General features: G+C 38.4%; 24 protein-coding genes, 2 long non-coding RNA genes and 3 pseudogenes across 43 annotated transcripts; 16 read left to right on the forward strand and 13 right to left on the reverse strand.

Annotated features, from left to right (window-relative positions):
• Positions 1–3,944: 3,944 nt before the first annotated feature.
• On the forward strand, positions 3,945–14,971 carry DCL4 (dicer-like 4). 2 transcript variants are annotated; one of them, XR_015956856.1, is made up of 26 exons: positions 3,945–4,375; positions 4,760–4,937; positions 5,687–5,797; positions 6,179–6,319; positions 6,422–6,494; positions 6,739–6,803; positions 6,970–7,110; positions 7,201–7,329; positions 7,791–7,929; positions 8,060–8,156; positions 8,469–8,661; positions 8,793–8,953; positions 9,034–9,240; positions 9,384–9,643; positions 9,729–10,003; positions 10,076–10,497; positions 10,754–10,854; positions 11,067–11,272; positions 11,416–11,625; positions 12,229–12,693; positions 12,825–13,097; positions 13,186–13,512; positions 13,649–13,970; positions 14,051–14,162; positions 14,380–14,657; positions 14,800–14,971. XR_015956856.1 is itself a non-coding variant. In XM_068489127.2 (25 exons), exons 1-25 carry the CDS (start codon positions 4,257–4,259, stop codon positions 14,525–14,527), a joined length of 4,875 nt encoding a protein of 1,624 aa, XP_068345228.2. In that variant the 5' UTR covers positions 3,945–4,256; the 3' UTR covers positions 14,528–14,971. The 2 variants fall into 2 exon arrangements, 1 of the variants encoding a protein (XP_068345228.2); XM_068489127.2 differs by having other exon boundaries at positions 14,380–14,971.
• A 400-nt stretch (positions 14,972–15,371) lies between these two features.
• LOC137707982 (DNA replication licensing factor MCM5) lies at positions 15,372–20,251 on the forward strand. Its single transcript, XM_068446945.2, has 18 exons — positions 15,372–15,756; positions 15,862–16,005; positions 16,202–16,381; positions 16,485–16,583; positions 16,675–16,811; positions 16,910–17,015; positions 17,216–17,347; positions 17,426–17,503; positions 17,686–17,790; positions 17,937–18,028; positions 18,112–18,244; positions 18,337–18,432; positions 18,614–18,708; positions 18,806–18,896; positions 19,087–19,196; positions 19,320–19,449; positions 19,600–19,701; positions 19,965–20,251. Exons 1-18 carry the CDS (start codon positions 15,469–15,471, stop codon positions 20,046–20,048), a joined length of 2,202 nt encoding a protein of 733 aa, XP_068303046.2. The 5' UTR covers positions 15,372–15,468; the 3' UTR covers positions 20,049–20,251.
• Positions 20,252–21,424: 1,173 nt separating this feature from the next.
• On the forward strand, positions 21,425–22,995 carry LOC148690884 (uncharacterized). 9 transcript variants are annotated; one of them, XR_015957271.1, is made up of 4 exons: positions 21,426–21,895; positions 22,221–22,332; positions 22,526–22,642; positions 22,873–22,995. XR_015957271.1 is itself a non-coding variant. In XM_088686838.1 (2 exons), exons 1-2 carry the CDS (start codon positions 21,522–21,524, stop codon positions 22,116–22,118), a joined length of 384 nt encoding a protein of 127 aa, XP_088542964.1. In that variant the 5' UTR covers positions 21,425–21,521; the 3' UTR covers positions 22,119–22,234. The 9 variants fall into 9 exon arrangements, 1 of the variants encoding a protein (XP_088542964.1); XR_015957272.1 differs by lacking the exon at positions 22,873–22,995 and adding an exon at positions 22,742–22,762; XR_015957267.1 differs by having other exon boundaries at positions 21,427–21,895; positions 22,511–22,642.
• LOC137708425 (uncharacterized) lies at positions 22,742–23,227 on the forward strand. Its single transcript, XM_088686837.1, has one exon. The coding sequence runs from the start codon at positions 22,818–22,820 to the stop codon at positions 23,199–23,201; it is 384 nt and encodes a 127-aa protein (XP_088542963.1). The 5' UTR covers positions 22,742–22,817; the 3' UTR covers positions 23,202–23,227.
• Positions 23,228–23,348: 121 nt separating this feature from the next.
• LOC137708417 (DNA damage-binding protein cmr1) lies at positions 23,349–26,014 on the reverse strand. Its single transcript, XM_068447495.2, has 5 exons — positions 25,587–26,014; positions 24,770–25,487; positions 24,047–24,447; positions 23,788–23,886; positions 23,349–23,669 (listed from the first exon to the last, which is right to left on the reverse strand). The coding sequence occupies exons 1-5, from the start codon at positions 25,715–25,717 to the stop codon at positions 23,456–23,458; spliced, it is 1,563 nt and encodes a 520-aa protein (XP_068303596.2). The 5' UTR covers positions 25,718–26,014; the 3' UTR covers positions 23,349–23,455.
• Positions 26,015–27,509: 1,495 nt separating this feature from the next.
• Positions 27,510–28,236, reverse strand: LOC137746022 (large ribosomal subunit protein eL39z/eL39x). Its single transcript, XM_068486073.2, has 3 exons — positions 28,100–28,236; positions 27,903–28,006; positions 27,510–27,794 (listed from the first exon to the last, which is right to left on the reverse strand). Exons 1-3 carry the CDS (start codon positions 28,100–28,102, stop codon positions 27,746–27,748), a joined length of 156 nt encoding a protein of 51 aa, XP_068342174.1. The 5' UTR covers positions 28,103–28,236; the 3' UTR covers positions 27,510–27,745.
• A 1,201-nt stretch (positions 28,237–29,437) lies between these two features.
• Positions 29,438–33,098, forward strand: LOC137749065 (uncharacterized). Of its 2 annotated transcripts, none has more exons than XM_088684866.1 (10): positions 29,438–29,744; positions 30,565–30,646; positions 30,771–30,845; positions 30,944–30,980; positions 31,556–31,639; positions 31,785–31,845; positions 31,941–32,047; positions 32,175–32,240; positions 32,470–32,618; positions 32,768–33,098. In XM_088684866.1, the coding sequence occupies exons 1-9, from the start codon at positions 29,663–29,665 to the stop codon at positions 32,563–32,565; spliced, it is 690 nt and encodes a 229-aa protein (XP_088540992.1). In that variant the 5' UTR covers positions 29,438–29,662; the 3' UTR covers positions 32,566–32,618; positions 32,768–33,098. The 2 variants fall into 2 exon arrangements, with proteins under 2 accessions (XP_088540992.1, XP_068345352.1); XM_068489251.2 differs by having other exon boundaries at positions 29,447–29,744; positions 30,559–30,646.
• A 90-nt stretch (positions 33,099–33,188) lies between these two features.
• LOC137739107 (nod factor hydrolase protein 1-like) lies at positions 33,189–34,556 on the reverse strand. The gene is made up of 2 exons (XM_068478637.2): positions 33,446–34,556; positions 33,189–33,193 (listed from the first exon to the last, which is right to left on the reverse strand). Exons 1-2 carry the CDS (start codon positions 34,554–34,556, stop codon positions 33,189–33,191), a joined length of 1,116 nt encoding a protein of 371 aa, XP_068334738.2.
• A 359-nt stretch (positions 34,557–34,915) lies between these two features.
• Positions 34,916–38,391, reverse strand: LOC137716703 (G-type lectin S-receptor-like serine/threonine-protein kinase At1g61550). The gene is made up of 7 exons (XM_068456080.2): positions 37,141–38,391; positions 36,821–36,952; positions 36,553–36,713; positions 36,178–36,388; positions 35,773–36,010; positions 35,549–35,699; positions 34,916–35,454 (listed from the first exon to the last, which is right to left on the reverse strand). The coding sequence occupies exons 1-7, from the start codon at positions 38,261–38,263 to the stop codon at positions 35,146–35,148; spliced, it is 2,325 nt and encodes a 774-aa protein (XP_068312181.2). The 5' UTR covers positions 38,264–38,391; the 3' UTR covers positions 34,916–35,145.
• Positions 38,392–42,409: 4,018 nt separating this feature from the next.
• LOC137720012 (uncharacterized) lies at positions 42,410–45,921 on the reverse strand. The gene is given in 8 exon segments (XM_068459004.2): positions 42,410–42,822; positions 42,935–43,085; positions 43,181–43,418; positions 43,584–43,794; positions 43,880–44,046; positions 44,196–44,327; positions 44,655–45,250; positions 45,252–45,921. Coding segments are annotated over 8 exon segments (2,301 nt in total). The 5' UTR covers positions 45,752–45,921; the 3' UTR covers positions 42,410–42,516.
• A 5,338-nt stretch (positions 45,922–51,259) lies between these two features.
• Positions 51,260–54,615, reverse strand: LOC148690885 (uncharacterized; annotated as a pseudogene). Its single transcript, XR_015957111.1, has 7 exons — positions 53,493–54,615; positions 53,173–53,304; positions 52,896–53,065; positions 52,569–52,780; positions 52,164–52,401; positions 51,940–52,090; positions 51,260–51,845 (listed from the first exon to the last, which is right to left on the reverse strand). The product of XR_015957111.1 is annotated as an uncharacterized LOC148690885 (transcript).
• Positions 54,616–54,653: 38 nt separating this feature from the next.
• Positions 54,654–54,953, forward strand: LOC148690886 (uncharacterized). The gene is made up of 2 exons (XR_015956635.1): positions 54,654–54,710; positions 54,832–54,953. It is a non-coding gene; the product is annotated as an uncharacterized LOC148690886 (long non-coding RNA).
• Positions 54,954–56,086: 1,133 nt separating this feature from the next.
• LOC137744542 (uncharacterized) lies at positions 56,087–95,141 on the forward strand. 3 transcript variants are annotated; one of them, XR_015956164.1, is made up of 11 exons: positions 56,087–56,233; positions 56,349–56,399; positions 56,636–56,657; positions 91,516–91,630; positions 91,908–91,940; positions 92,094–92,219; positions 92,466–92,572; positions 92,669–92,740; positions 92,953–93,342; positions 93,622–93,705; positions 94,738–95,141. XR_015956164.1 is itself a non-coding variant. In XM_088685077.1 (10 exons), exons 1-9 carry the CDS (start codon positions 56,087–56,089, stop codon positions 93,294–93,296), a joined length of 1,017 nt encoding a protein of 338 aa, XP_088541203.1. In that variant the 3' UTR covers positions 93,297–93,342; positions 93,622–93,822. The 3 variants fall into 3 exon arrangements, 2 of the variants coding, with proteins under 2 accessions (XP_088541203.1, XP_088541202.1); XM_088685077.1 differs by lacking the exon at positions 94,738–95,141 and having other exon boundaries at positions 93,622–93,822; XM_088685076.1 differs by lacking the exons at positions 93,622–93,705; positions 94,738–95,141 and having other exon boundaries at positions 92,953–93,522.
• Positions 56,162–67,140, forward strand: LOC137738354 (uncharacterized). Of its 3 annotated transcripts, none has more exons than XM_088685080.1 (9): positions 56,162–56,233; positions 56,349–56,399; positions 64,901–64,982; positions 65,231–65,347; positions 65,536–65,567; positions 65,721–65,846; positions 66,093–66,199; positions 66,296–66,367; positions 66,580–67,140. In XM_088685080.1, the coding sequence occupies exons 3-9, from the start codon at positions 64,959–64,961 to the stop codon at positions 66,921–66,923; spliced, it is 822 nt and encodes a 273-aa protein (XP_088541206.1). In that variant the 5' UTR covers positions 56,162–56,233; positions 56,349–56,399; positions 64,901–64,958; the 3' UTR covers positions 66,924–67,140. The 3 variants fall into 3 exon arrangements, with proteins under 3 accessions (XP_088541206.1, XP_088541205.1, XP_088541207.1); XM_088685079.1 differs by lacking the exons at positions 56,162–56,233; positions 56,349–56,399 and adding exons at positions 64,334–64,487; positions 64,621–64,652 and having other exon boundaries at positions 64,901–64,922; positions 65,231–65,345; positions 65,535–65,567; XM_088685081.1 differs by lacking the exons at positions 56,162–56,233; positions 56,349–56,399; positions 64,901–64,982; positions 65,231–65,347 and adding exons at positions 64,337–64,487; positions 64,621–64,652 and having other exon boundaries at positions 65,535–65,567.
• On the reverse strand, positions 57,573–61,277 carry LOC137738150 (uncharacterized). The gene is made up of 7 exons (XM_088685082.1): positions 60,031–61,277; positions 59,501–59,632; positions 59,181–59,347; positions 58,885–59,095; positions 58,482–58,719; positions 58,236–58,386; positions 57,573–58,123 (listed from the first exon to the last, which is right to left on the reverse strand). The coding sequence occupies exons 1-7, from the start codon at positions 61,190–61,192 to the stop codon at positions 57,818–57,820; spliced, it is 2,367 nt and encodes a 788-aa protein (XP_088541208.1). The 5' UTR covers positions 61,193–61,277; the 3' UTR covers positions 57,573–57,817.
• On the forward strand, positions 62,000–63,502 carry LOC148690887 (class V chitinase-like). The gene is made up of 2 exons (XM_088685075.1): positions 62,000–63,259; positions 63,381–63,502. The coding sequence occupies exons 1-2, from the start codon at positions 62,149–62,151 to the stop codon at positions 63,398–63,400; spliced, it is 1,131 nt and encodes a 376-aa protein (XP_088541201.1). The 5' UTR covers positions 62,000–62,148; the 3' UTR covers positions 63,401–63,502.
• Positions 67,993–82,862, forward strand: LOC137738452 (class V chitinase-like; annotated as a pseudogene).
• Positions 70,554–72,770, reverse strand: LOC137738914 (G-type lectin S-receptor-like serine/threonine-protein kinase At1g67520; annotated as a pseudogene). Its single transcript, XR_015956865.1, has 6 exons — positions 72,077–72,770; positions 71,830–72,032; positions 71,494–71,704; positions 71,089–71,326; positions 70,877–71,015; positions 70,554–70,782 (listed from the first exon to the last, which is right to left on the reverse strand). The product of XR_015956865.1 is annotated as a G-type lectin S-receptor-like serine/threonine-protein kinase At1g67520 (transcript).
• Positions 73,892–76,861, reverse strand: LOC137711358 (putative cysteine-rich receptor-like protein kinase 16). The gene is made up of 7 exons (XM_088685074.1): positions 76,283–76,861; positions 75,734–75,859; positions 75,407–75,573; positions 75,111–75,321; positions 74,710–74,947; positions 74,464–74,614; positions 73,892–74,351 (listed from the first exon to the last, which is right to left on the reverse strand). Exons 1-7 carry the CDS (start codon positions 76,746–76,748, stop codon positions 74,046–74,048), a joined length of 1,665 nt encoding a protein of 554 aa, XP_088541200.1. The 5' UTR covers positions 76,749–76,861; the 3' UTR covers positions 73,892–74,045.
• On the forward strand, positions 79,859–82,071 carry LOC148690888 (uncharacterized). Its single transcript, XR_015956165.1, has 3 exons — positions 79,859–80,606; positions 80,977–81,058; positions 81,697–82,071. It is a non-coding gene; the product is annotated as an uncharacterized LOC148690888 (long non-coding RNA).
• On the reverse strand, positions 82,991–86,450 carry LOC148690889 (uncharacterized). Its single transcript, XM_088685073.1, has 7 exons — positions 85,282–86,450; positions 84,786–84,917; positions 84,459–84,625; positions 84,163–84,373; positions 83,762–83,999; positions 83,516–83,666; positions 82,991–83,403 (listed from the first exon to the last, which is right to left on the reverse strand). The coding sequence occupies exons 1-7, from the start codon at positions 86,381–86,383 to the stop codon at positions 83,098–83,100; spliced, it is 2,307 nt and encodes a 768-aa protein (XP_088541199.1). The 5' UTR covers positions 86,384–86,450; the 3' UTR covers positions 82,991–83,097.
• Positions 88,086–89,503, forward strand: LOC137714278 (class V chitinase). The gene is made up of 2 exons (XM_068453526.2): positions 88,086–89,260; positions 89,382–89,503. Exons 1-2 carry the CDS (start codon positions 88,150–88,152, stop codon positions 89,399–89,401), a joined length of 1,131 nt encoding a protein of 376 aa, XP_068309627.2. The 5' UTR covers positions 88,086–88,149; the 3' UTR covers positions 89,402–89,503.
• Positions 95,142–96,840: 1,699 nt separating the features above from the next.
• Positions 96,841–104,121, forward strand: LOC137749348 (uncharacterized). Its single transcript, XM_068489448.2, has 5 exons — positions 96,841–97,701; positions 102,290–102,326; positions 102,474–102,710; positions 102,804–102,851; positions 103,331–104,121. The coding sequence occupies exons 1-5, from the start codon at positions 97,403–97,405 to the stop codon at positions 103,595–103,597; spliced, it is 888 nt and encodes a 295-aa protein (XP_068345549.1). The 5' UTR covers positions 96,841–97,402; the 3' UTR covers positions 103,598–104,121.
• A 4,414-nt stretch (positions 104,122–108,535) lies between these two features.
• LOC137737506 (two-component response regulator ARR12) lies at positions 108,536–112,312 on the forward strand. 2 transcript variants are annotated; one of them, XM_068477016.2, is made up of 7 exons: positions 108,536–108,829; positions 108,989–109,110; positions 109,567–109,719; positions 109,908–110,312; positions 110,400–110,476; positions 110,724–111,953; positions 112,041–112,312. In XM_068477016.2, exons 2-7 carry the CDS (start codon positions 109,002–109,004, stop codon positions 112,125–112,127), a joined length of 2,061 nt encoding a protein of 686 aa, XP_068333117.2. In that variant the 5' UTR covers positions 108,536–108,829; positions 108,989–109,001; the 3' UTR covers positions 112,128–112,312. The 2 variants fall into 2 exon arrangements, with proteins under 2 accessions (XP_068333117.2, XP_068333125.2); XM_068477024.2 differs by having other exon boundaries at positions 109,009–109,110.
• Positions 112,313–112,435: 123 nt separating this feature from the next.
• LOC137737521 (calmodulin-binding protein 60 E) lies at positions 112,436–116,398 on the reverse strand. The gene is made up of 7 exons (XM_068477034.2): positions 115,814–116,398; positions 115,040–115,115; positions 114,718–114,776; positions 114,034–114,527; positions 113,708–113,868; positions 113,423–113,626; positions 112,436–113,336 (listed from the first exon to the last, which is right to left on the reverse strand). Exons 1-7 carry the CDS (start codon positions 115,921–115,923, stop codon positions 112,617–112,619), a joined length of 1,824 nt encoding a protein of 607 aa, XP_068333135.2. The 5' UTR covers positions 115,924–116,398; the 3' UTR covers positions 112,436–112,616.
• A 728-nt stretch (positions 116,399–117,126) lies between these two features.
• On the reverse strand, positions 117,127–119,178 carry LOC137749182 (uncharacterized). The gene is made up of 3 exons (XM_068489299.2): positions 118,797–119,178; positions 117,858–117,881; positions 117,127–117,742 (listed from the first exon to the last, which is right to left on the reverse strand). Exons 1-3 carry the CDS (start codon positions 118,987–118,989, stop codon positions 117,441–117,443), a joined length of 519 nt encoding a protein of 172 aa, XP_068345400.2. The 5' UTR covers positions 118,990–119,178; the 3' UTR covers positions 117,127–117,440.
• A 1,975-nt stretch (positions 119,179–121,153) lies between these two features.
• On the forward strand, positions 121,154–122,440 carry LOC137733171 (temperature-induced lipocalin-1). Its single transcript, XM_068472334.2, has 2 exons — positions 121,154–121,843; positions 122,073–122,440. Exons 1-2 carry the CDS (start codon positions 121,469–121,471, stop codon positions 122,256–122,258), a joined length of 561 nt encoding a protein of 186 aa, XP_068328435.2. The 5' UTR covers positions 121,154–121,468; the 3' UTR covers positions 122,259–122,440.
• Positions 122,441–123,611: 1,171 nt separating this feature from the next.
• Positions 123,612–126,551, reverse strand: LOC137733159 (VAMP-like protein YKT61). Its single transcript, XM_068472323.2, has 6 exons — positions 126,060–126,551; positions 125,478–125,575; positions 124,971–125,075; positions 124,742–124,807; positions 124,346–124,432; positions 123,612–123,946 (listed from the first exon to the last, which is right to left on the reverse strand). The coding sequence occupies exons 1-6, from the start codon at positions 126,250–126,252 to the stop codon at positions 123,896–123,898; spliced, it is 600 nt and encodes a 199-aa protein (XP_068328424.1). The 5' UTR covers positions 126,253–126,551; the 3' UTR covers positions 123,612–123,895.
• Positions 126,552–127,982: 1,431 nt separating this feature from the next.
• Positions 127,983–131,886, forward strand: LOC137717310 (glycerophosphodiester phosphodiesterase GDPDL7-like). Its single transcript, XM_068456624.2, has 10 exons — positions 127,983–128,200; positions 128,463–128,602; positions 128,711–129,007; positions 129,090–129,199; positions 129,312–129,813; positions 129,901–129,942; positions 130,034–130,315; positions 130,511–130,653; positions 130,764–131,247; positions 131,428–131,886. Exons 2-10 carry the CDS (start codon positions 128,473–128,475, stop codon positions 131,757–131,759), a joined length of 2,322 nt encoding a protein of 773 aa, XP_068312725.1. The 5' UTR covers positions 127,983–128,200; positions 128,463–128,472; the 3' UTR covers positions 131,760–131,886.
• Positions 131,887–132,182: the final 296 nt, after the last annotated feature.

Below are 132,182 nucleotides of genomic sequence, written 5' to 3' on the forward strand. Positions count from 1 at the left end.
AGACCTGACAATCGCCCAACGAGCTTGCAGGATACCAAAACAACGCTCCACATCCTTCCTACACCCTTCTTGACATTTTGCGAAGTGTTTTTCTTTTTCAGTCTGCGGATGTGGCACTGTTTTGACAAACGTAGACCACCTTGGGTAAATGCCATCTGCAAGGTAGTATGCTCGGTCGTATTTAGTGCCATTAACCCAATATGTGCATCTGGGCGATTTTCTTTGCAACAGATCGTCGAACACTGGAGATTGAGCAAGGACATTTAGGTCATTCTGATCTCCTGTAACACCAAAAAAGCATGCCAAATCCATGTATCAAATGAAGCCACCGCTTCCAAAATGATACTTTTGACTCATTTTTTGTCGCCATAAGCTCCTTGCCATGCACTTGGACAATTTTTCCAAGTCCAGTGCATGCAGTCGATGCTTCCAATCATGCCAGGGAAGCCTTGCATCTCACCTTTCCTCAGAAGCCTTCGCATGTTCCTTGGTGTGCGTGTCCGGAGGTACTCATTGGTGTATAGGGCTTCAATTGCAGAGCAAAACCGCATCAGGGCCTCCAAAACAGATGTTTTTCCATCCTCGCAATCTCATCCACTTGATCTGCAGATATTCCATATGCAAGCATTTGCAAGACAGCCGTAATTTTTTGCTCTGGAATAAGACCTAGAACACGAAAATCATCATCTTTTTGCACAAAATATGGATCATGGTTGCAAATAGCACTCATGATTTTGTTGAACAAACTTCCTTGCATTCTAAAACGACGTCTAAAAATATGATCAGGGAATACGCTGTTGGGAATAAAATAATCTTCCAAGAGATCTTTACGTTGTCTTTCCCTTTTTCTATCGAAGTTTGCGGCACGTCTGGGTTTGGCTATCTGACCCACAACTTCCATGACACGGTGGGAATGTGAGGTCATCTGCCTTCTATGGTCATCATCCGAGTCCTCCTCCAATTCGAAAGCCTCATCTCCACCTCCACCTTCCTCGAGATTGATCAATTCTTCTTGTTGTGCCAACAATCTTTTTTGTTGCTCCACAAATTGTTTATGCATTCTCCTTGAAGAAGATATTGTAAAAAAAACTCAAGATTTGAAAACGATGAAGATGGATGTATGGTTTATATGGACAAAAAAAATTAAGGATGAGTTTTTTGGTATTTTTTTTTCACACAAAAAGTATATGAAAGCTTTGGTAGAAAGTGTAGAAAATATTGAAATGTGGTGTAAGGTGGAAGATGAGGGTTAGGTATTTATAGAAAAAAATAATAACTTTTTAAAAAAAATTTATGTATTTTTTAATAATTTTTCTGTATTTTTTCATATTTTTTAATAATTTTAATATAGTTAATTAATCTGGACCGTTAGCGCTGCCACGTGGCCAACGGTCATAATTTTGACCGTTGGCCCTTTTTTAATTTATTTTTATTTTTATTTTTTATGAAAAAAATGTGGACCGTTGATCTGTGATCGGACGGTCCATTTTAAAAGTCAAATTTAAATTTTTTTACCTTTAGAAATCCAACGGTCTACAAAAACTAGCCGTTGGAAATCCAACGGCACTGAGGAGGGCCACGTAGCTCTAATCTGGGTGAACACAAGTGGGCTGACAAGCGGGCCCCGCCGCCTGCACCCTTGTCTCCTACTCACGCCCAGTCGCAAGTGTGCTGCATGCACCAGCCAAATAGGCCGGCCTCTGGGTCTGTCCGAAATAGGCTGGTCCGTTGCCTGGCTTAGGCTGGGTGCCATGCTGTTTTGCGAGTTTGAGCAGATTGACAGGGTGCTGGGCTGATTTTTGGACAGGGTGCTGGGCAATTTTGTGTCCGGTGGAACTGCTCTAAGAGTCCATAAATTGAAATGGATAATGGTTTTCTAGAGTAGGAGGTGTCAACAACCTGAGTTGCCTAGAGAAGATGATGAAGTGTAAAGGTGCAGGTGTCGATATACAAAATCATATTAGCCAACTCAAGCCATAAAGAAGCTTAGAAGTACCTTTTAATGAGTGGTAGGATTTGTATGAATAATAGCTAGACACCTTGACAACTTGAAGGTTATCAAGTAAATGTAGTAGAACATTGTAAAAGGGTATAAACTTAATAACTAAATAAATATACATATGGGGAGCTGCTAGTTATAGTACATCAAGTGGAAACTTAAGCCAAAGCTAGAAATTATATATATAAAAGAAAACCCAATAACAACTCTTTTTAAATAATAATAATAAATATATATATATTTTTTTTTTAAATACAAAGTCTCAAAGTTAAGCAATCAATTATAACAAAAGCCACTATTTCTACACATAGAATCCATTGCCCGCCTCACATGATCCCGTTCATCCTCTCGTGCGCTCACATTCGTCATCTCACGTGTTGATTAAGCAATCATTTATAACAAAATCCACTCTTTCTACACATAAAATCCACCACTTGTCTCACATGCTCACATTCGTCCTCTCAAGTGCTGATTAGGCAATCAATTATAATAAAAAATCCACTCTTGCTACACTTTAAATCCGCACGCGTGTAGATATCACCACTTTTTAGAAATGCGAATAAGACTCTTTAAAAGTAGAACTTTCTATAAAATTTTCATCACCTTATATTTTAAGCACAATACTTTAATATTGGCATAAAAATCATACCAAAACATGAAGTGACTGAAATTCTCTAAAAAGTTCCACTTTTGAAAAAATGTCCTAATATTTCTCCTGAACCTTTATTACAAGAATGATAGGTGAGATGATCATTTACCACACCTTACACCTACTCGATGACGTTGAGTCATCAATTATTATACCTCACATTTCGTTAAAAAATAAAAATACACTATTATGCCTCATATACGTTTATTAAGAAACGACACACTTTCTTCACAATTCATATTTATCCTCACACGTTAATTAGTTAATTAGGTAATAAAAATTTATTTTCTTTGCAAATTACATTTATCTTTTCATGTGCTAATTTAGAGATAAAAAATTACTTTCTTTATAAATTGTATTCATTTTATCACATGCTCAGATCTGTTCCCTCACACTAGCTAATTAGGTGATTAAAGGAAAGTTACTTCTTTACCCACTTCTTTCATCTTTCCATGTGCTCACACTCATCCTCTCACGTGCTAATTTGGCGTAAAAAAAATTATTTTCTTTACACAATACATTCATTTTCTCATGTGCTCACATATGTTCCATTTCACCTGCTAATTAGGTGATTAAAAAAATTAACTTTCTTTACACATATATTCATCTTCCCACGTGCTCACATTCATCCTCTCATGTGCTAATTTGGCGGTAAAAAATTACTCTCTTTACACAATACATTCACCTTCTCACGTGCTAATTAGGTAATTAAGAAAAGTTACTTTCTTTACACACTACGTTCCTATTCTTATATGCTTATATTCGTCTCCTCTCACGTGCAAAATAGGTGATAAAATAATTGCGACATACACACTTTCTATACGCATCACATTATCCTGTCACATGCTCACATTTGTCATCTTACGTATTGGTTAGGTAGTCAATTATAACAAAATCCACTCTTTCTGTACATAGAATCCATTGCCTGCCTCACGTGATCATGTTTTTTGTCTTCTCACGTCCTCACATTCGTCTTCTCACATGTTGATTAGGCAATCATTTATAACAAAATCCATTCTTTCAACAACTAGAATCCACCGCCTGCCTCACGTGCGCACATTCGTCTTCTCACGTGCTGATTAGGCAATCAATTATAACAAAATCCACTATTTATACACCTTAAATCCGCCGCCAACCTCACGTGATCATGTTCATCCTCTCACGTGCTGATTAGGAGATCAATTACTACAAAAAATACACTCTTTACACTTATGCAAACAAAATTTCTATACTAATCAAGAACTTGGTATTTTACTTCTTAATCCTATTTATATCCCATAAGCTTTTATGAAAAGCAAAGAGAAGCCGGAGAGTCGGAGACTATAAACTCGAGCTAGTCAAGCACTCAAGTTACGTCAATACTGAGAATCTCAGGAGACCCCGGACCCACTCGAATTTTGCCCAAGTGGTCAAAAGCTACCCACTTCGCACGCTATTCCGCGATTCTCGTCAGTCGTCGCCATTATTCAATCGAGCCTACGGACATTCAGAGTCACGCAGCGACAGTGAACGCGACTTGAAGAAAACACACGCTCTCGCGCTCCGCTTTGGGCGACGGTCGGTGCCGGAGTCCGACTGCGAAGCCGATCATCCCACACTGCCAGTAGCATGGACGGCGCTGGCGGAAGTTCTCCACCGTCTGATCAGGGCGGTTCGTCTACCGACCGGGTCAAGTCCGGTCATGGAGCTTCGAAGCCGGAGAAAGACCCGAGGAAGGACGCCAGAAAGTATGTTTGCCCCGTTTATTGACTACATTGTTATCTGGGTTATTGATTTTCTTCGTTTGTTGCTTTTTTGGAATTTCATTTATTTTTGTGCGCGTTACTTTTTCCCTGTTTGGCTGCAGAGAAAATATGTAGGAAAATATAGGAAAATGTGAGAAAAAGAGTTACTTTTCCTTTTATTTCTGTAAAGTGTGGATTTTTGCGTGTGTGTTTTTTGGTTGTTGTTGCGAATTAAATGTTCTTAGCAATGACATGAATGAAAGGCTGGTTTTTTAAGTTTGATTTTGAACCTGGACTTTCAAGCTTCTGTTTGCAAGGTTTATTAATTATCTGTTTTCGGAAATGTTTTCGATTTTGTTGTAGTGATTGTAATTGTTCATTTTGAAGGTATCAATTGGACCTGTGCAAGAAAGCTTTGGAGGAGAACGTAATTGTGTATCTAGGGACTGGTTGTGGGAAAACCCGCATAGCCGTCATGCTTATATACGAGATGCGCCACTTGATCCGCAAACCCCAAAAGAGCGTATGCGTGTTTCTTGCACCCACAGTGGCTCTGGTTCAACAGGTGATATGCTCTTCTATCCTTTGGAACTTGGCAATTTGTTTTTGCAATTTTTGGTTGTCTTTAAGTTTGAGTTGAACCTTGGCTCTTCTGTCAGTTGGACTAAATGGTTCTGAATTGAAAAGTGGATTCTGCGCTGGTTGGCGTACTTTATCATTATATATTAGAAATCAACGGGTGGTCTCTAATGATATATGCAAATGAGCATAGGGACTTCATTATCCCTCTTATCCACTCCAAGGGACAGCATAGATGAATTGAAAATTCTGTATACTCATAACTCAGAAGAAGCTGTTCTTCCTTACAAGCAGACTACTTAGAAGGAATAGACCCTGTCTCTACCTATTAGCTCTAGGCTGTAAATAGCTTTATAGCATGTTTCTCCAATCTCACTGCATAAGAAAATTTTGTCATGCTCCTTTTTTGAATTGTAGCTAAACATGAATAAGAAGTGTTTCATTACTCAGTAGTATCTGATCTGAAAAAGGATTTGAATTTTATTTATTATATTAGACACATACAAAGTTACTTGTGTGAGTCCTTGCAATCTAAACTGTTATGTGCTTGCGATTCTTTATCTATGAGTTCTTAATGCTAATAGTGCAATTCTTGTTTGACGATTCCATCACACATGTTAATAAGTTTACATCTATGCATGAATTTTTTTATTTACCCCCTTTTTGCCTGAAATTACAATTTCTGTGAGAAAACACGGATTCTTTTTATTTAGTTTTCTTCTAAAAAAATTGCAGCAAGCTAAGGTTATAGAAGATTCCCTTGGTTTCGATGTTGGGATTTATTGTGGAGGCTCTAACCAATTGAAGTATCACCAAGACTGGGAAAAAGAGATTGAACAATATGAGGTAATTAGTCAGTTGATTGACATGAATATCTACATTTTCCTCTCACTTAGAATTCTCTACTTTTTGATAGGTTGAACATCAGTGTCTATAAATCCATACCCACACATCCTCCTATTTGTATAGTACTATATGTTGCCTTTTTTAATGCTATTATATCAACATAGAGAAAGCTAAGATGAGTGAGCTACCATCCAATTCCCGTCTAGTTCACCAAGTGAAGTTTAATTTTAAGTAATTAGGATTTTCTTATGGGCCCATCTTGTGTAAGTGGATAGAATTTATAGCTTTGTGAATACCATTTATAATTTTTGCACCAATTGAGATACAATCTCATAATTGTCCATCATTTTACATTTTTATTTTGTTGATTTCTTGATGCAGGTTTTTGTTATGATCCCTGAAGTACTGCTACGAAACTTATGTCACTGTTTCATTAAGATGGAGTCAATTTCTTTGTTGATATTTGATGAATGTCATCATGCTCAAGTCCAAAGCAACCATGCCTATGCAGAAATTATGAAAGTAAGGAGCTCTCAAACACTTGCCTGGACAACACATTCTAATTTGCATCTTTATGAGACCGAGTTTGATTGACATAAGCTGCCTTGACAATTTTGTCCACAGTTGTTTTACAATGCTAATACCACAAAACATCCTCGTATATTTGGCATGACGGCATCTCCAGTTGTAGGGAAAGGTAATGTGTGTTCAAATTGATGAATCTGAACTCCATCTTGATCACAATGATTAGTTCTGTCATCATATCAGTCTAGAAGTTATCTGGCATAAAACATCCGTGGAAAGTGTTGTTAACATGCGAATGTGCATGTTTTGGTGGGATTAAATGTCGTTGATAGTGTTACTTGTGCGGAACTGAAGCATCTTTCTGAGACTTATCTTTTTGTTTCTCAAATTTTTACATGCTTCTTTTACGCTTTCAGGTGCTTCGAGTCGGGAAAACTTATCAAAATGCATCAATAGTCTTGAAAGTATACTTGATGCTAAGGTGGGTTGTGAAAATTTTAAATTTGAGATACTAATGGGTTGGAAAACCTGTCTTTTATTATCTTCAGAGTAATAAAAAATGCAAGTTGCCACTTGCGCTATTACTGTTATGATCTAAAGTTCTTGTGATTCCCACTGCTAATCCATAATTTTACCCTTATTTGTAGGTTTATTCAGTTGATAAGAAAGAATTGGAATGTTTTGTCTCATCTCCTGTCATCACAGTGTATGATTATGGTCCAGTTATAAGCGACGCATCCAGCCCCTATATCACTTACTACACTAAACTTGAGCAGATGAAACACCAGGCATGTTGTTTTGACACTAGTTTGGTTCTACACAGGCTCTTACTTGTTACAAAGTTTTTGTTCTTTATCCTGGTTCTTTATCTTTGGCAGTGTATAGCAGAACTTGGTAAGAAGACAAATGATCACCAAAGTCTAAGGAGTACAAAGAAACTGTTGAACAGAATGCATGAAAGTATACGGTTTTGCTTGGAAAATCTTGGCCTTTGGGGAGCATTAAAAGTGAGCAACTTTAACTCTAAAATTTTATTGGTCGTCAAATTATTTGTTATCTTACATTAACCTTTAGCGACAAGAAGGGATAATATTTGATATGCATACTAAATTATCTATTTCCTCGATTCCTTTTCTGCAATTATCTTTCTATATACTTAAACGAGTATGTGAAGGACTTGGTAAGTTACCTTTGTTGTCCCTAAACCCTGAGTTGTGTGCATGTGAAGGACTTGGTAAGTTACCTATGTCGTCCCTAAACCCTGAGTAGTGTGTCTAGAGTGAGTGATTTAGTACGCAAAGGTGGTAAGAAAGAGAAAAAAAGGAAGAAGCTTATTTTGCAATCTGATTCTTGTAGTTTCAACTCTAGTTATCCTCACTTGTTTGTTGTTTCTTGATTTTTATTTATTTTTTAATCTTTTACAATGGTTATCTTGTTTTTTTTTTTTTTTTTTTGTTCCCTTTTAAAGGCTAGTCATGTTCTTTTGAGTGGCGATCACTTGGAAAGGAGTGAGCTAATAGAGGAGGAAGGAAATAATGGTGATGATTCTCTATGTGTTAGATATCTGACTCAGGTTGATGGCATCCTTACTACTGACTGCTTAAAAGGTAACTACTTATACTTTCCCTTTATTTTTTAAAATTTCGATCTATAATCATTAATGGAGCAAAGTTTGGTTCGTGAGCAAACAGTACTTATAGTATTACTGAGGGGATGTTACTTAATCTGTGCCTACAGATTCCATTGCTGATGATCTATCTTCTATAGATATTTTAAAGGAGCCATTTTTCTCAAGAAAGCTCTTACGTCTTATTGGAGTTCTTTCATCCTTTAGGTTGGTATTTATGGGAGTATTTCTATCTTTTATGACCATTATGTCATTCTGACACTGTCACATGAAAGCTAATGATCCACATTTACTGAGAAGCCTGCAGTTGATACCAATGTTTTGACTTTGAGAATCGCAAAAAACTTAAGCACATGGCCTATGGAAAATCCCAATGTCCTATTTGTCATTGTTTCATGCTCACAAAGACATTTACTAATGTTCTTGTACTCTGACCTTCCACCTTCCTTACCTTAACTCGTTGATCATACGTGTAGTAGTTAGTAACTTATCACCCCAATTTTTTATTTCCTCTTTCAGGTTGCAACAAAATATGAAATGCATAATTTTTGTCAATAGAATTGTTACTGCGAGTTCCTTGTCTTACATACTACAACGCCTCAAGTTTCTAGCATCTTGGAAGTGTGATTTTCTTGTAGGAGTCAACTCTAGACTGATGAATATGTCAAGGAAGAAGATGAAAATCATTCTTGATAAGTTCCGATCTGGAGAGGTAATGATTTATACTTTTAGTTAACCATAGAGTTATTTTGTGGGAAGACATATCCTATATGCATAATATAATCCTCTGCATAGTGCATACTGAGGCGGAATTTAATTCCCTTTATTTTGTTGCTTTGTCAGTTGAATCTATTGGTTGCAACTAAAGTTGGTGAAGAAGGACTAGATATTCAGACGTGCTGCCTTGTGATACGATTTGATCTTCCAGAAACTGTTGCTAGCTTTATACAATCACGAGGTCGTGCACGGATGCCTCAGTCTGAATATGCATTTTTGGTAAACAGGTGCTTTTTTAATGCTTATGTTTGAAGTTAACTCATTCTTCTCATACTTTTTCCTTTTCTAAGTCAGAGTCTTGTTGCAGTGGCAACCAGAAAGAGAGAGATTTAATAGAAACCTTCAGACAAGATGAAGCTCACATGAACATGGAAATTGCTTTCAGAACATCCAGTGAGACATTTGTTGGTTCGGCAGATAGGGTGTATAAAGTTGATTCTTCTGGTGCTTCCATCAGTTCTGGATATAGCATCTCATTGTTACACAAGTATTGTTCAAAGCTTCCACATGATGAGTAAGCCCTTGTGCTGAATTGATGCTTTTTTATTTGCTTTTGTCAATTTCATTTAAAGGCTATGACTTCATTCATTCGAGAAGCTGTGTAAAACTTGTATAATATTTATTTTGAGTTGAGATGAGATGTATCTCTTGTTGCAGGTACTTTGACCCCAATCCAAAATTCTTTTTTTTCGATGACTTGGGGGGAACTGTTTGTCAGATAATTTTACCTTCCAATGCGCCAATCCATCAAATTGTCGGAACACAACAATCTTCGATGGAAGATGCCAAAAAAGATGTTTGTCTAAAGGCCATTGAAGAATTGCATAAATTAGGTGCCTTAAATGACTTTCTCTTACCACAGCAAGACAATGCAAATGAGGTGGAGTTGGTGTCTTCTGATTCTGACAGTACCGAAGGTTGAACAATATCAGTGCATTGTCAAGACTTTTTTTTTTCTCTTGTTATTATTTTATTCAATTCCTTTGTCTCCATATGTACCAGATGAGGATCCAAGAGGAGAACTACATGAAATGCTAGTTCCTGATGCACTAAAAGAGCCATGGAGTAGTTCGGAGGACCTTGTTTCCCTCAGCTCATACTATATAAAATTTAACCCTGTTCCTGAGGACAGGATCTATAGAAGCTTTGGTCTATTTGTCAAGGCTCCTCTCCCAGTTGAAGCCGAAACAATGGAACTTGATCTTCATCTCGCTCATAGTAGATCTGTGATTACAAAGTTGGTCCCTTCAGGATTTGCCAATTTTGGCAAAGATGAGGTACACAGTTGCTTCCCAAATGTTATTAGTTTTAGTGTAGTCTTTCTCAGTTTCCTGAATTTCTCTTTGTAGATCGTGCTGGCACAAAATTTTCAAGAAATGTTCCTCAAGCTCGTCCTTGACCGAATGAAATTTGTTTCTGATTATGTTCCATTGGGAAGGCATGATAGATCAAGCTCATCAACCTTCTACCTGTTGCTTCCAGTAATGTTGGGTAACGATGATAAGATAGCAAGCATTGATTGGGGGACTATCAGAAAATGTTTATCATCCCCAGTGTTCAGGGCTCCAGGAGATGCTACAGAGAAAGTTCCTTCTTTGGATATTCGGCTTGCATCAGGTTACAAAAGCATAAGGGATATTCAGAATAGTTTAGTCTATGTCCCATATAAGAAATCATTTTACTTCATCACTGATGTTGTTCGAGAAAAGAATGGCTACAGCCAATATAAAAACTCGGGCACTTTAACCTATGTGGACCATTTAATTCAAAAGTAAGTGGCTGCTTTCCTGGTTTCTTAAGTCGATTAATGTCAAGTTGTCAACATATATTCTCTTTTGAGCACATCTTATATTAGCACATTACCTTGTTCAAACTTTTGTGCTAACTGGAAATATATGTTTTTTTTGTATGTGACGGGTTTTATACATGAATTTCTTTCCATCCACCTTATCTGAATAAACTTTAATTTCACAGATTCTATTTCTCATTTATTTTTCATGGCACTTTTGTTTAAACATTCTGAGCAGATTTGGCATTCACCTTAAATACCCTGAGCAACAGCTTCTGCATGCCAAACCACTTTTCTCTTTACACAACTTGCTACACAACCGAAGGCAAGAAGATTCGGGTAATTTCTTGTTGGAATTTGTTTCCTGTGACAGTTCTTTTTTATGGAGGTGGTTTGGTTGGTCATATTTCTGCACTGCGTTTCAGATATATGTTATTTGGATTTATAAAAGTTTCACCTCAAACATTGCTTCACTTTTGTCAGACTACTCAAACGAATCAATACATGCATGCATGAGAATCATGTATAAGTTTATTATGTTATTAATACAGGACCGACACAACTAGAGGAGTATTTTATTAGCTTGCCACCTGAGCTTTGCGAGTTGAAGGTAATAGGATTTTCCAAAGATATTGGGAGTTCAATATCTTTGTTACCATCACTCATGCACCGGCTGGAAAACCTGCTTGTCGCCATCGAACTGAAGCATGTATTAGCTGCTTCATTCCCAGAGGGAGGTGCGGTTACTGCCAAGAGAGTAAGGCCTTTCTCCACAATGTTGTTTTGAGTATTGTTTTTTTGATAAATACTTTATTGTTCTAATTTGGCCATAATACTACCCAACACAAGTATTCAAATGACCATTCATAATCCCCTGATGTTAAATCTTCTTTATACAAGGTTCTAGAGGCACTCACAACTGAGAAGTGCCAGGAGCGGCTTTCCCTTGAAAGGCTTGAAATACTTGGTGATGCTTTCCTTAAGTTTGCTGTTGGGCGGCACTTCTTCCTTCGGCATGGTAGCCTTGATGAAGGGGGACTAACAAGGAAGCGTTCTAATGTGGTAAACAATTCCAATTTATTCAAGCTAGCCACGAGAAGCAACTTACAGGTAGAATTTTAGTTTATTCTTTGTGGAAGTGATTCTTATTTTCCAAATTCCATTCATCTATGATTTTTTTTATAACACGTTAAATATTTTTGGTTTAGTTTACTGCTGTCTATACTTGATGTCGATACTTGATATATTGCAGTTACTTCATACTTTCATTCAATAATCTCTTGGCGCTACTTAAACGTATTGATCTCTGAATGTTTCCTTGGTGTCTGACATTAGTTGCCACAAATAATCCATCCACTGATGTTATTTCTCAAGGTTTATCAAGTGTCTCTTTCCAACCGGGATGATAGGTGAAAAACATGCTTACCTCCAAAATGCTTAAAAAACAGCTCTGAAATAAATTGTTACTCTTCTATGGAAGTAATAATCATCTGCACAAAATTAAATGTTTCTGTGCAATGTTGCCCTCTCGAGTTCAGTGACCTCCCTACTTGTTTCTTTGAAGTCTTTGGCAAAGGTTCTTCTTGTTACCTATGCTCCATGTTCTACACTGTCACATTGAAAATCATTCAATGAAATACAAGGCACCTTTTACATTTACTTGCTTTTAATTTTTCTCAAATTATAGTGCATAATTGTGCTCTCCCTTCTCAGGTATACATACGGGATCAACCATTTGAACCCTCTCAGTTCTTTGCTTTAGGCCGACCTTGCCCAAGAATTTGTAACGAGGAGACAGTAGGAGCTATTCATTCTCATGACTTATCCGGTGATGTAAATCACACAAGTGCTAGTGAGGTCAGATGCAGTAAGGGTCACCATTGGTTATATAAGAAAACCATTGCTGATGTTGTTGAAGCCCTTGTTGGAGCATTCGTAGTTGACAGTGGCTTTATAGCTGCAACTGCATTTCTTAAGTGGATTGGCATACAAGTAGACTTCGAACCATCACAAGTTACTGAAGCATGCATAGCAAGCTCTAGATACATCCCACTTTCTGCTTGCATGAACATTGCTGCCCTTGAAAATTTATTAGGGTATAAGTTTCTCCACAGAGGTCTGCTCTTACAGGCATTTGTACATCCTTCTTACAACAAGCATGGAGGAGGCTGCTATCAGGTAAGCCCTCTACTGTCATTATTACTTCCAAAAATTTTCCCATCTGCCTAATAACTTTGGCAAACTAGCTTGCACTCGAACAATTTGTATTATGCTTGCTTCAGTTTTCTTTGCCTTGATGTTTTTATCAGAGATTGGAGTTTCTTGGGGATGCCGTCTTGGATTACTTGATCACCTCGTACCTGTATTCAGTTTATCCAAAGTTGAAGCCTGGTCAATTAACGGATTTGAGATCAGTGTCTGTGAATAATAAAGCCTTTGCTAATGTTGCAGTAGATCGGTCCTTCCACAAGTTTCTAATCAGTGATTCCTCTAGCCTTTCAGAGGCGATAGAAAGTTATGTGGGCTTCATTGAAACAGCTGCATCAGATAGAGGTCTGCTTGATGGGCCCAAATGTCCAAAGGTATGCCTTTAGATTTCTATGTTCCTTTGGAGTATTAATAAGGTGTTAACTTCATCCGAATCTTTAACGATTAAGTTTATTGCTTCAGGCTCTGGGCGACTTGGTAGAGTCCTGTCTGGGCGCAATTCTTCTTGATACAGGGTTTAACTTGAATCGTGTTTGGGAGATAATGCTATCCTTTCTGAAACCAATTATGAGCTTTTCCAGCTTGCAACTTAGTCCTATTAGGGAACTACGTGAACTTTGCCAAGCTCATTCATGGGGTCTTGAGTTTGTACCAACAAAAATGGGTAAAAAGTATTCAGTTTGTGCAACAGTGAATGGGAATAATGTTTGTGTATCTGCTTCTACGACCAGCTTGAACAAAAAGGATGGAATAAGAATTTGTGCACAACTGATTTTCGACAAGTTGAAGGTAAAACTGTATGCTTTATGTTTAATATTTTAGGGTTCAACTCTAGGAAACTAGCTCCTTCAAGTGTTCAACTGTATAAAACTAGCTCCTTCAGTAATTAAAGTTCTAATTTTGGGGATCATTCTCGGAATTGCAGGCTCAAGGCAACATACCTATGACTAACTCATTGGAGGAAGTCTTAAAGTCAAGCAGCGAGATGGAAGCCAAACTTATTGGATATGATGAAACACCAATAGATGTTGTGCTTCTTGATGCAAGTGGATTTGATAACTTAAATGTACAAGAAGTTTCCCGCCGAAATTTTAACTCCCAAGGGCATCCTATCAATCAAGAGAGAAACGGTCACTCTTCCTGCAGAAAACCTGTACGACAATCCCCATCTTCATCTGGAGCAGTCAAAATGCGGCCCAATAAGACCAGGGAAAATTCTAAGAATGATGCTAACTCGCAATCCGGAGGTACTGTTAATGTTTCTTGTACCTACAGGGTATCAAGTATGGGATACTTTTGAAATTTTCTTACTCAGAAAATCTTCCAGGTACACACACGGCAACATCAAGATCTCGTTTGTATGAAGTTTGTGCCGCTAACTACTGGGAAACTCCCTTATTTGAGTGCTGCAATGAAGAAGGACCAAGCCACTTAAAATCGTAAGTATATACTGTCAACATAGTGATAAAACTATGGTATGTTAAAACTTAGAAGAATATTTTATGAGGAATCAAAATCTTAATTGAAGACTGAAATAAAAATGTACGAGGTTCACCTTCATCTCGCCTATCATATGTTACATTTTGTTTTAATTTTTCTAAGTTGCGGTTTGTAGTAAGACTTTTTGTATTGATTTGTTATTCAAATCCTTTGCAGGTTCACCTACAAGGCTGTAGTAAAGATAGAAGAAGATCCAGATACGTTGTTAGAGTGCTTCGGAGAACCTAATATGAAAAAGAAAGCAGCTGCAGAGAGTGCGGCAGAAGGGGCACTTTGGTACTTGAAAAACAGAGGTTTTATGTAGGAGTGGCTAACCACACCATCTTTTAGCCCTTGAGATCGGAGGAACTTTGCCTGATGAACAATCTTTTTTATTTTTGTTTTTAGTTTTTTTATGATTTGTGGGTTGAACGCGAAATATATGTTGACAGATTGTAATGTTTGTTTGCGTATAAAATGTATGTATATGTATTAAAATGTTCTCTTGCCAGCCAATGTGGCTTGTTATATTGTCAGATTGTCAATCTGAACCCTTAATTACCATTAATTTACGTAATTAATGGTTCAGATTGACAGTCTGACAATATAACGTGCCAAACTGTTTGGCAATTGAGCATTTTCATACATATATATACAGAATATTGTCATATTTCCTTATATGCAGCGAGACGATATTATCGACTTTGTGTCCTTGTACTTAACACTCTCACATGGAGCTAGTAACATAATAGCATTTCTCTTCTGTTTACATGCCATTTTATATAGGCGAAGCTTTACTCACGAGCTCTTTACGATTGGTATCAATTTAGGATTACAACATGTGGTTTAATATTTTAGTTGATAAAGTGTAGGTTCTTATTCATGTGTCTTGAGCTTGAAACTTCATCCTTCCCTATGTTATTGTAAAACTCCCAATTCAAATCCTCGCTCTACCCTTAATAATAATAAATTAAAAAAAAAAGGGCCAAGTAGAGCTTGGGCCTCTGGCCCTCGGGGTGAGCCGGCCTGTCCGGCCCAATTTACAGGTCCATTATTAACCATTGAGTCACGTTCCGCTGGCAGATAAACCCTCGCCCTCTTTCCCGCCAAATTCTCCCCGCCAAATTCTCCCCGCCAAAAGACGTACTCCTCCTTCGCGCGGTTGCCCTACAGTCATTTGACCTTTTTAGACCACCGAGGGAGCATTTTAGAGAGAGAAAGTGAGAGGGACGTAACATTGTAATTCTAGAGAGAGAGAGCAGAGTCATGTCAGGGTGGGACGAAGGAGCGATCTATTACAGCGACCAAGCGCAGTCGCTCGGCGGCGACGGCGGAGACCCAGGAAGCAACGCCGCAGCTGCCACCCGCCACTCGGTCCTCCAGAAATTCAAGGAATTCATCCGAAGCTTTGAGACCCAGAAAAATGTGTTTTCCTACAGGGAGAGCCTCCTCCACAACCCTAAGTACCTTCTCGTCGACATTGAAGACCTCGATTCTTTCGACGCCGACCTCGTCGCAAAGCTCCGCTCTGCCCCCTCCGATTATTTGCCTCTGGTTAAAACTTGATTTCTTGGTTAATTATCCCCTATCGATTTCATTTAATCATTTTTTTTGTCTGTTAATTAATTTTGATTTGTTTTCATTTTGGGGATTTTGTAGTTTGAGAACGCCGCCGGTCAGGTTTTGGCGAATTTGAAGACGAAAGTTCCCGGAAACGAAGGGAAATTGGAGGAACGGGTGCCGGAGGATGTTCAGATCTTGCTGACCTCCAAAGAGGACCCGGCGTCCATGCGCCAGCTCGGGGTTGGTTGTTTCTATGTTTTTTTTGCTTGGTCTTTGTATCTTTTTGGTTGATGAGAAAGTTTGGGAAAAAATGATAAAACTTTTATTTCTAATCGAACTTAAAAAGTTGTTTATTTGAGCAATGAGAATCGGGGGTGGTTTTTAAGGAGTTTATGGTTTGGTTATGATATATAATTTTGCTTTTAAATTATTGTAGGCACAATGTATATCAAAACTCATCAAGGTTTCCGGGATCACTATAGCTGCTTCGAGGGTCAAGGCGAAGGCGACTTATGTGATTGTCATGTGTAAGAACTGTAAAAATGTGCAGAGGGTACCTTGCCGGCCAGGTCTTGGTGGGGCAATCGTCCCTCGCTCGTGCAACCATATTCCTCAGGTTTGTTAGATTCCTGTTCTTATCTTCCCTTCTTTCGGCGTTTGTCTTGCATTGGCTTTCTTTTCTAGTTTGACATCTAATACAAGGGATTGGAAATGTTTAGCCTGGAGAAGAACCTTGTCCGCTTGATCCGTGGGTTGTGGTTCCTGATAAGAGCAAGTATGTTGATCAGCAAACCTTGAAATTGCAAGAGAATCCAGAGGTGATGATCTTAATTTATTAAGGAAACGAAGTTCAAATTGAATTATGGAATGTTCATTAATTAGTGGTTTTCCCCCCCTTGGTTTATGAAGGATGTACCTACCGGAGAGCTTCCAAGAAATATGCTTCTATCTGTGGACCGTCATCTTGTTCAGACAATTGTACCTGGCACAAGATTAACCATCATGGGCATTTATAGCATCTATCAAGCTTCCAATTCAGCCACATCGTGAGGATTGTTATAACTTTTAGATGAATATTTTAATATCTTTGTATTCTGCACTTCACTGCTTAACTTCAATGTTTACTCTATTCGGTTCTATGTAGTCACAAAGGAGCAGTTGCTGTTAGGCAGCCTTACATCAGAGTGGTAGGAATAGAAGAAGCAACTGATGCCAACTCTCGTGGTCCCGCTGCTTTTACACAAGACGAGGTATTGGTTGAACTCAATATTTGGGAATATCTTTAACGTCTTCTCCACACTGCTAGTTAGTTAAAATATAGGTTTTCATGAAATTGTGCAGTATATATTCAAGCACTAGATGGTGAATGTTTTTGTCATATTTTAATTGAAGTAGGCTTTGTTATGGAACCAGTAATATGGTTTTTCAACCATTTTTCATATGTTTGCAGATAGAAGAATTCAAGAAGTTTGCTTCAGAAGATGCTTATAAAAATATATGCTCGAAAATTGCTCCGTCTATATTCGGTCATGAAGATGTAAAGAAGGCTGTGGCGTGTCTTCTGTTCGGGGGATCTAGAAAGGTATGTCCTGAATTTGTCTTTTAGTGCATGTGTGGTTTATTGATGGTAACAACTAACAACCCATCTTCATGTGAGCAGCATTTGCCTGATGGTGTGAAGCTAAGAGGTGATATTAATGTCTTACTTTTGGGGGATCCATCTACCGCTAAATCACAGGTTGGTTCTCTTATATTTATTTTATGGGCTCACAAAATAAGTGGCAGTATACAATTTATCGCAGAAAATATCTCTGTTAGTTTAAGACCTATTTTCTTAGCCAAGTGAGAATAAGACAGTTTATGCTCTTCTTCCATTCTACAAATAGCACGTGCTGATTTGATTTCAACTCTTCTGTAAAGTTTCTTAAGTTCGTGGAGAAGACAGCTCCGGTGGCCGTATATACTTCAGGAAAAGGGTCATCAGCTGCTGGTCTTACAGCTTCTGTGATCAGGGATAGCAGTTCTGTAAGTTCTTGATCTTCATTTGATTTTAATTTACGGATACTTGTTGTCTCTAGGTTTGCAATGCCTTTCACAAAATATTAGTGAGGTAGTTGTCCTCTCCTTTGGTATGAAAATGTCTCTAATTTCAATTTCTCGGTGCAACCCAGCGTGAGTTTTATCTTGAAGGAGGAGCCATGGTTTTAGCGGATGGAGGTGTTGTCTGTATTGACGAGTTTGACAAAATGAGATCAGAGGATAGGTAATGCAAGCTGGATAGAGATCTTGATCTGCTTAACTTAGTATTTTCATGGAGTTCTAATAGACTACATTGTTGTGGCTTAGGGTTGCTATTCATGAAGCCATGGAGCAGCAAACCATATCCATTGCCAAAGCAGGAATAACAACCGTTCTTAATTCTAGAACCTCTGTGCTTGCAGCTGCTAACCCTCCATCTGGACGTTATGACGATCTTAAGGTACACTGTCACCCTAGTTGATCCATTTTAAGAGTTCCACCTGCAACTTGTGATTTCTTTGAATACTAACTGACACTCTTGCTTTCTTTCAGACTGCTCAGGATAATATCGATCTGCAGACGACAATTCTTTCGAGATTTGACTTGATATTCATTGTTAAAGATATCAGGATGTACAGTCAGGATAAGGTATTTTTAATATTGCCAGTTCGAAGTGTTTTGCTTAAGTACTTTGGGAGTACAATTCTTTTTTTAATTTTGGTGGGCATTTCAACACCAAATATGTACTATATCTTTGAGTGTCACTGCTGGTCCACTTTGATTGTACTTCCTTTTCCATCAGTAACTTGACTCAGCTTTTCAATGACAGATTATAGCAAGTCATATCATAAAGGTTCACGCGTCTGCTGGTGCAGCACTTGGTGATGGTAGAGTAGTTTCTAAAGAAGAGAATTGGCTGAAGAGGTATACCAATTTGAAGCACAAGTTCATACATACATTATCCAATGCTGCCATTGAAATATCAATAATTTGTTGAATTTTTTTTTTTCCACATTTGCAGGTACATACAATATTGTCGAACTGAATGCCACCCCCGTTTATCAGAAACTGCGTCGAGAGAGCTGCAGAGTAATTATGTGAAAATCAGACAGGTATTCTTGCTGTTAACTTATTGTATTGAGGATTGAACAGATGCCAACCCAAAAATTCTCATATGGTGCTCAAAGAAGTAGGTCATGCTAAAAGGTTTTTTTGGGAGTTCCATTGGATTTCTCCGTTAACAGCAACTGTAAGGCAGCTTGAAGGTTCCAATTGACGTCATCTTCACGAATTTTCTTATAGGACATGAGACAGCTAGCAAATGAAACCGGAGAGGCTGCTGCAGTCCCAATCACCGTAAGGCAGCTTGAAGCTATAGTGAGGTTGAGTGAGGCCCTTGCGAAAATGCAACTGTAAGTATTACTATATTAGTGACACTGACTGACGCTTAGGAGTTAGGACTTCCAGTCGTAATGTTTTTTTATTAGGAATGGGGACTAGAACTTTGATAACGAAAACCACAATGTCAAATTCAGGCGCCACGAAGCTACTGAGGAGCATGTTCGTGAAGCAATAAGACTATTCAATGCAGCCACAATGGACGCGGCAAAGTCTGGAATACAGCAACAAGTCAATCTCACTGGCGAGATGGCGAATGAAGTTAAGGTTAGTAGAAACTATTTCATTGTCGTCTTTCCTACAAGAAAATAAAAGAAGCAACTGAGTTCTAGATAAGATATCATTTTCGTTCTCTTTCTCATCTTTCTCGTACCCTTTTCTTTTCCAACGTGTGCATATTTTTTGACCCTCGAACAGCAAGCTGAAACTCAGATAAGGAGAAGAGTAGGCATTGGGAACCACATATCAGAGAGAAAGCTGATCGATGAGCTCACAAGAATGGGGATGAATGAATCCATTGTAAGTACGAATTTGATTAAATATCCATTACAGTTGCCTCCGTACGTAAGCAACAAATCTGGAAAAGTACGATGGTTGGGATTTGATGCTTTTCGGTTTGAATTGTCTTTCGAATATTGATAATATCACACGCATTGGTGTGATTCAGGGACAAATGAACATCGGAAAAAGGACTATTTCAGCTTCCGCCAACATCTTTTCAATAATTGAACAATCTTGAGTCTGTTGGTGCTTTCATTGATATCACTACTACTTATTTGCAGGTGAGAAGAGCTCTTATTATTATGCACCAGAGGGATGAAGTCGAATACAAGCGAGAAAGACGCGTTATTTTACGCAAAGCATAAATTATTTGTAATAATAATTTTCCTAACATCTTAAACAGTAGTGACCTACACATTTACAGGACAGTTATCTATGGCTTCTGTAGTCTTAGTGGCAAATGTGCCTCAGCTCTGCACTAGTTTGTGTTTCGTCCAATTTTTTCGATGTGTTATGGAAAGAGCTCTTTGTCTACCATGTAAATATAATTGTGAAACCACGTTTCTTCTAGTTCACCCTTCTATGCATCTTCCATGTGACAGTTTCGTACAAAAAGTTAATGAAAATTGATAGGTGTCTTCAGAGCCGGCCCTGAGGGTAGTCAGGGTAGGTGCCCGCTAGGGCCCTCAATTTTTAGGTGGCTAGGTAGGTTTGGACAGAGATGGATGGGAGCTATGCGGGGTTATATACGCAGGAATCTGAAAATCTTTTGTTGTAGGGTCGGCCTCGTGCAAGGAAGAAAACAACCCTATTTCCAACATCATTTTAATTGCATGATTTTACTTAAGATGGTCCCACCATCTTCTTTTATAGTTGCACGTCTTCTTTCTTTTAAATAGTCCTTACCATCTTATTTTTACTTTTTTTGCTTCTCTCTTAAATATTACCTTTATGTTTATTTTATGAGATGTTATTATCCTATTTTAAGATCACACCACATATATCTTTATTATCTACCTTTAAGGCTAAAACTCTCACCTTTTTGAAAAATAATATTATTTAATGTTCAAATTAATTAGTTATATAAAATATAATAAATTATTCAAATCCCCCTCGTCTGCCTAGGCGCGTATACGAAAATTATTATCCTCTTCACTCTAATATTTTCCATAGCTGTAAGATGTTGTCTCTGTAATCCAACCATTCATTCATTTATTGAATGTAACAACATTGTAACAATAGAAAAATGATTGGAATTTGGCGTACTGGGTAGGGACTTCTCTTTTGGTTTGAATTGGTTGAAAAATTAGATTATGTAAACTTAATAAGTGCATTTGCATCTAAAAACGCGAGAAGGGTAATATTTGAATAATATTTGTATATCTTTCTTTTTTTTAATATTAATTTTTAATGATATTTGATGCAGAAATAGACTTTTCATGTATTTAGTGAATTTTTTTTTACATATGTCAATGCACAAAGGATCGGGAGTGAGAGAACTCTAGGTCCCACTTCAAAAGCTCGCCTAGGGCCCCTAAATTCTTAAGGCCAGCCCTAGGTGCCTTTGGATATAAAATACTAACAAAACTACAATGACTTGCATGAAACGGAGATGTCAAGATGGTGATATTCCGATTTAATCACGCGTGATCATGTGAGGTGACGTTTTGTTTTCAGTTCGGGTTCGGGATGTTACTGTGGCATCTCAAAATAAAAGTCTTAACCTACAAACAACAGGACGATGGACGAAAGTGAAATTTTGCGAAAACTTAAATGGACTCGTTTTGAATAAGGAAAACAAAGGAAGAGAAAAGGGGGTAGGTGGCGGCACAGTGAGGATGGCCTCTTCTTCTTCTTGTTCAGTTGGGTCCCCGATTTCTCTGACTCAGCGCCACCGTCCTCCTCCGAGTCTAAGTCCTAGTTGTATACGGTGCGCGGTGCTCGGAGCTGGATTTTCCGGCCTCTACGTCGCGTGGCACATGTTAAAGCAGAGCTCGAAAGACTCCAACATCCGCGTCGACATATACGATGAAGTTGGAATCGGCGGCGGCGCGTCCGGGGTTTCCGGTGGACTTCTTCACCCTTATTCCCCTAAAGCCAAGCTTCTATGGCGTGCTGCCGACTGCTGGACTGAGTCCTTGAACCTTTTGAGCGCCGCCGTGGCTTCCGCTGCTCCAAATTCTGACGGCCCAATGCCAATGGTTAGAAGAAGGTTCGCTTTTCTTTTTTCAAATTCCTTTCTTTCAGTTTTCAATTGGATTTAAATTTGAAATCTTTGTGTTCCACTTCATCATTCATGCATTGTTGCATTTGTGCGCATTTTAGTTATCTTAAAAGGGTTTGATGAAGTGGATGAGGTAAGTTGGTCACAGTGTGCTCATCGGGTGTGAATTCTGTTAATATTCATCCTCAACGCTATTTACAGGTCCGGATGATTAAGCGCTGACACCTCTTTCCCTCCTATCTCTCTCTCTTTAGTAGAGATGCTTTTGCTTTTTGTTTTTATTGATTTCTTGTTCTCATGGTTATTTGTCCAGGCACTGTTTTTAGCATGTCAAAATTTGGTGAAGGAACTTTGTGCTTCTGGCTCCGGAGTCAGAGAATTGCATTTACACAAGAGTTCAGTTCACAAACTCTTAGACCTAGAAGGTAATGACCCGTGCAATTGATTCAAGCTTTAATTAGGGCTCGTGTTGTAGACTTCTTCGACTCTCTTATAAGATGTTTGTATGTGATGATTCTGTTTGTGTTCCGTATTTCTTATAGTTTAAGGATTCTGCAATTTCGGTGCATCTTTTCATATATTCGCATCTGATTACATTTGAAGTTAGGGGAATACCAGGCAGTAATAGTATGTCTAGGTGCGAAAGCAGACATGCTTCCTGAGCTCTGTGGGAGGCTTCCGTTGAGGTTATGCAGAGGTGTTGTTTGCACATCTTCAGCTTCCTGATGACATAGGGTAAACTTTTTTCTCTGCCTTGTATTAGCATCTAAATGGCCCAAAATTTTGTGATATATGTACAAAACGAAACTCATCTTATAAATTTCTTTGTTTAAGAGAGGCGTATCCAAGCCTTGGCCCCTTGATATTGTCAGATGCTTGGTTCGCTGTTCAGCGTCCTCGGTGTTTGTATATGGGCTCGACATGGGAATGGAAATCAAGAAATTCATCGCCAAATGTATTTGCAGATGAAGCCAGGGAAGCCCTTAAAGAGCTTCTGCCAAAGGCACGTGCCATTTATCCTGTCCTAAAAGATTGGAAGTTTGCCAGAACCAGGGCTGGCCTGAGGGCAATGCCGCCACTTACTCCTCATGGCTCACTCCCCCTTTTGGGTTGTGTCCATGACATCGTTGGTGAAAACCGAAGCTCCAACTACTGGTTATTTGGAGGGCTTAGTTTAAGGGGATTGTTGTACCATGGTTGGCTTGGGAAGTTGATGGCACAGGCTGTGCTTTCTTGTAATGAAGAATTATTCCCACATGAATTAACCTCTTGGAAGAAACTGAATTATAATTAATGCTTAATTTCTCATTCATTTTTTAAGTTCTTCGAACCAAGGTTCTCATTCGATATGTTTTATGGACATGCTCGTGAAACAACAATATACATGGGTTAGGCCAGTTGGCCAGAGAAGTTCAAAATCCTCGTAAATTAGGGTCGGTACTAAACTAAAGTAGCTCGGGCCATGCAACAATTTCACTAAATTAAAGTTCAAGGTACAAAACTTGTCATGTTTTCACTAACTACATGCAAGTAGAGAAGCTAAATTTCCTATCCCAATGTCCATACATAAACTTGGCCTCCAGCAGTGGATCCTGCTAGCATCCCAACATTGTAAGGGTGAGCATCAAATCGACATGGAATCGCAGTCATGTGCGGGCTCTCTAAAGTGAGCACTGTTCTTCCTTCAACTGGGGAGATCACATCTACTCCTCTTTTCACGTTGCCAATGAAGACGTAGGCGTCGTCCCACCCCCATATTGCCCTGTTTCCAGTTTCAAAGTCAGCTGCCAGAAAGCGAAAGCGAAAGCAAAAGCGACCGCATTCTAGCGGAAGGAAAGTCATAAACATTTCAAAATTTCAAAATCTGGTAAAAATCATACCTGAACTTAGAAATCCATCTGCTGGTTTTATTATTATGGTATATCATTGATGTGTTCTCAAAATTAACCCCACTTGATACACCAACTGTGTCGTCAATACTACACGAAGACAAGGAGAAGATTAGTCTGGCCACAGCGAGTGAGATCAATGCAAATCCATTTCATGAATTACCACTTAAGAACATTACTGTTATAACATAGCATTGCAGCATGGAAGAAAAAGAGACGACTTTAAGTTAAAAAGGCGTAAGATGGCTACCTTGTCGTCGCAAGAAAGCTTCCAGAAGGCGAGAAGTAAGCAGAATGCACAGCCCTATTGTGGCTAACTGTTTGTAAAGTTCTATTTGCAACGATTCTTCTCAGATCCCAAATGCAGGCAGTTCCATCTGTGGAACTAGTGGCCATGAGGTTAGGGTTTGCTGAGCTAAAGTCAACGCTATTGATTCTGTCTTCGTGCAAAGACCACTGGTTTGACAAGTTTCCCGTTCTCTGATCCCAGACGCTTAAACCACCGTGGCCCTCAGCAAAATATAAGCAGTTGGGATCTTTCGACTGTTGGGACATAGAGTATATAGTGTCCTCACTGGAATATACTAGATCAAACACCTCTTTCTCGGCATCCATCAACCGGATATAGCCATCATAACAACTAGTAAAGATCTGCACATAACTCAACAATCATATGTTAGCATATACCACAAGAGTTACTCGAATTCATTCAAGTGATTGCTCACATAAAAGCATGCTGCAAAACAGTGCCAATGTTCGGAAAGATGAGTTTCCGCCTTATTGTCACCAAACTCATTTTCTTATGTTACTACCCAGAAGTCAGCAGAACAAAGTATATTAGTGTGAGCAAACATAACTGAGAATTTAACAGAACTTAAATCTTCACTTTCGAATCGTAAACATGAACATCTCTCTCTCAAGTCTCAACACTCAAATCAAGTTATCATATAAGAATCATTCAGACAAAAATTACCTTTGACATACTGTGTTGCTGAATCAAAATCCCAGAAATGGGACAATTATGCGGACGATACAAATAGATACAGCTTTCTTCATCTTCCTTAGAATCAATATGCCAAAATCCAATATTCCCAAACTTATTCCCAACCGCAATCATATTCGAACTAGTACAGGGAAAAAACTTCACATTCATAATCCTCCCGGGCACAACCCTCGCGACATTCTCCGGTTTTAGAGTCAAAGACTCCAACTTTAAACTACTCCACATTTCATTTCCTTGCTTCTTAACAAAACCACGAGTAAACCCACCAATCCCCTTACTCAAAGGCTCCATCTTCACACCAATTTTAACTTCATTTACTTCCTTCCTAATTGAAAAGCACGAACTTTCAACTTTTCCACCTTCAAATCTGCCATTTTCGCCTTTAACTTCACCGTTCACTGAAGCGTCCAATTGGGGCTTCTTCGAAATATCCAGAATTGCTTCGATTAGAGCTCGATCTGACACTCCTCTGTAAGCGTCTTTCATGCTAAGAGGACCAATATAGCAAGGCAATCCCTTCGACGGGCTTGAAGAATTCATGGTTTTGGCCATGGATTCGAGAGCCTCATCGCTTAGGCCGTTCGCATCTGGCGGTAATCCGCGCGTGCGTAAAGACCGCCTCATGACAATTGGGGTCTGGGTTTTGGGTTGTTTCTTCGGACTGACTTTGCACGATTTGATCTCAACCCTAGAATTAAAACCAGAAATTAGAAACGGGTTTTCAAGAAAATAGTGAATTTAAAAAGAGAGAGAGAGAGAGAGAGAGAGAGAGAGAGAGAGAGAGAACCTTGGGCGTTTGGTTGAGGCGGAGACTTGGGCTTTGATGGATTGGAGTTTGAGGGAGGCCATCTTTTCGTCGTTCAGGCGGATGTTCTCGAGCCTCTTGCGCTCGTAGTCTGTGAGCTTCTCAAACGCCATTGGAGAGTATTGCAACGATTGGAGGCAGAGAGAGGGAGAGAGGAAACTGGAGAGGGATGGAGAGAGAAGAGGCCGTTCACAGCGGATAGGTGGGGTATGTCATTTGCTAATTGACGCGACTATTGGCGGGAAATGAAACTGGCGGGAATGAAATTACACCAAATCTGACACGCTGCCCAATCACGGCATCACGTCTATCATTATGCCTTTAAGAGGCCCAAACCTTTTTAAACGAGAGATGATATCTGTTAGGGTTGCGCGATTAGAATGTCTCCCGTGCTCTGACATTAAGTAAGGCGGCTGTTTTGAAGATGAGCGGAAGAGCATCCTCTCCTGAGCTCAGGAAGTGATTGGTTCATTTGAATTGTTCAAATTTAATTAAACAGTTTCAAATAAGAGAATTTTTTAAAAATTATAATAATTGTAATCGTTGAATTAAATTTAAACGATCCAGTTGGATCGATCAGAAGGATCTTCATCCTAAGCTCAGGAGATGATCCTCTTCCAAGAGGAGTAAAATCAAAATCTGGATAGATAATATTGTTTGTTAAAAAAAATAAAAAATAAATAAACTTCCAAACGAGCCCTTGTAATTTTAGTTTCAATGCCCTTCTCCATTTCTCAAACGAAGAGGAAAATGAATATTTTTCATTATGAGAGAAAACTTGTGAGTTAGTCCAGTCCTTCGACTGGTGTAATTTTCAAGATTATTTTTTCAAACAAATGATATTATTTATATAAAGAGGTATGGGAGTGGGCCTCAATAGCAAAAACTCCCACTTACAAATAAAAAAAATATCACTAGACTCGTAATACTAAATGACTGTTTAGAAATGTTTTTAAAATGACTAAAAATGCTTTTAAAGAAAGCGGTTATATGTTCCAAAAGCACTTAAAAGGCTTACTGCAAGAAACATGAATTATGTATTTGTTGTAAAAAACACTTCAAGTGCTTTTCTAAAATTCACTTGAAATTTTAATAAAGATTGATTTCAAAAACATTTTTAGTCATTATAAAAACAGTTCCAAATGAGTCCTAAGTTTGTAAAATGAACCGAAGCATGCATTTTATACATACATATATAAGTTGGGCAAAACAGCTTATGCGAAAGCCTAATAAAACGCCATGGAAACTGCTAGTCTCCCAAAGGAAACACAACGCCAACGGAAACACAAACTTGCTGTCCTGGTTCATACTACATGCAAACATAAACTAGAAAATAACGCCAAATTTCAACTTGGAAAGCAATTTGACATCGACACAGAAGCTAGAAAATTCACTGCACTCCATCAGTCATATCCACCGTAAAAGAACTCTCTTTAGAATCCCACCAGGGGGCATTACTATTCTAACTTGGAACTTGTTCAGTAAACCGACAAGATACTTCCTCAAACTTCAAGTTAAATTGCATTGCGTAGAGTGAACAATGAGGTACCGAGACAGAAGAAAATCTATTTACATTCCCAATTACATGGTTCCACATCAACGTAACTATAAACAACGCAATGTATCCAAGCAACAACAAAAACATTGAACTATTTTGACCAGAAAACCTTATGGATTACTGAGGCTGGGTGGAATCATTGCTGCTATGTTCCAAATTCTATATCCATCACAGTAAGTACAAAATGAACTACACATCACCTCATCAAGATTTACGAGGCAAATGCAACATACCAAATCAGTCATCCAAACAAGTATATCACTAATCAGATCATACAGACAATCCGCAATCGAATCAAATTAAGAGAGACCCAAGCATGACATTAACAAAACATAACGAAAACAGAATAAAAGCATTGGGTAGTCATGATTCAGATTTAACTCAGCTAAATTCAAAAATTGGTCCAACCCAATACTCGAAATACAATTAAACTACAAATCAAAAACCAATTTCATAAAGCAATCTCCGCAACGGGACTCTATGGAAGTTCCCAATTTGATTAAACGTAAAAAGTTTCCATCTGTTTCTCAGAATTAAAATCTTGACAACCAAGTGGCAGATATAGAGTAGCGGGTGGTCCACCTCAGAACCCGAGCTTGGTACGGCGCCAGTGCCTGCGCTTAGCGTTGTACCTGAAGCACATGACGCCGTATTAGAGCCGGCGGAAGCGATTTCCAAGAACAAAATCTACATGTAAAAAATAGTAAAACAAAATCAAATGGGGTCTCCTTAATTATAACCTGATGGTGTTGTCGGTCCTCATGCGGATCCAGTGAGGAATGGGTCGGTTCTGCCTCATCTTCTTCGCCAGCTTCTTCTTGATCATGAAAGACTTGTGTGACGGCTGCAAATCCAACCGCCGATATAAAATATCAGAAGAAGAAGACAGAAGTCAACGAGTAGAAGATGCACTTAGACAGAGAGAGAGCTGGCTTACCATCTTCGCTGTAGTAGCTCGGTGAACGGAGGAACGACTTGCAGACAAAACCCTAGCAATAGGAAACCCTAATTGCCGAGTCTTGTAATATATAGTTTATAACGTTGGGCTCCGTTGAACAATTGGGCCTGATTTAGATTATGGGTTTTATGGCCTATTGGACCGTATCTGAGCGTGAGGATTTCGTAGGCCCATTTATTGAACTGGCTTACACGGTCCAATTTTTATTTTTTTATTTTTAACAATCGATATTTTCTACATTAACGAGAAATGGTGGGTTTAGCCTCATAATAGACTAGCAATAATGTGGTTTAAATTTTCCGTGATCTCTCACTTACAAGTGAAGAGGAATACCACTAAATCGTAGTATTAAATGGCTACACGGTCCAATTAGTTTAAGAAAAATCTAAAAAGTTAAATTGAGGATTGTTTTTTTTTTTTTTTTTTTTTCCAACTAATTCAGGATCAGTCAGGTTTTTGATTGGGGAGAGTCTGAATTTTGATTTTCACCAAATTACTTAGAATTGACACTGTTAGTAAATTGTCTACTAATTCACATGATTTGAAATAAGTTTGGTTATTGATATTCAAGTCTCTAAATATATTGTTCTATACTACACACATTTGAAATCGAAAAATATGTGTTGTACTTTAAAATTTTGTTTTAATATACAGTCAAGTAAATTAGGGGAATTTAGTTTATTCAATTTTTCTTTCTTTACTTTTTATATTCCTAAGTTTTTCGAATTTTTTAATCTTTTAAGTTCTTCGATTTCTAACTTTTCTTGTTCATGTTAAGTAAGCCTGTTTAAGTTGCATGGGTCCTATTTGTGTTTTTGCCTACAATGTGGCGTCTCACTCATTAATACGGGTTTGTGAAAAATTTTATTAAATATTTATTTACAAATATAACTGCTGATTTTTTGTACAACTCAATAGTATATATTATGAAGTATATAGAAAGAAAAATTGATGAATATGATTAGTAATAAACATAATTTGAGAAAATAACAAAGGTAGTAGGGTGCATAGAGTAAAGAGAAATATGATAAAGAGATGCCTAAAAATATGATTTTTGATGGACGTTTTGTCATTCATTTTTTTTATACAATAATATTGATACAAAAATTTACGTTAAATTGTAGAATGACAAAAAATCCGAAAAGAATTCATTAACATTTCTCATTGAGTAAATTCCAAAGTCGTATCATCCGTGCCGTAACGGGCCTCTACAAGTCACTCTTCTGAAACCAGCCAACCCACGCACGGAAATCCATACAATCAGTGACAAAATTCCAAAAATAACCCAAATCGCATAGACCCAGGCCACGCTCTAATCCGCGCGTGGTCTTAGTCACCCGCCCCACTACAGCACTGCCGCAACCTTCCTCTTCTTCTTCCGTTTTACTGTCTTCCAATCCAAACGCCTATAAAACTACCCACCCCCTCCCCCTCTCGCTCTCTCTCTCTCTCTCTCTCGCCGTCTTTTCGAATTAGAATCATCGTGCTTCCCGGCGATTGAACCGACGGCTGCGATTGATTGTTCCAATTCAAAAAAGCACAATGCCTCGCGCTTCTAAGAGAAAAGCACCTCCACCAACTTCGCCTTCCCTCGCGTCCTGCGACGTCGTTTCGAAGCGCGCTGGTATCTCGCTTTCCTCCGATTCTGATTGGTTTCCGATAAAAAAACCCAGAGAAAAAAAAATCATGTATTTTTTATGTAGAAAAAAATTAAAAATCATGAATATATCAGTAGGCAGCTGAGTTAACTTAAGCAGCTAGGAAAGTAGCAAAAGCTATATTTTATTTTGTTCATGAATTTATTTTATTCGGCATCCAGTAAGTATTCGATTTCATTTGTTTTGGATTGTGTCGTAATTTTATTTATTTTGAATTTTGAATTTTTTATGCAATTTTTTAAATTTCAGTGTTTCTGTGTGTTTGAATTTTGAGGAGCAGAAGAACTTTGATATTTCTCAGACCATCTGGTATATTGTGAATTTGAAGTTTTGAATTGTGAAATTACTTTATCACCCTTTGCTTGCCTTTGAAGAAGTGCTTCTGCTTGGCCTCTGGAATTTGGTAGACTGTTGTAAGATTTCATCACACTTTATATAAAATCTAGGCCGTTGATTTGATTTTACAAAACTCATAATATATGTTTTAAGAAGTAATAGAGACATGGATTACTTGGAGCTAATGGTAGACTTGGTGCAAAAATGAGCGCAGTGGCGTTCTAAAATCCATAGAGCCGACCCCACTTAATGGGATAAGGCTTTGTTGTTGTTGATGAAATTACTGTTTGGTTTAAGTATTTACAGAAGATTACCCTTGTAATGTTGGTGGAAATTATAATTCTAAAACAATTTGTATTGTTTTTTTGGATATTACTCCCACCATGTAGAAAAGGTTGAATTTACTTGTCTCTGATGTGCATTTGATGTTGTAATGTTTTTCAGCAACAGGTAAAGGCAGACCAAGAAAGGATGTAGACAAAATAGATAGCCTCTTTGAATCGTACGCTAACCAGTCGTTAAACATGATTGAGTAAGTATACCGTGCCTGGATAAGCGTGGATTTATGAAGTTTCGGTAAATTCCAGTATAATAAATATGCATTTGTCTGAATGTTGTTTACCTTCTTGCTAAACTCTTTATGTTTAATTGAATAGCCCCACAGGAATCGAGGCTCTTTGTTCGGACTTGAAAGTGGACCATACCGATGTTAGAATACTGATGCTTGCTTGGTAAGTCGGTATGTTAATTATGTTTGCCGTGTTTCTGTGTGCACGCTTCAATTCGTTTGTCTTTTAACCTCATTGAATTTGATTGATGCATGACTCAGGAAAATGAGAGCTGCAAAGCAGGGCTACTTTTCAAAGGTAAGACAAAACTGTATAGTCGAACTAGGTTGTTCATATCTTCTAGTTTCCCAATTGGCGTGCATGGTTTGCTTGTAATGCATTCGTGTTTGTATTTTTGCGATATGCTCTACAATATTGGATGATGCACTAACTAATTATGTGTATACTGATCGGTATCCCTTATTCATAACATATTTTTCTTATGGGTTTACAAAGAAGATGCTTTCATTAGGAAACCACCCAAAGTATGACAGCCTCTTACTGAAATTTAAGTTTTGGTATACCCCAAGTGAAAGCAAAGGAGTTACTTATGTTATGTCAGAACAATTCGCAATGTACAGCTTAGGAGATACAATCAGAGGCAATAAGAGATACGTAATACCACAATTAGGAAACAGAAGTGAAGAAGGCGACCTGGTGGACTGACACTAACTTAAAAAACTTAATTAAGAATTTTGAACGTGTGCAGAGTTTGCTCTAATTGTTGAAGGTCCCTGGAATCTTCAATGTTGTCTTCTAACATTACTTCATAACTGCTTGTATTCTAATTGTCATTTCCCTTTTCCGTTTTTCTTTCCTATTCTTCTAATTAGGATGAGTGGCAAAGAGGCTTGAAAGATCTACATGCCGACACTATCCCTAAATTAAAGAAAGCACTACCGGGATTGGAGAAAGAGGTAATCATGCTTTCTTGAATTTTTTTTTATACTTCTTGGAGTCACGTGGAATCGTTATTGAGGTGATTTTGGTTCATAATACTGTATGCTGCTTGAAGGCCAGAAATATTCGCTGGTACTAATCTTGCTTTCTTTGTTCAATAAGTTGACAACAGCATCCAAATTTGAAGATTTCTATGCCTTTGCATTTCAATACTGCTTGACAGGTGAGCATTAGTCTTGACAGGTCTTTTGATAAGAACCTTTTTTTTTTTTTGGTGGAAATCTCTGTCTCGACTGTCTGAAATTGGTTAATTTTCAGAGGAAAGGCAAAAGAGTGTAGACATTGAGACTGTGTGTGAATTACTGAATCTCGTGCTGGGTCCTCGATACCAGCTCCAGGTTGATTTATTGATCAAGTATTTGAAGGTATGCTGCCGTGTTGGTTGTTCCTGTGCCATTTTCTTTGAAGCAATTCCAGTAATTGAACATGCATTTGCTTTCTAAATAAGGTTCCGTCGTTGTTCATTGATGCCTTGAATTTAACTTTTGGCAGGTCCAAACTGAGTACAGGGCACTAAATATGGATCAGTGGATGCATTTTTACCGTTTTTGCAATGAGGTAAACTTGTGTTTGCTTTTATTTTGTCCAGAAATTCCGGTTCCTATGTTGTATCTTTACACATTTTAGTATCTTCTTCTTTGGCTTGAAATCCTTGCTGTGATTTTGGGAGGCTAAACAACAGCACTCTGTCGAGTAAAAGATCATCACAAAGACTCTTTCCGTGTAAAATATTTGGTATCATAAGAAAAACTACGAGTTCTGATTGTTGTTTCTTTACTTTTGGCAGATAAGTTTTCCAGACCTGAAAAATTATGATTCTGATCAAGCATGGCCGGTGATTTTTGATAACTTTGTTGAATGGGTGAGAGACAAGCAAAGCTAATTCCGGCATCCTTACATTCCCTTTTGTTAGAATACACCGATTACTCTAAGAAGGTAAAAGAAATCTCTCCTCCTAATTCTTTCCGTTCCTTTCCATCGGGGGTTAATATCTTAATTAACTTAAATTGCATCCCTTATTTTCCAAGAAGAATGTTTTAGTTCTACAATTATAATTGACTTCGTTCGGTTTGGTCTATTTGCAGGGCTTGTCAAGAATTCCGCCAATCGGTTCTACTACCAAACCATTTGTGCTTGAGGGGTTTTGTTTTCGTTTCAAATTTCATTTGGGAGGTGGTTCGGAGAGATGAGAAATGCTACAGTTTTGTGATGAGGAAATTTTGCAAGAGTCTAATTATACAAAAATGAGTTTGCAATTTGTTTTTGGGAGGTATGTTTTTCACTGGCCGATTGGTAAAAACGTTGTGCTTGTATTATGTAATTTGTGATATTCGAAACTATAATTTACGTGTAGGGGAATTTAAACTTCGGTGTTAGGAGGCACACATACTGCCCTCCTAGTTCATGTTGCGATTACGTGGTTCGATTGAGATGAACATTTTTCAAAATATAAATTGAATGTGGCTCTTGATCAAGTAAAATAACAAATCTCCAATCTACTTAGATTCATACTGCAAATAATATAATTAAGGTTCATTTCAATAATCTAAACACTCGATGAATCGATGCTTTACATATTAAACATGAAACAGCTGCGAGTTTGCCGTAGGGAATTCGATCTCTTCATCTTATCATTTGTCAAGAATCCATGACTTTGAAGCTGCAGTTTAAAACATTCATCGTTAAGAATTTGATTTGGAAACTAAATTAAGATTAATACAAAATTAGGATTTAATTTATCAAGGAAAAGTGGGTCAGTTTACCTTGGGCCGAAATCTTCCAGCCACTATCAAAACTGAGGGCCCAAAAGAAGTATCCACGAAGCCCAAGGGCCTGAGCAAACCCTATCTTCGCGGCCGTGGTGAAGGCATCATCGTACGAAACCCACGTGGACCCGTTGTACGAATACACGGATACAGTGTCCACGTCATACACTACAGTTGCGCCCGATTGGTTTAGTAGCGTCTCGACTTGGTGGTAAAACAGCATCCCTGCTCCTGGGCCTGGCCCAATAGCGGTGGCTCCAAAACTGTGATTTTTCGGGTTTTGGAGCTCCCACGACCGGCCGTAGAGGGCCAGGCCCATAACCAATTTCTCCGGGGGTATCCCGGCCTTGATCCATGACCTAAGCCCATATATTGAGTTTACGTTACTATTCGGGTTCCGCAATGCTGCATTGGGCCCTGTGGTATTGCTCCAAGCCCCGTTGTAGTCGTAGCACATTGGATTGATCCAGTCCAAGTACTTTTTCAGTGACGACGCCGGGTAGGATCGGAGGACGGCATCCAAGAAGAAGTCGGCCGAGAAGTAAACGGCGGCGGTGAGGAGGAGAGGAGGGCGGGCCGTGGATTTGGACTCCTCCTTGAGCGCGTGGCGCCATTCTTTTAGCAGGTGGCCCAAATCCTTCATTTCTTTTGGGCTTTGAGGGAACTCCCAATCAAGGTCCAGCCCATCAAACCCAAACTTACGTGCAACCTCTATGGCAGATTGTATGAATTGCGAACGTGACGAAGCTTTTGAGGCCAAGCGAGCAAAGACGAATGGCAGTACCACGCCGTCTGCTGCACCGCCGATGGACAAAAGGGTCTTCACCGGCGGAGTTTTGTGGCGGAGAGTGGTGGTGAAATTGGAGAGGAGCAAAGCCGTAGAATTTGGCAAGTCAAATTTGAAAGTGACATTATTTGGCACAAGAAAAGCATAGAAAATGTGGGTGAAGAATGATGTGTTTATGGCTGAAGGTGGGAAAGCATCCGGCGAAAACGAAGGATAATATGCCGCTTTCACCGCCGGTGGAGCCTCGGCCGTGCAGCCGGTGTTTATGATCATCAAGGAACATAAGAGCAAGAGAATATGCAAAAAGTTGTGGCTTGCCATTTTTGTTACAGTAGATTATGAAGGACAACATATCAAATTCGAACTATATAAATAAAAGGAATTAAGCAAAACGTTAAAAATTATGCTATATAATTAATTTAGGAAGTAGTTTATTGTTAAATTTAAATATTAAGTTAAGATTAAAACAATTTCGCAAGAAATTCTGCCGGCCATTTTAACTTAATCTGTTTTAAAATACAAAAAGGAGGACTCTGTCTTTTACTGATTGGAATGAAATCTGAGAAATTGATTTAAGTGAATTTCATGTTCACATGTGTTCGTCTGGGAACAATGCAGGCTGAAATTTAGGTTTTTTCTCCAATGTTTTGTTTTTGTTGTATAAAATAATCACGTAGACGAGGAGAGTTGAGGTTTCACCATAAAACCAATTGGAAATGTCCCTTCTCTTCCGACGTGAGATTCAGTATAACAAATTGACATATACTTGGTCATTTAACAAAGTACTAAACCCTTAAAACTTCCATTGTCTTCCTCGAGGTGAAGAATCCTAAATTGCTAGAAACTTGTGTGCACTTCTTCTCATAAACACTTCTCATTCGCGCCTGCATTTTCACTCGAGCCTGCATTCTCATCGGGGTTGCAGTTCGGAGATCTGAGCATCATTAACCGAACAATTTCCTGGCTGCGGGTTACATATGTTGTCCACATTGTCGTAATTTTTTACTGAGAAAGCCGTCTTTGTAGGAGTTGGAACGGCTTGAGTGTCAGATTTGAGCATGGAATAAACTTCCAGCATTGTAGGCCTATCGTCGGCATTTTCCTGGACACAGAGCAGTGCCACTTGCAAGCATCTCAATAACTTACAAGAAGAAGAAGAATCGTCAAGTGACGGATCGATAAATTCCAGTCCTTTGTCCTCTTTCCATGATACATATGCCTGAAACAATTTTAATGATTTCAATAATTCATGTTTAAGTAATAGTTTATGGTTGTGACAGAAGTTTGAACCGTAGAAAGTTTCTCGAACTTACATATTCCAAGAGGTGCATACTTTCGTTCGGACCATAGTAACCTGTACTCTTCCGTCCGCTAATCATTTGCAAAAGTAGAACTCCGAAGCTGTAGACATCGTACTTCATAGAGTATATGCCTTTTCGTACGTATTCAGGAGGTACGTAGCCACTGCATTTGCGTATAACAAGTATAAGGATATGGTCATACGTGAATAACTGATAAGAGGCAGTTTATCACTTACTATGTGCCAACAATCCGCCTTGTGTTTCCTTCGAGTTCATCTTTTCTGAAAAGTTTGGCCATTCCAAAATCGGAAATCTTAGCATTCATCTCATCATCAAGCAAAATGTTACTAGCTTTTAGATCACGGTGAATGATTGTGAAGTTTGAGTATTCTTGAAGATATAGGAGTCCTTGAGTAACGCCTTCGATGATGTGCACACGCTTTCCCCAATCCATGAAATACCGTCTGGTAGGATCTGCGAGATGACAAATTCAAGAATCGGTACATGAAGTTCTAATGAATTGAAACAAATTTTGTTGAAAGTAATCTGCACCTCCATAAGCTTAGACCCAATGCAAATGTTATTACTGTTATTCTAGCATGCATTCTAAAATTTAACGAGAAGCACGAAAAATTGCAGACCGAAAAGGTAGAAGTCCAAGCTTTTGTTGGGCATGTACTCGTAGATCAGCATTTTTTCTTCCTTCTCAGTGCAAAATCCAAGAACAGGAACTAGATTCACATGTTGTAGTCTTGCGGTAAGTTTAACCTCATTTTCGAATTCCTGAAGTCCTTGAGTAGACGTTTTCGAAAGCCTTTTCACTGCTATTTCCGGACCTCTCCGCAACTTACCCTAAAAAAACAGGATTAGCAAAAGAATAATTAAACAACTACTCTGCCTGTTTTGTGAGTAGATGTTGCATAAGCTTTCGGTTCAGTCTGAGGGGACCTTTACACAAGTTTTAAACCCCGTTCCCACAGCATAAAATTATATTTAGAACATGTACCAAATGTTACCTTGTAAACGGGACCAAATCCACCCTCTCCAAGTTTGTTTTCACTTGAGAAGTTATTTGTAGCCACTTTGAGACTGGAAAAGCGGTATACTTTCAGATTCGGAGCATCACTGTCAACAGCCGATGTACTAGTAGACCTTGATCTGCCTAGAACAATCATCCCTGAAACCAGAAGAAATAAAAATTTCAAATGCAAATCTGTTAATGCCGATCGCTATCTCTTCATGTAATTTCTATTAGAAACAAACCATCACAGTTGAGCATATAACCTCTTGTCTTCAATAGTTCTCTCTGCCAGAAACACACCACGAAAGCTATGAGAATTACGACCGAAGTAACTGATAGCACTATTACAAGCAGTAACCGGGGTTTCTTTTTGTGATCATTTCCTTCCTCCTGAGCTGTCAATCATTAAAGCAGTTGGAAGTAAAACAATTAGATGTCTGCAAATTGCCTGTTGTCACAATTAAACTTTGTTCATGCATGCTATAAACTCGAGTTGGATGACATGTTGGAACGCATCTTAGGAAATCTCTTTGGCTTATCTTCATCGATAATTAACATTGCTTGTGGGATAAGTATTGCCTACCTGCCCGAGAAAGCGCCCAATTTTCATCATCATTGCTGACTTGAAACACATTGGTACCGAGTAGCTTCATCGCTTTCACATATGCAATCTTAGCTCTGATAGCTTCCACATCATCGAAATTAATCCAAGTCGATCCTACCGTGCAGTAATTCACGACATAAGTATCATTATACGCTATGACCCCTCCGTAGATTCGAGTGTACCACTTGATGAGCTTATAGCTGATTGATCCATCTTTTGTCACAGCAAAGCCAGATGCAGGTGCCCTGATTCCATTATTGTCTTTGGGGTTTGCAACTGTCCAAGCATAGCCATGGTAAGGCATACCCAAAACCAGTTTGCTGGCCGGAAATGAGTAGTTTAACCATTGCTTTATCCCATAGTCGGTGTTAACATAGCTCGCAGGATCATATAAAGCAGCATGAGCACCAGTAACATTCTCCTTTAAAGGCAGATGGTAGTCATACGCCACAACATGCGCCCAATCCAAATTCCTCTTCATAGATTCAACTGGATAAATCAACGATTCAAAAGTGGGAATATACCTAACTGCCATTGTCAATGTTAATCGTGGCAGATCAGAGTTTCTTGCCTCAGAAGTCACAGCAGCTCGCCACTCGTCCAGTAGCTTTTCCATATTGATCGTATCTGAGGCTGTGTTAAGCCAAGGCCAGAGTAAGTCTATACCTTGAAAGCCATAACGTCTAGCCACTTCGATGGAGGACTCAATGAAAGACTTTCTATTCGAAGGAATTTCGAGCATTTTAGACAAAACCGAAAAGTTTGCTCTCTGACCCAAAATTAGCTGACTAGCTGCTGCTTCTCCGTCCCATATGGATAGGAGCGTTGTGATTGATGGGTTTTTGCGCTTGACAATATCGGTGAAGCTTGAGAAGTTTTGTTCATGAGCTGAAGGGATGGAGAGCTGGTAGGTGGAGGAATTCACATTGGCAAAAGCACAAATAAGATGTGTGAACAAGGCAGAGTTTACCTCCGGTAAAGGAAAGTCGCAGCCGGTGTACCAGTAACCAGCTCGAATCCAAGTTTGTGCAGAAGAACATGAAAAATTACAAGAAACAAGGAAGATGATGAGGATCGGGTGGGAGATATTTTTGGATGCCATGGAAATAAACGCTAGCTACTTTTATTCTGTTGGAACGAGATGACTCATATATTGTTCAAATCCCACCTACCAATGATCAGAAATGTGAAAACACCCGAGGTTAATGTTTTTGTTTGACCTAAAAAACGCAACGCTCACTGCTACCATTCACATTTGGAGCTACTGTTCGGTTTTCTAAGGTTAAAGATTTAAGGACAACTTCAAAGAAGTCCTTTGGGTTTTGTACAGACATAACGGGGTAGTTTGTATTCAACGCGTTTATATTTCACTTACGAATGATCCAGTCCAATCCATCATAGCACGCGTCTTCCCTCGACTGACCTTTTATGAGCTAGTTAATCCGATTGTAGCACCAAACGAATCCACAAAATTCTTTGACTTGCAATATGTCTTCCGTAGGAAACAACGACAAAACCACTTAAGTTCTGTTATTTTCTCCTTTTCCCAGTTTATCTGAGACCAGATAACTTGCCGTATACACAATTGTGGTTCGAAAGGGTCGCCCTAAGCAATAGTTACGCTGCCGGGCGGCCCTAGATTGGCCTTACATTTGCCTTAGAGCAATTCCACCCCTAAAGATTTTGCGCCAGCACCCAGCCCATTTATCCACTCAGTGAACAGTGATAGACCTCAATGAACAGTAATAGACCAAATACATCTCTACCCCTAAAACTAAATAGCCTAGTCAATTTTATTAAATATTATTATTATTTATTATAAAATAATAATTTGATTTATTAAAATATTATCAATTTTATTAAACCCTATTTAATCCACCGTTCCCACTCCCCCTCAACCTCACCATGTCGCGCCACTCACCAATCAATACTCAATCTCCGACCAAGACCTCAACATCCAGGGCTTCAACCTCCACTGCACGATCGCAGAGCTCAACCTGGACCACCTCAACAAGGTGTTCGTGGCCATCGGGTTTTCAAAGTGGGACCTGGACAAGATCTGGACGGCACTGGAGCACACGGACTTGCTGCTGTGGATGGAGTACAGAAAGATGAAGCGGCCAGTGGTGTTCGCGAGGTCGACGATAGACGGCCTCCAATTCAAACTTCCTTCTGACGCCACGCTGGCGTTAGTTGAGCCGGTCCCAAGGTCTGTCACTTTTGTGCTAGCCTGGAGACCAGCTTGGGCTGGGTGCCAGGTAATCCCGTGGGATGGAGAGACTTCCCTAGGTGCCGGGCCATTTTTTTGGCTGTGTGCCGGCCTATCCCACCCCCAATGGAACTGCTCTTAAGATGCACGGCCTGGCATGGTCTACATTTTTTGCGAATAGTAAGAACATATATATTTGTCATCGATAATTGCAATGGAAACTTGTGCCGCCAAACTTTTTGTGAAATGTAAGAAGGAACAAATCGAATTATGGAGAAATTATCTTCTGCCCTTGTAAGCGATCGCAAGACAAGCTTTACCGGGAAGTTCCTGGTAAACAGCGGAAAGTCCAAACTCAATAGAGAGTTCAGATTAACAGCACGAATTAACTTCCGCTTGTTTATCTAAAGAGAATAACGGAAAAAAAGGCTACAGTTACATACTAACACAGAACAAATTTCTATCAAGCTACAACCTAGGACAGTGTCGAATCATTAACCGAGCAAGTTTCTAGCTCCGATGTGGGATTCATTTTTTCGTCTTTGTTCGTTCTTGGATAGATTCTGTAACATTTGCGTTGTTAACATTAAAAATTTTGAGTGTGAACAAGAATTAGAGATTCGGTGTCGCGGATAGCGTTCGGACATGGTAGACCATAGGACTTCAGATGCGTTCGGTCAATAGATGCTCAGTGATGAGTCCATATTATATATATATATACACCTTAATTTTAGTATTAATTTATTAGTTATTTTGGTAGAATTTTGATACTTTGTTATGTATTTTCAACGTAGGACATTCGACTTCCTCTGGAGAAAAAAGTAACCAAACGGATGAATTTTGGAGTGATTCCAATTGGAGGATGTTCGTGTTCCTTACAAGATGACTGTGTCAAAATTCCAGATTTTTCTACTAAGCCGTTTGACTGTGGCAATGAAATAAAGACCCAGCACGCAGCTTTCCTAAATTGACGTTTCTGAACGTTTTGGGTATTTTGGAGGCCAAGATATCATATTTTGAGGAAGATTCCTCCTGAGGATTTGTAGGGGACGTCTTCAGCTTTCAAAAGAGACATTTTGAGACCAAATCGGAGTTGATTTGGTTAGTCAAAAGTGTGATTTTCTGAGAACTCCGAATTTTAGTTCAAATAGAAAACTTTTTTTTTTTCTGTTTTATTATTTAATTATGTTTCCTAGTTTTACTCTAAGACTTTTTAGGGTTTTATTTTGTATTAGTATAAATAACGCTTGTTAGCCATTAGAGTTGGGGACGCAACATTAGGGGGAGAACGCAATACTTTGGCTTTAGAGAGTCTTGATGATTCAAGTTTATTTTCAAGATGTTTTCTATTCATGTTTTTAATAATATTTTGTTTTATGGTTGTTAGTAACTAGTTTCGTTTGCTAGGGCGATGCCTTGAGCCTTAGCAAGAATATGTAGTCTCTTTTTAATTGCTTATGAATTTATGCATGTAGGTTTTGGATTGTTAATCACTGTGGTTTAAACTATCTATTTGTCTTAGTGATTCGTGACCATTAGGATATTTAGAAAAGTAATTTGATGCAATTTTGACGGAGGGCTGTCTCTAAAATTGACTAAGGCTTCTTGTGGTTAACATGTGTAACTACTTAGGATGGACAACACGTCTTAGGAGTTATATGGTTTTTCAAAAGGTTTTCACAAAATTTAATGAGTCTTGCATGTTCACATTCGATCTGGACACCACGGACTAGTTGCATGTTAGATATACGTTCTATGTTGGGGGTTCCAAGTATGGCATACTTTAGGAAAACCTAACCTTCAAAATATGCATGTGTAATTCATAAGGAATTAGAAGAACTACGTAGGATTGTTAAGGGGACGGCGGAACCCTAGGCTTTTACAATTTGGTTTTCAAAACCATTTTCCTTTGTTTTCTTTTCTTTGCCAATATATTTAATTGTTTTTAATTAAATTCGTTTTTATCTTCTATATATATAAAGGGAGAATACCAGTTTGGTGAAACATTCAATAATCCCTAAAATACACTTACTTAATGACTCTGCGTAAATCAAGGATTTAATACCAAAAGAAGGATAAAGAGGTAATAACATTAACTACAGAATTTGAAACCTAATGGAAAGTGAAAAGGAATAGACAGTTGCCAGTTCAGTTATCAGTCCTACTCCAACTTCCCACGATCGAAATCAGAGAACAGTTTGACGATTCCCACGACGAAACCAAAGAGCAGTTCAACGATTCCCATGATCTAAGTTCAGTTGAAGGTTCAACAACTGCCCACATACCACCGCTATATACAGATGAATATTCGAAAAGAGCCCAATTTTCGAAACCAGACTTCGGGACGTCGTCTTGGAGCCCGTCCTCTTCACACCTTTGATCCCGGACACCCACTTTCAGGAGCCCAATCTCCTGGCTATTGCTCATCTTCCCTTCTCTCTTCCAATCGCCATATTTAAGTAAGTTTTCCATTTTGTGCAAATCTCTAACCCCAACTTTCCTTTCCATTTAGCTTTCGATTTCAACCTTTGATTCAAGATTTTTTCCAATTGCAGTTTTTTTATTTGGTCCCATCATCTGCACACTTTTTTTTTTTTTTTTTTTTTTTTTTTTTTTCATCTTTCCTTATGTGTCCTTAGTAGCTTCCATCACTCTTGCTCTCTCAAAGATTGCATTGAGGCAGAACACGCACTCACTCAAAGGAAACATAATTTGAATTATTTTTAAATTCAAAATCAACCTCTTCCAATCTTTGTTTTCAAATAATTAATTAAGATTTGATATTTACATAAATTATTCATTCAATCCCTGCAGAAAACGACCTTGCTTGAGCCGTTTATACTACAACTACCTTGTTCTCTTGCAAGTATTTTGTGTGATTTTATTCCTACTTTTGTAGGTGGTAAAAATCCCTATCACTCAATCAAACTCTGCCGAACTTTAATTGAAATTCAGTGGGGTCTGCCGAACTCTTATACGGCCTAAGTGAATGTTAATTCACAACGTATGGACTACTTTTCCTACCAGAAGATCATCCGCTGTGATAATATTGTTTTCCATCATTAAACACATTCATCCACAACATGTTAACATTTAACCCTTAAGTTTTCCGAGTCGAGATAGATTAATTACTTAGCATTTACCACTCATCGGCCTACAACTTCTGAGATTGTTGCATCATCGATGGAACAAGCTTCTGGCTGCGGTGTGGGATTAGTTTCTTCGTCTTCGTTTCTTTTTGAGAAGGCTGGAATTTTGGGATTTTCCATTTTAGCTCCTTCACTTTGTAGCATTGAAGAAATTTCCAACATCGAAGGCCTATCGTTTGCATTTTCTTGAACACATAGGAGAGCAATTTGCAAGCATCTCATCAATTTGCATAAAGAATGTGTATCGTCAAGTGTAGGATCCATAAACTCCATCCCTTTGCCTTGTTTCCGAAGTAAATATGCCTGAAATCGTTGAATGTTTCACGCCACGTAATTGAAACGCAAAGATTTAATTATTAGAAAAACCGAAGTAAATATTAATTCTGAAGTAACTATGGTGATAGAAGAAACTTACATATTCTAGTAGGTTTAAGTCTTCATCTGAACCATAGTAGGAGGCATTCTTCTTGCCACTTATGATCTGTAGAAGGAGAACTCCGAAGCTATAAACATCTAATTTAGTGGAGTATAAACCTTTCTTAACGTATTCCGGTGGTATGTAACCACTGCATAGAATGATTTAAAAGAATTACTAATTACGTACGTAATGAAATAAGCTCAATTAGAGAGTATAGCTTCGATAAGAAATAGAGTCACGTACTATGTTCCAACAATTCGACCTGTATTTGCTTCGAGTTCAGCCTTTGCAAAAATTCTGGCCATACCAAAATCCGAGATCTTAGGCCTCATCTCCTCATCAAGTAAAATGTTGCTAGCTTTCAGATCGCGATGGATGATTGTCAATCTTGAGTACTCTTGGAGGTAAAGAAGTCCCTGAGTAACCCCTTCGATAATTTGAACCCGCTTTCTCCAATCCAATTCATATCTTCTAACAGGATCTACATTTAGACAGATATTTTCCAATCAGTTATGCATTGAAATGTATCAAAAAATGCATGGTTCATTAGAGACAGCATACGAGGATCATATGCTAACAAGCCCTTCATTATATTTAGCTTAAAGGTTTGTGGCACAGAAAACAGCAAAATCTGGTATTGAGTTACCAAAGAGGTAGAGGTCCAAGCTTTTCTTTGGCATGTACTCGTAAATCAGCATTTGCTCATGGTGTTCGATGCAAAATCCCAAAACCCTAACAAGATTTACGTGTTGTAGTTTTGTGGTGAGCATGACCTCGTTCTTGAACTCCTCAAATCCTTGAGTTGAAGCTTTTGATAGTTTCTTCACAGCTATTTCTTGTCCATCTGGCAATACTCCCTAGTAAGTTAAGCATACACTCATGGTTAGCAGCACGTTTAATGGTTTTGAATCTTCCAGTAACATGCTTATTATAAAAGTTTACCTTATAAACGGGGCCATAACCGCCCTCCCCAAGCTTATTTTCAATCGAAAATCCACCCGTTGCCACCCCAACGTCAGCAATGCTAAATATTTTCAGATTAGGAACGTTGCTGTTGAATTTTCCAGCTGTGTCTGCTATATCATTTGCCCTGGATTCTGATTCCTTAGCTGCATAATTTTTAGGAAACAAAATGGTTAATAGAAAAAGTCCAAAATACTAATCCTAAAACGTAAATATTTAAAGCTTCAATACTTTAGGCCAAATAAAAAAAGAAAGAAAAGACGTTCTGCACAGAGACAGACTATAAGCTATATACATTTTGATTTGTGCAGTCTCATGCGGAAGTAACTCAACGCGGAGCCTAGCATGAGAATAACTGAAGCTATAGTGGTCAAAACGATTACAAGAAGTCTCCGTTTGTTTTGTCCACTGCCTCCACCCTCTTGAGCTGTGAGCATATAAAATTCATCGTTACAAATCGGAAGGAATGCATTGCTGGGAAATTTAAACAATCATCTTGTTAATCTTCATTCAACAAACAAAACCAAAATATTTTATTGTCCTCTCTTGACTGCTAATTTCTGACTTTTTTCAAATAAATATGCAGAAGCGTTTGTCCACGCTTGTTTATTTTAATTCTTCTTTGGTTCACTCAATCCAGGCCAAAAACAAACAGAAGTGTATGTGTTTTTTTGGGGGGGGGGGGGGGGGGGGGGGGGGGCGGGGAGGGAAAGAGAAAAAAAAACGTGTGCAAAAGTTACTTTCTTTTTCGTACCTGCAGCTGCAAGAGAAAGCACCCAATTATCATCAAGTGAGACCTGCCAGATGAAGTATCCAAGCAATTTCTGCTCCTTAGCATAAGAAACTTTTATTTTCACAACTTCAGCATCATCGAAACCGATCCAAGCTGAACCGATCACACAGTACTTCGCTACATAAGTAGCATTGTAGACTATGTCAGCCCCATATCTATCAGTGTAGCCTTTGATATACTTGTACCTCATCGCTCCAACCTTGGTAATAGCAGGACCTTTAGCCGGTGCGCCAATAGCGCTGTCCCTGGGATTGCTTAGCGTCCAAGCATATCCATAGAAAGGCAATCCCAAAACCAGTTTGGAAGCAGATAATCCCCTGCCAATCCATGATTTGATACCATAGTCCGTGCTAAGGTCACTCGATGGATCGTATAGTGCTGCATGAGCACCGGTGAAATTGGTCCGCTGAGGTACGTAATAGTCATAGGCAACGACATGTACCCAGTTCAAGTTGTCCCGGATTGATTCAACCGGGAAAGCGAAGGACTCAAAATCTGGCTTGTACTGCACGGCAGCAGTCAAAATCAGTGGTTTTTGGCTGTTTTTTGTGGCTTCAAATAACTGCCCGCCACTCTTCAAATAACTTCCCCATATTGGTCATGTCCGAGCTTGTGTTAGCTGAAACCCAACAAAAGTCTAGGCCTAGGAAGCCATAACGCCTTGCGAAAATTATCGAAGAATCAATGAAAGACTTTCTGTGAGAAGAGCTACTGACCATGGTTGAAATGACACCGTAGTCTGCGTTTCCACCGCCAATGGAGACGAGAGTAGTGACTGATGGGTTCTTTAGCTTGACGGTTGGCGTGAAGGTGGAGTAGTACTGCTCCGAGGGGTCGGAGAAGAAGGAAGAGAGCTCATAGGATGATGAGTTAACATCTGTGTAAGCGTAAATAAGGTGAGTGAAGAGCAGAGAGTTGATGTCGGAAATAGGGAATTTGCTGCCGGAATACCAGTATGCAGCTTTGATCCAAGATTGTGCCTCCGAAGGTTGGAATCTAAAAGCAAACAAAATATGGAAAAAGAAGAAGAATGGTAGAACTGAAAATTTGGAGACCATTGAGAACGGCGAGATAGTTGATGTAAGCGGCGGAAATAGAATTTTTTATTTTTTATTTTTTGTCAAAGCGGAAATAGAATTTCAGGTTGCGAATCGATGAATGATGACTGTATTTAGAAAAGAAATGTTGCACATGACAATGAGTATAGTGTGGACATTGACATTGAAAAACCAGCGAAGTGTGGACATTGACATTGAAAGACCAGCAGTCAGCAGGAACAAATTAAGAGAATAGGGCAATCAAAAGGGATTGATACATTAAAACTTGAAAAGTATGGGCAGATGAAAATTTATGATCTCCACAGTGACGAGTAGAAAACTTGCTGCATGAATAAATAACAACATTAAGGTCAATGTCACTGGTGCAATTCGTCTCCATAAAATTAAAATATTGGGTCAACAAATTAATAAAATCAGATGTTGAAAAGTCTATCCAAGACCGCATAACTTGCCGTATACGCAATTGTACTTCAATGACCAAACCACTCATTTCCAGTTTGTCCAAGACCGCATAACTTGCCGTATACCCAATTGTACTTCAAAAGGGTCGCTCTAGATTGGCCTTACATTTCCCTTAAGATGCAGAGCCTGGCATGGTTTACATTTCCGCGTATAAGAACATGCACATTTGTCAACGATGACTAAATTGCAATGAAAACTTCTGCCACCAAAATTTTTGTATCAAATTCTTGATTTTCAAAGGTTGTATTGTATTTCCATCATGAGTTCTTTACAATTGTACAACAATATATAAGGAGATTGACTCAATTACGCCACAACAGGTGGCTTAGGGAAGACAAATAACAACTTCTTGAATTAAGGGAGTTGACAACTAAGATTAAGAAGATTGGCAGCCCAAAGATAAACCAGACTCTTAACCACCTAAGGAACAATCAATACCCAGAAAGAACAAAGAAGAATAGTTGACCAATCCCCCTATTATCCAGTGTTACCGTAAACCTACCCTAGTATTCAGGAAACCCTAATAAACACTGGACTACTTCCAATACTCCCCCTCAAGCTGGATCCAGAAGATTTATGGATCCAAGCTTGGACAAAAGTCGTTGAAACTGATGAGAGGCCAAGGGCTTTATGAAAATGTCAGCCAGTTGGTCGAAGCTTATTGTATAATGTGTCTGAATCACCTGCGACTACACCTGTTCCTGAACGTAATGGCAGTCAACCTCAATGTGTTTCGTTCTCTCGTGAAACACGGGGTTTGATGCGATATGCATGGCTGCTTGATTGTCACAAAATAAGAACATAGGAAAAGTTGAAGGAACACCTAAATCACACAGAAGACCCTTGAGCCAGATCAACTCACACGCAGTTGAAGACATTGCACGATACTCAGCTTCAACACTTGATCTGGCGATAACAGTTTGCTTCTTACTTTTCCAGGTGACCAAGTTTCCACCGACAAATGTACAGTAGCCAGTGGTGGACTTACAATCGATTACATTCCCCGCCCAATCAGCATCGCAATACTCTATGATTTGGGTGTTGTCATTCTTCTGCATGATGATACCTCGACCCACTGATCCTTTTAAGTAGCGTAAGATCCTTTTAAAAAGGGTCAAGTGCTCAAGAGTCATGGAGTGCATGAATTGGTTCACAAGACTTACAAAATAAGAGATGTCGGGTTTGTTGATTGTTAGATAGATCAATTTACCAACCAATCGCTGATAATGGCTGATATCTGTGAGTGGTGTGCCCTTCAAGCTAGGTTTATGCTTGCTGTCAAGAGGAGTAATAGCCGGTTTAGCATCGCTCATGTTAGCTTCCTTGAGCAAATCCAAGACATACTTTCTTTGGTTAAGAAACAGTCCCTTGTGCGAGGTTACCACTTCTATACCAAGAAAGTACTTCAATATCCCAAGGTCTTTAATTGCAAACCTTTGTCTGAGGGTCTGTTTGAGGTTGAAGATCTTGTCAGCATTATCACCTGTAATTATCAGATCATCAACATAAATCAGCACAACCAATTTGCCCACAACTCCTTTGCGAACAAATAATGAAGAATCGACATTACTGCTTTTGAAACCAACACTAGTGAGAACTGAGCTCAGTTTTGCATACCAAGCTCGTGGGGACTGTTTCAGGCCATAAATGGATTTGTGCAATTTACACAACAAATCCAGTTCATTGCTTTGAGGATGCCCTGGTGGCAATTTCATATAGACTTATTCTTTGAGATCACCGTGCAAGAATGAGTTTTTCACGTCCATTTGGTACATGGACCACCCCTTGTTTACAACGACGGACAATAACACTCTCACTGTGTTCATTTTGGCAACATGTGCAAACGTTTCTTTGTAATCCACCTCGAATGTTTGAGTGAATTCCCGAGCCACCATTCTTGCTTTATGCCTCTCAATTGATCCATCTGACTTGAATTTGAGTTTATAAATCCATTTGCAACCCACAGCTTTCTTGCCTATTGAAAGTTTGATGATACTCCAGGTGTTGTGTTGATCTAGGGCGTTAAGTTCTTCTTGCATTGCTTCTTTCCACACCTTTTGGTTGTTGGCCTCATGGAAATTCTGAGGCTCCTTGTAACTTGATATGTCGCTTAGGAATGCAGCATGGGCTGGTGTCACTCTCTTATACGACACACAATTGGAGATGGGATGTGTGGGTTTGTAGATGACAAAGTCTTGAAGTCTTGTGGGAGTTTTCCTAACACGCATTGGATTGTGTCGAAAAGCAGACCGAGTTGTTTCACACTCGTTCACATCATCTTGATTGTCATCGTCTTCATGCAGTGTACCATCAGAATGAGACCCTTCATTGCTATTTTCATTGAGAGATGCATCAATGTTGGCATGGCTGAGATCTTGTTGTTGTAGAGCCTCAAGTTCGATTCTTGGTAGTGGGAACACATCCAATGAGCCATCCCCTTGTACGGTGATTTCACTTGACTTGCTGAAAAAAAGGTTAGTTTCATGAAATCGAACATCTTTGGACACAATCAATCTCTTTAGTTGGGGATTATAACACTTATATCCCTTTTGTGTAGATGAGTAACCAAGGAAAATACATTTAACAGCTCTAGGATCTAATTTATCTCGGTGATGAGATTGAATCTGCACAAAATAGATGCAGCCAAAAACTCTAAGGTGTGAAAGGTCAATTTTTCTTCCTTTCATGACCTCTAGGGGAGACTTGAAATTCAAGACTCGGCTGGGTAATCTATTGATGATATAAGTAGCTGCCATAACCCTTTGGGACCAAAATCTCTTTGGTACATTCATTTATAGCATTAGAGCTCTTGTTTTTTCAAGTAGATCACAGTTTTTATGTTCAGCTACGCCATTTTGTTGAGGTGTGCCAACACAACTTGTTTGATGCATGATGCCATGAGTGCTTAAATATTGTTTCATGATATGGGACATATATTCGGTGCCATTGTCAGACCTTAAGGTTTGAATTTGAGAAAAGAAATGGTTTTTAACAAGGTTATGAAAGTCCTTAAATACTTCCATAACTTCATTCTTAGACTTTAGAAGATACAACCATGTGACTTAAGAGAAGTCAGACAAAAATCACAAAATACTTATAGCCATCAAATGATTCACTAGTTGGTCCCCATACATCTGAATGAACTAGTTCAAAACACTTACTAGCCCTGGACAAGGAAGAGTTAAAAGGTAATCTAATGGCCTTAGACAAGTGACATGTTTCACATAAGATAACATCCTTCCCTAAGTTTGGAAATAAAGTTGACAAAATGGGTGGAGAAGGGTGAGCTAAACGTTGATGCCACAATTGATTATCTTGGATGGGGTTGAACTTGGCTTGGAGTCCTCTGGGATTGCTCTTTGATATGTAATAGGGACCATCTAAATAAAACCCTTCACCAATCATCTTCTTGGTAGCACAATCTTGAAAGATGACATTGTGAGGAGAAAAAATGGCTAAGCAATTCAAGGTATTTGTGATCTTTCCCACATATAGAAGTTGAAATGGGAAGGAAGGAACATATAAAGCCATCGATTCAATTTCATCTGACATTAATTTTATTTTTTCCTTTCCTAAAACCTTTACATTCTCACCATTTGCAATTGAAACTTGAGAAGGATTTGCAAATTTTTCAAACTTTTGAGACTTAGACACATGGTTGGTCATATGATCTGTGGCACCCGAATCTACAACCCAAAAATCATGCAACATATTTATTTTAAGAGCAGTTTTAAAGGCTTTCATGATACCTTGCATGTCCTCTTAGGGTACGAGTTTCGTGTCTGCCAAGAAACCTGCAAACTTGCCGAGCAATGCCATCGAGTTCCCTTCTTCTATGTGGTCTGCATGGTTAATTCCAGCCCCTCATTTCTTGCCTTGAAGATACGACATAAACTCATTCATGAGTTCAGCTGGATTCGATGTAAAGTTCTTGAACGGATCAGACCCCTTGGAGGTGGCGGCAGTCACATGATTTGCTCGATATGGAGTACGGTTCACCCTTTATACACCCTTGTTGTCCTTCATGAAATCTGGCTTTAACTATGGGTGTAAAATCCAGCATGTGTCTTTAACATGACCTGTATTATTGCAGTGTTGGCACTTCAAGTTCGGATGTTTTCCTTTGTACTTCCTTTCATTGGTTATATATGCCCTAGCCTCAGGTACACTGGCCATTGTACCCATGTTCATGACTTTTCTCCTTACTTCTTCACGTTGAATTATCGCACATACATTGGTGAAGGAAGGAAGTTCAGTGTTCATGAATATGTGACATCGTAGATCTTCATAAGTTGAATCGAGACTGGACAAGAGTTGAAATATCTTGTCTTCTTCTGCTCTCTTTCGTAGCAGTGCTGCGTCAGTTGTATGAGGGCGATAAATTTCCAACTCATTCCACATGCTCTTCATGCTTCCTAGGAGTTGCACAAAAGGCTTGCCATCTTGTTGCAGATCGGAGATGTCTTTCTTTAATTGGAATACCCGTGCAGCATTGGTTTGACTGCCATACATTTCTTTGACAGCCTCCCATAGCTGGTATGAGGATTCAGAGTAACTTAATATTTCAGCTAATTTACGTTCCATGGAATTCAAGAGCCATGACATAACTAGCTGATCCTTGCTAAGCTAGGATTCATAGGTTGGTGAGGAAGCATCAGGTACTTCGATGCTTCCATTTATGAACCCTAACTTGGACCTTTCACCTAGAGCCATAGACACTGCTCTCGATCAAGGCAAGTAATTAAACTCATTCAACACGACTGAGCTTAATCTTTGATTTGGGTTAACATCCACCTCATGCACGTTCATGGAGGAAAGCACTGGTGAACTTTCAGCTTCTGATACTAACGGATTGTCTTCAGCCATTTTGAAGATTGAAAATGCTCGGATAGCAGTATAGCAGACGCAGGTTAATTTTCCTGCTCTGATACCAACTTGATTTTCAAAGGTTGTATTGTATTTCCATCATGAGTTCTTTACAATTGTACAACAATATATAAGGAGATTGACTCCTTGAATTACGCCACAACATGTGGCTTAGGAAAGACAAATAACAACTCCTTGAATTAAGGGACTTGACAACTAAGATTAAGAAGATTTACAGCCCAAAGATAAACCGGACTCTTAACCACCTAGGGACAATCAATACCCAGAAAGAACAAAGAAGAATAGTTGACCAATCCCCCTATTGTCTAGTATTACCGTAAACCTACCCTAGTATTCAGGAAACCCTAATAACCACTGGACTACTTCCAATACAAATGTAAGAAGGAACAAGATTAGCTTCTCAACCGCGCCTGCATTTTCAGTCAAGCCTGCATTTTCATCGGGGTTGCAGTTCGGAGATCTGAGCATTATTAAGCGAACAACTTACTGGCTGCGGCGTACATATGTTGTCCACATTATCGTAATTTTTTACTGAGCAAGCCGCCTTTGTAGAAGTTGGAACGGCTTGAGTGTCAGATTTGAGCATGGAATAAACTTCCAGCATTGTAGGCCTATCATCGGCATTTTCCTGGACACAGAGTAGAGCTACTTGCAAGCATCTCAATAACTTACAACAAGAAGAAGAATCATCAAGTGACGGATCGATAAATCCCAGTCCTTTGTCCTCTTTCCATGATACATATGCCTGAAACAATTATAATGATTTCAATAATTCATGTTTAAGTAATAGTTTACGGTCGTGACAGAAGTTTGAACCGTAGAAAGTTTATGGAACTTACATATTCCAAGAGGTGCATACTTTCGTTCGGACCATAGTAACATGTACTCTTCCGTCCGCTAATCATTTGCAAAAGTAATACTCCGAAGCTGTAGACATCGTACTTCATAGAGTATATGCCTTTTTGTACGTATTCAGGAGGTACGTAGCCACTGCATTTGCGTATAACAAGTATAAGGATATGGTCACGTGTGAATAACCGATGAGAGGCAGTTTATCACTTACTATGTGCCAACAATCCGCCTTGTGTTTCCTTCGAGTTCATCTTTTCTTATAAGTTTGGCCACTCCAAAATCGGAAATCTTAGCATTCATCTCATCATCAAGCAAAATGTTGCTAGCTTTTAGATCACGGTGAATGATTGTGAAGTTTGAATATTCTTGAAGATATAGGAGTCCTTGAGTAACGCCTTCGATGATGTGCACACGCTTTCCCCAATCCATGAAATACCGTCTGGTAGGATCTGCGGGATGACAAATTCAAGAATCCGTCCATGAAGTTCTACTGAATTGAAACAAATTTTGTTGAAAGTAATCTGCACCTCCATAAGCTTAGACCCAATGTAAATGTTATTACTGTTATTCTAGCATGCATTCTAAAATGTAACCAGAAGCACGAAAAATGGCAGACCGAAAAGGTAGAAGTCCAAGCTTTTGTTGGGCATGTACTCGTAGATCAGCATTTTTTTCTTCCTTCTCAGTGCAAAATCCAAGAACAGGAACTAGATTCACATGTTGTAGTCTTGCGGTAAGTTTAACCTCATTTTCGAATTCCTGAAGTCCTTGAGTAGACGTTTTCAAAAGCCTTTTCACTGCTATTTCCTGACCCCTCCGCAACTTACCCTAAGAAAACAAGGATTAGCAAAAGAATAATTAAAGTCTGCTCTGCCTGTTTTGTGTGTAGATGTCGCATAAGCTTTCGGTTCCCACAGCATAAAATTATATTTAGAAAATGTACCAAATGTTGCCTGTAAACGGGACCAAATCCACCCTCTCCAAGTTTGTTTTCACTCGAGAAGTTATTTGTAGCCGCTTTGAGACTGGAAAAGCGGTATACTTTCAGATTTGGAGCATCACCATCAACAGCTGATGTACTAGTAGACCTTGATCTGCCTAGAACAATCATCCCTGAAACGAGAAGGAATACAAATTTTAAATGCAAATCTGTTAATTTCGATCGCTATCTCTTCATTTAATTTCTATTAGAAACAAACCATCACAGTTGAGCATATAACCTCTTGTCTTCAATGGTTCTCTCTGCCAGAAACACACCACGAAAGCTATGAGAATTACGACCGAAGTAACTGATAGCACTATTACAAGCAGTAACCGCGATTTCTTTTTGTGATCATTTCCTTCCTCCTGAGCTGTCAATCATTAAAGCAGTTGGAAGTAAAACAATTAGATGTCTGCAAATTGCCCGTTGTCACAATTAAACTTTGTTCATGCATGCTATAAACTCGAGTTGTATGACATGTTGGAACGCATCTTAGGAAATCTCTTTGGCTTATCTTCATCGATAATTAACATTGCTTGTGGGATAAGTATTGCCTACCTGCCCGAGAAAGCGCCCAATTTTCATCATCATTGCTGACTTGAAACACTTTGGTACCGAGTAGCTTCTTCGCTTTCACATATGCAATCTTAGCTCTGATAGCTTCCACATCATCGAAATTAATCCAAGTCGATCCTACCATGCAGTAATTCACGACGTAAGTATCATTATACGCTATGAGCCCTCCGTAGCTTCAAGTGTACCACTTGATGAACTTATAGCTCATTGATCCATCTTTTGTAATAGCAAAGCCAGATGCAGGTGCCCGGATTCCATTATTGTCTTTGGGGTTTGCAACTGTCCACGCATAGCCATGGTAAGGCAAACCCAAAACCAGTTTGCTGGCCGGAAATGAGTAGTTTAACCATTTCTTTATCCCATAGTCGGTGTTAACATAGCTCGAAGGATCATATAAAGCAGCATGAGCACCAATAAAATTCTCCTTTAAAGGCAGATGGTAGTCATACGCAACAACATGCGCCCAATCCAAATTCCTTTTCATAGATTCAACCGGATAAATCAACGATTCAAAAGTGGGAATATACCTAACCGCCATTGTCAATTTTAATCGTGGCAGATCAGAGTTTCTTGCCTCAGAAGTCACAGCAGCTCGCCACTCATCCAGTAGCTTTTCCATAGTGATCGTACCTGAGGCTGTGTTAAGCCAAGGCCAGAGTAAGTCTATACCTTGAAAGCCATAACGTCTTGCCACTTCGATGGAGGACTCAATGAAAGACTTTCTATTCGAAGGAATTTCGAGCATTTTAGACTAGACTGAAAAGTTTGCTCTCTGACCCAAAATTAGCTGACTTGCTGCTGTTTCTCCGTCCCATATGGATAGGAGCGTTGTGATTGATGGGTTTTTGCGCTTGACAATATCGGTGAAGCTTGAGAAGTTTTGCTCATGAGCAGAAGGGATGGAGAGCTGGTAGGTGGGGGAATTCACGTTGGCAAAAGCACAACTAAGATGTGTGAACAAGGCAGAGTTTACCTCCGGTAAAGGAACGTGGCTGCCCGTGTACCAGTAACCAGCTTGAATCCAAGTTTGTGCAGAAGAAAATGAAAAATTACAAGAAATAAGGAGGATGAAGAGGATCCGGTGGGAGATATTTTTGGATACCATAGAAATAAACGCTAGCTACTTCGATTCTGTTGGAACGAGATACTTTGCTTGGCAAGTCAGTGGTGACGACAGCAATTGGGCTCTTTCTCAAACAGGTTGGTGGATGGTAACCTATTTATTTTTGAGACGTCTCTCTTACACGTTGCAAAAGCATGCACGACACGATAACAAATTAACATCTTTTTGATTGACCGTCTATGTTTATTGTTGTTGCAGCTTCAACTACTTGGGGATGAACATTGCTGATACATTTACCTACAACTACACTATATTTGTAGACAAAATACCTTGCAATAAGGGCTAATGAGGCCAAATCAACAATAACCGTTTTTTATATATCTATTGTGCTATGAGTCTATGACTTTTTTTATTTTTTATTTTTTTTATTTCCTCAATTGATACTCTACTAACTTCGCCAATTGTTTTGTTTGCTAGTCACTAATAGAGGAGCCACTTAGTATTACGGTCTAGTGGTATTCTTATTTTTTCTAAGTAAGAGGTTTTATAGATTCGATTCTCGCCAAATGCGAATTTGAACCACATTATTGCTAGCACATTGTGACGCTAAAGCCAACTCATTCCCCTTAATGTAAAAAATATCAAGAAAAAAAAAGAAAAAAAGAGGCGAATGCCATACTAATCTGACTTTTTAAGGCTATGGTTAATGTGACCTCACACACCAAATAATAGTAATAAGCGGACTTGAACATCTTATCGGGAATCTATCCAAACCAATTACTTATAATGTTAAATTCGGCATTTGTAAATTGTATCTATGATTCTATGTGTGTCCACAAATCATTTGGGAAACTTGTTTGAAAGATTTTAAAGTCATTTGCCGTGCTAGTTTAATAATGCATTTTATGTGAATAAAAAACTTACATATGATAATACAATGTTAAATTAAAATGTCACGTGATGGTAAATTCTAAAGTAATGGTGATCTTTAAAAAAGTATTAATTATTGAATAAATTTGATTTAATCTATTTACTATATAAATATAAAAATGTAATATTATCTAACAGTAAATAATAGGATGCGCTACAAATGAATCCAACGGTGGAAAATGAGAACATTTTTTCTCACCACCATAAACTATGGTGTATGCTCATCATACACCTAATTAATTGACAAGTGTCCTCACACTTAACATTGGTTAATTTTTTTCAAACATAAAAAAATAACATTTGTTGTGAAACTTAACTAGAATTAAGTGAAAGGACATGTGTCAATTAGTTAAATGTATGATAAATATATACTATAGTTATTGTGGCGAGCAAAATGCTGTGGTTAAAAAAAAAAAAAAAAAAAAAAAAAAAAAAAAAGAAAAAGAAAAGGGCCACACGTGGTTTCACGCATACGTCGATCTCACCGATACAGCAAATTAGGTTGACCCTTCGCCACTCTTGACCAACCAGTAGAGCCCCTCGCGCGCGCGAGAGATAAAGCGACTATAGAGTCAGTCAGGGAATGCTCAGCGCATCGGTGCCCGCACCCACACCGTGTTCTCTCCCGGCTTTGCCTCCCCACCCTCGCTCCAACCACATCGCCGCGCGCGCTTCCATGGCCTCCGCTGCAGCTCGCAGATCGGCTCGTATAGCAGTCGTCGGCGACGTCGTAAGTCTCTCTCTCCCTCACTCTGTGAATTTCGGAAACTATCGCGGGTTGATTAATTAAATTTCGTTTTGTATTTCTCTAAATTTTCAATTTTTCCGTTTTGGGTTTTGTGAAGCATGATCAGTGGAATCTAGAAGAAGATACGAAAGCACTTGAACTGCTGCAGGTATTTACATTTCCCCCTCTTCAGTATTTTCTTCAACTTCAAAAAAACAAAAAAAAGAAAAAAAAGAAGAGAAAGTTAAAATCTTTGTTTATTTGGGAAATATTAGGAACCCTTTTGCCCGAATTTTATGTTTCTAATTCGGGACCGGGTTATACATATTTGCCCGATTATATTGAAAAATTGTATGTCCTACCAAGAAATATAATAAAACTTTGTAACTTTATATCGAAATGCAGCCGGATTTGGTTCTTTTTACAGGCAGGTTTCATTCTCCCTGACTATTTCGTCTACCATACTTCCCGATTGGTGAGCTGAGTAACTAGTAACTTTGGTTGTTTGATAAATTCATGACGTGTCCCTAAGTGTTGTAATTGTGCAGATAAATTTGTTATCACAATATAGCTAAACCGAGTTTAGACACTTAAGCCATGTGTGGTCATTTTTACGTCGTGGTTGTGCACTATCGTGGCTGCTGAGTTTTATTTGTTTTGTGAAATCTGTAGTTTACCTTCCTTTGTCTATTTTGGCCTTTCCCTTTCCTCCATTTTGTTCAGGTGATTTTGGTGAAGAGAACGTTGAACTCGTTAAGAGCGTTGCAAATCTTGATTTTGCTAAAGCAGTTATTTTGGGAAACCATGATGCCTGGCATACAATACAACACAGTTTTCTGGAAAGTAGGCTGTTTCTCTTCTTTTTTTTTTTTTGTATTTTTCTTAATTATTCCTTATGCTTAAAGTTTAGGGTTCTTCAGACACCCTAAATTGTGCGGTGCATACGTGCCTTTGCGTCAAGTGTGTTGATGTAATGCTGATTCTTAGTCCATGATAATCTGGTTACTTTAATATTTGATTTCAAATATCAGGAAAAAAGACGGCGTTCAACTTCAGCTAGAATGGTGAGTTTGTCGTATCTTAATGATTGTCAAATATTCTAAAATTGCTATATCTGTTGCGTTTTTGTGTACCCATTATTACTTAATGTTCCATTGAAATATGATATCTTTACTGTTCTAGACATAACCACTTAAGTTCTGTCATTTTCTCCTTTTTTCCCAGTTTATCTGAGACCACATAACTTGCCGTATACACAATTGTGGTTCGAAAGGGTCACTCTAAGCAATAGTTACACTGCCGGGTGGCCCTAGATTGGCCTTACATTTGCCTTAAGATGCACAGATTGGCATGGTCTACATTTTTTGCGTATAGTAAGAACATATACATTTGTCATCGATAATTGCAATGGAAACTTTTGCCGCCAAACTTTTTGTGAAATGTAAGAAGGAACAATTCGAATTATGGAGAAATTATCTTTTGCCCGTGTAAGCAATCGCAAGACAAACTTTACCGGAAAGTTCCTGGTAAACATTTAGCCCTTAAGTTTTCCGAGTGGAGATGGATTAATTACTTAGCATTTACCACTCATCGGGCTACAACTTCTGAGATTGTTGCATCATTGATGGAACAAGCTTCTGGCCACGGTGTGGGATTAGTTTCTTCATCTTCGTTTCTTTTTGAGAAAGCTGGAATTTTGGGATTTTCCATTGTAGCTCCTTCATTTTGTAGCATTGAAGAAATTTCCAACATCGAAGGCCTATCGTTTGCATTTTCTTGAACACATAGGAGAGCAATTTGCAAGCATCTCATCAATTTGCATAAAGAATGTGTATCGTCAAGTGCGGGATCCATAAACTCCATCCCTTCGCCTTGTTTCCAAAGTAAATATGCCTGAAATTGTTGAATGTTTCATGCCATGTAATTGAAACGCAAAGATTTAATTCGTAGAAAAACCAAAGTAAATATTAATTTTGAAGTGATTGTGGTAATTGAAGAAACTTACATATTCTAGTAGGTTTAAGTCTTCATCTGAACCATAGTAGGGGGCATTCTTCTTGCCACTTATGATCTGTAGAAGCAGAACTCCGAAGCTGTAAACATCTGATTTAGTGGAGTATAAACCTTTCTTAACGTATTCTGGAGGTACGTAACCACTGCATAGAATGATTTAGGAGAATTACTAATTACGTACGTAATGAAATAAGCTCAATTAGAGAGTATAGCTTCGATAAGAAATAGAGTCACGTACTATGTTCCAACAATTCGACCTGTATTTGCTTCAAGTTCATCCTTTGTGAAAATTCTGGCCATACCAAAATCCGAGATCTTAGGCCTCATCTCCGAATCAAGTAAAATGTTGCTAGCTTTCAGATCCCGATGGATGATTGTCAATCTTGAGTACTCTTGGAGGTAAAGAAGTCCCTGAGTAACCCCTTCGATAATTTGAACCCGCTTTCTCCAATCCAATTCATATCTTCTAACAGGATCTACATTTAGACAGATATTTTCCAATCAGTTATGCATTGAAATGTATCAAAAAATGCATGGGTTATTAGAGACAGCATACGAGGATCATATGCTAACAAGCTTTTCATTATATTTAGCTTAAAGGTTTGTGGCACAGAAAACAGCTAAATCTCGTATTGAGTTACCAAAGAGGTAGAGGTCCAAGCTTTTCTTTGGCATGTACTCGTAAATCAGCATTTGCTCATGGTGTTCGATGCAAAATCCCAAAACCCTAACAAGATTTACGTGTTGTAGTTTTGCGGTGAGCATGACCTCGTTCTTGAACTCCTCAAATCCTTGAGTTGAAGCTTTTGATAGTTTCTTCACAACGATTTCTTGTCCGTCTGGCAATGCTCCCTAGTAAGTTAAGCATACACTCATGGTCAGCAGCATGTTTAATGGTTCTGAATCTTCCAATAACATGCTTATTATAAAAGTTTACCTTATAAACGGGGCCATAACCGCCCTCTCCAAGCTTATTTTCAATCGAAAATCCATCCGTTGCCGCCTCAACGTCAGCAATGCTAAATATTTTCAGATTAGGAACGTTGCTGTCGAGTTTTCCAGCTGTGTCTGCTATATCATTTGCCTTGGATTTTGATACCTTAGCTGCATAATTTTTAGGAAACAAAATGGTTAACAGAAAAAGTCCAAAATACTAATCCTAAAACGTAAATATTTAAAGCTTCAATACTTTAGGCCACCAAAAAAAAAAAAAAAAGAACAGACGTCGTGTACAAAGACATACTATAAGCTATATACCTTTTGATTTGTGCAGTCTCATACAGAAGTAACTCAACGCGGAGCCTAGCACGAGAATAACTGAAGCTATACTGGTCAAAACGATTACAAGAAGTCTCCGTTTGTTTTGTCCACTGCTTCCACCCTCTTGAGTTGTGAGCATATAAAATTTGTCATTACAAGTCGGAAGGAATACATTGTTGGGAAAATTTTCGACGTAAACGTCCAAGTTTAGACAATCATATTGTTAATCTTCATTCAACAAACAAAACCAAAATATTTTATTGTCCTGTCTTGATTGCTAATTTCTGACTTTTTTCAAATAACCATGCAGAAGCGTTTGTACACGCTTGTTTATTTCGGTTCATTAATTATTCTTTGATTCACTCAATCCAAAGGCCAAAAACAAACAGAAGTGGGTGTGTTTTTTTTTTTTGGGGGTGGGGGGGGGGGGGGGGGGGGGGCGCGCGGGGGGAGGAGGGAATGTGGGGGAGGGGAGAGAGAGAGAGAGAGAGAGAGAACGTGTGCGAAAGTTACTTTCTTTTTCTTACCTGCAGCTGCAAGAGAAAGCACCCAATTATCATCATGTGAGACCTGCCAGATGTAGTATCCGAGCAAATTCTGCTCCTTAGCATAAGAAACTTTTATTTTCACAACTTCAGCATCATCGAAACCGATCCAAGCCGAATCGATCACACAGTACGTCGCTACATAAGTAGCATTGTAGACTATGTCAGCCCCATATCTATCAGTGTAGCCTTTGATATCCCTGTAGCTCATCGATCCATCGTTGGTAATAGCAGGACCTTTAGCCGGTGCGCCAATAGCGCTGTCCCTGGGATTGCTTAGCGTCCAAGCATATCCATAGAAAGGCAATCCCAAAACCAGTTTGGAAGCAGATAATCCCCTGCCAATCCATGATTTGATACCATAGTCCGTGCTAAGGTCACTCGATGGATCGTATAGTGCTGCATGAGCACCGGTGAAATTGGTCCGCTGAGGTGCGTAATAGTCATAGGCCATGACATGTACCCAGTTCAAGTTGTCCCGGATTGATTCAACCGGGAAAGCGAAGGACTCAAAATCTGGCTTGTACTGCACGGCAGCAGTCAAAATCAGTGGTGTTTGGCTGTTTTTTGTGGCTTCAGAAGCGATAGCTGCCCGCCACTCTTCAAATAACTTCCCCATATTGGTCATGTCCGAGCTTGTGTTAGCTGAAACCCAACAAAAGTCTAGGCCTAGGAAGCCATAACGCCTTGCGAAAATTATCGAAGAATCAATGAAAGACTTTCTGTGAGAAGAGCTACTGACCATGGTTGAAATGACACCGTAGTCTGCGTTTCCACCGCCAATGGAGACGAGAGTAGTGACTGATGGGTTCTTTAGCTTGACGGTTGGCGTGAAGGTGGAGTAGTACTGCTCCGAGGGGTCGGAGGAGAAGGAAGAGAGCTCATAGGATGATGAGTTAACATCTGTGTAAGCGTAAATAATGTGAGTGAAGAGCGGAGAGTTGATGTCGGAAATAGGGAATTCGCTGCCGGAATACCAGTATGCAGCTTTGATCCAAGATTGTGCCTCCGAAGGTTGGAATCTAAAAGCAAAAAAAATATGGAAAAAGAAGAAGAATGGTAGAGCTAAAAATTTGGACACCATTGAGAACGGCGAGATAGTTGATGTCAGAGACGGAAACAGGATTTCACATTGCAAGTCCATGAATGATGACTGTACTTACAAAATAAATGTTGCAAATGATAATGAGTGGTCCATGGAGAGAGGTACCCATTGAATAAAGTGTGGACATTGACATTGAATAACCAGCAGTGGGTAGGAACATTGACGTTGAGAAGTATGGGTAGATGGAAAGTAATGATCTCCAGAGAGAAGTATCAATAAATAACAACATTAACGTCAATGTCAGTGGTGACATTCATCTCCATAAAATTAAAATATTGGGTCAACAAATTAATAAAATCAAATGTTGAAAAGTCTTTACATTTGGTATGATTGGGTTAGGTAATTTAGTTTTTTATTATTATACAGTATATTTTAGACATTACAAGTAACGTGATAACAAAGATAAAGATTAAAAAAAGTACCGTCAATTTCATGGTAGAAGAATCCACCGTTCGGCGCCACAATATAAGGACCTGGTTTCTCTGCCCTCCCACTTCTCATATATTCTTATCTCCTTATATTTGTACGATCACGGTTAAATCACATCAATATTTTATATTATTATTGTTTTTAATCTTATTATCAATATAAAATGTTATTTTATATTACTATTGTTTTTTGTCTTATTATCATTATAAAAAAATCAATATAAAATGTTAACTTGGTTTAACCGTGAGGAGATATGAGTGTATGAGAAGTGAGAGGGTAGAGAAGCCAGGTCCGCAAGCTAAAGCATAGACTAATCAAAATAGGATTAGCTTGGCTTCTAGCGATAAATCATCTGTCTAAAATATCCAAATATATTCTTTAGTTTTGGATAAATTCAAGCTGACATTTTAGACCAGAAGCAGTGTTATCTCAAAATTTCATCACAAGAAATCAAACAGCAAAGTTTGAATGGAATTTTGATCTAAGTTCATATATATACGTGTGTGTGTGTGTATAAGTATGTTTGTATACAAGCAAGAATATATTGCTCTTCTTAATTTGCTTCAATGTCTTCCAAAACTACAACCCTTCCATTACTCCTTTCCACCCTCATTTTCCTTATCCAACTCAATGTCTCCGTCGGCCAATCCGCCGTCAAGGGCGCATACTGGTATTGGGACAGTGGACTTCCAGCCTCCAGCATAGATTCCACCCTCTTCACTCATCTTTTCTGTGCATTTGCTGACCTCGACGCCGACACGTACCAAGTCACAGTTTCTTCCTCTAACCAAGCACAATTCTCAAGCTTCACCCAAACAGTCCAACAAAACAACCCTTCTGTCAAAACCCTCTTGTCCATTGGAGGCGGTGGCGGTGCTGTCCTTGCAGACACATTCGCTGCAATGGCGAGCCAACCTGATCGGCGTAAGTCATTCATTGACTCCTCCATCAGTCTAGCTAGGTCATACAACTTCCACGGCCTTGACATTGATTGGGAATATCCATCCACCACCACTCACATGACCAACTTCGGCACCCTTCTCACCGAATTGCGTGCAGCCGTGGCCAATGAGTCGCAGACATCTGGGAGCACGGCATTGCTTTTAACCGCAGCAGTACATCGCTCAGCAGATTACTACACCATAAATTACCCCTTTGAGTCCATATCAAATAGTCTGGACTGGATCAACGTCATGGCTTACGACTTCTATGGCTCTGCCTGGGAGTCCAGCAGAGCCAACACTGGCCCACCTGCTGCGTTATACAATGCCACAGCTAGCCAAATTAACGGGAATGCCGGGATCACATCTTGGATTGGGGCAGGTGTGGCTGCCAACAAGATAGTCCTAGGCCTTCCGTTCTATGGCTACGCTTGGCGCTTGGTCAACGCCGATGACCATGGACTTTTTGCTCCGGCTGATGGACCCGCTAATGCCGGGACAGATGGAACCATGGATTACAACCAGATAAGGGATTTTATCAGCCAGAATGCGGCGGAGACGGTGTACAATGCGACGGTTGTAACAAACTATTGCTACTCCGGGACGACATGGATTGGATACGATGATACGGAGAGTATCTCTGCCAAGGTTTCATATGCCAAGGAAAAGGCACTTCTTGGATACTTTGCTTGGCAAGTCAGTGGTGACGACAGCAATTGGGCTCTTTCTCAAACAGGTTGGTGGATGAGAACCCATTTATTTTTGAAACGTCTCTCCTACACGTGGCAAAAGCATGCACGACACGATAACAAATTAACATCTTTTTGATTGACCGTCTATGTTTGTTGTTGTTGCAGCTTCAACTACTTGGGGATGAACATTGCTGATACATTTACCCACAACTACACTATATTTGTAGACAAAATACCTTGCAATAAGGGCTAATGAGGCCAAATAAACAATAACCGTTTTTTATATATATATTGTGCTATGAGTCTATGACTTCTTCTTTTTTTCCTCAATTGATACTCTACTAATTTCGTCAATTGTTTTGTTTGCTAGTCACTAATAGAAGAGTCATTTAGTATTACATTCTAGTAATATTCTTATTTATTTTTAAATGATGAGTCTTAGAATCGATTCTCGCCATATACAAGTTTGAACCACATTATTACTAGCCTATTGTGTGGCTAAAGCCAACTCATTTCCCTTAATGTAGAAAATATCGTTTGTGTTAAAAAAAATTAAAAAAGAAAAGAAAAAAACAGGTGAATGCCATACTAATATGACTTTTTAAGGCTATGATTAATGTGACCTCACACACCAAATAATAGTAATAAGCGGACTTGAACATCTTATCGGGGATCTATCCAAACCAATTACTTATAATGTTAAATTCGGCATTTGAAAATTGTATCTATGATTCTATGTGTGTCCACAAATCATTTGGGAAACTTGTTTGAAAGATTTTAAAATCATTTGCCGTGCTAGTTTAATAATGCATTTTATGTGAATAAAAAACTTACATATGATAATACAATGTTAAATTAAAGTTTCATGTGACGGTAAATTCTAAAACAATGGTGATCTTTACCACATTATTGATTATTGAATAAGTTTGATTTAATCTATTTACTACACAAATATAAAAGGGAATTGTTATTAATACTTCAAAATTCTCATTCTATACTTCTAACTTTTTATATTTGAAAAGAAAAATACACTTATAAGGAGTATAGAATGAGATTTTTGAAATGCCAATCACACTTCCCATATAAAAATGTAATATTATCTAACAGTAAATAATAGGACGTGCTACAAATCGGTTGGCCTACAAATGAATCCAACCGTGTTCTCTACCCGCTTCGCGTCCCCACCCTCGCTCCAACCACATCGCCGCGCGCGCTTCCATGGCCTCCGCCGCAGGTCGCAGCTCGGCTCGTATAGCAGTCGTCGACGACGTCGTAAGTCTCTCTCTCCCTCACTCTCTGTGAATTTCCGAAACCATCGCGGGTTGGTTAAATTAAATTTCGTTTTGTATTTCTCTAAATTTTCAATTTTTTGTTTTGGGTTTTGTGACGCATGGTCGGAATCTAGAAGAAGATACGAAAGCACTTGAACTGTTGCAGGTACTTGCATTTTCCCCCTCATCAGTATTTTCTTCAACTTACAAAAAAAAAAAAAAAAAATCGAGAAAGTTAAAATCTTTGTTTATTTGGGATTATACAAATTTGTGTTAAATATTAGAAACCCTTTTGCCCGAATTTTATGTTTCTAATTCGGGATCGGGTTATACATATTTGCCCGATTATATTGAAAAATTGTATTTCCTACCAAGAACTCTAGTAAAAGTTTGTAACTTTATATCGAACTGCAGCCGGATTTGGTTCTTTTTACAGGCAGGTTTCATTCTCCCTGACTATTTCGTCTACCATATGTTTTTCGGTGCTTCCCGATTGGTGAGCTGAGTAACTAGTAACTTTGGTTGTTTGATAAATTCATGACTTGTCCCCAAGTGTTGTAATTGTGCAGATAAATTTGTTATCACAATATAGCTAAACCGAGTTTAGACACTTGAGCCATGTGTGGTCATTTTTACGTCATGGTTGTGCACTATCGTGGCTGCTGAGTTTTATTTGTTTTGTGAAATCTGTAGTTTACCTTCCTTTGTCTATTTTGGCCTTTCCCTTTCCTCCATTTTGTTCAGGTGATTTTGGTGAAGAGAACGTTGAACTCGTTAAGAGCGTTGCAAATCTTGATTTTGCTAAAGCAGTTATTTTGGGAAACCATGATGCCTGGCATACAACACAGTTTTCTGGAAAGAACGCCGTTTCTCTTTTTTTTTTTTTTTTTGTATTTTTCTTAATTATTCCTTATGCTTAAAGTTTAGGGTTCTTCAGACACCCTAAATTGTGCGGTGCATACATGCCTTTGCGTCAAGTGTGTTGATGTAATGCTGATTCTTAGTCCATGATAATCTGGTTACTTTAATATTTGATTTCAAATATCAGGAAAAAAGACGGCGTTCAACTTCAGCTAGAATGGTGAGTTTGTCGTATCTTAATGATTGTCAAACATTCTAAAATTGCTATATCTGTTGCATTTTTGTGTACCCATTATTACTTAATGTTCCATTGAAATATGATATCTTTACTGTTCTAGATGTCATTCTTACATAATATGCTTGTAATATTCAGTCTCGGTGAGGAGCACGTAGGTTATCGGTGTTTGGACTATCCTACATTGAAGCTGAGCGTTGTTGGTGGACGACCTTTTTCTTGTGGGGGAAAGAACTTATTTCGACAAAAGCTCCTGTCTACAAGGTGTGTAATGTTTCGAGCAGTTCTTGATGAAACATGAAACGAGAATTTTATTGATTTGTTTGCTTTCTTATTCAAAAAACAAAAAATATAGTTGGCCCCGATACAAAGTAGCATCCAAGAATTTTGTACTCGTTTTTTATGATACTATGCATGAATCACATTTATCATGCAAATTCTTCAGAGAAAGTGTTTTCCACAATAGTGGCTTAAATTCTGACTTAATGTGCTGAAACATCAACCACTTAGGTTTGGGGTCCAAGACATGGATGGAAGTGCTAAGAGAATATGCAAAGCAGCTTTGGGCGTGCCTGAGGATCATTTGGTCATGTTTCTTGCACATAATGGACCCACAGGTTTATCAGTCTGCTGAAACAAATCATAATCAGGCTTTTGGAGCCAAACTTGTCACTTCATTTAAATGCAGATTTCTGAGTTCACTCCTTGTGCAGGTCTTGGTTCTAACATGGATGACATATGTGGAAAAGATTGGGTGTTTGGAGGTGGAGATCATGGTGACCCAGGTAATCTGATTCGAACCTCTTCACTCAATCACTGAAATGGCTTTTGTTATGTTTTTAAATGTAGTGACACATAATCGATGTGACTTTCCTACTAGGCCTTTTGGGTTGCTGCATGTTAATCATGACCTGATGAATCTAAGAGGCATGTCATTCATGTGGTTTGTTCATCTGAGTCGAGATTTAATAACATAAGCATTGTTTGTCCGGTACACATCTAGCACAAGCCTTGTCCCTCTTAAAAGAAACTGGCAAAATCTGTGCTCCACTGGTGGTGTTTGGTCACATGCATAAAGAGTTAGCGGATGGAAATGGTCTTTGGAAAATGATTGTGGTTGGAGATGACAACACTATATACCTCAATGGGGCGATTGTTCCTAGGGTTAAGAGACTGAATGTTGAACAAGGCACACCAGAGTCCTGTGCCACCATGCGCGCCTTCACCTTAGTGGGGATCTTGGAGGGAACAGTTGATAACATTGTTGAAAGTTGGGTTTCAGTTGCCAGCGATAGGATCACATTGGCAGAGGAGCACATGCTGTTCAAAAGTGGCTGTTAAAATTCGCCGAAATTGGTTGTTAGTTTGAGCCGTGTGTATGCAAAACGTTTTCTGTCAGTAGATATTGACTCCTATGCAAAAGGAATATAGTTGTTTAACCCCGTTGGGTGTATATGCTATTAGGTTTCCAAGACATCATGTTTGTATGAGGAACATGAAACTCATTTCATTAAACTCTTATTTAACCAAACAATCTATTTTCTTGAGTATTGATCTTTTCGAAGATATTTAAATTCGAGTGCAACTGCAAGAGGGTTTCGGGTACACTGTTCTAGCAAACTGACTTAATTCATGTTTGCATTTTACAGGATTTCTCCCTTTTACAATTATGTCCCCCTTTCTTTTTCTTTCCTTTCGTTTTCCCTTGGTTGGTGCACAGATTCCAAAGCGGTGTAAGGCCTTTTTGACTCAGTATTCTTTTCCTTGGTTGGTGCATACACTTAACTTAAGACCTACCCTATCCTTAATTCACTTATGAAATGTTGATCCAAATCACAATAATTACTCTTAATTTGTCAACTTTAGTCCTAATCTAGTGAACTAATCATAGGGGTTTAATTCAAGAAAAATGCTAAGTAGACTCCCTGACAAGTGGGATTCTTTATGTATTCTTTATCATTTCATCTTTTTGGTACAATATTTCATAATATTGGTACGAGAATTGACGTTAAATTGTAAGGTGGTAGAGAATCCATGAAAAGTTTCACTTTACGAAAATTGCCATGACATTTCTCTTTTTTCAATGAGATCATGATTATGATTGCAGCTGTTATTCAAACAAGCTAAAGCCTTATCGGCAATGCCCAAATTTGTAGAAATAAAGGTGTCCATATTCTTGCATGACAACTTAGATATTTCATCAAACACTTGATGAATATCATCATCTTTATTCTATTGAGCTTTCATGTTCATTGATTTGGTCCCCCATCTTAAAGCACAAAGATCCCCAACTCTACTCATAAAGCCTACGCAATTAATCTCATTGTTGATGACATCCTCATTTTTAAGCTGAATTCTTTGATACATGTCACGTCATGGGAGAAATACTAATAAGGTGATTTAGGCTACAATGGCCAGACTCGGGCGGATGTTTGCAAAACGCAAATCCATGCAGAGTCATAAAACCAGCATGGGGCTTCATGCTTGTCCAGCACTTAAATACATCTTGATATACCTTAAATATCAGGTGATGAGAAATATACTAATAAAAAACATAATATGTCTGACTATATTATAATCTATCAATCTTCACACTGACTAATTCAATATCAATCTATTTTATAATAAAGTTACTAAATTTTGCTAGCTTTCCAATTGCATCTTTCCATCTTTCCACTTTGTTTAACTTTTTATGATAATTTCTTTATCTAAATTTTGCTACTTGCTAATCTGAGTTCCTAAGACTGCTTAATGTGACCTCACACACCAAATGATAGTAAGCAGAATTGAACACCTTCTCGGGGATCTATCCAAACCAATTACTTATAATGTTCTGCTTAATTACAATTACAAATCCACGCAACCGAATTCGGCATTTGTATCCATGATTCTGTGTGTGTCCACAAATAAATCGGGAAATTTCTTTGAAAGATTTTAGCTGGCTTTGTTAAATCCAAAAAACTAAAGCATTGTCCCAAACAATTTTAGAGAAATATATTTTTGTAGTCATTAACAATTATTACTATATGGAGGCATGTTTTCTTAAGTTTACACGAAAAAAAAAAATTATAGCTTATTACAATATGATAGTTTATTTCTATATATAACTGGTCTCAAGTTGAAAACATAATTTTTTATGATAGAGTATTATTTTAGAGAAGTACCGTATTCGGTAAGAAAATCGACCAACAACGAAACCCTACTTTCAAATTTTCAAAGCAAGTAGGGCAAATTTTGCCTTAGTGGCCATTGGCCAGCCAACCAAGCTAGCACCCGAAAAGGCCTTCATTGATTCCACCATAAACATTTCCCGGTCTTACAACTTCCACAGCCTTGACATCGACTGGGAGTTCCCGGCACGGCCACAAAAGTTCATATGCTAAGGGCAAACGAATACTTGGCTACTTTGCATAGAGTGTCGCCTTCGATCTCAATTGGACTCTTTTACTAGCAGGTACATATCCAACTAATTAGTAATCAATTTACCGAATTAAGTCAGTTGACTAGGACAGTACGCCCTCGAATTTGCTTTTGGATTCGAATTTCTCTCCTCTGTAAATTGTAAATAAGCATTTAAAATCTTGTTATGTACGTACTAATGGCTGAAGAAAATGTGAATCTAGCTTCCACATCATCGAAATCAATCCAACTGGATCCTATCATGACAGAGTTTCTTGCCTCAGAAGTCACAGCAGCTCACCACTCGTCCAATAGCTTTTCCATATTGATCATATCTGAGGCTGTGTTAAGTCAAGTCCAGGGTAAGTCTATACATTGAAAGCCATAACGTCTTACCACTTTGATGGAAGACTCGATGAAAGACTTTCTACTTGAAGGAATTTCGAGCATTTTAGACAAGACTAAAAAGTTAGCTCTCTGACCCAAGACTAGCCGAGTTGTTCCTGCTTCTCCGTTCCATATGGAGAGGAGTGTTGTGATTGATGGGTTTTTGCACTTCACAATATCCATGAAGGTCGAGAAGTATTGTTCATGAGCAGAAGGGATGGAAAGCTGGCAGGTGGAGGAATTCACATTGGCAAAAGCACAAATAAGATGTGTGAACAAGGCAGAGTTTATCTCCGGTAGGAAACTTGCTGCCAGCGTACCAGTACCCAGCTCGAATCCAAGTTTGTGCAGAAGAACACGAAAAATTACAAGAAACAAGGAAGATGAAGAAGATTAATCGGGTGGGAGATAATTTTTTGATACCATGGAAATAAACGTTAGCTACTTCGATTCTCCTTGTACGAGATGACTAATATATTGTTCAAATCCCACTTACCAATGATCAGAAATGTGAAAACACCTGGGGTTAATGTTTTTTTGGCCTGAAAAACTCAATGCTGACTGCAACCCTTCACATTTGGAGCTACTGTTCGATTTTCTAAGGTCAAGATTTAAAGGCAACTTCAAAGAAGTCCTTTGGGTTTTGGACAGAGATAACAGGGTAGTTTGTATTCAACACGTTTATATTTCACTTATGAGTTATCCAGTCCAATCCAATCCTAGCACACGTCTGCCCTAGACCTACCTTTAACGAGCTAGTTAGTCCGATTGTAGCACCAAACAAATCCACAAAGTTCTATGACTTGCAATATGTGATCAGTAGGAAATACAATGACCAAACCACTCATTTCCAGTTTATCCACGACCGCATAACTTGCCGTATACGCAATTGTACTTCAAAGGGGTCGCTCTAGATTGGCCTTACATTTCCCTTAAGATGCACAGCCTGGCATGGTTTACATTTCCGCGTATAAGAACATATACATTTGTCAACGATGACTAAATTGCAATGAAAACTTCTGCCACCAAAATTTTTGTATCAAATGTAAGAAGGAACAAGATTAGCTTCTCAACCGCGCCTGCATTTTCAGTCAAGCCCGCATTTTCATCGGGGTTGCAGTTCGAAGATCTGAGCATTATTAAGCGAACAACTTACTGGCTGCGGCGTACATACGTTGTCCACATTGTCGTAATTTTTTACTCAGCAAGCCGCCTTTGTAGAAGTTGGAACGGCTTGAGTGTCAGATTTGAGCATGGAATAAACTTCCAGCATTGTAGGCCTATCATCGGCATTTTCCTGGACACAGAGTAGAGCTACTTGCAAGCATCTCAATAACTTACAAGAAGAAGAAGAATCGTCAAGTGACGGATCGATAAATTCCAGTCCTTTGTCCTCTTTCCATGATACATATGCCTGAAACAATTATAATGATTTCAATAATTCATGTTTAAGTAATAGTTTACGGTCGTGACAGAAGTTTGAACCGTAGAAAGTTTATGGAACTTACATATTCCATAAACTCCGTCCGCTAGTAACATGTACTCTTCCGTCCGCTAATCATTTGCAAAAGTAGAACTCCGAAGCTGTAGACATCGTACTTCATAGAGTATATGCCTTTTCGTACGTATTCAGGAGGTACGTAGCCACTGCATTTGCGTGTAACAAGTATAAGGATATGGTCACGTGTGAATAACCGATGAGAGGCAGTTTATCACTTACTATGTGCCAACAATCCGCCTTGTGTTTCCTTCGAGTTCATCTTTTCTGATAAGTTTGGCCACTCCAAAATCGGAAATCTTAGCATTCATCTCAGCATCAAGCAAAATGTTGCTAGCTTTTAGATCACGGTGAATGATTGTGAAGTTTGAATATTCTTGAAGATATAGGAGTCCTTGAGTAACGCCTTCGATGATGTGCACATGCTTTCCCCAATCCATGAAATACCGTCTGGTAGGATCTGCGAGATGACAAATTCAAGAATCCGTCCATGAAGTTCTACTGAATTGAAACAAATTTTGTTGGAAGTAATCTGCACCTCCATGAGCTTAGACCCAATGTAAATGTTATTACTGTTATTCTAGCATGCATTCTAAAATGTAACCAGAAGCACGAAAAATTGCAGACCGAAAAGGTAGAAGTCCAAGCTTTTGTTGGGCATGTGCTCGTAGATCAGCATTTTTTCTTCCTTCTCAGTGCAAAATCCAAGAACAGGAACTAGATTCACATGTTGTAGTCTTGCGGTAAGTTTAACCTCATTTTCGAATTCCTGAAGTCCTTGAGTAGACGTTTTCGAAAGCCTTTTCACTGCTATTTCCTGACCTCTCCGCAACTTACCCTAAGAAAACAAGGATTAGCAAAAGAATAATTAAACACTGCTCTGCCTGTTTTGTGTGTAGATGTCGCATAAGCTTTTGGTTCCCACAGCATAAAATTATATTTAGAAAATGCACCAAATGTTACCTTGTAAACGGGACCAAATCCACCCTCTCCAAGTTTGTTTTCACTTGAGAAGTTATTTGTAGCCGCTTTGAGACTGGAAAAGCGGTATACTTTCAGATTTGGAGCATCACCGTCAACAGCTGATGTACTAGTAGACCTTGATCTGCCTAGAACAATCATCCCTGAAACCAGAAGGAATACAAATTTCAAATGCAAATCTGTTAATGTCGATCGCTATCTCTTCATTTAATTTCTATTAGAAACAAACCATCACAGTTGAGCATAGATTCAACCGGATAAATCAACGATTCAAAAGTGGGAATATACCTAACCGCCATTGTCAATTTTAATCGTGGCAGACCAGAGTTTCTTGCCTCAGAAGTCACAGCAGCTCGCCACTCATCCAGTAGCTTTTCCATAGTGATCGTACCTGAGGCTGTGTTAAGCCAAGGCCAGAGTAAGTCTATACCTTGAAAGCCATAACGTCTTGCCACTTCGATGGAGGACTCAACGAAAGACTTCTATTCGAAGGCATTTCGAGAATTTTAGACAAGACCGAAAAGTTTGCTCTCTGACCCAAAATTAGCTGTCTTACTGCGGCTTTTCCGTCCCATATGGATAGGAGCGTTGTGATTGATGGGTTTTTGCGCTTGACAATATTGGTGAAGCTTGAGAAGTTTTGTTCATGAGCAGAAGGGATGGAGCGCTGGTAGGTGGGGGAATTCACATTGGCAAAAGCACAAATAAGATGTGTGAACAAGGCAGAGTTTATCTCCGGTAAAGGAACGTGGCTGCCCGTGTACCAGTAACCAGCTCGAATCCAAGTTTGTGCAGAAGAACATGAAAAATTACAAGAAATAAGGAAGATGAAGAGGATCCGGTGGGAGATATTTTTGGATACCATAGAAATAAACGCTAGCTACTTCGATTCTGTTGGAACGAGATGACTCATATATTGTTCAAATCCCACTTACCAATGATCAGAAATGTGAAAACACCAATGCTCGCTGCAACCATTCACATTTGGAGCTACTGTTCGGTTTTCTATGGTCAACATTTAAGGACAACTTCAAAGAAGTCCTTTGGGTTTTGTACAGACATAACTGGGTAGTTTGTATTCAACGCGTTTATATTTCACTTACGAATTATCCAGTCCAATCCATCCTAGAACACGTCTTCCCTCGACCGACCTTTTATGAGCTAGTTAATCCGATTGTAGCACCAAACGAATCCACAAAATTCTGTGACTTGCAATATGTCTTCAGGAGGAAACAATGACAAAACCACTTAAGTTCTGTTATTTTCTCCTTTTTCCCAGTTTATCTGAGACCAGATAACTTGCCGTATACACAATTGTGGTTCGAAAGGGTCGCTCTAAGCAATAGTTACGCCGCCGGGTGGCCCTAGATTGGCCTTACATTTGCCTTAAGATGCACGGCCTGGCATGGTCTACATTTTTTGCATATAGTAAGAACATATACATCTGTCATCGATAATTGCAATGGAAACTTTTGCCGCCAAAATTTTTGTGGAATGTAAGAAGGAACAAATCCAATTATGGAGAAATTATCTTCTGCCTATGTAAGCGATCGCAAGACAAACTTTATCGGGAAGTTCCTGGCAAATAGCAGAAATTCCAAACTCGATAGAGAGTTCAGATTAACAGCACAAATTAACTTCCGCTTGTTTCTCTAAAGAGAAGAACGAAAAAAGAAAGAAAAAAAAAAAAAAAAAAGGCTACAATTACATACTAACACAGAACAAATTTCTGTCAAGCTACAACCTAGGACAGTGTCGGAATCATTAACCGAACAAATTTCTAGCTCCGACGTGGCATTAATATCTTCGTCTTTGTTCGTTCTTGGATAGACTATGTAACATTTGCGTTGTTAACATTAAAAATTTTGAGTGTGAACAAGAATTAGAGATGTGGTGTCGCGGATGGCGTTCGGACATGGTAGACCATAGGACTTATGTTGCGTTCGGTCAATAGATGCCAGCCATTTCGTTTAAGTTCAGTCAAATTCTGCCGCACTTTAATTGAAATTCGGTGGGCCGAACTCTTATACCGCCTAAGTGAAAGTTAATTCACAACGTAGGGACTACTTTTCCTACCAGAAGATCATCCGCTGTTATAATATTGTTTTCCATCAATAAACACATTCATCCACAACATGTTAACATTTAGCCCTTAAGTTTTCCGAGTCGAGATAGATTAATTACTTATCATTTACCACTCATCGGGCTACAACTTCTGAGATTGTTGCACCATCGATGGAACAAGCTTCTAGCCGTGGTGTGGGATTAGTTTCTTCGTCTTCGTTTCTTTTTGAGAAACCTGGAATTTTGGGATTTTCCATTGTAGCTCCTTCATTTTGTAGCATTGAAGAAACTTCCAACATCGAAGGCCTATCGTTTGCATTTTCTTGAACACATAGGAGAGCAATTTGCAAGCATTTCATCAATTTGCATAAAGAATGTGTATCATAAAGTGCAGGATCCATAAACTCCATCCCTTTGCCTTGTTTCCAAAGTAAATATGCCTGAAATCGTTGAATGTTTCACACCATGTAATTGAAACACAAAGATTTAATTCGCAGAAAAACCAAAGTAAATATTAATTCTGAAGTAACTGTGGTGGTTGAAGAAACTTACGTATGCTAGTAGGTTTAAGTCTTCATCTGAACCATAGTAGGAGGCATTCTTCTTGCCACTTATGATATGTAGAAGCAGAACTCCGAAGCTGTAAACATCTGATTTAGTGGAGTATAAACCTTTCTTAACGTACTCTGGTGGTACGTAACCACTGCATAGAATGATTTAGAAGAATTACTAATTACGTACACAATGAAATAAGCTCAATTAGAGAGTATAGCTTCTATAAGAAACAGAATCACGTACTATGTTCCAACAATTCGACCTCTATTTGCTTCGAGTACATCCTTTGCGAAAATTCTGGCCATACCAAAATCCGAGATCTTAGGCCTCATCTCCTCATCAAGTAAAATGTTGCTAGCTTTCAGATCGCGATGGATGATTGTCAATCTTGAGTACTCTTGGAGGTAAAGAAGTCCATGAGTAAACCCTTCGATAATTTGAACCCGCTTTCTCCAATCCAATTCATATCTTCTAACAGGATCTACATTTAGACAGATATTTTCCAATCAGTTCTGCATTGAAATGTATCAAAATGCATGGGTCATTAGAGACAGCATACGAGGATCATATGCTAACAGGCTTTTCATTATATTTAGCTTAAAGGTTTGTGGCACAGAAAACAGCAAAATCTGGTATTGAGTTACCAAAGAGGTAGAGCTCCAAGCTTTTCTTTGGCATGTACTCGTAAATCAGCATTTGCTCATGGTGTTCGATGCAAAATCCCAAAACCCTAACAAGATTTACGTGTTGTAGTTTTGCGGTGAGCATGACCTCGTTCTTGAACTCCTCAAATCCTTGAGTTGAAGCTTTTGATAGTTTCTTCACAGCGATTTCTTGTCCATTTGGCAATACTCCCTAGTCAGTTAAGCATACACTCATGGTTAGCAGCACGTTTAATGGTTTTGAATCTTCCAGTAACATGCTTATTATAAAATTTTACCTTATAAACGGGGCCATAACCGCCCTCTCCAAGCTTATTTTCGATCGAAAATCCACCCGTTGCCGCCCCAACGTCAGCAATGCTAAATATTTTCAGATTAGGAACGTTGCCGTTGAATTTTCCAGCTGTGTCTGCTATATCATTTGCCCTGGATTCTGATTCCTTAGCTGCATAATTTTTAGGAAACAAAATGGTTAACAGAAAAAGTCCAAAATAATAATCCTAAAACGTAAATATTTAAAGCTTCAATACTTTAGGCCACAAAAAAAAAAAAAAAAAAAAAAAAGAACAGACGTCGTGTATAGAGACATACTATAAGCTATATACCTTTTGATTTGTGCAGTCTCATACGGAAGTAACTCAACGCGGAGCCTAGCACGAGAATAACTGAAGCTATAGTGGTCAAAACGATTACAAGAAGTCTCCGTTTGTTTTGTCCACTGCTTCCACCCTCTTGAGTTGTGAGCATATAAAATTCGTCATTACCAGTCGGAAGGAATACATTGTTGGGAAAATTTTCGACGTAAACGTCCAAGTTTAGACAATCATATTGTTAATCTTCTTTCAACAAACAAAACCAAAATATTTTATTGTCCTGTCTTGACTGCTAATTTCTGACTTTTTTCAAATAACTAGGCAGAAGCGTTTGTACACGCTTGTTTATTTCGGTCCATTAATTCATCTTTGATTCACTCAATCCAAAGGCCAAAAACAAACAGAAGTGTGTGTGTTTGGTTGGGGGGGGGGGGGGGGGGGGGGGGGGGGGGGGGGAGGGGGAGGAGGTGAGGGAGGTGAGAGAGATTTGGGGGGGGGGGGAGAGGTGGGGGAGGGGAGAGAGAGAGAAAACGTGTGCGAAAGTTACTTTCTTTTTCTTACCTGCAGCTGCAAGAGAAAGCACCCAATTATCATCATGTGACACCTGCCAGATGTAGCATCCAAGCAAATTCTGCTCCTTAGCATAAGAAACTTTTATTTTCACAACTTCAGCATCATCGAAACCGATCCAAGCCGAATCGATCACACAGTACTTCGCTACATAAGTAGCATTGTAGACTATGTCAGCCCCATATCTATCAGTGTAGCCATTGATATCCTTGTAGCTCATCGATCCATCCTTGGTAATAGCAGGACCTTTAGCCGGTGCGCCAATAGCGCTGTCCCTGGGATTGCTTAGCGTCCAAGCATATCCATAGAAAGGCAATCCCAAAACCAGTTTGGAAGCAGATAATCCCCTGCCAATCCATGATTTGATACCATAGTCCGTGCTAAGGTCACTCGATGGATCGTATAGTGCTGCATGAGCACCGGTGATGACTGTATTTAGAAAAGAAATGTTGCACATGACAATGAGTATAATGTGGACATCGACAATGAAAAACCAGCAGTCGGCAGGAACAAATTAAGAGAATAGGGCAATCAAAAGGGATTGATACATTAAAACTTGAAAAGTATGGGTAGATGAAAAGTTATGATCTCCACAGAGACGAGTAGAAAACTTGCCGCATGAATAAATAACAACATTAAGGTCAATGTCACCGGTGCAATTCGTCTCCATAAAATTAAAATATTGGGTCAACAAATTAATAAAATCAGATGTTGAAAAGTCTTCCACGGCCTCGACGTTGATTGGGAATATCCATCCACCACCACTCACATGACCAACTTCGGCACCCTTCTCACCGAATTGCGTGCAGCCATGGCCAATGAGTCGCAGACATCAGGGAACACGGCATTGCTTTTAACCGCAGTTGTACATCGCTCAGCAGATTACAATTGCCCATTTGAGTCCATATCAAACAGTACCGACTGGATCAATGTCATGGCTTACGACTGTTGAATAAATATCAACAATCAATGATAAGTACGACTGTTGAATAAATATCAACAATCAATGATAAGTACGTCACTCAGCAGATTACTACACTATAAATTACCCCTTTGAGTCCATATCAAACAGTCTGAACTAGATCAACGTCATGGCTTACGACCGTTGGATAAATATTAACAATCAATGATAAGTACATCGCTCAACGGATTACTTCACCATAAATTACCCCGTTGAGTCCATATCAAATAGTCTAGACTAGATCAACGTCATGGCTTACGACCATTGGATAAATATCAACAATCAATGATAGGTACATCGCTCAGCGGATTACTACACCATAAATTACCCCCTTGAGTCCACATCAAACAGTCTGGACTGAATCAACGTCATGGCTTACAACTGTCGGATAAATATCAACAATCAATGATAAGTACATTGCTTAGCGGATTACTACACCATAAATTACCCCTTTGAGTCTGTTTTAACTATTAAAACAAATTTTTATCAAAGATTTGAGATTTTTGAATTTGAAAATATTAAATTAACAATTAAAGAAACTTAAAAGTTTGAAAATAAAGGCAGCAAAGAAGAAAAACGTTTTTATAAAATTAACAATTTAGAGAAATCTAGGGTTTAGCCGTCACTGTCACAATCCTATGCAATTCTATCAATTACTTATAAATTTCCACATACATGCTTTGAAGGTTAGGTTTTCCTAATGCATATTTTCCTTGTGATGTTCAAGCAAAAACGTATATCTAACATGTAATCTGTATATGATGTTCAGTCAAATATAAACATGCATGACTCATTAAGTTTCGTGAAAACCCTCTGAAAAACCATGCAACCCTTAAGAGCGTGATGTTCGCCTTAAGTGAACTTACAATTACCAATGACAAGAAGCCCTCCTCAATTTCAGGGTGATATTCCAACAGAAATTGCATCAAATTACTTGTCTAAATATTCTAATGGTGATCAATTATTAAAATATATAGATAGTTTTAATCGCGTTGATTAATAATTCAAAGCAAACATGCATCCATTCATAAGCAAATCAATAAAATCACATGTTCATGCTAAGGCTTATGGCCTAACCCTAGCAAAGGAATTAGTTACGCATACTCATAATAAAAATCAATAAAAATATTCTTAGAATGAAAACACCTTGAAGTAAACCCTAGCAAAGTTCTCTGTCTCCAAAGTTGAATAAAGGAAGCGTAATCTAAAACTAAGAACGGCAAAGCAATATAATTGCTAAGCCATCGCACAAACCCTAAAACATAAGTCTCTTATTCCAACTAGGAAACTAAATAATAAAATAAAATACTTAGAAAATAAAGTCCTAATTAAACTAGGAAAAACTGCAAGGGAACTGTCCAGCCATGTTTTAGTCTCAGACATCCTCCAAATCCGGCCCATAATACCTTGTTTTGAAGATCGGGACGTTTTGAACACATCTCCAAAAGGCCACGAACCCATCAGAGGTCATCTTGGACTCCAAAAACGCAATTCAAGCCCACAACATCAATATTCTAGCACCGCACATTGCCTCTTTATTTTATTGCCAGAAAATCATTGCTTGGTAGAAAAATCTAATATTTTGATATGATCAAGCTAACTGACTCACAAACGTCCTCAAACTAGAATTACTCCATAATTCGTCTATTTGATCATGTTTTGCTCCAGATGAAATCGAAAGTCCAATATTGAAAATACAATTTAAAGTATCAAAATTCTTTCAAAATTTATATATACTAAAACCCAAACTCGGATGGTACTGTTCTATAACAGTAAAATGACGAAAATGCCCCTCGGTTTTTCTTCCTCTCCGTTTTGATGGTGAGTTTCTGCTTCGACCACATTTTTTTACTTGACCTTTCCACGTGTCAAACATCGACCCACCCGCTATCCGGTTTTCCTTTTGCTTCTGTCTTGCATGCCCTCCAGCTGGATCTCTAGAATTTTCCTTCGGTTTCTATCACCCATCTAATCTATCTGACTCACCATTACACCCCCACTAATTCACTCAACCCTCACTTCTCTCTTCACTTCTCTCTACCCTACTCAGACTTCCCCAACTCCCAACAGGCCAACACTGTCACTCTCTCTCATCTGTCCCCCCTCTGCAACTCTCCTTCTCCCTCTCAGCAAAACCAAGAACCACCCCCGTAATCCCTGGAGCTTTTGCGCTGATTCCAGTTTTTTAGTGATTTCTAAGAAACGCAGTCTGCGATACCTGTTCCGGCCTGATTTGAAGAAGATTTCTCAAGCGACTGTAATTTCATGGTAAGTTGGCATAAAGCAGTTCCAAAATTTGGGATTGTTTGGGATATTTTTAGGTTTTTCTGATTATTGAAAAAAACCATGTTTAAGAGTAAATTAATTATATTTTAATTTTCATTTAATTCAGGTAAACGTCTTTAGTTTTTTGGTTTGAACGCTAGAACCAGTGATCTTTGAAAAAGGTTGGTTCTTGAATATTTTTATTTATATCCTTTTGGTTGTTTGAATGGACTTCCTGTAAACTAAATGAAGCTAAAATGAATATTTGTTTTTGTATACTGTATTTGCTTTGTTAAATTAGTTATTTTTGGTTGAAAATTTTTGTTTGGTTTTGCAGGGTCAAGCGGTGGAGGAGTAGGTTAATAGTTATGTGTTCTTCTTGATAACTGTATGTGTTTATGCCCTCAAGAAATTGTGAGATATCATGGGATTGTTTGTGATCTGATTAAATACATAGTATGCTTTTCAGCATTGTTACAGGCTTCAGTGTTTTTTGGAACTCATGGATAATTAGATTTACTATATTTGTTGATGCATTGAGTAACTTATTTGATTTTAGTTTTCCTACCCCAGTGAATATGTTATTTACTGCATTATCCGCCTTATTTTCATTTTAAAAAAGATTTTTTTTTTTTTTTTTTTTTATGAATTAATAATAAATAAAAAACTGAGAATAGAAATTTAGGAAAGAACAACGAGTGTAAATCTACAATCTATATTATTAATTGTATGTAAAAATTGATTAAAAATATGAAATCAATAACTCACAACTAAGAATGTGAGTAAATCTTGGTATAAGTGTTATACAAATGTTATTTTATAACAACTGTATGTAAGTCTATTCTACTTGAGATTATAACATGAAAAACTCCACAGAATAAGACTGCAGCAACTGCAGCTCCACCATTATTTCTGAAAAATTAGGTAAAAAATCTCCTCTGCAATTTTTTATTTATTTATTTTTAACAATGAACCAATGAATGCACAAAAAAGTTTAGCATGCTCTGATTTTTGTCTCTTTATAGCACATATTTACTAAGTCAATTACCTGTTTTGCAACAGCTTCTTTCTTGCCTTCTTGATTGCCAGGTACGGATGCTTGCATTATAATTATGTTTTTGTAGTTTAATTATCCTCTTTGAAATTTCTATCAAAACATTCATTTTTCCTGCGTTTTGAAGTTGAATAGTGTAGTTTTTGGAGTGAACATAATTTCATGTACAAGTCACTTGCTTTTCATTTTTCAGTTTCTGTTCTGTTAATGTCAGATACTTCAAGAAGCACTTCTATTTTTTTTTAAGGGAGCATTTGGACCTTGATAGAAACTTCAAACATGTTTTAAGTAAAAACATTTCTAGCAAAACCACTTGAAAGTATAAGTGCTTCTTATAAATGAGCTTTCAAACGACTAATAAGCCCTTTGTTTCATTGCAATTGAAGATTTGGTTTTGGATTTCAGGTCAAGCTCTCTGAGTACATTGGGAATAAGTGTGTGATTATCTTTTTTTACGCATTTGACGTCACATTTGTTTGTCCTATAGGTAAGCATGTTTCCGTAATCAGCATATCTGCGTTGTGCATGTTTTCGTAATCAGCATTTCTGCGTTGTAACACATTTAGTCCATTATTCTAACAGTTATATTTTGTGTAAATAGTTTTTACATATATAGGCACAAGGCTTATAACACATTTAGTCCATTATTCTAATAGTTATGTACAATACTGAGAATCTATTTCACATTCCCACGGCAACGTGCAAGTTATCTATACATACAAATTTGATAGGCAATGTCCATTATCTAAAATTTGGACTGATCATAAAAAAGGGTTGTTACTTTTTATAATAGGAACAAAAATCAACTTTCATTTTCCAACGACTGACTCCCAACTTTGTTGTGTTGTTCTCAATTTTAATCTTCTATCTACTTGAATCTATTTTTTTAAGCCTAATTAGTTCATGCACTTATCGTTTAAATATGCTAAATCCTTTATATTTAAAATTTTGTGTGTTGAATATCAAGATAGAGAGACTTTTCTCTGAAACACCTTCTGTCCATTAACCACACATATGTTCAGTTATCTCATTGTTATCATCCATAGTTCAAACCACACATAATATAAAATTTGACATAAACTTTCCATGTTTGGTTAATAATGCCTAATGTTTTCGTCAATGCAGGACCTGGTAAGCCAACAGTTTTCAACTGCGCAAGTCATTTTTCTAACTTTCCGTTAGTCCTTTTATTGTTCTGATCTTTAGCAAGAGGATCCTGTTAGTCCTTTTATTGTTCTCATCTTTAGCAAGAGGATCCTTTTAATAAATCCAACCGTCATTTGTTCACATTAACTTCTATTATTCCAATTTCTAAGGGATAAATGAAAACAGCTCCATATGAGAAGAAAGGAGGAACAAACTGAAGAAACAAACTCATTTGATTAAGGAAGTTCAACTCTACTCATTGTTTCTTATTTTAGATAGAGTTGTAATTGGATTTCCACACATATACAAATAGTACGGCTTATCATGTATATTTAAAACCTGCGACATATTTTATACCGTTTTAAAACCCGCAGCATCGCGCGGGCACTTATGCTAGTAATTACTAAAACATAATAAGAATAGAGTAAAATATATAATATAAAATTGATTCATCAGAATCCATATCAAACAGTCTGGATTGGATCAACATCACGGCTTACGACTTCTATGGCTCTACCTGGAGTTAAGCAGAGCCAACACTGGCCCACTTGCTGCGTTATACAATGCCACATCCAGCCAAATTAACGGGAATGCCGGGATCACATCTTGGATTGGGGCAGGTGTGGCTGCCAACAAGATAGTCCTAGGCCTTCCGTTCTATGGCTACGCTGGCGCTTGGTCAACGCCGATGACCATGGACTTTTTGCTCCGGCTGATGGACCCGCTAATGCCGGGACAGATGGGACCATGGATTACAACCAGATAAGGGATTTTATCAGCCAGAATGCGGGGGAGACGGTGTACAATGCGACGGTTGTAACAAACTATTGCTACTCCGGGACAACATGGATTGGGTACGACGATACGGAGAGTATCTCTGCCAAGGTTTCATATGCCAAGGAAAAGGTACTTCTTGGATACTTTGCTTGGCAAGTCAGTGGTGACGACAGCAATTGGGCTCTTTCTCAAACAAGTTGGTGGATGGTAACCCATTTATTTTTGAAACATCTCTCCTACACGTGGCAAAAGTATGCACGACACGATAACAAATTAACATCTGTTTGATTGACCGTCTATGTTTGTTGTTGTTGCAGCTTCAACTACTTGGGGATGAACATTGCTGATACATTTACCCACAACTACACTATATTTGTAGACAAAATACATTGCAATAAGGGCTAATGAGGCCAAATAAACAATAACCGTCTTTTATATATCTATTGTGCTATGAGTTTATGACTTCTTCTTTTTTTCCTACCAGAAGATTATCCGCTGTGATAATATTGTTTTCCATCAATAAACACATTTATCCACAATATGTTAACATTTAGCCCTTAAGTTTTCCGAGTCGAGATGGATTAATTAGTTAGCATTTACCACTCATCGGGCTACAACTTCTGAGATTGTTGCATCATTGATGGAACAAGCTTCTGGCCGCGGTGTGGGATTAGTTTCTTCGTCTTCATTTCTTTTTGAGAAAGCTGGAATTTTGGGATTTTCCATTGTAGCTCCTTCATTTTGTAGCATTGAAGAAATTTCCAACATCGAAGGCCTATCGTTTGCATTTTCTTGAACACATAGGAGAGCAATTTGCAAGCATCTCATCAATTTGCATAAAGAATGTGTATCGTCAAGTGCGGGATCCATAAACTCCATCCCTTCGCCTTGTTTCCAAAGTAAATATGCCTGAAATTGTTGAATGTTTCATGCCATGTAATTGAAACGCAAAGATTTAATTCGTAGAAAAACCAAAGTAAATATTAATTCTGAAGTGACTGTGGTAATTGAAGAAACTTACATATTCTAGTAGGTTTAAGTCTTCATCTGAACCATAGTAGGGGGCATTCTTCTTGCCACTTATGATCTGTAGAAGCAGAACTCCGAAGCTGTAAACATCTGATTTAGTGGAGTATAAACCTTTCTTAACGTATTCTGGAGGTACGTAACCACTGCATAGAATGATTTGGAAGAATTACTAATTACGTACGTAATGAAATAAGCTCAATTAGAGAGTATAGCTTTGATAAGAAATAGAGTCACGTACTATGTTCCAACAATTCGACCTGTATTTGCTTCAAGTTCATCCTTTGCGAAAATTCTGGCCATACCAAAATCTGAGATCTTAGGCCTCATCTCCTCATCAAGTAAAATGTTGCTAGCTTTCAGATCGCGATGGATGATTGTCAATCTTGAGTACTCTTGGAGGTAAAGAAGTCCCTGAGTAACCCCTTCGATAATTTGAACCCGCTTTCTCCAATCCAATTCATATCTTCTAACATGATCTACATTTAGACAGATATTTTCCAATCAGTTCTGCATTGAAATGTATCAAAATGCATGGGTCATTAGAGACAGCATACGAGGATCATATGCTAACAGGCTTTTCATTATATTTAGCTTAAAGGTTTGTGGCACAGAAAACAGCAAAATCTGGTATTGAGTTACCAAAGAGGTAGAGCTCCAAGCTTTTCTTTGGCATGTACTCGTAAATCAGCATTTGCTCATGGTGTTCGATGCAAAATCCCAAAACCCTAACAAGATTTACGTGTTGTAGTTTTGCGGTGAGCATGACCTCGTTCTTGAACTCCTCAAATCCTTGAGTTGAAGCTTTTGATAGTTTCTTCACAGCGATTTCTTGTCCATCTGGCAATACTCCCTAGTCAGTTAAGCATACACTCATGGTTAGCAGCACGTTTAATGGTTTTGAATCTTCCAGTAACATGCTTATTATAAAATTTTACCTTATAAACGGGGCCATAACCGCCCTCTCCAAGCTTATTTTCAATCGAAAATCCACCCGTTGCCGCCCCAACGTCAGCAATGCTAAATATTTTCAGATTAGGAACGTTGCCGTTGAATTTTCCAGCTGTGTCTGCTATATCATTTGCCCTGGATTCTGATTCCTTAGCTGCATAATTTTTAGGAAACAAAATGGTTAACAGAAAAAGTCCAAAATAATAATCCTAAAACGTAAATATTTAAAGCTTCAATACTTTAGGCCAAAAAAAAAAAAAAAAAAAAAAAAAAAAACAGACGTCGTGTATAGAGACATACTATAAGCTATATACCTTTTGATTTGTGCAGTCTCATACGGAAGTAACTCAACGCGGAGCCTAGCACGAGAATAACTGAAGCTATAGTGGTCAAAACGATTACAAGAAGTCTCCGTTTGTTTTGTCCACTGCTTCCACCCTCTTGAGCTGTGAGCATATAAAATTCGTCATTACAAGTCGGAAGGAATGCATTGTTGGGAAAATTTTCGACGTAAACGTCCAAGTTTAAACAATCATATTGTTAATCTTCTTTCAACAAACAAAACCAAAATATTTTATTGTCCTGTCTTGACTGCTAATTTCTGACTTTTTTCAAATAACTAGGCAGAAGCGTTTGTACACGCTTGTTTATTTCGGTCCATTAATTCATCTTTGATTCACTCAATCCAAAGGCCAAAAACAAACAGAAGTGTGTGTGTTTGGTGGGGGGGGGGGGGGGGGGGGGGGGGGGGGGGGGGGGGGAGGGGAGAGAGAGAGAAAACGTGGGCGAAAGTTACTTTCTTTTTCTTACCTGCACCTGCAAGAGAAAGCACCCAATTATCATCATGTGACACCTGCCAGATGTAGTATCCAAGCAAATTCTGCTCCTTAGCATAAGAAACTTTTATTTTCACAACTTCAGCATCATCGAAACCGATCCAAGCCGAATCGATCACACAGTACTTCGCTACATAAGTAGCATTGTAGACTATGTCAGCCCCATATCTATCAGTGTAGCCTTTGATATCCCTGTAGCTCATCGATCCATCGTTGGTAATAGCAGGACCTTTAGCCGGTGCGCCAATAGCGCTGTCCCTGGGATTGCTTAGCGTCCAAGCATATCCATAGAAAGGCAATCCCAAAACCAGTTTGGAAGCAGATAATCCCCTGCCAATCCATGATTTGATACCATAGTCCGTGCTAAGGTCACTCGATGGATCGTATAGTGCTGCATGAGCACCGGTGAAATTGGTCCGCTGAGGTGCGTAATAGTCATAGGCCATGACATGTACCCAGTTCAAGTTGTCCCGGATTGATTCAACCGGGAAAGCGAAGGACTCAAAATCTGGCTTGTACTGCACGGCAGCAGTCAAAATCAGTGGTGTTTGGCTGTTTTTTGTGGCTTCAGAAGCGATAGCTGCCCGCCACTCTTCAAATAACTTCCCCATATTGGTCATGTCCGAGCTTGTGTTAGCTGAAACCCAACAAAAGTCTAGGCCTAGGAAGCCATAACGCCTTGCGAAAATTATCGAAGAATCAATGAAAGACTTTCTGTGAGAAGAGCTACTGACCATGGTTGAAATGACACCGTAGACTGCGTTTCCACCGCCAATGGAGACGAGAGTAGTGACTGATGGGTTCTTTAGCTTGACGGTTGGCGTGAAGGTGGAGTAGTACTGCTCCGAGGGGTTGGAGGAGAAGGAAGAGAGCTCATAGGATGATGAGTTAACATCTGTGAAAGCGTGAATAAGGTGAGTGAAGAGCGAAGAGTTGATGTCGGAAATAGGGAATTCGCTGCCGGAATACCAGTATGCAGCTTTGATCCAAGATTGTGCCTCCGAAGGTTGGAATCTAAAAGCAAAAAAAATATGGAAAAAGAAGAAGAATGGTAGAACTAAAAATTTGGATACCATTGAGAACGGCGAGAGAGTTGATGTCAGAGACGGAAATAGGATTTCACAATGCAAGTCAATGAATGATGACTGAATTTAGAAAATAAATGTTGCAAATGACAATGAGTGGTTCATGGAGAGACGTACCCATTGAATAAAGAACGTACCCATTGAATAAAGTGTGGACATTGACATTGAAAAACCAGCAGTCGGTAGGAACATTAACGTTGAGAAGTATGGGTAGATGGAAAGTAATGATCTCCAGAGAGAAGTGTAGAAAACTTGCTGTATCAATAAATACCAACATTAACGTCAATGTCAATGGTGACATTCATCTCCATAAAATTAAAATATTGGGTCAACAAATTAATAAATCAGATGTTGAAAAGTCTTTACATTTGGTATGATTGGGTTAGGTAATTTAGTTTTTGATTATTATACAGTATAATTTAGACATTACAAGTAACGTGATGACAAAGATAAAGATAAAAACAATACTGTCAAGTTTCATGGTAGAAGAATCTACTGTTCGGCACCACAATCTAAAGCATAGACTAATCAAAATAGGATTAGCTTGGCATCTAGCGATAAATCATCTGTCTAAAATATCCAAATATATTCTTTAGTTTTGGATAATTTCAAGCTGACATTTTAGACCAGAAGCAGTGTTATCTCAAAAATTTCATCACAAGAAATCAAACAGCAAAGTTTGAATGGAATTTTGATCTAAGTTCACATCTTGGATTGGGGCAGGTGTGGCTGCCAACAAGATAGTCCTAGGCCTTCCGTTCTATGGCTACGCTTGGCGCTGGGTCAACGCTGATGGACCTGCTAATGCCAGGACAGATGGGACCATAGATTACAACCAGATAAGGGATTTTTCTCAAACAAGTTGGGCTCTTTCTTGGATACTTTGCTTGGCAAGTCAGTGGTGACGACAGCAATTGGGCTCTTTCTCAAACAAGTTGGTGGATGGTAACCCATTTATTTTTGAAACGTCTCTCCTACACGTGGCAAAAGCATGCACGACACGATACCAAATTAACATCTGTTTGATTGACGGTCTATGTTTGTTGTTGTTGCAGCTTCAACTACTTGGGGATGAACATTGCTGATACATTTACCCACAACTACACTATATTTGTAGACAAAATACCTTGCAATAAGGGCTAATGAGGCCAAATAAACAATAACCGTTTTTTATATATCTATTGTGCTATGAGTCTATGACTTCTTCTTTTTTTCCTCAATTGATACCCTACTAATTTCGTCAATTGTTTTGTTTGCTAGTCACTAATAGAAGAATCATTTAGTATTACGGTCTAGTGATATTCTTATTTATTTATTTGTACGGTCACGGTTAAGCCACATCAATATTTTATATTACTATTGTTTTTTGTCTTATCATCATTATAAAAAATCAATATAAAATATTGACGTAGCTTAACCGTCATCGCACAAATAGAAGGAGATATGAGTGTATGGGAAGTGGGAGGGCAGAGAAGCCAGGTCCGCAATCTAAAGCATAGACTAATCAAAATAGGATTAGCTTGGCTTCTAGCAATAAATCATCTGTCTAAAATATCCAAATATATTCTTTAGTTTTGGATAAATTCAAGCTGACATTTTAGACCAGAAGCAGTGTTATCTCAAAAATTTCATCACAAGAAATCAAACAGCAAAGTTTGAATGGAATTTTGATCTAAGTTCAGATATGTACGTGTGTGTGTATATATAATTATGTTGGTATACAAGCAAGAATATATTGCTCTTCTTAATTTGCTTCAATGTCTTCCAAAACTACAACCCTTCCATTACTCCTTTCCACCCTCATTTTCCTTATCCAACTCAATGTCTCCGTCGGCCAATCCGCCGTCAAGGGCGCATACTGGTATTGGGACAGTGGACTTCCAGCCTCCAGCATAGATTCCACCCTCTTCACTCATCTTTTCTGTGCATTTGCTGACCTCGACGCCGACACGTACCAAGTCACAGTTTCTTCCGCTAACCAAGCACAATTCTCAAGCTTCACCCAAACAGTCCAGCAAAACAACCCTTCTGTCAAAACCCTCTTGTCCATTGGAGGCGGTGGCGGTGCTGTCCTTGCAGACACATTCGCTGCAATGGCGAGCCAACCTGATCGGCGTAAGTCATTCATTGACTCCTCCATCAGTCTAGCTAGGTCATACAACTTCCACGGCCTTGACATTGATTGGGAATATCCATCCACCACCACTCACATGACCAACTTCGGCACCCTTCTCACCGAATTGCGTGCAGCCGTGGCCAATGAGTCGCAGACATCTGGGAGCACGGCATTGCTTTTAACCGCAGCAGTACATCGCTCAGCGGATTACTACACCATAAATTACCCCTTTGAGTCCATATCAAATAGTCTGAACTGGATCAACGTCATGGCTTACGACTTCTATGGCTCTGCCTGGGAGTCAAGCAGAGCCAACACTGGCCCACCTGCTGCGTTATACAATGCCACAGCCAGCCAAATTAACGGGAATGCCGGGATCACATCTTGGATTGGGGCAGGTGTGGCTGCCAACAAGATAGTCCTAGGCCTTCCGTTCTATGGCTACGCTTGGCGCTTGGTCAACGCCGATGACCATGGACTTTTTGCTCCGGCTGATGGACCCGCTAGTGCCGGGACAAATGGGACCATGGTTTACAACCAGATAAGGGATTTTATCAGCCAGAATGCGGCGGAGACGGTGTACAATGCGACGGTTGTAACAAACTATTGCTACTCCGGGACGACATGGATTGGGTACGATGATACGGAGAGTATCTCTGCCAAGGTTTCATATGCCAAGGAAAAGGCACTTCTTGGATACTTTGCTTGGCAAGTCAGTGGTGACGACAGCAATTGGGCTCTTTCTCAAACAGGTTGGTGGATGGTAACCTATTTATTTTTGAAACGTCTCTCTTACACGTTGCAAAAGCATGCACGACACGATAACAAATTAACATCTTTTTGATTGACCGTCTATGTTTATTGTTGTTGCAGCTTCAACTACTTGGGGATGAACATTGCTGATACATTTACCTACAACTACACTATATTTGTAGACAAAATATCTTGCAATAAGGGCTAATGAGGCCAAATAAACAATAACCGTTTTTTATATATCTATTGTGCTATGAGTCTATGACTTCTTTTTTTTTCCTCAATTGATACTCTACTAACTTCGTCAATTGTTTTGTTTGCTAGTCACTAATAGAATAGTCATTTAGTATTACGGTCTAGTGATATTCTTATTTATTTTTAAATGAGAGGTCTTAGATTCGATTCTCGCCATATGCGAGTTTGAACCACATTATTACTAGCCTATTGTGAGGCTAAAGCCAACCCATTCCCCTTAATGTAGAAAATATCGTTTATGTTAAAAAAAATTAAAAAAGAAAAGAAAAAAAGAGGCAAATGCCATACTAATCTAACTTTTTAAGGCTATGGTTAATGTGACCTCACACACCAAATAATAGTAATAAGCGGACTTGAACATCTTATCGGGGATCTATCCAAACCAATTACTTATAATGTTAAATTCGGCATTTGTAAATTGTATCTATGATTCTATGTGTGTCCACAAATCATTTGGGAAACTTGTTTGAAAGATTTTAAAGTCATTTGCCGTGCTAGTTTAATAATGCATTTTATGTGAATAAAAAACTTACATATGATAATACAATGTTAAATTAAAATGTCATGCGATGGTAAATTCTAAAGTAATGGTGATCTTTACCACAATATTTATTATTGAATAAATTTGATTTAATCTATTTACTACATAAATATAAAAATGTAATATTACCTAACAGTAAATAATAGGACGTGCTACAAATCGGTTGGCCTACAAATGAATCCAACGGTGGAAAATGGGAGTATTTTTGCTCACCACCATAAACTATGATGTATGCTCATCATACACTTAATCAATTGATAAGTGTTCTCTCACTTAACATTGGTTAATTTTTTTTCAAAAATAAAAAAGTAACATTTATTATGAAATTTAATTAGAATTAAATGAAATAACATGTGTCAATTAATTAAATGTATGATAAATATATACTACGGTTATTGTGGTGAGCAAAATGCTCTCGTGAAAAGAAAAAAAAAAGCCACACGTGGTTTCACATATACGTCGATCTCACCGATACAGCAAATTAGGTTGACCCTTCGCCACTCTTGACCAACCAGCGGAGGCCCGCGCGCGCGCGAGAGATAGAGCGACTATAGAGTCAGTCAGGGAATGCTCAGCGCGTCGGTGCCCGCACCCACACCGTGTTCTCTCCCCGCTTCGCCTCCCCACCCTCGCTCCAACCACATCGCCGCGCGCGGCTTCCATGGCCTCGGCCGCAGCTCGCAGATCGGCTCGTATAGCAGTCGTCGGCGACGTCGTAAGTCTCTCTCTCCCTCACTCTCTGTGAATTTCCGAAACCATCGCGGGTTGATTAAATTAAATTTCGTTTTGTATTTCTCTAAATTTTCAATTTTTTTGTTTTGGGTTTTGTGAAGCATGATCTGTGGAATCTAGAAGAAGATACGAAAGCACTTGAACTGCTGCAGGTATTTACATTTTCCCCCTCTTCAGTATTTTCTTCAACTTACAAAAAATAAAAATAAAGAGAAAGTTAAAATCTTTGTTTATTTGGGATTATATAAATTTGTGTTAAATATTAGAAACCCTTTTGCCCGAATTTTATGTTTCTAATTCGGGACCGGGTTATACATATTTGCCCGATTATATTGAAAAATTGTACGTCCTACCAAGAAATCTAATAAAAGTTTGTAACTTTATATCGAAATGCAGCCGGATTTGATTCTTTTTACAGGCAGGTTTCATTCTCCCTGACTATTTCATCTACCATATGTTTTTCGGTGCTTCCCGATTGGTGAGCTGAGTAACTAGTAATTTTGGTTGTTTGATAAATTCATGACATGTCCCTAAGTGTTGTAATTGTGCAGATAAATTTGTTATCACTATATAGCTAAACCGAGTTTAGACACTTAAGCCATGTGTGGTCATTTTTACGTCGTGGTTGTGCACTATCGTGGCTGCTGAGTTTTATTTGTTTTGTGAAATCTGTAGTTTACCTTCCTTTGTCTATTTTGGCCTTTCCCCTTCCTCCATTTTGTTCAGGTGATTTTGGTGAAGAGAACGTTGAACTCGTTAAGAGTGTTGCAAATCTCGATTTTGCTAAAGCAGTTATTTTGGGAAACCATGATGCCTGGCATACAACACAGTTTTCTGGAAAGTAAGCTGTTTCTCTTTTTTTTTTTTTTTTTTTTTTTTTGTATTTTTCTTAATTATTCCTTATGCTTAAAGTTTAGGGTTCTTCAGACACACTGCTTAGTATCCAGTTCAACATGTAACTATCAATACGGTTAGTTTTGAATGTATTTCAACTGTCTCCATCCGCCCCACCCTAAATTGTGCGGTGCATACGTGCCCTTGCGTCGAGTGTGTTCATGTAATGCCGATTCTTAGTCCATGATAATCTGGTTAATTTAATATTTGATTTCAAATATCAGGAAAAAAGACGGCGTTCAACTTCAGCTAGAATGGTGAGTTTGTCGTATCTTAATGATTGTCAAACATTCGAAAATTGCTATATCTGTTGCATTTCTGTGTACCCATTATTACTTAATGTTCCATTGAAATATGATATCTTTACTGTTCTAGATGTCATTCTTACATAATATGCTTGTAATATTCAGTCTCGGTGAGGAGCACGTAGGTTATCGGTGTTTGGACTATCCTACATTGAAGCTGAGCGTTGTTGGTGGACGACCTTTTTCTTGTGGGGGAAAGAACTTATTTCGACAAAAGCTCCTGTCTACAAGGTGTGTAATGTTTCTAGCAGTTCTTGATGAAACATGAAATGAGAATTTTATTGATTTGTTTGCTTTCTTATTCAAAAAACAAAAAATATAGTTGGCCCCGATACAAAGTAGCATCCAAGAATTGTGTACTCGTTTTTTATGATACTATGCATGAATCACATTTATCATGCAAATTCTTCGGAGAAAGTGTTTTCCACAGTAGTGGCTTAAATTCTGACTTAATGTGCTGAAACACCAACCACTTAGGTTTGGGGTCCAAGACATGGATGGAAGTGCTAAGAGAATATGCAAAGCAGCTTCGGGCGCGCCTGAGGATCATTTGGTCATGTTTCTTGCACATAATGGACCCACAGGTTTATCAGTCTGCTGAAACAAATCATAATCAGGCTTTTGGAGCCAAACTTGTCACTTCATTTAAATGCAGAGTTCTGAGTTCACTCCTTGTGCAGGTCTTGGTTCTAACATGGATGACATATGTGGAAAAGATTGGGTGTTTGGAGGTGGAGATCATGGTGACCCAGGTAATCTGATTCGAACCTCTTCACTCAATCACTGAAATGGCTTTTGTTATGTTTTTAAACGTAGTGACACATAATCGATGTGACTTTCCTACTCGGCCCTTTAGGTTGCTGCATGTTAATCATGACCTGATGAATCTAAGAGGCATGTCATTCATGTGGTTTGTTAATCTAAGTCGAGATTTAATAACATAAGCATTGTTCGTCCGGTACAGATCTAGCACAAGCCTTGTCCCTCTTAAAAGAAACTGGCAAAATCTGTGCTCCACTGGTGGTGTTTGGTCACATGCATAAAGAGTTAGCAGATGGAAATGGTCTTCGGAAAATGATTGTGGTTGGAGATGACAACACTATATACCTCAATGGGGCGATTGTTCCTAGGGTTAAGAGACTGAATGTTGAACAAGGCACACCAGAGTCCTGTGCCACCATGCGTGCCTTCACCTTAGTAGAGATCTTGAACGGAACAGTTGATAATATTGTTGAAAGTTGGGTATCAGTTGCCGGCGATATGATCACATTGGAAGAGGAGCACTTCTTGTTCAAAAGTGGAGGTTAAAATTCGCCGAAATTGGATGTTAATTTGAGCCTGATTGCATATGTAGGTACGTTTTCTGTCCACAACTGTGTTACAAGATATCGACTCCGATGCAAAAGGAATATAGTTGTTAGCCCCGTTGGATGTATCTGCTATTAGGGTTCCAACACAAATCATGTTTGTACGAGGAACATGAAACTCCTTTCAGTAAACTCTTATTTAACCAAACAATCTATTTTCTTGAGTATTGATCTTTTCCAAGATATTTAAATTCGAATGCAACTGCAAGAGGGTTTCGAGAACACTGTTCTAGCAAACTAACTTAATTCACTTTTGCATTTTACAGGATTTCTCCCTTTTGCAATTATGTCCCCCTTTCTTTTTCTTTCCTTTCGTTTTCCCTTGGTTGGTGCACAGATTCCAAAGCGGTGTAAGGCCTTTTTGACTCTATTTTTTTTGTTGGTTGGTGCATACACTTAACTTAAGACCTACCCTATCCTTAATTCACTTATGAAATGTTGATCCAAATCACAATTATTACTCTTAATTGGTCAACTTTAGTCCTAATCTAGTGAACTAATCATAGGGGTTTAATTCAAGAGAAATGCTAAGTAGACTCTCTTACAAATGAAACTCTCTATGGATTATCTGTCATTTCATCTTTTTAGCACAACGTTTCATAATATTGGCATGAGAATTGACGTTAAATTGTGAGGTAGTAGAGAATCCATAAAAAATTCCACTTTAGGGAAATCACATTGGCATTTCTCTTAATTCAATGAGATCATGATTATGATCGTAGCTGTCCAACAAACAACCTAAAGCCTTATCAACAATGCCCAAATTTGTAGAAATAAAGGTGTCCATATTATTGCGTGACAACTAAAATATTTCATCAAACACTTGATGAATATCATCATCTTTATTCTATTGAGCTTTCATGTTCATTGATATGGTCCCCCATCTTAAAGCACAAAGGTCCCCAACTCTACTCATAAAGCCTACTCAATTAATCTCGTTGTTGATGACATTCTCATCTTTACACTGAATTCTTTGATACGTGTCATGTCACGTGAGAAATACTAATAAAGTGATTGGGGTTGCAATGGCCAGACTCAAGCAAATGTTTGCAAAACACAAATCCATGCAAGGTCATAAAACCATGTATGGGGCTTCATGCTTGTCCAACACTTAAAATACATCTCGTTATACCTTAAATATCAAGTGATAAGAAATATACTAATAAAAATATATATGTCCGACTATATTAGAATATATCAATCTTCACACTAATTAATTCAATATCAATCGTATTTTATAATAAAGTTCTAAATTTTGCTAGCTTTCCAATTGCATCTTTCCATCTTTCCACTTTGTTTAACTTTTTATGATAATTTCTTAATCAAAATTAGATGATTTGGATCCTTGAACTAATAAGTTTTGTCACTTTTGATTTTTGGAGTGATCAAAATTGGGGGTTAAGTGGGTAGTTTTGGTCAAAAGCAATGACTGGAGGAGGAAAAGCATTGGCAGGCAAACCAACTGTCGTCTTTTGGTAAAAACATTGGCTCAAGCAAAAGCAAATGAGGAATGTCTGACCCTGACATCTCTGCCGCTCTTCTCCCTTTCTTCGAAGATCCTCCCACTCTTTGACTGAATCTGGTCCGTCCATCAATACCATTGCGATCTTTCCCAAATTTCATTTGCAACCCACATCCACTTTTTAGTTATAAGGCAGTAATTTTGATAGGGCTGTCTGACTCTGATATTTCTACGAGTTAGGTATTACGTATTATTTAACTGTATGCTTATTTCATTGGGCATGACATAACAGAATTTTATCGAAATTTCTCTCATTTTCATAAACTTTAGTAGAAGAATGTTGTGTTGTGTATGAGATTTTTTTGGTGGTTTTAACGAGATGGTATTTTGAATATGTCAAAATTATGATTTTCAATTAATGAAGAATGATCTATAGCAATTTTTTTTTCAATTTACATGAAACTCGAGTCGGTGAACCATGTATCATAAAGCAATTGAAGAGACACTAATATTATTATCTCCACTTACATTATAACATGTAGTGTACCAGCTTATATTTCACGTTCGTTCCTAATCAAACTCTTTGGTTAATCGGATACCTCATTTTTCTTGCTTGAACATTGATTATGAGATTAGATTCTCTAATCGTCTATGAGAAAGTAGTAATACGAATCTTCTTATGCAGCTGAAGTGTCAATAAGTTATAAATAATAGCTAGTGGAAGTCATCAAATCTATCAACATTAAACCGTTGGTAATGACAATTATTTAATATCTTGAAAGTGGTGAACTCAAAAGCCAGTAAAAGTTGGTGCCTCAATTATTAATCTAATCACCCATTATTTTCTTAAGTTGAGTAAAAAACTAAAAATCAATTTGGGTGATTTATATACTAAATTCATGCGCTAAATAATGCAAAACATTCTACGCTAATCAAATAAATTTTTTCACAATTATTATTCATATTTCAACTTGAATTGAAGCATAAATTTGATTGGTACGTAAATTTGGTTGGTGCATAAATTTGATGTGTCTAGCATTAGGGGTGGTTCGGTATGGGATACCATACCGAAACTAGTATCCCGAATCCCAAACCAAAATTTTTCGGGACGGGAATTTGAACACCAATCCCAAACCAAATTTTCGGGAATCCCAAATTTCGGGAATCCCGAAATATTTTCGGGATTTTGGGACAAATCGGGAATCCCAAATTGAAATATGAAATTATGAATTGTTCTTCAAATATATAATTCAAGAACACATTCATGAACTAGGAATTTCATTTCATTCACACTACTATTTAATTGAACACTGGCATGCCTGATTGTTTTTATCATAGTCAAAATTCAAATTAATTAAACCCTTTTTGCAATATGTTGAGAGACAAACTAATCAAGTCTTCTAAAATCATCAGCCATGACAGCAACAATAATAAAATCCACATGAATATCAAACAAAACATGAAAAATATGCAAGGTGTAGGGCATTCCAGGTTGCAGAGCATGAATTAGAAACTACTAGCATCAATTATAAAAGAATAATATATATATATAATAATTAATATTATATATTTTCGGTTTGGTATGGGATTCCCGAAATATCAAGAAGCCAATCCCGAATCCCATACCGAAATTTTGGGATCGGTTCGGGATAATATCCCAAAAATTTCGGGAATTTCGGTTTGGGAAATTTTTGGTTTGGGATCGGGATTTTTTCGGTTCGGTTCGGAATTTTTGGGAATTTTTTCCACCCCTATCTAGCATTATTCAATTAATTTTTAACGCATCTACAATTAGAGTAAAAATGATGTAGGTGCAACACGTGGTTGAATTTGTAACATCATTTAATAAAAAATTATCACGTTGTCACAAGATGGTACCAATTTAACCAAAACATACAAGAATTTGCCAATAAAATCTTTTTTTTAAGATCGATGCGAAGGACAAACACGACAGTCGACTCACTCGAAAACAAGGGGCCCTCACAGGAACTGATAAAAATAGAAAGAAGTATGCATCATCAACCTACTCTTGTTGTTTCCAAAAAAATTAATTTGAAAAAAAAAAAAAAAAAAAAAAAACCATCCTTGTGATTATTCCTTAGGAAGTGCTAAACTAAAACTATTATTACACAAAAAAAACAAAAAACAACGAACAATGTTGTAACAATTTTAATGTCCAATTTCTGTTTTTCGGATTCTGAATTTGTTTCTCTTCGTCCTCCAACAGCAATCCATAATTTCCAGCTCACCCGCCTAGATCGGATCCATTTTTCTGCCACCACCACCACCTTTCACCTTTAATTTCATCCGACGCCACCTCGGACCTGGGTTTTTTCCCCCTTTCCATCATCCCTAGTAAAAATTTCACGCAATCCAAAACCCCCCTCCCTCAAAAAATTAAATCTTTTTTCCCCTTTTTCTGCTCAAAAACAGAGAAAAAGAAAATAAGTTATATATTTTTTTTTCTATTTATTGGTGTTTTAATTTGCTCTCACGATGAACAAGAACACCAAGGAGAACCAAAAGCTGAGAAAACCCAGCAAGGATTCGTAAAACCCAATTTGTCTGCAGCTGGGTTTGCGTTAATGGGCAACGTTACGGCGGGTGTGGCGGCCAAGTTTGCGTTTTTCCCACCGGACCCGCCGACGTACGACGTGTACAAGGACGAGGGAGGGAAGCTGGTGTTTTCCAGCGTGACGGCGGACAAGAACATGGAGGTGCATTTGCTGGACACGAAGGGCGGGAACAAGATCGTGGCGACGTTTTGGCGGCACCCTTTAGCGCGGTTCACGCTGCTCTACTCGCATGGGAATGCGGCTGACTTGGGGCAGATGCACGAGCTCTTCATTGAGCTCAGGTCTCACCTGCGTGTCAATATTATGAGGTATTTTTGCATTTGAATTTCTCCCTTTTTTTATGTTTTTGATGTAGGAGAGGTGTTGGGGAAGAGATTCGTGTTGAAAATCAATGTCAAAGTTAGGCATGGAAAGTTAGGCAATGTTAGGTATGGTTGAATAAAAATTATTAGGTGCAATTAATGTGTTTTGTGTGGTAATAAATAATCTTAGTTTAATCATTTGGTTTGCTATAAATACCTAAGTTCTCAAGCATTGTAAATCATCCAAGGAAAAACAAAGCCTAGAGCTAAATAAGAAAAGCTTTGCTAATTAGTTTGTTTTGTGAGCTTTCTTTAAGAGTGTGTTCTATTTTCTTCTTCTTGGGATCATTAGAGTTATCTTGGATACTCTTCTTATTCAACAATTGGTATCAGAGCCAAGTCGGTCAGGGATCATTCTTGGTAGAGCATTGGTTGTAAAGTCTCTTGAAATTCTGAGTATGCTCTGTGGTTGCAGTTTTGACTGATCTTCCACATCAGAAAAGGTTTCTTGAGATTATTGCTGGGGTTATCACAAACCTTGAGAGGGAGCTTCTTTGTGTCGAGAGTAGTGTATTACTCTGCACGGTAATCACTCAAGCTTGTTCGGTGTAGTCAAAGTCTTGCCGATACGATGGGTGATCTTCAAGTTGTTGGAGGAATCAAGAAGCTCAACAACCAAAACTATAACACGTGGGCAACGTGTATAGAGTCTTACCTTCAAGGTCAAGACTTGTGGGAGGTTGTCAGTGGTAGTGAAGTTACACAACCGGCAGCGGAAGATGCTAACGGCGTCTTGCGAAAGTGGAAAATTAAAGCAGGCAAAGCGATGTTTGCTTTAAAGACCACAATTGAAGAAGAAATGTTAGAGCACATTCGGGATGCCAAAACGCCAAAGGAAGCATGGGACACTTTTGTTACACTCTTTTCGAAGAGGAACGATACAAAATTGCAACTTCTCGAGAATGAGCTGCTATCGATGGTACAACGCGACATGACGATTGCCCAGTACTTTCACAAAGTGAAGTCGATATGCCGCGAAATTTCAGAATTAGATCCAACAGCTCCTATTGGGGAAACCAGGATGAAGAGAATAATTATCCATGGTTTGAGACCCGAATATCGAGGGTTCATTGCCGCTGTACAAGGATGGCCGACCCAACCATCACTTGTTGAGTTCGAGAATTTGCTTGCCGATCAAGAAGCTTTGGCAAAGCAAATGGGAGGGGTCTCGTTAAAAGGTGAGGAGGAAGCGCTCTACACCAAAAGTAAAGGCAGCTTTAAGCAGCGTGCTGGTGGTGGATCTAAAAGAAATGGTGACAAGGAAAAAGGTCATCAAGGAGGAGGGAGTTCTCGGCCAGAGGGAGCTCCGAAGTATCACGGCAACCGTGGTCAGTCCCAGAATAATAAAAGATTTGAGGGCAAGTGTTACAATTGTGGAAAGAATGGTCACATGGCGAAGGATTGCTGGTTCAAAAGGCCTGCAGAAAGTAATGTCGCCAACTTAGAGAAGAAAAGTGAAGATGATTGGGACGTCATTGCGTCTTTAGCCCTGGAGGAAGAATGGGATGCAGAAGCATCATCTTGTTGGTACTCAGAAAATGAGGCGTTGCCCGACCCAAAAGATTTAGAAGATACATTGCAAGGGAAACTGGGAGACCAAGCTGCCCAAATCCAATCAAGTCCAGATGAGCCTGAAGATTTGCTTGCTGGAGACGATGTCGAGCAAGAAGTACCTAAGAGTCATTGGCAAACAGGTGTGTACCAACAACCACAAGAAGTTAGACCTAGTGAAGTGGAAGTATCAACTCCACAAGCACAACTAAGAAGGTCAACAAGAGTACGAAAGCCAAATCCTAAATATGCCAATGTTGCCATAACTGATGGAGCACCAAAAGAACCTGAGGTGTTCGAAGAAGCATCACAGAGTTCTGAGTGGATGACAGCTATGAAAGAAGAGCTTGATGCACTTCAGCAAAATCAGACTTGGGATCTCGTGCCAAAGTCAAGAGATGTGAAACCCATATCCTGCAAGTGGGTTTACAAGATAAAGCGTCGTCCAGATGAGTCAATCGAGAGGTACAAGGCACGATTGGTAGCTCGTGGTTTCTCTCAACAGTACGGACTAGACTATGATGAAACGTTTAGTCCAGTGGCGAAGCTTACAACAGTACGAGTCTTACTTGCACTTGCAGCCAACAAAGACTGGAATCTGTGGCAGATGGATGTAAAGAATGCTTTCTTGCATGGAGAGTTAGATCGGGAGATCTACATGATGCAGCCAATGGGCTTTAAAAGCGAAGCTCATCCTGAGTACGTGTGCAAGTTAAGGAAAGCACTCTACGGTTTGAAACAAGCACCAAGAGCGTGGTACGGTAAGATTGCAGAGTTTCTAACACAAAGTGGTTATTCAGTAACACCTGCAGATTCCAGCTTGTTTGTCAAAGCCAATGAAGGAAAGCTAGCTATCGTGCTAGTATATGTGGATGACTTGATCATAACCGGTGATGATGAACCAGAAATTCTTCGGACGAAGGAGAATTTATCAGTCCGTTTCCAGATGAAGGAACTTGGCCAACTCAAGCACTTCCTTGGTCTAGAGGTTGATCGCACACAAGAAGGAATATTTCTCTGTCAACAGAAGTATTCCAAAGATTTATTGAAGAGGTTCAGAATGCTCGAATGCAAGCTGATCTCTACGCCGATGGAGCCAAATGTCAAAATGAGTGCACATGAAGGAAAAGATTTGGAAGATGCGACGATGTATCGACAATTGGTAGGTAGTCTGATCTACTTAACCTTGACTCGACCTGACATTTCTTATGCAGTTGGTGTGATGAGTCGGTACATGCAAAATCCAAAGAAGCCTCACTTGGAAGCAGTTCGACGAATACTGAGATATGTGAAGAGTACAATTGACTATGGTCTTTTGTACAAGAAAGGTGAAGACTGCAAGTTAGTTGGTTACTGTGATGCTGACTATGCGGGAGATCATGACACCAGGAGATCAACAACTGGGTATGTGTTTAAGCTTGGTTCTGGAACCATCTCTTGGTGTAGCAAGAGACAGCCAACGGTATCTTTGTCAACCACAGAAGCAGAGTATAGAGCAGCAGCAATGGCAGCTCAAGAGAATGCATGGCTGGTACAATTGATGAGTGATCTACATCAACCAGTAGATTATCCAGTACCATTGTACTGTGATAACTAATCGGCCATTCGCTTGGCGGAAAATCCAGTCTTTCATGCAAGAACTAAACATGTGGAAGTGCACTACCACTTTATCAGAGAAAAGGTTCTACAAGAAAAGATTGAGATGAGACAAGTCAAGACGAATGATCAAGTTGCGGACTTGTTCACAAAAAGTTTAAGTACAGGCAAGCTCGAAAATTTTCGCTGTCTGCTCAGCACAGTGCAAAGAATGAGAGCTGACATTGAGGGGGAGTGTTGAAAATCAATGTCAAAGTTAGGCATGGAAAGTTAGGCAATGTTAGGTATGGTTGAATAAAAATTATTAGGTGCAATTAATGTGTTTTGTGTGGTAATAAATAATCTTAGTTTAATCATTTGGTTTGCTATAAATACCTAAGTTCTCAAGCATTGTAAATCATCCAAGGAAAAACAAAGCCTAGAGCTAAATAAGAAAAGCTTTGCTAATTAGTTTGTTTTGTGAGCTTTCTTTAAGAGTGTGTTCTATTTTCTTCTTCTTGGGATCATTAGAGTTATCTTGGATACTCTTCTTATTCAACAATTCGAACTTGGGAACCAAGGGTGGTGGTGCATGGATAAATGCTCTTAATCGCCTGAACTGTAAAAGCCTTGCTTTTTGCTTGTTTTGGATTCTGCTCTGGATTTTGATTGATGGGTTGGCTTTGTTTTTAATTAACTAGTATCACATGGGATTTTTTTGCACCTTTTTTTCCTTTCTTTGGTATGTTTCTGGGTTTTGTTCCTTTTTTGTTCATTGAATACCTACTCAGTTTTTTTAATTTATTTTGGTATTGGCTTCTATGTTTTTCAGTTTGTTGATTCTTTTCTGCGTTTTCCTTTTTTTTCAATTAATTTTTCTGATTTGATTTTTGAAATATAGATGCTCCTTTGCTTCCATGTTTGATCTGTTTCGTTTGTTTATTTGGGAAGATTACCTGTTTATGCTAGTATTCTTTTGAAATTTCAATATTTGGTTGTTCCAGTAAACAAAGGTGGCCAACACAAATGTTAACTTCTCTTTACATTTTGTTGGTCTTACGTTTTTGTCTGCACTAACTCATAGAAACTTGTTTAAGCTGAAACTGTTTGATTGATCCTGTAGCTTTCTTATTTTCACTCGTTTTGGCGGGGTTGGTATGGATGCGTAGGATAAAGAACGATCTTCGTCATAGAAATTACTCTGCCGGCATTTGTCAAGCGCTTGAGAGTTCAGCAATGTAGTTTTATATTGAGGAGCTTATGCATCAAAAAAAAAAAAAAAGAAAAAAGACATGAACTTTGAATGTTACATGCAGTTGATATGCTGTAATTTTTCTAATTCACCGTGCTACAATAATATGAAAACCTTCCCGTGTTTGTTTACTTGACATATTTTTCTTTGCGGCAGCTATGACTATTCGGGCTATGGAGCATCCACTGGTAAGGTGAGTTTGCGTATCTATGAAGTTAATTTGCGTTTATAGTCCTTATTACAGAATTAGGTCTTTACCGTCCATCCTTTTTGTATCGTTCTACTGACCGGTATAGCTAAAATCGATGACTGAAAAGTGTTAATGTTGGTGATTGTTTAGCCATCTGAGTTCAACACATATTATGACATAGAAGCCGTGTACAATTGTTTAAAGAATGAGTATGAAATAAGACAGGAGGATTTGATAGTGTACGGCCAATCTGTTGGAAGTGGACCAACGCTGCACTTGGCTTCTCGCTTAAAAAAACTGAGAGCCGTTGTTCTTCACAGTGCCATCCTTTCAGGCATACGAGTCTTGTATCCTGTCAAGTTGACGTTTTGGTTCGACATTTTCAAAGTAAGTTCGACTTGTCTTCTTTGAATTGCTTAATTCTGCTGCAAGGCTTAGTTACTTGAATTCGTATTGACAAGCCCTGTGCAATGTTTTCAGAATATAGACAAAATACGGCATGTCAGCTCACCGGTTTTAGTCATTCATGTAAGTACATATTCCCGTCAATCATTTAAAACTATTTTGTTTGAGTATATCATTCTTTTAGAATTCAAAGAATTTGGGCTGTGCTTCTAATGTTGTTACAAATAACATCTTGTTGCATCGAAACATATAAATGTTGACTAATCTGACCAACATTGAACTTGGTAAAATGAAATGGTCGTTCATCTTCCTGCCCTTGCCGAGTATATCTTGTCTGATGAAAAGCATAAAAAAGTCGTAACTTAAGAATGAACATTAAACTACGGCTCAACCATAAAAATCTCATTTGTTATCAACTAAATTGAGAGAACATCATTTTTCTTTGGATATGAATAAGTTTCTTGAGAAATTACAGCAAGATTCTGAATTTCCTAAACATGTAATTGAAGCATTTGTTACACTTCTAGCTTGATTCACAGTCCCATTGTTCTCATATTGATTGGTGCGTCTAATTTGATTCGTTGATACCCTACTATTTGCAGGGAACAGAGGATGAAATTGTTGACTTGTCCCACGGAAAGCGTTTGTGGGAGCTATCCAAGGAAAAGTATGATCCATTATGGGTGAAGGGCGGAGGCCACTGCAACCTTGAAACATATCCCGAGTACATTAAGCACTTACGCAAGTTCATAAACGCAATGGAGAAACTCTCACTCACAAAACCACAACAGGCGAAGAAACAACTCACTTCTGATGGAAGCATCACAGAAGTAAAACACAACAAGTGCTTGAGATTTGGAAAGAGGTAGCTGTTCTTATATTACACATGATCTGAGAAGTAGGAAATGGAAACAGATAGTTCCACTGCATTTGAGTCCCCCGTCTCCGCGAATAGCTCTGATTGCTTACATGATGGATTGACTGCCCAGTGTTTAGCAGACAAGGTTAGCTATGCATTCAGCTCGGTATTTTTCCTGGTAGGCGAAGGGATCGAATTAGGATTCATATGTAGGGTGTTTGATCCAGATCGAGTTCAGAATCAAATGACGATTTTTCAAGATGGGAAATGACTTGCAAGTAAAATTCAAGAGGTTGGTTTGCTTTCCTGGTATCTGGATTTCATGTACAACATTTATAGCACTGAGCTTTTGTGTAAAAGACTATCGGCAACTTCAGCAGAGAACGTTCAACATTACATGGGCTGCTTTGCTTTGATTTACTTTCTTGGCCCAACAAAACTAATTTTTTATACGAGCGATGTTGGGGGAGGGAATTCTGGGAACTCATACACAGGAAAATATTCTTAATCAACTGAGCTACAAGTTATTTACAATCAACGTTTGCATAAATCTTTAAACTTTTATTTTATTTTATTTTTTATAGAAAATGGTTGCTTTCATTTGACTTTTCTGTAGTAAACAACTTTTGTTTAAGTTTGCATCAGTTGTAGCATGTTTACTGCACTCATGCACTAATTAATTAACAAAAATAGTACAATTGGACATAAAAATAATAATTGAACTTTGCTAAAGCTGAACCTCAATAAGCATTAGCATTTGAAGATTAATTTAACAGGTTGAAAGTATTTTTGAAATTTAATTTCTTGTTTTTTGGTCAAGTTGAAACTTTTATTAAACAGCAAGTCAAAATGTACAAGCAAACCAAAGACTTAACTTAATCTATACACAAAAAAAATAAAAAAAAGGGCAAAAACCAACAGAAAAACAAAAAGAGGGCCCAACAATAGTGAAGTCCAAAAAAACACACAGCAGCCGAGAAGCTTCCACTGAAATCTTCTCCATCGACAGAAATCCAAGCCAGCCAATTGAAACGTCATCCACAGCCGAGAACCGCCTCCACAGACACCACCTCCAACACCGAACAGCAATCCGATCGCAATCATTAACAAGAGATAGTCAGCAACACAGAGGTATTAGCCAACTACTAGTAGGAAGCGTGTGGAAATTCACGAGCGACATTGCCAAAAACGGTAGACAGCAAGGAGAACGTGGTGGTGGTGGTGAAAACATCCGAGCCAGTAAAAACATCGAAACTCTACACACGAACTCGACATGAAATATGACTGAAAATCAGACCAAGGAAGAGATGGAAAGAGGTATACCCACGGGATACCCAACCAAATTTTAGTGAAAAAAAGGGGCTCACCATGCACAAGCTGCAGAGCAGACATGACGACAAGGCGTCAAAGCATGGGTCTCGGAGCCATATACTGCTTTCTTTTTCTTTTAAACTGTCGAAAAAATCAACAGTCCATATTTAATTTGGGTTTTTTCTTCTTTATTGTTGAAGATCATCAACCGTGTGAAATTATATATAAGGTTACTACTATACAAACTCTCCCATTGGAATCAATATTTCTTTAGGATGGTGGTGAAAGTCTCTGAATATGAACTCCAATCAAAGATGCTCGTAGTGTGTGTATATATACAGGATGGTGTTATCCACATACTTATTTTTACTTCTCACCATTTAATTTTCAACCGTTATATTGAATGAATTGAAGAATATCAATATACAAAAATTAAGGATGATACGTAGAAGGTAAAAAAAGATATGTGGATAGCATTACCTTATATATATTAGGACTTTTGATTGTTATCAAAACGCAGTTTTTAGTATAAAATAAAAGACATGTACTTGCCGTTGCAGTTAGATTCTGCAGAGGTTAAACAAATGTTAGTCACTTAATCCCTTCATTCAGTCAGTCATTATTAATATTAGGACATCTGATGGCTTACTGATTACGAATGAAATCATGAATGATGACTTCTTCTTTTTTTCTAATTTAAACCCAGATTAAAAGTCAATGGGAACTCAAAATTTGTAAACAATTCCACACTACTTGATCTCAGCTCTCGTTACCATTAAAAATTTAAAAAGAGCTGTAGAAAAAAAAAAACTTGTTCTGAAGCTTGGTTAGTTGGCTAATCCGACATTAAATAGAATTATATTCGATCCTAAAGTATTTTTTGCAATATACTGTCATTGACAACCATTTTCACACAACAGTGACGACTATATAGTTGAAGTTTTGTTATTATGCATAAAATTTAAGATCTATAGATGGTTGGTAACATATTGATATGCTTCTGGATACTCAGTGTCGGGCATATCATGTGACTTGGTAGTGAGTGGAAGTTTGATGATAACCAGTATATGAGATGCATCGAATCAAATGTAATCTTAGAAGGATTAAAATTTAAAATCAAATGATGTGATTGTTGATGATTTGATTATTACTTAAACATTAATTAATATAATTATTTTTTATTGATGAAACATCATTCAATTTGTAAATTTAATTTAAAATTTTGATCACTTTAGTATTCCTCTTTAGACAATGTCAATTTAATCGTTTGAAAAACGGTTGCATCTGATACATCGGTGTGCGGAAGTTCCATCAACCACGTGGTAAGTAGAGCCCACATTTGCAAGTCTCCGTCGCCTCTCATCTCCTACTGTTGGGACCGACGTGTCGTTCCAGTGCAGCCTGCACTGGTGCCGTTTGTGGGTTCGTGGAATCCAAGATGGGTCCCGCCGAAGACTGAAACAGCCAATGAGAATCCGAAACGCGGCATCGTCTGGTAACGCAATCTTCCGTCCCCCACGACGACAAGTGTACTATATTTGGCAGTTTTATAGCTCAACTCTGACCTAGTTCAACCAATCCTCGTACTCTCTCCTGGGAAATGTGAATTACACGCTCTTGATATATAATAGCAGACCCATTATGCAAAGATTTTTTTTTTTTTTTTTCAAAAAATGAGAATTAGGTGTGGGGCTCATTCCTCAAACCGTATTTTTTGTAAGTCTCGATTCATAAGTCATCATTGTAAAAATTCAATTTAATCCGAAATCATTTGCCTATTTAATTAGTAAGATAAAATTTCATTGTTTCTTATATAACAAAGTATTCGTTAATTTCCTTGAACCTAATTAGATGTGTTAAATATTTTCGATTTAACTAATAGTTTGCAAAGATGATATATGGGATCCCTCCCCTTAAAGATTTCTTATAAATGGCTAATTTACCAAAAATTAAATAATAAATTGCAATGGAAATAATGTTGCTTTTTTGAATTAGAAATTTTGAAAGCAATACCTAATTATTCTCCTCCATTTATTATGAACAGTTTAAACAAAATTCCCCTAATGTCAAACTTTAATTAGTTGAAAGTTGAAATAAAACACTTCTTTTGCCCATTTAAATTACATAACGATTAGGTTACATGACTAGTGAATATTAAATAGGTTAATTTTTTAGGACAATATGGTTAAACTTCTTTTTTTATTTTTTATTTTTTTTGGGTATTTTAAGAGAGATTAGTCACTCAGTAGTACGGTCTGTTGATATTCATCTTCACTTATAAGTGAGAGATTTTAGGTTCGAATCTCATAGATGACAAATTCGATACCAAATTAGGTTGTCCATTGTGTGACTTAGCTGAAATTCCATCCCCTTAGTGTAAAATATATCGTTGTACAACAAAAGGAGGGGGAGAGAGAAAGAGAGAGAGATTATTTTCTTTATATTTACTTGTTTCTTCGAAAATTTTAAGGGGGATGGTTTGTATTATCATTTGAAATGACTTTTTTTAATTAAAACTAGCATATGGGCACACAAAAAGTGTGAGAAAATTTTTTATTTTTGCTTTTGAAATAGAAGGAGAGAGGAAGGGAGTGATAGAGAACGTAGGAGTGGGAACTTTTTTTTTATTTTTTTTATTTTTTATAATTAGAGATATGTTATGATTATATGTAGGTGAGGCTTTGAAAAAAAAAACAGCAAAATTTGGTTATGTGAAATTACATTTCTACCCCATATATTTCTATTCATGTTCTGTTTTAATTAGAGGGTTAAACTGGTAATTTCATAGGATTTTGGTTGACAATGAGTGTTTTATTAATTAGTAGAGATTAGAAGAGAAATTTGATAATTACTTGTAAATCTCCAAGGAAATTATGGCCTAAAATCATGGCTTTTTGAAAAGGAATTTCTAAAAACCAATGAAAGTAATGGCAATCTTTCCAAAAACAGAGCTGAGAATAATTTGCATTGAATGCTTAGTTTATTAGGAGATTCGGTATACATTTTTCAAAGTAATCCAAAAGAGAATGTATTGTTTAAAAAAAAAAAGTATTTTTTAAAGATTCAAATATCTAATGACTAAGATCTAACGGTCAAAACTTTTCATCGAAATTTAGTAATATTTTCGGTTACGATAATACTCCAAATGTGATAGTTTTACACAAATTACTCATACCGAGCACAACACCGAAGTAGTTTAAGTCCAATTTAATTACGTTACTAACATAATTACATGTGTTTCACGTAACAATGCATTATTGAAATTAGATACTGACAAAATAGCATAGCCAGTGCATTTAAGTTTCTCGCTCAATATCCATTCGAGCCAACTAAAATGCAAACTAAAAAAAAATCTGCGTTTATTATATTTATTACGACGAAAAATAATGAAAAAACTTATCTTTTTAAACACATATCAAATTAATTGGTAGGAAAATTACTTTTAGTTAAAGGTTACAAGAGGCCAAGGGAAACATTCACGAATTATTAAATGGTGGCAAAATGATAGGGTTCCATTGACCTGTTGTGGACATCATAGGGAGAGAGTTTAGCTAATTAATTAATTAATTTTATTTTCAACTTAATTAATTAAATTAATTAAGAATGAATATAAACAAACAAAGCAAAACTATCCATTAGAAAATATTATTTCAAAGATAAAGTCTTTGAGTTCTGTTTGCTCTTCAGAAGAAAAAGCGAAAGACAAGGACGCAGAGAGAGGAGGAAGAGAGAGGGAGAGAGAGATAACAAACAAACAAACAATTCTGAATTCTGAGGAGAGAGAGACTTCGGAGTACTTAAAATACTAAAAAGATTTCTGTTCTGTTGGGTCGTTGAACTCTTCAGTCTCTCCTGCCCTGGCCTTCACCATCATTGTCCGTTTTACACAGCTTTTACTACTCCCCACATTCTCTCTCTAGCCACTTTCTGAGTATGTCTTTCTCTCGCTTCCATTTTTATGCTATTAATCTCTTCTGGGTTTGATGAGAAACCCCCGGAATTTGAGTTTTATAGGGAAAAAAAAAAAAAAGATTGAAACTTTAGTTCTAGTTCTTGATTTTTGTTTGATTTTTCATCTGGGTTTCTGAAGTTGGTAGTTGACTATGACAGTGGAGGACCGTTTTCCGGTGGGCATGCGAGTGTTGGCCGTCGACGACAACTCGACTTGTCTCAGACTTTTGGAGGAGCTGCTTGTTAAATGCCAGTATCAAGGTTTGTTTCTTTTAATCCTCCTTTGATTTAATTGTCTTCAAGTTCTAGCCTTTTGATTTAACAAATTATGTTCATATGTTTGTGTGGTTTAGGTATCAATGCATAGTTTAAATTTGGTTCCTTAATTTTGAATTAGTTTGTTGTTGATATATAAGTGTAAAAGGGATAATCTTGTATACCGAGACTATGCATAGTCTCAGTTCCATGTTCTTAACTTTTCGATACGATGTTCTACTTTAAACTAATTTAAACTGTTGGGAGAAGAATTCACACTCGGTTGCACAGGAGAGCACATCCGCTCTAGCCAATTTGGTTACGCCGACTGACTTTTTTCAAACTTGAGCTATATGCTCAACTGTGCTTTGCTTTAACTTGTGTTCTTACATTTTTAGTATTTGGGTTTTGATTTTTGAAAAATTTCCAAGTGTTGAGTTATCTGATTTCTGGTTTTTGCAGTTACTACGACGAATCAGGCAGTCAAGGCGCTGCAAATGTTGAGGGAAAACAGAAATAATTTTGACTTGGTGATCAGTGATGTTAATATGCCAGACATGGATGGCTTTAAGCTGCTTGAACTATTGGGGCTCGAAATGGACCTGCCTGTAATCAGTAAGCATCAAATTATTCTGGATTTTTCGACATCAAATATGAATTTTTGTTCTTGTTGAATTGAAGAAGTGCAAGTGAAAAGGAAATATTTGAGTTTTGTGTTTTGTGTGTTGTAAATAGTGAGTTGTTCAGGATGTGGAAGATAAATTGGTTACTGACATAAATTTTGTGTTGTAAATTGTTTCTAGTGTTGTCGGGATATAGTGATAAAGATCTTGTGATGAAGGGAATCTCCCACGGTGCTTGTGACTATTTGTTGAAACCTGTTCGAATTGAAGAGCTCAAGAACATCTGGCAACATGTAGTCCGGAGAAAGAAGTTTTACCCTGAGGACCAAAATAAGTCTTCCAGTCAAGACAAAGGTTGCCTTGAAGCTGGAGAAGGTGGACGCGCGGTTTCACCATCAGGTAGTTCAGATCGGAGTGGCAGATTCAGCAGGAAAAGAAAGGAGCAAAATGAAGACGAGGAAGAAGAAGATGAAGAGGAGGAACATGAGAATGAGGAATTGTCATATCAAAAGAAGCCTCGGGTAGTTTGGTCCAGGGAGCTGCACCAAAAGTTTGTTGCAGCTGTAGATCAGTTGGGATATGATAGTGAGTCTTCTGCTTCTTGGAAACGATTTTTTGCTTTCATTATGCGGATTATTTTGACTGATGTATCTTTCGCTGTCTTAAATGCAGAGGCTGTTCCGAAGAAAATTCTTGACCTAATGAATGTTGAAGGACTCACAAGGGAAAATGTGGCCAGCCATCTACAGGCACTAATCTTTCCTTTGCCTTACTTTTAGATTACTTTTTTTCGCAAGTAACTTTTGCTGCACGAAATCTTGAATTAGAAATCAAACATTTGGCATGAAATAGCTAGGAACAACTCGAAGGATGATTCTACTGAGAGAACTGATTGTGATAATTTTGTGTTCTAGCTATTCATGAGATTTCTTTTCTTCTCTATAAAAGTCTGCTGAATGAATAACTCCATGCTTATGGTGTCACTTTTTGTTGCAGAAGTTTAGGCAATACCTCAAAAAACTCCGCAATCCTGCTTTTGGGGTGAGAGATTCTTCTTACACGCGCATGGCTGCACTAGATGGATTTGGAGATGCACAGTCCTTAGTTGGATCACAAAGGTTCTCAAATGCCGTTTTGTCACCATACATACCCAGTATGATGCTTGGTAGATTAAACTCCACTGCTGGTTTGAGCATACGAGGAACTACTTCCGGACTGGTCCAACCTGGTCACTCCCAGAACTTAAGCAACTATTTTAATATTCCCACGAAGCTCCAGCCAGTTCTGCCTGCAAACCAAAGTCCAAATGTGTATCAAACAATTCCAGCATCGTTAGAGTTCAAACAATCGCAACAGAGCAAGTGTATCACTCACATTGGCGAGTCCTCTCCCAGTAATGATTCAACAAGTTATGCCATCCCTTCTAGCTTTCCAGGCGCAAGAGCGTCTGCAAGCTCAATCTTTTCTGATTCCAATGCTTCAAGCAATCCATTGATACTACACGGGACCCCACAACAAACACATGGCACGGGAGTTGTTGGAAATCAGTCTTCTCTTGGAGTGGCATCATTGAATCCAGAATCATTTGACGTTGGCATCTCCTCGAAGTTTCTAGATTACAATCGATGTAGTGATAGCTGGCAGGTTGCAGTTCAGTTATCTGATTTTCCGATGAATGCATTGCCAATGAGCGAGCCTGGCCATCATGGTCAGCTACATGCTAATAACTTGGGTTTCGCTTCTAATGGGCCTCAAGTCGCAACTGTTCCAAGTGATTTTTCATCTAGTGTACTTTCAGCCCCTGCTGTGGAACTAAGAGGAAGTATACTGAATCAGGAAGGCTTGATTGGAGATGTTGTGCCGACCATGACTTGCTCACCAAGGCAAATGTGGGAAGAACATAAGCACGATTTCAACCACAATTTCAATCTATCTTTCAATGCCGATAATTCCATGGTTTCTGCCAATGTTCTTCTCGGACCTGTAAGCCCGAGTTTGGACCAAAACGATGGAGTCTGCAGTGAAAAAATGACTTCATCTTTATTTGACATATTAGATGGTGTCACTTCACCTGTCATGCAGCCCAGTGAGTTCCAGAAATCCGCCATGGAAACAACGATGAATCCCACTGAGGCCTACTCCTGGCAGCAAACAAAGTCACCCGATGATGTTGCTCAAAATACTTACGGACCTTGGAATGATGTTATGACTGCAATTCTGAAACAGGTATGCGTACTGATGTCTTGTATATTTCTACTTGTTATTTATCTTCCTATCAGTGGTATATAATAAGAACGCGGTTATGTTATGCAGGGACAGAATGAGAATGTGTTGTCGACGGATGGAGATTTTGGATTCGATGCTTGCTCTCCTGGATCACAGCAGTATATTCCTCTATGAGGAACCATGTATCATTATGTAATTTCTTCATCTCTTCTGTTGCCATCTTTCATGTCCGTGCAAAACCTGCATCTTTTCAATTCTTGCATCGTCTTCGCTGTTCTTCGTGGAGTAATGCGCTAATGGAATAATAAGTTGACGACTTTCCTGTGTATATATTTATGCAAATTTTCTATCTTTTATCATATGAAACTTTTCATTTCTTGTATTTGCTTAAGGTAACCGGGAACGTGCATCGTCACCCTATTTTACAAATCACTTGATGAGTCATATACGGTGGTGGACATATATTTCCGGTTACACCGAAGTTTTACGATATGTGCCGGGTATTTCATGTCTCATACAGTATAAAGAAGAAGTTCTGGATACACAAGGATAAAAGAACGCTGAAATGTTCCAATATATAATTAAACTCCTTATTTTCCTTCTCTTTTCATGGTGTCGTCTCTGCAAAGCAAACGGAATTAAACAATCACGAAAGCATTTGATTCAGTCTAGCTCTGTAAGCTGAGCTCTCCTTTCTGCAACTCTCTTCCTAATAAAAATCCCCCACCTTAACGCAGCTTTGAGCTTAAGCCACCCGACAACTGCCTTCCCTGAGCTCTTCGCGTGCTCTTTCCTGAACGGCTGAGGCTCATATTGTACACTGTAATTATAACACGAGTCATCAGAAGCACCAAAACCAGCTCCTCCTGCTCCTACGCCGACTCCCATACTAAACGTCTTGAGCAGTCTTTGCATGTCATCACCCTCCAACATCTCTGAACTCCTGATCCGGATTTCATCAGCAACAAAATCGTCCAATCCATTCCCGTAGTTTGGCCTCGTCCAATCTCCTGAAAAATGTGAATCTCCAACCACTGGCATGTAACCCATGCTGCTAGGTAATGCTGCTGGTTCCGGGTTATTAAATTTCATCAACGCTGTTTGGTCGGAACTCACAAATGGAAATTCAATGAACTGAGGGACGGATGGGTGGCTATTTTCAGGTTGGAAATGTTGGCTGAATTGAGGGGTGTACTGCTGCTGCCTATTCTGAGTAGATGCAGAATGGTGATCCATCACATCATAGCTGTGGTCAGCCACCGGTGCAGGTGAGGCTCTCGCAACCTTTTTATTGCCGGCGAGAGCATGTAAGACTTTTCCATCATATTCTACGACTTGATGCCAATCATCGTACGCTCTCTTCACCAGAGAATCCACTGAAACCTGCATGTAGGCCTCCAAGTGAGTGAGACAAGTTGAAAGATATGCGAAATTATCCCAACATTGGTGAACAATAAAAATCATCCAACCTTTTGAGTGTGGGTGAGTGACTCCAAGGCAAGAAACTGCCCATCAGCGATAAGTCCCCTGAGCTCATAAATGTGGTTGAAAACAATGCCCGTGCCGTGAGCCTGATCAGTGTAGTAAACATAGAGCTTTCCACCCAAGACACAGGTTTTGGCATGCTCCACTGTGTTTTCCCACATCCTGTTGGACATCCCGCTCCCAAGCATCTATATTCCCAAATACAGAAATAGAGTACCCGAAAAAGAAAGAGAAAATGGTGTTCAGAAACAAATGCATAGGATACTTACATTTCTTAGTTTCTGCGGGTCCTTGACAAGAAGGCGAAGGAAGTCTTCAACGGTTATGATCTCAGCCTGTATCAATTTTTTGTGCAGAGCTCCATCCTTTGCTATTCTATCCAATCTCCAAACGTCGTCGTGCAAAGCCGGTGGGTAGTGTTTCTTGTACACTTCAAATTACAGAAACAGAAACTTGGTTTAGATAAGCTTTGCAGGTATTTTGTCGAAAAGGGAAATCGAGGGTGAAGTGACCTTTTTATACCAAAATTTTCTTCGAGGCTGAATTGTGGTGCATATAAAGTAAAGGGTAAAATAGCAAGCTTCAGACAACTCACATTCTCCCCTGTGATCTTTAACAGAAAAGGCATCCGTTTTAGCCTCACAAATACGAACTTCCTCACAATATCCAGGGAAAAGCTTAACACCGAGCCTGAATTTCCTGCTCCTCGTCCAGCTAGAATTGTCGGTGAAGGTAAGATCTCCTAGAGTACCTACCCCTTCCTTGAGAACAACCTGAAGATCCCCTGTCAGAAGCGGCCTTTTCCCCTCACGTTCCTTTACTTCGTGGTTCTCAAAGTGTTCTTTTGTCCAATTATCCTCAGCTTCCCCATTGAAGTCACCTTCCAGCACTACAACATTCAGTTTTGCAGCGGATTCGGGTCCTGTTTGCATAACACTGCCTGTGCTGAGGTCGACCAAAACAACATGAATTGCTGCGCCTTGCTCTCCTTCAACCTTTGCACCTGTGAATAGATGAGGTGGCATTCTTGTTTTGAATTGTAGTTGCAGGGTTTTTCCTTCTGGACCCTGTATTCTCGGCGGTGGAGACCTGCAGTATTTCCGAAACTGCAAACGATAAATTTACTAATATGGTCTTCCCACCCCAACCCTCAACCAAATACACAGATAGGAGGAAATAAAGACGAAAACACGATAACTGATGAAAATACGAAGAAGAAAGCATAGTCAATGACTCGAATGGAACAAAGAGGCATCTAAATACTATGGTTGGAGCAAACCTTCCAGCCAGTTCTGCATGGTCTAACTTTGTCAAAGCACGCTCGACTTCTTCACTAACCTGTTACTCAAAGAAAGTTTAGAATGATCAAAAGAATGAGAATACATGTTTTTACGCGTAACTGAAGGCAATTTTTTGTGCAAATGCAGGCCGGGAAATACTGTGGAGCACAGATGTTTTTCTGCATTATCCATGTCAGGATACTAGGAAAGCCATACTATTTAGTAATTCACTGTTTCAGAAAGGTTGGAAAGCGAAGAGATGCAGTTCGTTTCAACATTTGGGTCAAATTCTAAGATGCAAAGAGTAACAATCTGACTCACAATTCGGCGGAGAAGAGGCTCCAACGACGAGCAAAGTCTTTGCAAGCTATCTACCTTCAAAGATTCCACAATTACACTGCATATAACATTCAACTGTATAAACAATAGACTTCAAAAACACAAAAAACAAAAAGATATTGAATCCTTCTGCAATTTGGACGAAATCCCAGTAAACTTTCAGCCTCCGAGGCACAAAAATCACTTGATAATTCAATACAAGGATATGAATTTACAACTTTCAATCAAAGTTGTTGTAATGTTAAACTTAACACGAAAGTTTGAAGTTTGAAACAACTGCCGTAACAAAGTACTGCCTTCTCTTTTTATCAGTGGGAAAGGGGATTCAAACTCGAGACATCTTCCAAAATTCTGGCAGGAAATACCGCTAGACCAATAGCTAGTCAGTGAACAGAGTACCAGTTTCAATAGCACAAAAGCACATTCATCAGCTTATCAGACTTATGACTGCATCCGTAAAAAATTGTGCTTTCACAGTATTTGATACAATTACATTGGAAGTCGGGATTTGAGCCAAGTCACATCGCATCGTGAATCTTAAACCTCTTACTTACAAGCAAGCACAGAAGAATAAAGTTTCAACTTTCAACATATTCGCCAAGTTCAATCCAATTAATCGAATCAGATTAAACGAAAAAGCAACACTAATCCAGAAGAATAAACCCTTTAAGGAATCAAATTAGCACCTGTTAACAAAATAAAAAATAAAGCATAAAATCCAGTGAAAAAAGAAAGAAAGAAAGAAAGAATAAAAACCTTGCCAAAGCAGGCAATCTCTGCTTCTTCGGCTCGGGAGGATGATCATCTGCATCGGCATCCAATTCATGACCTCTCTTCTCCACCCTCGTACTCCCCGAACTTTCCATTTTCAGAAACTTATCCAAAAATCTCCGCCGCCAAAACACTTCCCAAACTTAGAAACTTCACAGAACAGAAGAATACAAAACAAAGAAGGGAACCGCAGAGTTAACAACTATTGAGACCCCAGAAGACAAAAAAGTCGTTTTCGTGACAATTTTTGCGGTCTTGTGGGATCTGGGTATTGATTGGAAAGATCTGTTTGTTGAGTTTTTGGTGGATCTATGTCGATTTTTCTCGATTTTTTTATATTTTATTTTGATCCGGAACAGAGTATATTATTGGAGTTTGCATGTTATGATATTTCACAGGCGCACAGCTGGTTTCCATGGTCTCTCTCTCTCCCTCTCTCTCTCTCTCTCTCTCTCTCTCTCTCCCTCCTCTGCTTGTGTGAATGCATGAATCTTGAAAGTCCGAACGCGTTTTTTGGTGCAACTTTTGGATTTGGTAAATATTAATATGGTACGTAAGTCAATGGGCATCTCATATGCGCCGACAGAAACGACCATTTTTGTAAGTTTGTAATTGTAATTATATTCGTGCCTCGTTTAAATTTCGTTTACTCCGAAAAAATGTCAAAAGAACAGGTCAAGTTAATCTGAAGTTCAGCGAACAATCACTGTTTGGACGAGAAAAACTTGGATAAAGCATGAGATTTTTATACTTTGATCTCATTTGGCGTGAGATCTAATGTAATTAGGTCGGAAAAACAAATCTAATGAGACAACTCTCATATCATATAGAATTTGTGTGAGATCAGAATATAACGGGATCTTATATGTTTGTGAGAACTTAAAAAATACCTTAAGGGTGACATTCTCGAAGTGTTTTTACTCGCGTATTTCTCATAGTCAGGTAGCTCTGCCGAAATTTTTCTCAATACTCTTAAGGAAAATTTGTTAGGGTTTTGCAAGAATGTGCCTTTTGGAAACCCTCACATGCCTTTAATAACGTGGCTTGGTAATGGCTGTGAAACCCATGTTCTTGGAATACATTTTTCAGTCCAAAATTTCTTCACCTCGAAGACTTTGTTCGATCAACGATTAATTCATGACTTGGGTGTCTTTACTAATCATAACACGTGATGCTAACATATGCAAGCAATACACAATATGAAATACAGTTGATCTTTGAGGAAATATCTGAAAAATAGACAGTTCAGATCGTTAAAATACATTACGAAATGAATTCACAAAAACTTGTGTCAAAAGTTTGTGTAAAAATATAGTGCCACGGATCTGCTCCCTGTATAATATATATTAATCATAATTTTACTGTGGTATGAATTACTTCATAGAAGTAAAGTTGGCTCGGGATCATAACATTTTGTTCATACGGTAAAATCTGGTAACTATATGACGTTTGTGGGCAATCAAGTACAACCAGTGGAAGAGAAAGATAGCAATTGTGCTGTAACAGGGGAAGAAACAACCAATGCAATTTGCTTGGTTGTGTGTATAAATACTGCGGAGAAAGAAGAATCGCTAGTTGAGCCGAACGAGAACTTGCAATCAAATTTTACAAGCTATTCTCCTGCCCAACCCATTTGACGGGCTCGTCTTTCCCACAGGAAAGTCACCTTCCTCTCCTTGATGAGCAATGCCTCAGCACGCTCTCTCGCCTCCTCGCAAGTTTCTGTTGCAGCATTGCACTTTTCTGCTTCTTTCTGGTACTGAGAAGCCACCCTCTTTGCTTCAGCAAATGTGATGTTCATGTGTCGGGTGTGCTCTGCAGCAACAGCCTCTTGCAGCTTCAATTCCTCTGTTAAAAGGTCCACAAATTGCTTCTCCATCTCCCGCTTCAGATCTGGGTCATTACTTCCGCAATCTGATCAACATAATATTCATCACATTCATGTACTTGTATATATAGATCACAAGAAATACCTGGAATGCAGAAAAAGGAATAAACCAAGACGTTGAATGGTAGGAGGCATTCTAACCTGTGACTGAGAGATTGGCCAATCCTGCAACGGAATAACGAACAACAAAAAAGGGGCGCGTTAATATACAGATGGAAATGAACTCCTAGAATACAATAGTTTGAAAGAAGATACGGAAGACTCAATAAAAATGCCATGACAAGTGCTCAATCTAAATTTAAAGCCCTATATCGTTGTAGCTCTAGTTCTTCTACAGGTAGTAAAACAAGTCATCAAATATGTGAACAACCACTTCCGACAAGATAAGTTCAAACAACCACTCCCCCTCTTCCCCCAGTTCAACCCAGTTCGAGTAACTGGGCACGCTAAGAATATTCGACAGTAATTGTATGATCAAACGAGATTTCCAGGCACCCATGGATTAAAATCACAACATGATTAACTAAGTCTGAGTGCAGAACTAGAGGAAGATTATGTTGCCTGAACTCAGATCAGAAAGACTACATACAGCCCTCGGTACTTCAAACAGTTCATATATGATATTCAGGTAGGTGCCGTATTTACATTTCAAGATCCATACTTTGCACAATGTATATAGAGCAAGTAAAAACTAGAGCAGCAAAGATCTCAACTTTACTCGAAACAAATTATAATGCAAAACCATGAACTGGATTCAATGCCACAAATCTATCAAAAAGGAAGTTCCAATTTCTTTCTGTTCAGCTTAAAATCAGATGGAATAAGAGGAAAAGTAATCTAAATCTGAATTGGGTTCCATTTCTCACACATACTCCAATACAACAGCAGCTACAAATCCAAAAGTAGCAAAAACAAAGATCAAAACACCAAACTGATGACATGGGTACGCTTTAATTTAACTCCAATCAATAAAAATCCATACTTTCAAAAGAACCCAGAAACGAAATATCACAAATCAGATTCGAAACAACAAAAAGAAACCCATATTTGAGAGAGAGAGAGAGAGAGAGAGAGAGGTACCAGGAGCAATCTTGAGGAGGGACAAAGGAGGGGGGCAATCGCAGTTGCAAGAAGGGCAAGAGAGTTTAGAACCCCCCAACTTTACGGTCTTCTTGAACCGCCAATACAAGGCCGGCCCACAAACCCCCAATGCAGAAACCACCGCAAACACTACCAAGCAGCACCTCAAACAGGTAGCAGATCGCCTTGACATCTCTCTCTCTCTCTCTGTCTTGTTTCTCTCTCTAGGTATGGGAGTATTAGTGTGGGAAGTGTAATTTGGGGAATGTGAGATCTAATTATGAATCTATGAGAGACTGGTTGTTTTGAATCTTGATTAGGATTTAGGAGAGTTAAACCGCCTTGGAACAAGTCTCAGTGGCTCCACTCCACATCCACATTTACGAGACACAGCCAGAAATTTTCTAGTGGTTTTGGTAAACAAGCTCTCTCCTCTGAGTGTTTTTTTCCCCAACTCAAAAGCAATTATTAACTGTTACTTAATACTACAATTTAATGTTATTTTTCTTTATGTGAGAGGTTTAGTTTCGATTCTTATTAAAAGAGAATTTAAACTCATTAATGCTAGTTCAATATGAGACTAAACTCATTTATTTCTCTTTAATATTGATATTATTGTTTGTAAAAAAAAATTAAAAATTAAAAATTAAAAAAAAACAATTATTAAAAAGAAAAACTAATGAAAATGATTTGAAATTTTTGAGTTTAAATGATAAGGACAAAATAAATGGTAAAGTTAATAGTACCAAGATTGACTCTTTAGTGTAAAAATATGATTTTTTGTTAAAATGAACAGTATCTTTTCGTTAAAACTCTCTTATTAAAAAGATCTAGTGATATAGCTGGCAGACCGGTTTTTCTAGTATGTATCGAAGCACAGTATAAGTTAAAATTTTTACCGTTAGATATTAGTGATTAAATTGTAGCCGCAAATCCAGCCGGTTTGTTCACCTAATTCATATTATGTGCCGGTTCATTCTAAATTGGGCGTGCAAGTTTATGTCCGTGTTCGGGCGGGCCAGCTGTAAGCTTTTAGAATCTTGTGGCGGACCGTAGTTTTCGCGGGCTTTTTTAAAGAAGATATTTCAGTCCAATAAATATGGGCTTAAAGAGGCCCGTTGAAATAACAGCAAATCCAGAGAAAAAGTGGGCCATAAAGCCCAACATTGATTTTCTTTTCTTTGACAATGGGATAATTTAAATTATTTTTAATCTGCGAGGATGGGCATTCGAACATTTTTCTTATAGCGGTATTTTTCTTGTAGCGGTATTGGTTATGGAGGAATCAAAATTGGCCATGACATTTAAATTTGAATGCATATAAGCGAGGACATATATTATAACAGTTAATTAAACTAACAACTCCTTAGATTTTTTGATTTTTCACAAAAACTTTCCCAGGTTTAACTGTTTAAAAATTTACCCCTTTAATGAAAACTCGACTCGAGGGAGTTTTGTGAAAATTTAAAAAACCTCTAAGATTGTTAGTGTAATTAATTGACCAACTAACTTAACTCAATTAGAAGTCATCGCTTACACAATTTAAGTCGTCTAGGAACAAATACTATAACTACTTACATAAATAAATAAACTGCAAAACTATATGTTTGTGTTTTTAAATAAACAATCAATTAAAAACATTGATTTCCTTTCTAATTTAGCTTGTTAATTTCTATGTTTATGGTGTCATAAGTTAAAAGAAATATCATACTTGTGCGATTGGATTGATCTTATCAGTTGGACTCATCCATATGTGGGATTGATCTTATCGTACTTTAAGAAGCGTGTGGGATCGAAATTTGACATATTTAAACCTTTGGTCGACCCCTTGATTTCACAAGGCAATGAGAGTGACATGCCTAATGCCTCTCGTCAAGTTTGCTCGAGTTTCAAACTACCGTCACAAGTTGCTTTTCTTACGCCATAAGGTTTGGAGATATTTTGCAGATAAAACATAAGGTTTGGAGATATTTTGCAGATAAAAATAAAATAAAATAAAGATTTTCCTTTACTTATATAATAACACAGTAACTCAATCAAAGTAGGTTAATTTAAAATCTTTTCTGCTTAAGTATATAAATCTGTTGAATCAATAAATGTCATGTCGGCGATTGAAGACTGGGAAATAGTTGTAAAAAAGAACCCCTAAGTATTTGATCAAATAGCTCTGGAAAGTAGCATACCACCCGTGCTCGAGACACAATAAAAAAAATCTCCAAAATTTGTTCCTCTTCATTGTATAAAATCTAAATTTAAGAATTTGATAAATTTGATAGAAAAGAACCGGAGAAAACCTTTTTCCATATATTTCCACTTTCTCTTATAGCAAAATGGGTGATCGACATTACGCGAGGGTAACTTCTCGAATTCTGAATACTTCCAGAAACAAATGCAACTGTACAAAAACCTGGATTCTGGAACCTTGCCGGTATGTGTGTGGCAAGTTCAACCGTTCACACTCCACGTGTACGGTTCATAAAGCCCCACGTCCCCTTCCTTCCAATATACCTTTTGCGGCAACGAAAAACCCATTTAAACTCCACCACCTCCGCACAACTTATCCTCACTAAGGTTACAAAACCCCCCACCCAAAATTGAAAATTCACAAATTCCCGCACCAATTCCTCACTCGCTCCCTCAGAAACCAGAACACAAACACTTCATCTGCAACAATGGCGACGAAGAAGGCGATGGAAGTCGTGAAGGGCCTGGATCTGCAGCGCTACATGGGGCGGTGGTACGAGATTGCCTCCGTTCCGTCGCGGTTTCAGCCCAAGAACGGCGAGAACACGCGTGCCACCTACACTCTGAAAGACGACGGCACCGTGAATGTGCTGAACGAGACTTGGACCGACGGGAAGAGGGGGTTCATCGAGGGCACCGCCTACAAGGCGGACCCGAATAGCGACGAGGCGAAACTGAAGGTGAGGTTTTATGTTCCGCCATTTCTGCCGATCATTCCTGTCACGGGGGATTACTGGGTTTTGTTCATTGATGAGGATTATCAGTACGCTTTGATTGGCCAGCCTAGCAGGAATTCCCTTTGGGTACGTATACATTTCATATATACGTTTAATTTACCATTAAAATTTAGTATATTTTATTAATTTATTTTTGATTTTGTTGATTTTTAGTGAGAATTAGGATTGTCGGTTGAAAAAATATGCGAACCGATTACAAACTTTTAATCAAAACAAAAGTCCCTTCTGCTTTGTCTAAATCCTTATATAAAAATTTGATTGTTGTTATTGGTGGGGGGTGGGGAATTGGATGCAGATATTGAGCAGGCAGCCTCATCTGGATGAAGAAATATACAACCAGCTGGTCCAAAGGGCGGCGGACGAGGGCTACGATGTGAGCAAACTCCACAAGACGCGGCAGAGCGAGAGTCCGCCGGAGGGAGAAGAAGGCCCCAAAGACACCAAGGGCATCTGGTGGTTCAAATCCATCTTCGGAGGATAGAGATAATCATATTTGGGGGTCTGAGTGACTATGTATGTATTTGTAATAAGAAACACTGAGACCCCCCTTTGAAACGTGTAGACATACTCTACCCTAGCAGCCACGTCGTTTTGTGATTATGTTAGTTGTTGTACTGTAACAACGTTGAACCTTCTAAAGTTTCCACCAAGTTGGTTTTGTTATGCATTTTGTGTCTGGATTTCGATCGAATTTTCTAGATGATTAGTTAGTAAAAAAGGAATGGGAGCTTTAACAAAATTTTCAGTACTGTTTATTTTTAACAAAAATAATATTTTTATTCTAAAATGTTATTCTTGGTATTATTTATTTATAATATTTTTTTATATTTTGATTAAAATTTAAAAGTTTTAAGATATTTTTATTGGTTTTATTAAAACAAAATCCAAGGACCACGGTTGAATGGATGTGTGTGGGGTATTATGTCCTTCCATTCTTATCAACGTTTTATCCGTCTGGACAATGTCAATATCGCAAGGGTTCAACGGATGTCGAGAAACTTCCACGTGACAAAGGATGTCGACGAACTTTCTTGTGACTGGGTGCAACAATTCGATCTTTCTCATCATATGATATGTCACCGGCTGTATATACATATGAGTACTTTCTTGTGACGGATGCAACAATTCAGTCTTTCTCATCACGTGATATGTCAGCGGTTGTATATACATATGAGTACAAATCCGGATTCTCTCCGGATCCTAATATCTTGAGTTTAGGAATCAAATTACCTGGACCGTTGAAATTTGATCTAACGATTACAAACATAATGTTCTTTTAAAAAATTATAATAATTATAACTGTTAAATTAAATTTAAACAATCCGAACTAAATAATTCCTAAGCTTAGGATATTGGGATCCGCAGAGGGTCCGGGTTCTTGCACTCCTCACTTGTCCAGAGACGTTCACGTGTTTCTTCATTTAGCGATGGCTCCAGTGTCTATTACAACGTGGCGATCACATGGACATTCCATACAGTTAAAAATTGAACAGCAAAGCGTACTGATTCACGCGCTCTCATTGTTTAGTTTCAGCCCTTGTCTGAGTTGTTGTCTCCTTGTTTATTTTCGGCTTGGATTAAATAAATAAAAAATCAACGTACAAAATTAAAAATAAGAGTACTAGAACAAAGACGTACGGAAATCATTTTCCGCTCAAAAAAAAGGGCAGCATCCATTCCATTTCTGTAAACAAATCTACCATATAGAACCCGAGGGTACGGAAATCATTTCCCGCTCAAAAAATGGGCAGCATCCATTCTGTTTCTGTAAACAAACCTACCATATAGAACCAAACGGTAGCATTAACAATCATGACGACCCAGCTTCGAAAGAATAAGCAATGACATAGATTTCATAAAATCATACTGAGAATATCACGAACATGCAGGCGGAGACGTAAAATCTCAAGTTACGAAACAGAAACCGTAGTATACTATAGTAGCAGGAGACCTCTATGAATATTTGGTTTCCCTTTCTTTGGTACATACGAAAATGAGGGAACTTCACACACTTCTGCCAAATGATATCAACATATTACAATCATCAATTTCTCATCCATCAACTTCAACACCATAACATGGGATTGTCATTTCAGGATTGCTGCTCGGCTTACAAGCTTACAATATGGTACAACACGAATTGGCCTGTTTCGCCTGCTTGTAGAACATCTGTTTCAAACAAACACCGTCGTCATGTACTCACGTTAGAAACAAACTTCGGGTAATTAAACACTGATTGGCCCGTTGAACTTTCCAAACTCCAACGGGAAGATATAGAGTATTTAAAACAAAGGGAGAAAAAAGTTCTCAGAAATCCCTACGCACAACTTGAAATACAAACCCTAATATCTTTGGTACAGTGTAATCAGTGATGATATGTAAGACGGATTGTAAAAATAAAAAAAAAATTATTATCACACTAAGATAAACTTAGGTTTATGTTCAAATGCAGCCCATGACATCACACTTATGATTATATATAATTAAGATGACAGTGGCTGATATGTACTATATGAGTGTGTGCAGCGGCAAATGTGTCATTGTATCACAAGAATTTTATGAATGTACCTGCGATGCTGCACTAAGATCCGAACTCTTCTCGACTAAACTGTCCAGTCTCTCACCTCGTGCAAGCACACTATCAATAGTCTTATGCTGTACCAAGGAAAGAAATAACAAATAAGCCGGGTGAGAAATGTAGAAGGTGGCAAATATGAAGTGGGATATGGCAGATAAAGATAAACTTATATCACTTAAGATATCTACAACTTATTTCAGGCAAAGAATTCAGCATATACAATATTAAGTTGAAGATTTATTTTGGCCATTACTAAACAAAGGTAAACATGTCAAATTGGAGGTCCAACAAACAGATTAAAGGATCTACTAATAAAAGTATCACACAAAAACGAGCGACACCAATATGTTGATCAAAATGTAACTGACGTAATGCATTATACTCACAAGGATAATTTTTGTTTCATCCAATTCCCTCTGAATTTTCAACAACTTATCAGCCTCTGCAGGATCCTGGAATTTGAAAATAAAGGAAGAAAGAAGAAAGTAGCTTCAGTTTTAACTCTATAAAACTTATCTGTTTAGTAAGAACAGAAAGCATAGTCTTGATTAACCCATCTGTTGCCTTCTGAGTACAGCTAAACAAACGAAATAGAAAACAGCTTAACAGGCACACCTGGAATTTCGTCAGAGCCTCACTCAAATAGGGCCACGGTTGTGTGCCATCCTGTTGTGCAGTCCTCCAAGAATCACCAAAAGCTTTCTGATATTCATCTAGCACCTGTAAATCACTAACATCAATCAGTTATTTGATAAGATAAGCACGGAGCACCATATTTGTAGCAGTCCATGAAACCAAGTATGCATAAACCTCAGACACAAACAATTCAAAGACAATTGGATCTAAAATTCTCACTAGGGGACCCACTTAAGCTGACAAAACTATCCACCGCCAATATTTGATAACACGAAACCCCACTAACTTCAATAATTGGTTAGTGGTGATGTGGTGAAGATAATGGGAGACACGGTTGAGATTACCAGATACTTCACCAATGTCAGCCAATGCTAGCGCTTTAGTAATTCCAACCACTATAAGCCACTAGTAACATGGGAAGCAAGGCATGGAAAATGAAGGGATTATTGAATGTAATATGCAATGATTCAATGAACCTTGTGTTACCTGGTTGAGCAGAGAAAATGCACTTCGGACGGGATAGTGATCATCCATAAAACCCAGCGCACAGAGACCATTGCTGTTGTAACAATGCACTTTATACTCTGTGAAGAAACAAAACAAAGAAATTCAGGTTTCATAGAGCATGCTAGAACTCCTAAAGAAGATAACAATTAACAAAAAAAATCAAACGGGCGTCAACGTATCGAAAATTATCAGATACTGCTACAAAACTTAGACGTGCAACTGATGCCGAACGAAATTGGGGCATCGAAATTCAAAATTGATCCCTCAAAATTCTAAAATTGCTACAAAAACTTGCAGAAAAAGAAAAACTCTGCAGTTCAAAACAAATTCGAGAACCACAAGTCCAGGAAAGAAAAAAATCAGTTTCACCGACAGCCCAATTCAAATCAGATTAATCAGCAATTAATTTGTAACACGAAATGGAATGATCATAGATTTCATCAAATTGCAAATTGGCATAAATTCGTATATATCCCAAAGAACAATTGAAGCTGAAAACAAAACCAACTGTAAAAGGAGATCCCTGAAAATTGGGAGGGGGGACCCGGATTAAGAACGGACCTTCGTGCTTGACGGACTGGCGTTGGCCGGGCGGGGTGCGTCTGGCGACAGTGCGACCGACGAAGACGATGAACTCCTTGACGCTGGACCTCTGGAAGTAGCCAAAGTGGCTGGTATCGGAGGCGTTGGCCAAGATGATCGGGTCGGATTCGTCTGAATTGTACTTGAGGACCAGCAAGGCCGTGATCTTCATCTTCCTCCTCTGATTTTTCTGTCCGCAAGATATAATCACAGGGTTTGTACGCTGGTGACGGATTTAGGGATTTGGAGATTTGGGGATTTGGAGATTGAGATCGTGGAGAAGTGGAGAAAGCGGAACGAAAAGCAAGAATTGTGTTCGGTCGATTGGGGGGAGGGGTGGGGGATCTAGTGCGGTTAGAGATTCTGTGATATTGTGCGCTTGTTTTGTTCCCTCCGTTATAAAATCGAATAAAAATTTCCTATTCTTTTTCCAAGGTATACAGAACATAATTCCTTCTGTTTTACAAATGTGAACACGAACCATCACGAGTGGCCCAGTTAGTTGGGATGAACTTCAGGCTCGTTTTCACATGGTAAGTTTTAGATTCGATTTTTTATAATATTGAATCACATAATGATGACTAGAAGAAACTGAAATGCCTTTGTAAATCTTTTCCGTTCTAAAAAATACAAATTGTCGTAGCAAAGCCACCAATTGACCCCTTTTTTAAAAAAAATGTGAACTTTTAAAGTGTGTTAGGTACTATGTTTGCATCAATATGAATGCGTTTATTTGCACTCTTAAAATCTTATTTTGCACTCCAAACTTTCTATAATTAGAAGAAAAAAAATACACATGCAATGAGTGTAGAATAAAAAATTTAGAATGCTAATAATAGTTTCATTCAAAAATGATCTTTATCAATTTTTTTCATAAGATGTTAAACCTCTTCCTACACTAGTAGACGTCATATTTCACATTCAAAGCCTTAACGGGAAGTTTAAACACACGATATTGAAAGTGTGGATAAATATTATTAATACTTGAGCTACAAGTATTTGACAACGTTTATAGTTACTTAAGCTTGAATGTTATATCTTGATAGTAGTAATAACGGCTTCATGTAATAAGAGTTCAAAATAATAGTGCCCGTTTGTGATTTTCTTTTGAAGTAGGGTGCAAAATAGCTTTCGAGATTGAAAAATACATATATAAAAAGTGATATTGACCGCTAATTAATATAACACACGTTTGTAGCTTTCCGTCTATTTTAAAGTGAAATAGGAAATCCATGCAACTTTATAGTTCTGTTTAAATAACGTGATTCTTTCATGTGCATAGTTGTACTTAGCATAAGTTATAAATTTGTCCAAGCTGCCATGGTGGAGATTGGTTTTGACTAATGAATTAACAGATGTTCAATGGAGATTTATTTATAACTGAATGGCGGAGATTGATTTAGCTGATGAAAGCTATTAGAAGAGTTTGTTAGAAGAGTTTAGAGTTTGTTTGTTTGTAAACTCTCTATAATTTTTATGTAACCGGTTCGAACTTAGAAGATATCAATACAAGCTTTCATTTCATGGTTCTCACTGTGGTTAATATAATAGTTATACTTGGTGTTACGAGTAACAAAATTATGTACGACTAGACAATATAATATATTTAATTTTATATCAGTTAATCAATTACGTGTTGCTACGTGATGAGATAATTATAAAAGGAGGGCGTTATTTGAAAATCGCTCGAGAAACGCCTAAATTTAGCAAAACGCAGGAGTTTCAAAAAACGGTTGAGGTTTTAAAGTGAGAGTACAGATTTCTACCTTATTTCTCTCGAAACAAAAATTACAGCGATCCAACTTAATCACTCCACAAAAATAGTAAATACACAAATTTGACCAGAAAACTAATAAAACCAGCTACGCCTTTAAATAGTGATTCCTTGACTGGTATTAATGCGACAAATGTGTGCAAAGTAAATGGTAAAAAAAGAAACCTAAACACCTATTTGGAGGTAAATTTTTTGTAGCTGCAATTTGGGGGTAAATTTTGTTCATCATCTCTCAATTTTCTTCCCATCCCCCCCCCCCCTCCTACCACCACCTTCTTTTATTTTTTCCTCCGCATCCCCTTGATAGTTTTGCACAAACTTGACGGGGAGTGTTTGCTCTCCACAAGTAAGTTCTATTTGTTTTGTTCTGATGTTGTTAATGTTTGGATTGATTGTTTGTTTGATGATATTAAGTCAAAAGACGGATTTTCATGTTTTTTAGATGTAGATCTATGATTTTGTAGATAATTGTGAACCAAATAGTGTTTTTGTCCAATTAAATGGAAATTTAATTATGAAAAATGTGAACGTTTTGTAACACGTTAATTCGGATGTGAAAAAGTACTAACATGTTATCGATACATTTGTTTAAATCGAAATCGCGACAGGGCAGAAGAGATGATAAGGTGTTTGCTTTTCATTTCCTTGTTGATCCACTCGTCTTTAGCAGCAAAACCTCCAAATGCAGGACAGAAAGCAGCACCTCAGGCTCAGGGGCCTCCCTCGAAAAAATGGCAGACTTTAACCGGTAATAACTACTTTTCGGCTACGATTTGGACCTAAGAAATTCACCATCTCAAGAAACTAAGTTCATAATTTATGTTAACAGAACAAAATTGTTTCTAAACATTTGCAGGTCAACAGCCTCTTGTTATAGCGCGTGGTGGGCTTTCAGGGCTGTTCCCGGAAGCCAGCATCCCCGCGAACGATTTGGCAAAGACTCTTAGCTTGCCAGGCTCCGCCTTCTTCTGCAATCTTCAGTTATCGAAAGACAATGTCGGAATATGCCTGTCGAACATTCTGCTTGATAATACAACAACTATATCAACGTTCTTCCCTAACGGCCAGAAAACTTACAATGTGAACGGGAAGGATATTCGCGGCTGGTTTGCGTTGGATTTCACAGCTGATGAGTTGTTAGCCAACGTGTCGCGTAAGTCTCAAATTAACCTAATCATGAACGCTTGCAATTAAACGGTCACATTCACATTTATGTTCTTCAATTCCTTTTGCAGTGACTCAAAACATTTATTCGCGACCAAGTCAGTTCGATGGTATGATGCCAATCGCTACTGTCGAAGATGTTTTGGAAACTAAACCCAATAAATTCTGGTTGAACGTGCCGGTATCTCTCCTGATCTGTACTGTCATTGAGTTAATTTGTAGAGCTGATGTTTGTTCTCCGGTAGTCACTAATCATTTTTTTCGATGTTATGTTTTCTCTGTGTTGCGTGCAGTACGATTCATTTTACAACCAGCACAAGATCAGCATGGTATCATTTGTCGAGAAGGCAGTCAAATTCGCACCCATACCTTACATCTCATCTCCGGAGATTGGATTCTTGAAAGCCATTGGTGGAAAGGTGAACAAAATGAAGACAAAGCTCATCTTCCAGTTCCTTTACCCCGAAGAAACAGAACCGACAACCAAGGAAAAGTACAGCGCACTGGTGAAGCAGCTCGGAATGATCAAGTCAGTTGCAGCTGGAATCCTTGTTCCGAAAGAATACATATGGCCTGTAAACAAAAACAATTACTTGGAGGCTGCCACGACGCTTGTGAATGATGCTCACAAAGAAGGGCTAGAAGTGCATGCTTCCGGTTTTGCCAATGACGTTATCCTCCCTTATAACTACAGTTTCGATCCCACATCTGAGTACCTGCAGTTTGTCGATAACTCTCAGTTTTCAGTTGATGGTGTGCTTACAGATTTCCCTCCTACAGCATCAGAAGCCATCGGTGAATATCATATCAGACATTCATAATTTTACAAGCAAATGTTTTATTTTATAACCTAGTTCACCTGCCAATGCTTTCGTGCTGCAGCGTGCTTTACGCAGGACAAGAACGGTACCAAGCCTAAGAAAGGTAATTAATTAGATTCATAAATGGCGTTGTATTGTGAATCGTGTGATGTGGTCGTTAGGGAAGTTCCTGAGAAAATTTTCGAATTTTGCAGGATTTCCTTTGATCATAACTAGAAATGGAGCTAGTGGAATCTATCCCGGCAGCACAGACCTTGCTTACAAGCAGGCCGTAGATGATGAGGCTGACATAATCGATTGCTCGGTTCAAATGTCAAGCGATGGGGTAGCTTTCTGCTTAGACACTATAGACCTCAACTCGGGCACTAACGCGTTGAGCCAATTCATGACCAATAGTGATACTATCCCCGAACTTCAAGCAGAAGCTGGAGTCTTCTCCTTCCAGCTCTCATGGAGCGATATTCAGAGCTTGAAACGTAAGCCTCTATAATCCAAAAATTTGTTATTGCTACTTGCCAGTAAATAGTAAGCTTGTGAAATTACGAAACCTCTAGAGTGTGTCCTATATTACTTAAATTTAACGGTCAAATGATGTTTGAAGAATCCAAACGAATTGAGTGACGAGACACTTAAGTGTACTAATGGGTTTTCAACTTGGCTATTTATTTCAGCACAAATACAGAGCCCCTACGGAACCAAGGAAAAAATTGTCAGAAACCCCGCTAACAAGGACGCGGGCAAACTGGTGACCCTCAAAGAATTCCTGGAGTTTGCAAAGAAAAATGCAGTTACTGGAATTTTGATCAACATTGAGGTAAAGTTTAATTCCAGAAATTTCATTCGTTTTCAACTTTCGATTCTCAAACTCTTCTTACATTTATTTGTTTGTGCGCGAAAACTGACAACACGCGAATATATTCTCAGAATGCTGCATACCTAGCATCAAAGGCAGGCCTAGACATTGTGGGAGCTGTATCCTCTGCCTTGAGCAATGCCACACTCGACAAGCAATCCACTCAGCAAGTGTTGATAAAATCGGATGACACTTCCGTGCTGTCCAAGTTTAAAGACGCAAATAACTACAAACGAGTGTTCAACATCAAGGAGAAGATAAGCGATGCGCCCAAGGAATCTGTAGCGGAGATCAAGAAGTACGCAGATGCAGTAATCGTCACCAAGGATTCGATCGTCAAGATCACTGATTACTTCATTTCTGGCACGACCAACGTTGTCGACGAAATGAAGGCTGCAAACATCTCCGTGTATGCCCACTGGATGAAGAACGAGTTTGTCAGTCTCATGTTTGATTATTTCTCGGACCCCATCACGGAGATTGCTTCATACGCTCAAGGGTTCCAAGTTGATGGCATTGTCACCGATTTCCCCGGAACTGCCAGCAAGTATATGAGTAAGTAGACTACTATTTCTACAGCAGAATTTTAACCTATTGAATACGAACACCTGAAAATAACATCATGACGTATCTGATGAGTCGTTTGAAGGTGTTCGAACTCAATATACGTTAATGTACGCTAAACAAACCGAATTACAAAAACCGCTGACGACAATTTTCGACATGAATTTGCAGGATCCCCATGCACTGATGTGGACCCCAAGGCCAACATCCCATACGCAATCTTGCCCGTTGAACCAGGTTCACTGTCGAGCCTGATCGCCCCTGAGGCAATGTCTCCGGCACAAGCCCCAAGCCCGGCGCTTCAAACCTCGCAGGTGGTTGACCCACCACTCCCGGAAGTGGTGAAGAAGAAGGACTCCAGCTCCGACTCGGGGAAATCTGATTCAGGCTCCAAATCTCCACCTGCTCCTTCAACTTCTGATGAAAAGTCGAGTGCTTTTGCAAACGGGGCCAGTTGGTGTGCTTGTCTAGTTGCTATGATGGTGCTTTTGCTGGCAAATTAAGTGCTTCTAAGAACTAATCTAATATTACGCGAGTCTGTAACATACATAACATCATCTCTTATAGTATAGTAAATATTGGAAAATTAGACGGATTAATTTCTGACTAGTTAATTGATATGATTCTTCATTTTATTTTGCTTATGCTACATTTTCATTCAAATTCTTTCCCACTAATCATCAATCAAATCGAACCGATTTCGATTGAAAAATCTCAAAAAAAAAAAATAACCTATTGAACCGGTTCGATCGATACTAATCGGACTTTGTCTCACTATTTTATCACTTATCAAGATCAACTTATTTAATTTGAAGGTACGTTCATACCATTCGCAAGTTCATATCAAGTAAATGTCAAAATTTTTATCCTTTAGAAGTCCGATGACTGTTTTTTTTTTTTGGGTTTTTAGATCCAGGTCCAAAAAC

The sequence above is a fragment of the Pyrus communis genome, chromosome 15 (assembly GCF_041283825.1).
Source record: "Pyrus communis isolate YQ-2024b chromosome 15, ASM4128382v1, whole genome shotgun sequence".
In the NCBI taxonomy this organism is placed as follows: Eukaryota; Viridiplantae; Streptophyta; class Magnoliopsida; order Rosales; family Rosaceae; genus Pyrus; species Pyrus communis.

What these genes read in the sequence shown, in the direction of transcription:
- DCL4 (XM_068489127.2), top strand. Translation starts at nt 4,257, where the DNA reads ATGGACGGCGCTGGCGGAAGTTCTCCACCGTCTGATCAGGGCGGTTCG. An exon ending in CAGTGGCTCTGGTTCAACAG is followed by an intron (nt 4,938 to 5,686) that starts GTGATATGCTCT and finishes AAAAAATTGCAG; the next exon opens with CAAGCTAAGGTTATAGAAGA. An exon ending in TGCTAACTCGCAATCCGGAG is followed by an intron (nt 13,971 to 14,050) that starts GTACTGTTAATG and finishes AAAATCTTCCAG; the next exon opens with GTACACACACGGCAACATCA.
- LOC137707982 (XM_068446945.2), top strand. Translation starts at nt 15,469, where the DNA reads ATGTCAGGGTGGGACGAAGGAGCGATCTATTACAGCGACCAAGCGCAG. An exon ending in CTGCTTTTACACAAGACGAG is followed by an intron (nt 17,016 to 17,215) that starts GTATTGGTTGAA and finishes ATATGTTTGCAG; the next exon opens with ATAGAAGAATTCAAGAAGTT. An exon ending in ATTATGTGAAAATCAGACAG is followed by an intron (nt 18,897 to 19,086) that starts GTATTCTTGCTG and finishes ATTTTCTTATAG; the next exon opens with GACATGAGACAGCTAGCAAA.
- LOC148690884 (XM_088686838.1), top strand. Translation starts at nt 21,522, where the DNA reads ATGGCCTCTTCTTCTTCTTGTTCAGTTGGGTCCCCGATTTCTCTGACT.
- LOC137708425 (XM_088686837.1), top strand. Translation starts at nt 22,818, where the DNA reads ATGGGCTCGACATGGGAATGGAAATCAAGAAATTCATCGCCAAATGTA.
- LOC137708417 (XM_068447495.2), bottom strand. Translation starts at nt 25,717, where the DNA reads ATGGCGTTTGAGAAGCTCACAGACTACGAGCGCAAGAGGCTCGAGAAC. An exon ending in GCCTCAACCAAACGCCCAAG is followed by an intron (nt 25,488 to 25,586) that starts GTTCTCTCTCTC and finishes TTTTAATTCTAG; the next exon opens with GGTTGAGATCAAATCGTGCA. An exon ending in AGCTTTCTTGCGACGACAAG is followed by an intron (nt 23,887 to 24,046) that starts GTAGCCATCTTA and finishes GTCTTCGTGTAG; the next exon opens with TATTGACGACACAGTTGGTG.
- LOC137746022 (XM_068486073.2), bottom strand. An exon ending in AGGACCGACAACACCATCAG is followed by an intron (nt 27,795 to 27,902) that starts GTTATAATTAAG and finishes CATGTGCTTCAG; the next exon opens with GTACAACGCTAAGCGCAGGC.
- LOC137749065 (XM_068489251.2), top strand. Translation starts at nt 29,663, where the DNA reads ATGCCTCGCGCTTCTAAGAGAAAAGCACCTCCACCAACTTCGCCTTCC. An exon ending in AGCAGGGCTACTTTTCAAAG is followed by an intron (nt 30,981 to 31,555) that starts GTAAGACAAAAC and finishes TCTTCTAATTAG; the next exon opens with GATGAGTGGCAAAGAGGCTT. An exon ending in ATTTCAATACTGCTTGACAG is followed by an intron (nt 31,846 to 31,940) that starts GTGAGCATTAGT and finishes GTTAATTTTCAG; the next exon opens with AGGAAAGGCAAAAGAGTGTA.
- LOC137739107 (XM_068478637.2), bottom strand. Translation starts at nt 34,556, where the DNA reads ATGGCAAGCCACAACTTTTTGCATATTCTCTTGCTCTTATGTTCCTTG.
- LOC137716703 (XM_068456080.2), bottom strand. Translation starts at nt 38,263, where the DNA reads ATGGCATCCAAAAATATCTCCCACCCGATCCTCATCATCTTCCTTGTT. An exon ending in CTTGGACTTCTACCTTTTCG is followed by an intron (nt 36,011 to 36,177) that starts GTCTGCAATTTT and finishes GTCATCTCGCAG; the next exon opens with ATCCTACCAGACGGTATTTC. An exon ending in AGGCGGATTGTTGGCACATA is followed by an intron (nt 35,700 to 35,772) that starts GTAAGTGATAAA and finishes ACGCAAATGCAG; the next exon opens with TGGCTACGTACCTCCTGAAT.
- LOC137744542 (XM_088685077.1), top strand. Translation starts at nt 56,087, where the DNA reads ATGCTCAGCGCATCGGTGCCCGCACCCACACCGTGTTCTCTCCCGGCT. An exon ending in ACAACACAGTTTTCTGGAAA is followed by an intron (nt 91,631 to 91,907) that starts GTAAGCTGTTTC and finishes TTCAAATATCAG; the next exon opens with GAAAAAAGACGGCGTTCAAC. An exon ending in TGCACATAATGGACCCACAG is followed by an intron (nt 92,573 to 92,668) that starts GTTTATCAGTCT and finishes CTCCTTGTGCAG; the next exon opens with GTCTTGGTTCTAACATGGAT.
- LOC137738150 (XM_088685082.1), bottom strand. Translation starts at nt 61,192, where the DNA reads ATGGACTTGCAATGTGAAATCCTGTTTCCGTCTCTGACATCAACTATC. An exon ending in GTTATGGCCCCGTTTATAAG is followed by an intron (nt 59,096 to 59,180) that starts GTAAACTTTTAT and finishes TTAACTTACTAG; the next exon opens with GGAGCATTGCCAGACGGACA. An exon ending in ACTTAAACCTACTAGAATAT is followed by an intron (nt 58,124 to 58,235) that starts GTAAGTTTCTTC and finishes CAACAATTTCAG; the next exon opens with GCATATTTACTTTGGAAACA.
- LOC148690887 (XM_088685075.1), top strand. Translation starts at nt 62,149, where the DNA reads ATGTCTTCCAAAACTACAACCCTTCCATTACTCCTTTCCACCCTCATT. An exon ending in TTGGGCTCTTTCTCAAACAG is followed by an intron (nt 63,260 to 63,380) that starts GTTGGTGGATGA and finishes TTGTTGTTGCAG; the next exon opens with CTTCAACTACTTGGGGATGA.
- LOC137738354 (XM_088685079.1), top strand. Translation starts at nt 64,361, where the DNA reads ATGAATCCAACCGTGTTCTCTACCCGCTTCGCGTCCCCACCCTCGCTC. An exon ending in GTTCAACTTCAGCTAGAATG is followed by an intron (nt 65,568 to 65,720) that starts GTGAGTTTGTCG and finishes TGTAATATTCAG; the next exon opens with TCTCGGTGAGGAGCACGTAG. An exon ending in CAAAAGCTCCTGTCTACAAG is followed by an intron (nt 65,847 to 66,092) that starts GTGTGTAATGTT and finishes TCAACCACTTAG; the next exon opens with GTTTGGGGTCCAAGACATGG.
- LOC137711358 (XM_088685074.1), bottom strand. Translation starts at nt 76,748, where the DNA reads ATGTGCAACATTTCTTTTCTAAATACAGTCATCACCGGTGCTCATGCA. An exon ending in GGTCGAATTGTTGGAACATA is followed by an intron (nt 74,615 to 74,709) that starts GTACGTGATTCT and finishes CATTCTATGCAG; the next exon opens with TGGTTACGTACCACCAGAGT. An exon ending in ACTTAAACCTACTAGCATAC is followed by an intron (nt 74,352 to 74,463) that starts GTAAGTTTCTTC and finishes CAACGATTTCAG; the next exon opens with GCATATTTACTTTGGAAACA.
- LOC148690889 (XM_088685073.1), bottom strand. Translation starts at nt 86,383, where the DNA reads ATGGTATCCAAATTTTTAGTTCTACCATTCTTCTTCTTTTTCCATATT. An exon ending in GCTTTCTCTTGCAGGTGCAG is followed by an intron (nt 84,918 to 85,281) that starts GTAAGAAAAAGA and finishes ATATGCTCACAG; the next exon opens with CTCAAGAGGGTGGAAGCAGT. An exon ending in GTTATGGCCCCGTTTATAAG is followed by an intron (nt 84,374 to 84,458) that starts GTAAAATTTTAT and finishes TTAACTGACTAG; the next exon opens with GGAGTATTGCCAGATGGACA.
- LOC137714278 (XM_068453526.2), top strand. Translation starts at nt 88,150, where the DNA reads ATGTCTTCCAAAACTACAACCCTTCCATTACTCCTTTCCACCCTCATT. An exon ending in TTGGGCTCTTTCTCAAACAG is followed by an intron (nt 89,261 to 89,381) that starts GTTGGTGGATGG and finishes TTGTTGTTGCAG; the next exon opens with CTTCAACTACTTGGGGATGA.
- LOC137749348 (XM_068489448.2), top strand. Translation starts at nt 97,403, where the DNA reads ATGGGCAACGTTACGGCGGGTGTGGCGGCCAAGTTTGCGTTTTTCCCA. An exon ending in CTGCGTGTCAATATTATGAG is followed by an intron (nt 97,702 to 102,289) that starts GTATTTTTGCAT and finishes TCTTTGCGGCAG; the next exon opens with CTATGACTATTCGGGCTATG. An exon ending in TTTGGTTCGACATTTTCAAA is followed by an intron (nt 102,711 to 102,803) that starts GTAAGTTCGACT and finishes CAATGTTTTCAG; the next exon opens with AATATAGACAAAATACGGCA.
- LOC137737506 (XM_068477016.2), top strand. Translation starts at nt 109,002, where the DNA reads ATGACAGTGGAGGACCGTTTTCCGGTGGGCATGCGAGTGTTGGCCGTC. An exon ending in AGATCAGTTGGGATATGATA is followed by an intron (nt 110,313 to 110,399) that starts GTGAGTCTTCTG and finishes TCTTAAATGCAG; the next exon opens with AGGCTGTTCCGAAGAAAATT. An exon ending in TGACTGCAATTCTGAAACAG is followed by an intron (nt 111,954 to 112,040) that starts GTATGCGTACTG and finishes TATGTTATGCAG; the next exon opens with GGACAGAATGAGAATGTGTT.
- LOC137737521 (XM_068477034.2), bottom strand. Translation starts at nt 115,923, where the DNA reads ATGGAAAGTTCGGGGAGTACGAGGGTGGAGAAGAGAGGTCATGAATTG. An exon ending in AGATTGCCTGCTTTGGCAAG is followed by an intron (nt 115,116 to 115,813) that starts GTTTTTATTCTT and finishes TGTTATATGCAG; the next exon opens with TGTAATTGTGGAATCTTTGA. An exon ending in CATGCAGAACTGGCTGGAAG is followed by an intron (nt 114,528 to 114,717) that starts GTTTGCTCCAAC and finishes GAAATACTGCAG; the next exon opens with GTCTCCACCGCCGAGAATAC.
- LOC137749182 (XM_068489299.2), bottom strand. Translation starts at nt 118,989, where the DNA reads ATGTCAAGGCGATCTGCTACCTGTTTGAGGTGCTGCTTGGTAGTGTTT. An exon ending in CCTCCTCAAGATTGCTCCTG is followed by an intron (nt 117,882 to 118,796) that starts GTACCTCTCTCT and finishes ATTCCGTTGCAG; the next exon opens with GATTGGCCAATCTCTCAGTC. An exon ending in GGCCAATCTCTCAGTCACAG is followed by an intron (nt 117,743 to 117,857) that starts GTTAGAATGCCT and finishes TATGTTGATCAG; the next exon opens with ATTGCGGAAGTAATGACCCA.
- LOC137733171 (XM_068472334.2), top strand. Translation starts at nt 121,469, where the DNA reads ATGGCGACGAAGAAGGCGATGGAAGTCGTGAAGGGCCTGGATCTGCAG. An exon ending in CTAGCAGGAATTCCCTTTGG is followed by an intron (nt 121,844 to 122,072) that starts GTACGTATACAT and finishes AATTGGATGCAG; the next exon opens with ATATTGAGCAGGCAGCCTCA.
- LOC137733159 (XM_068472323.2), bottom strand. Translation starts at nt 126,252, where the DNA reads ATGAAGATCACGGCCTTGCTGGTCCTCAAGTACAATTCAGACGAATCC. An exon ending in CCAGTCCGTCAAGCACGAAG is followed by an intron (nt 125,576 to 126,059) that starts GTCCGTTCTTAA and finishes GTTTCTTCACAG; the next exon opens with AGTATAAAGTGCATTGTTAC. An exon ending in CATTTTCTCTGCTCAACCAG is followed by an intron (nt 125,076 to 125,477) that starts GTAACACAAGGT and finishes AGTGATTTACAG; the next exon opens with GTGCTAGATGAATATCAGAA.
- LOC137717310 (XM_068456624.2), top strand. Translation starts at nt 128,473, where the DNA reads ATGATAAGGTGTTTGCTTTTCATTTCCTTGTTGATCCACTCGTCTTTA. An exon ending in AAAATGGCAGACTTTAACCG is followed by an intron (nt 128,603 to 128,710) that starts GTAATAACTACT and finishes AAACATTTGCAG; the next exon opens with GTCAACAGCCTCTTGTTATA. An exon ending in GAATTTTGATCAACATTGAG is followed by an intron (nt 130,654 to 130,763) that starts GTAAAGTTTAAT and finishes ATATATTCTCAG; the next exon opens with AATGCTGCATACCTAGCATC.